This window comes from Atractosteus spatula, chromosome 10 (assembly GCF_055471065.1).
Source record: "Atractosteus spatula isolate fAtrSpa1 chromosome 10, fAtrSpa1.hap1, whole genome shotgun sequence".
NCBI lineage: Eukaryota > Metazoa > Chordata > Actinopteri > Semionotiformes > Lepisosteidae > Atractosteus > Atractosteus spatula.
In genome coordinates this window covers 25,718,603-25,862,781 of record NC_142715.1, presented here as the reverse complement: position 1 = coordinate 25,862,781, position 144,179 = coordinate 25,718,603, and the positions used below count along the sequence as shown (strand labels likewise).

Sequence of the window (144,179 nt, the reverse complement as noted above, 5' to 3'; positions counted from 1 at the left end):
GCGGAGTTTTTGTTCAATCGACTTCTCGGAATCATCTGTCCGGTTTCGGAAAACTTCCGAAACTTCATGCACGATCGATTTAAACACAATCTCCACGAAAGAGTACGCCTCAGTTTTCAGATTAAGCAACAGATTCTCCATTTTTTTCAGAGTCGATCTGAAAAACACAAACAATTCTTGCAGCTGCAGTGGCTGTAAACACGTGGGTTTGAACACAGAAAGCGAAACGTGGTCAAACAGAGGACTTATCAGATGAACTTCCTTAGTGACCGTTGCTATGAACCACAAAAATATTAGTCGAATAATAATAATCTGAAAAAAATAGTCCAGAATAGATGTTTGCGTTATATTATAGTGTAATGTATACGACCGACATTTTTATTTTATTTTTATTAAATGTTTAAATAATTTACAAATACAACGACAGGAGCAGAAATGGATACAAGAAAAAAAAACACGAACAGAAAAAAAAATTAAGTGCCAGAGGTAACGAAGTTAATTTTTTACAGATATCAAATGTTTTCCTTGCTTTATTTGATTGATTTTTATAAATTTAAATAATATTTCAACTCCATCTGAAAAGTACTAAAAAGGCGAGTATTATTGGACCATTTTGATTTTATGAATGTGAAATTTACTAAGAATGACTAATAAATTTGCTATAAATAAATGCTTTTTTAAAAAAGTTATCTTACACAGTACAATATAAAAGTCATTAAACCTAAAAAAAACACCTTTAAATGCCTACAAACAAAATTGTGCAAGTCCGTCCAAACCAACTTCACAAACACACACCTTACAACTAAATGTACCAAAGGTTCCCTTTCAGCCCGACAAAAAATGCACAAATCATCCTGCTCATGCTTAAATAAGTACTTTAGAGAGTACTTATTTAACTGGATAAAACCTATGAACAATTTTAAATGATATCTTTTTAACTTTATTTGTAATACAATATCCAACAGGAGTTGTCCAAACTAACTTCCAATTTATATTTTCAAATGGTGCAATCCAAAAAGATCAACTTGACGCACATGCCTTTCCTGTATAAAGTAAAAATCATCTCTCATTTTTTTACAAAACAAATTGCTTTTCTTTTTGCAATATTTCGAATACCGTTAATTTCATAGAAACATCTACCTTAATTTCTTATTTATTCCGCACGTCTGCAGTCACTGTTTACATGTTTGCATTGTTTACTTGTACGTTGTCTACTGTTTGTACAGTATATTGTCTTGATGCACTTTCTGTACTTTGTGTAAAGTATCTATATCTATGTTCTCGCAGTCTCCTTCCTCACCGCTCCTGCTCGCTCGACACTCAGTCTCTATGCCTGGGCTCGTTGAATCTCTGTCCAAGTCTTTTGGATCTTAATGACTATATGAACAAAAAATAATTTCAGGTTTACAAATTTGACACCTACTCAATTCAGAGTGCACATGTTTCTTGTTACAGAGGGGAAAAAATGCACATGAAATTTCTCATGCTCACCTATAAGGCTCTGCATGGCTTGGCACCTCAGTACCTGTCTGAACTATTATCGCCCACCTCCCCACCTCGCAACCTTCTCTCTTCTAATTCTGCTCTCCTAACTGTTCCCCAAGCCCATCTACATTCTGTGGGTGACAGGGCCTTCTCCTGTTATGCCCCCAAGCCCTGGAACTCTCTCCCCAAGGATATCACAGAGTCACCTTCTCTAAACTACTTCAAATCCAGACTCAAAACCCTCTTCTTTAGAAAAGCCTTTACTGAACTGGTTCCATTCTTCACCCCTCTGCTTTTCTTAGTACCACCATCCACGGTCTCCTCTATAAATTGTAATTGTGTTTTATCTTGTGTATTTTTATTTATTGTTGTTGTCATTCTGTAAAGAGCTTTGAGAAGCCTCCTTTTAAGGCGCTATCCCCATGTACCCCATGTATTAAGAAGACCCCCCTATTCCAGTTTATTACCTGTAGTGTTATATTCAAAAAATCATAAAAAAATAAAGAACACTTTCACAACCCAAAGCAAGGTTGTATGAGGTGAGGGGGGCTGTCTGCTGTGTAAAACACTTGGTTGTAGCATTGTGAATGTTGTGCTTCAAATGCTATTGAGTCATGAAGAGGACCTCCCTATCCCAGTGTATTGCGTGTCTAATAGGTGCCGTATTGAAAAAATCATAACAAAAACTGAAAGAGGTTTCACAACCCAAAGCAAGGCTGGGAAAGGTCAGAGGACCTGCTTAGTGTGTAAAACACTTACTTGCAGCATTGTGGGTGCTGTGGTTTAAATGCTATTGGCTTGGAAACAGCATCCCCCTATCATAGTGCACAGTGCCACATTCAATAAAACCATGAGAAAAAGAGATTCACAACCCAAAGCTCTGCCAGTCTTCTGTGTAAACAATCATGGACATCATGATTTGAACATCATGGGTGCTGTTTTTAAAAAGCTGTTGAGTAAAGAATAGGAATTTTCCTGCAGAATGAAAACAGGAAATAAAGAAAGGGTTTCAGAAATAAAACAAAGGTTTATTCCCATGCTGACAGTCTGGGTAATTGGAAACTGCTGTTCTGCTTCCTATGGTCATATATGGGTTTTTTGCATGAAACTCTATTGAGCAGTATTTCTGCGTTGTGAACGTATGTATGTACTGTATACAGCGGTCCCCCAGTGTTCCAGATGGTGCGTAATTGTGCATCAATCAAAACCCCGACTATCAGAAAAGGATAATTAGCTCACTGATATGTTTATGGAGGGGTTGTGAAAATTTTCAAAGTCGTGGTCTTTAAAATGCATTTGGTTTGAAGGCATTCTGTGTTATATGATATGTGATATGGACACAAGAATATTCGTGCGTGGAATAAAAAGACAAACTGAAGGCTGTGAGAACATTCACAATGTACTTTATACACAGAGCAATTGTATATACAAAGCAATTGTTTCATAAAAACGCTATAGGTGTGCCAAAATCGTTTTTGAACTTCAAGCTTACTTTACCCCGGTCAAAGTGATGAAGACACAGACATTCAATGAAAATGAATTTGATTCACTCAAGGCTCCGCTGTTTTGTTGTGATGTCATTTTAATTAATGTTAGCTGTGATTAGGTGTCGTTTTTGTCTCTTTTAACTTAAGAGTTAAAGAGTTTAAGAGTCTGCTCCTTTCTTCCTGGTATAGAAATAACATGTTCCATGTTTACAACCACCACTATAAATTATTTGTTCAGCTCTAACTCCTGTCTGCGTTGACAAGGCATCTCAAAATGACATATTAAATAAGAACACGATCCTTCCGGTTACCATTCCTGTGGTTGGAGCGTTGTTTCGCCCTTTTTCGTTCTTCTACAATATTTACAGACAGGGCTTTATCACTGGAGTTGTACAGAAGAAGTGTGCATCGGTCCATGAAAATCATCAGTACTGCTGTTGTTCTATGCGTAGTTTAACCGAGAGCACTTAAAAGATGCAAAAAGCTTTCAAAGAAAACAGAATTGAAAGACAGTAGAGTAAGGAGGTAAAAAAGCACTCCCCCGTCGAGGAATTAACCACCGTCGCCCGTGTGACTGGATATAAAAATAACTGATTCGTTTTTGCCCAGTCTCTGGAAGCTTCAATGCGATTATTTTTCCTTCCTTATTTCTTCATTCCCATGAATTTACTCTGTAGTAGAGGAAACACGAAAGTGGGAAATTGCAGGCATTCTCCATTAGCACACACCACTGGGGATGTAGCTCAGTGGTAGAGCGCATGCTTCGCATGTATGAGGTCCTGGGTTCAATCCCTGGCATCTCCACGTGCTTTATATTATTGTGCTCACATTGCAATCTTCTGTTGAGTGAGAACTCTTTGTTGGTGTTCATAGAGAGCCAGGTTTACACAATTAAGTTCAGTCACACACGAAGTGCTACAGTGTTGCTCTGCTGTTTTAGATGTACCTCCAAAGCATTTAGTTCTGTTAACTACAACAAATGATTTGAACTAATTTAACGTCATATTCAGGAAATCCAGAGAACGTCTCCACACTTGTCATGGCTGTTGAAGAAATCACCTGTTAAATCTCACCCGGGATTTCTTGAGAAATCATTCAGCGAGCGAGTCCTCCCCTGGACTCCGCACTAAACTGAAAGCTGCGCGAATTCCTCACTGCGTGTCCTGTACTGTTACAGGTGCTCTCGTGTAGATGTGGAGCACAGCCATAAGGACACTTTGAACTTTTTCCATATGTGAAGGAAAAGGCAAAAGAGCATGAATAGTATTAATCGTATAAAATATCCATGGTACAACTCGAGAAAGTACTGAAGGACTAAACAACGACTTTTGATGATTACAAGAGATTCAAGAAACACAACCGTCCGCACACGGGCTTGGATCCTGAACGCTTTAATTAAGACAAAGCGAAGGATACGAACTGTAAACTCTCTTCACGTCTTACAGTTTGTGAAATAAAACAATTTCTAACTTTCTTAATAATTTCTTACTGCTGATAGATGATTTATTGCATTTTAACAAAATCACAATTACAAACATTTTGGGTTAAACTGTTATTCACACACTCTAACGAAGATAAACGTTAGTGTCTTCCGGTGTGTGAGCCCATTTCTAATAAGAATAAAAAATATATAAATTGTTATATAAATTGAATTGTTCTACTTTTTATACTTACATAGTCTTATTAATATTTCAGCTAAATATTTTCTTCTGTAGTAATACTAGTCTCGATTTACAATTTTTGGACATGGTGCATCTTAAATAATTTTGTTATTAGTTTCGGTTTCGGAAAATCACGCCCAGAAGCTACCTAAACTGCTAATGTTCACAAGATGTGTAATGCAATAGCAGCCTTCTGGGTGGAAAACAAAAAGTATTTCTTGGTATGAATCCTAGCTCATTTATAGGCGGCATTCTAGGACTTCTCGCTTCAGAAATCCTGTCAATGCATCATACGTTTCTACTCCATCAATATCAGCAGTGTTATCACTACCAAACGCTAAGAATAGATCCTGGCAATACTTCATGAGATCTTCGTTGGAAAATTGTTAATTTTATTTTTAAAAAATATTTTCAATACCATCCAAAAAGTCAAGTTTCAATTGCATGCAACTGATGAGATCTCTCTTCGATGGAAGTTATAAGTACATCCAAAACACGTTTCTTGTGGATCCAGAAGAGGATCATTATGAGGCTCAAAACATGCCTGTCTCTTCTTTTTTTGAGGACGAATTGATTATTGAGGTGTAATCATTGGTTCAAAACCCAAATCATCTGGTATCGCTGTTGTTTCTTTGATAGTTTCTTCAAATCCTTCAATTGATCTTCGATATCGAGGGATAATATCATACAAGTTGTGGTTTTCTTTTAATCACCAATTTTATTAAAATTTCACCTTCTTTTACAGATGTCTTGCATGTATCACAAGATATAACAGTCCCCTTGCATCCTCAGGTAAAATGTTTTAAGAAGTACAACAAAAGTACAATATACTGAACAGCATTTATGCTTACATGTATATTAAAATGAAGGTACATATACCAAGATATTAAAATACAATTGTACAGATTTGTGAAGTTTTCCACCAAATCTGCAGTGTAATTTTGAAGTATTATAGCTGAGAATGCAAGGTGAGTATGAAGATCAAATTCAATGAGTGAAAATGATTGGCCGATGTTGGTCATTATTGATCATTCCAGGTGATATTGACTTAGGTACTCAAATGTTTACTTGTTGTAGCTTGAAATGTGCAAAACACTCACATTTCTTTCAAATATGAAGATGTTTTACTGTATCTAGTGCTCTGTACTGGTCAATCTGGGTGCTATAAAATACCTATGGTTTGAGGTGCAGTATAAAGTGAATATTGGGGTGTCTCTAGTGCTGTGGGATGCTGCGTTTTAAATTGAGCAGCTCCTGAAGGCAGGACAAGGAGTCTTAGATAGATAGATGCAATTTCTTCTCATGGGATCAATAAAGTATCTATCTTAACCTTTTGATTTGAAGGGAATGTAAATAACAGCCAGGTTGTCTCTTTGGTTGTGTTGTATCTGGCTCTGTCGACAGTGCCTTTTGTTCCTTGTGTGGATTAAATCATACTTATGAATTGATCACAAACATTTAGGCATTCTCTCCTTCTGGGGTTGATTTTATCATTGTATGTAGCCAAAGGTTCCTTATATATTTAATTAAAAGTCTTTAATTGTACAAAATTAAGAAATTACAAATGAATGACAAAATGGTTTTAAAAAGTTTATTTTTAAAAAGGAAACGTTAAGAAAATGTCTATACATTTCTGCACATCAGAAATGTTACATTCAGAATTCTATATCAATTAATAGTTTTATTTCAGAAACATATCATATTGTACAAGAAAAAAGACTGAATGGAATAGGGAACTTTAAGGTCTCCCTGTTTTAAAACACAAACTGCAGGTCCTGTAGACAAAGTCAATGAGGACAGTGACTCACTGGTCAGAGCTCTCAGGTGACAGACGGTGTCAGTGTGGAAGCAGTGGAGTGAAGTGGACTCAGGTCACAGACAGTCTCAGTGCTCAGAACTGTTGTAAGACTGTGTGACTCTGTTGGTGAAGCTCTTCTGTGTCTAGACCTGCTGGAGGAGGTTCTCCCAGACAGCTCTGTCAGTCTCACAGCGCCCATCCTCTCCCTGAGAGTCATCCCCAACATCATCGTAGTCAGTCCTGTCAGGGGCAGGGGCTCCTTCTTCAGAGGGCAGTGTGGGCAGGACCCTGTCCACTCCAGGGCCAGGCTGGAGGACACCTGACAGAGAGACAGACTCATGATTTGTCAAATGAGCCAGTTATTGAAATAATATTGTTACATATTAGGATTATGAAAATTGTGAATATCAAAAATGACTGAGTAGATAAATTAAAAAATAAATTAATCATAACCCCCAACTTTTAAAGATTTTGCCAAGAATATACCCAAGCATTTGGTATAGTTAAAGGCACATAAGAGATTTGTTCTTTGGAACAGCTTTATTGAAAAAAAGTAATAGTTGAGACAATTAGTTAAATATTTGTTAACAACACTACACACAACATAAACATACAACACGCAATTACAAATTTGCTAACAAGGTGTTTTAGACACCTACATCCTAAACACCCAGAAAATCCTCAAACTGCTACCAAGTATTCAGCTTTTACAGAACACCTACATAAAAGAAAGAGATAAACCAAACCTTCTAAACCAAAGACATTACAACCTACAGTTAAATCTCTTTCTTTGTGAACCCAATTGCTACAAAATGAATGGGAACCTATCTCGCTGTTCTAAAGATGCTCCCACTAGCCAGGAGAGGCACTTTTTAACTAAGGGATTATATAAAAAAAAATAAAAGTTTCTAAAAACAACAGAAAGGCAAGCTCTCTTTATGAGGTTCAAAGACTAAACTCCAGTCTGGTCTTTCCAGTTGATCTGGACAAGTAGTAGAAGCAAGAAGTAGCTCTCGCCTTCTATCATACCTGGACAGTTGATTGACAATCATTTACCCAGAACTTTATGGTTGCTTTGATCTCTGAATCTCACACCTCAGCATCTCAGCAAACATCTCCTTGCTTTGCAGCCACTAGCCATGTACTGTAATTGGAATTGGAATTGATGACATTACCCGGGTGTACCTAGATTTTTTAAAACACTTACATAGTCACAATAGTGTAGTGAATGGGGATTTTAATTTTCTGTAACAATAAGAAATTATAGCAGTATATTTTGAGAGTACTTGTAGACTTTTAGAAACTAATCAAACATAATAATCTATAGTCTCACACATGTATTCTAACCAGACAATATACAATTTATTGATATAATCATAATTTGCATAACAAACAATAAGCATAATAGAACATACTGTATCTGAGAAGTACTCTGCTTTGATATCAATGGCTATTAGTGGACTAACAGTTATAGTATACAGAATAGATGTAACAATATTGTACTCAATAGCGTTTAATAGGTTTTTTTAATTACATTGTATCTTTTTGGAAGAATTGATGATTCAGTGTAGAATTCACTTATACTTATGAAGTATCAATGCTCTAAAACCACAGTGAGGAAGACCTAGTAATTTCTGAGCCTAGTAATTCTCTCTGCAGTCAGAGAACAGAATTCCTGGTCTTGGGGAATCTAAAGCTTTGTTCTGCCCAGACCTCATTCACTCATCATTAATCAGCTGCTGATCAATTTAAATCAATTTAAATCTGATTGGCTAGGTGTGTCAGTAGGTGGGTTTCAGTGACACTGTGATCTTTGTGATCTAACTTTGTACAATTCAGGTCACTCAGTCTTTATTGGCTGTTATTGATCCTTGTAGGACATGATAGAGTGAAGCTACCGCTACTGCAAAATACCTGATTCCCCCCTGTCTTGGATGACAGTGCAACAGAGATGGATTACTGGAGGTTATCTTTCCCATCCCTGAACTACCTAACGCACACTGAGCCCCCTGGCTGTAGCCCCTTTTACCTGAAGTGGGGTCTTCCTCACTGCTGAACACATCACTGTACCCAGAGGGTGTCTCATCAGAGAGGAGTCTCCCTGTGAACAGAAGAGCAGGTCAGTAATGGCTCTGTCTTTCTGACACAGACTGGCCTGTCAGAGACCTTTTCTCTTCTAGGTAGTGTTTATTTGCAGATATGAAATTAGGTTGAGACTAATTTCTAATGACAAAGGCTACTGTGGGCTGGTACAGGGGGTACTCCTTAGTCTTATTTATAATAACTCACCTGACACAGTGTCTGGACTCTGGGGCACAGTGATGGCATCATCATAGTACTCAGGGGCCTCTTCTTTCACAGAGGACATCAGCTTTCCTAAAGCACACAGAGCACAGCTTCACTGTCACACATCAGCACACTGAGTTATCTAGAGCACAGGACTGCTGGAGCTCCTCAGAACACACTGATTAACTGAACATCACACAGGATCTAAAACTCCAGGCTCTAAGTACAGGAAATCAGGTGGAACCTGATTTCCAGTCCTATTCACAACTGTAATAAATGTAAAACAATTCCTAGATTTTCAAATAAGATGTTGAAGGAAAACAGGGCAGAGAAAGTTTGGCTGTATTTGGACAGAGAGGGTGATGATGTGAACCCTATGAGATACTGAAGAGGAGCCGGACACTGGCAGCAGTGACCCAGACTGAGTGTGCAGGGCTGAGATCACAGAGAGAGAGTCAGATTCATGTAACTGGTACAGAATAGTACAGACTCTGTATTCAGAGGCTGAGATCCAAGAAAGAGTAGAGAGATTCAGACTCTGTGGGATTGGTGCAGAGTTTCCCCATGTGATTGGACTGAAATAACCCACCTGACAAGGCATCTGGACTCTGAGGTACAGTTACAGCATCATCATAGTACTCTGGGATCTCTTCTTTCAGAGAGGTTATCGAGTCTCCTGAACCACACAGAGAGACAGAGAATTTACACTTCAGGACTCAGACTTACTTTGACCATAGAGCTGCAAAGTAATTGGAAAGTGTGATTTTAAATGTTTTGTGGTGTATAGTTAAGCCAAAACTCTAGGGTCGCTGATTAATCTGATCTGAAAGGCCGTTTTTACAGCATGCTGTTCCGCAGTCTCCTTTTCTATCAAAACCAATGAGAGCACCCCAGTATTGACCAGGTCTAGTTTTGCTCGGCATCTATGATTTGCTGAGATAAGGCTAGTGTGAGGCAACACTGAAGAAACACGTGTGGTTATATTTATATAATTCAGGATTTTCTACATAAGTTCTCTAAATGTCAGCCTGGTTTGAGGTGAGAGTGAGTACTGGACTGAAGACCTCCTCACTCCCACACTGAGCCCCCTGACTCCATCTCCCCTCACCTGGTACTGGGTCTCCCTCACTGTCCTCCACATCATCGTATCCAGAGGGCAGCTCGTCAGAGAGGAATCTCCCTGTGAACAGGAGGACAGATCAATATTACCTGCAGTCAGACAGCAGACTCATTGTCTTCAACTGGCTGTGGAAGAAGCCAGGGTGTGAACAGTATCTCAGAGTTTGTGTGTATAAGGCAGATCAGGAACTGTGAACTGTGGTGTCAGTTACTTTGACACCAGTTGAGAAAAAAAATTCCTACAGTCAGTCAGCACTGTCTCTTACTGGGAGAGAAGCCAGGTTGTCAACAGAAACACAGAGTTTATGATGCTTTTCTTCACTTACTTTGACAGCAGTTGAGAAATAAAACTCTACAGATTTTAAAACCAGTATGGTGAGATTTTCTACAAGTGTTAAGTCCTCAGATCTTCCTCAGAAGATGGAGACTAATCACTCCTGAAGACTCTCTCCACTCACCTCTCCTGGGGGCGCTGTAGGTTCCCTCTCTGGCCAGTTTGTACTCTATTTCCTCGTAAACGGCATCATGATAGGGGGCAAGTGCTCCTTTAGATAGGGCTGTGTGAGGAAAAGGTAATTATATAAATATCAACTCCATGTAAGTGACAGAAATGACCACTAGAGGTCACTATGTGGATGGAGAGTTCCCTCCCTACCTTTCCTCAGATTCCTGTTCTGGATCAGCTGCCCCACTAACAGGGCCAGCACCACGAAGAGCAGAGCCCCCAGAAGCAGGAGGACCAGGGGCGAGGCAGACAGGCCTCCCAGTGGCTGTGTCTGGGTTGTTGTCCTGGTTCTGCCTGAGAGAGGGGGTGACAATGGATGAACAGGGATCAGGAGAGGTGCTCTTGGGCTCATATACACTTCGACACATGTCCTGTTCTCCTCCTGTTCCGATATGTGGCTATCATGGCTTCAGGGTGAACCCAAGATCAATGAAGAATAGTTAAGGATTCCCAATCTAACCCATCAGGACTGTCACTAAATCAGTGAGGAAAGAGAGGACACTAGCACAAGATCTACACTGGAAATCTGAAAACACTGATCTTCACTCTGAGAGAGGAGAGGAGACACTACAACAACACTGGGAATCTGAAGAGACACTGATCTTCACACTTAAGGAGGAGAGGAGACACTACAGCTACACTGGGAATCTGAAGAGACAGAAAGACAGGAGTTATCAATGACAAGGAAGATTTCTGTTCACCTGTAGCTGTTGCTGGACTGGCTGTTGTCTCTGACAAACCTGTAAAAGAGATAGGAGAACTGTCATTATTTTGCCTTTGGTTTTACAGCAGGTTGAATCCACAGTGGTCTTAAAAAGAAAATCTTTATATTTGTTCCTTGAGGTCAAATCTAGGATTGCTGGATGAATGGTGTCTTGTTCGGAATTAAAGCCTAGTGTTGTTCACATAACTTTTGTCTGTTCTAAATATGGCAAAACACTAATTTACAGAGCATTACTCTTCCCTCTGTACCTGAGCAGGTGATGTTAGCCACTTCTCGGTCTGTGCAGTCATTCTGACCCCAGGGGGGGAGGGACACTGCCACAGGGTGGAGTCGTGTTTGCGACAGGAGACAAAGTCCAGCCATCTGGGATCAGGGCTCAGCCTGGAGTTTGTCTCTCTGACGGTGCCCTTGTCTCCACAGCCCAGCTGTTTACAGACCACTGCAGCTGTGATGTCTGTCATGCTGTTGGCACAGATGCTGCCCCAGGTGCCATTGTAGTAAACCTCTGCCTGTCCTGAACAGCCTGCAGACAGTCTCAGGAGAGTGTGATCTGTCAAGACAGCAGGGAAAGTCAAAGGAAACAAACCCTGACAAGACAGCCCAACGTTTCAATCTGAACTGGTAAGAAACAACCAGCAAACAATGTGAACAGCAACCAGTCTCATTTCCTGTACTAATCCAGTTATAACTGACTCACGTAATGAAACAAGGACAGCTGTACAATAACACAGCTGACATGAAGGTGACAGGAGTGTGTGGTTCTGTTCATTCAGAACCTGGACAGTGCATCACACAGAGCTTTAAAATCCCATTACATGATCAGGTTCTGACCCAAAATGTAATTCTGATCAGCATGGCTATTCAGCAGCAGCACAACTAAGAGACTGAGGCATGAAAGTAGAATGCGTGGCTCATGGTGAGCAGTGCAGCACTGTGAGTGGAGAAAACGAGGCTCAGGGTGACATTTAACACCAAGTGGTTCATCAGGATCCGACCAGAAGCCATTCTTGGAACAAATCAAAATGAAACATTTGAGGCAGAAAATCATGAAAGATCATGGCCAAGACAAATACACCCAAACAGACAACAGGTCTTATTGATGTGAGAAGTTTAAAGTTTGGACCCTAGATTTTACTGGAGGACTGAGATTAATATATACCCATTAAAGTGGAGGGGAATTTATCTTGAGTTTCTTTCTCTCTTTATTTATTTTTGCTGGGATGTGAATATGTGCATTCACAACTGTATCATAAATATAAATATTTATTTTAAAATTAATTCTGCATCCAGCTCAGTCTTTTCCTCAAAAAGATGTATTTAAGCACTCCAGATGCAAACCATATCCACAACGTGGAATTTAAGAATATGGATTATTTTACTTAACTAACTTACTGAACACAAGATTCTCACATCCTCACAAGTCAAACATATCTAGGCACTCTAGATGCAAGCCACATCCACAATGTGGGATTAAATTATCTGAATCATTGTAATTTTAATTATCTCCCCTACCTGAACACAGGATTCTCACATCCTCCTTGTGTCCACAGTCGTGCTGTCCCCACCATGCTGAGGGACACTCCCCCAGGGACGACTCATTCCCCAGACAGCCCACCTCGTCCAGCCAGATGGGTCCAGTTCCCTGGCTGAAGGAGGCTGGCACTGGGGCACTGAGGGCTCCGGGTGCCGATAGGAACACCAACACAGCCAACCGACATCCTCAAAAACAACAAGCTCCTATGTCTACTGTGCCAGGTCCAGGTCATATACTGTAAGTTCCAGCTAACAAATCATGTTTTAAATTAAGTCTGGTGTGTGGGGTGTGTGCTTGGGACCCTGCCTAGAACCTGCCGATTGCATGCTGCCCCACTCGACACTCCTCAGGAGATCACCCACTCTCCACAGGAGATCACAGTCTATAACAGAGATCACCCAATCACAATATGTATAATTTACGACTCTATAACGATTCTTTCCATGAGTGAAAACAGTGTGACAATCTTACCTGTACAAGTCAGACCCACAGCTCTGTTCTGGGAGCAACTCTGCTCTGGCCTGGCTGCAGTGGGGCAGTGCTGTAGCTTGGACTCTTGTCCTCTACACTGGAACTGCTCTGACCCGATTGGACCCTGGCCCTGTCCGAAATGAGCCCCTCTGTGTATCACTGAAGGAGCCCCACAGTCCAGGTCACGACAGACAACCTCTGCATCCTGCCAGTCAAAGTCAGAGTCGCACACTGAGGTCCAGGTGTTCTTGAGATTCACCTCCACTCTCCCGGAGCAGAGACTGTGTCTGTTCGCCAGCCTCAGGAAACCTGCAATACAGGATTACAGGCTGTCAGTCTGAGCAGGTAATCTCTCATAGTGCAGCTCATTGCTCACTGTCACTGAACCTGGTGTCTGTGAAAATTAAACTTACTACCCTATGAAAATAAATTAACTTCATGTGGAAAAACAGATATCATAGATTATCAATTTAAATCTTGACTTCCTATTGTTTCATTCATAAATATATTTACACCTATAATTAGGCATAGAAAATTACATTTTAGAAATACATACACTATTACAATCAATTGTACAATAATACAGAGTGCTTTCAATAAGAATATAGATAATAGGATAGATATAGATAAGAAAGTAGATAATAGGACATAAATAAAAATTAAATGAAAGAGAGGAGAGTCGGAAGAAAATCTGAAAGGTCAACGTCAAAAAGTTTAACCATAAAATATATTTGGGGCTGAACTTTTTTACAGATTGTAAAATTGATTCCTTTCCTCTGGAAATAATGTAGATACATGTACATCTAATAATTGTAGATGAATGTTAAAACTCTAAATCATCAATCTCCACCTCTGTGCTCTAGCATTTGCCTCTAAAGAAGGTGTTCAGTGCATTATTATCTGTACACTGGGGCAAATACAAGATACAAAAATCAGAGACACTAAATTTATCAGTTTGTGGAATATTACAAATCAAACTATCAGCATCATTCCAGCTGTTCCACATGTTCATAGCAATAACCACAGTGCTGAAGATGCCACCTGTGGAACACAATCGGCTGTGGAATAAGTAAAAATAGAAACTGATCACAAATCCATCCATCCATTTTCTAACTGCTTCTTCCAATTCATGGTTCCCAGTGTATCTAGGGCTGTAGAATTAATAAATACAGAAGGAAAAACTGATCCTTATCACCAAATTCACAGAAGCAGAACGACATGTCGTAGACTCAAAGAAAAGATTCCCTATAGCCTGGCGCTGCTGAAACAGGACTGTCTGACCTGAACACTGACACACACTCTGGACAGGACCAGCACTGTCACAGCCTGGCATTACTAGAGCAGGACTGTCTGACCTGGGCACTGACAGACACTCTGGACAAGACCAGGACCGTCACAGCCTGACACTGCTGGAACAGGACAGTCAGACCTGGGCATTGACAGACACTCTGGACAAGACCAGGACTGTCACAGCCTTGCACTGCTGGAGCAGGACTGTCTGACCTGGACACTGACACACACTCTGGACAAGACCAGGACTGTCACAGCCTTGCACTGCTGGAGCAGGACTGTCTGACCTGGGCACTGACAGACACTCTGGACACATTCAGGGTTGTGCTTCTCCACATGAAAGCAGATCTCAGAGAATGACACACTCTCATGGAGTTCAGCACTAATTACACACACTCTACCACCAAGGATCAGCCCCTTGGACAGCTGGTAGTGCAGCTGAACTCCACGACAGCACTGAGCTCCAACATACCCTTAAAACACACCTGAGACTGACCAGATCCACTGACACTGACACCAACATACCATTTAAACACACCTGAGACTGACCAGATCCACTGACACTAACACCAACATACCATTAAAACACACCTGAGACTGACCAGATCCACTGACGCTGACACCAACATACCATTTAAACACACCTGAGACTGACCAGATCCACTGACACTGGCACCAACATACCATTAAAACACACCTGAGACTGACCAGATCCACTGACACTGACACCAACATACCATTAAAACACACCTGAGAGTGACCAGATCCACTGACACTGGCACCAACATACCATTAAAACACACCTGAGACTGACCAGATCCACTGACACTGACACCAAAATACCATTAAAACACACCTGAGACTGATCAGATCCACTGACACTGACACCAACATACCATTAAAACACACCTGAAACTGACCAGATCCACTGACACTGGCACCAACATACCATTAAAACACACCTGAGACTGACCAGATCCACTGACACTGACACTAACATACCATTAAAACACACCTGAGACTGACCAGATCCACTGACACTGACACCAACATACCATTAAAACACACCTGAGACTGACCAGATCCACTGACACTGGCACCAACATACCATTAAAACACACCTGAGACTGACCAGATCCACTGACACTGACACCAACATACCATTAAAACACACCTGAGAGTGACCAGATCCACTGACACTGGCACCAACATACCATTAAAACACACCTGAGACTGACCAGATCCACTGACAATGACACCAACATACCATTAAAATGAAAATGAAAAGGCATTTCACCCAACAGCACAGTGGAACCACAGTAGATTGTCACTTCACCAGTGCTAAAACAGTAAAGACGCAGTGAAGTACAGATGCAGCCATTCAAAATGCGCGGGCGATACCGCATTATTTTCCGGTATGCTGTACGCAGTCTACCGCAAGTTACCGGTAAATACCGCAAGTTACCGGTAAATACCGCTAGCAAAATAATAGTATCCGGAATTTCCGCAAGGTGGAGCTAATAAAGCTCAACCTCTCATGTTTGAGCTGTAGCCATCAAAGTCTTTAACGAAGATATTAATAATAGTATTAATAATAAATTACCTTGGACAAGCTGTAAACTCAAAGTATTGCCCTGGTCCACATTCTTTTTTTCATTGACCGTCTTTGTAAAAGTAACACCACAGCATTTCGCAATCACGCATTTTTTTCCAATCATGCAAAGTACAGTAATTTTTGAGAATCGATTCACCATGCCTTACACATGCTCATAAAAGAGATTGATTTAGGAACATAAACATATTGCCGTATGCAAACTGTACTGTATACAGTATGTATATGTATATTTAATGTCTTAACTGTGCCCGTTTAAGTATTGACTATTCATATCTAATTTTACCACTGAAGGGAAATCTTAGTAGCTGAGCATAAAAAGAATAGGAGCATACTGCAACGCGTGTGAAGGCCATAAACGATATTAATTTTGGAACATAAACATACAGTATATGGCTGGTCTCGGTACTTTAAAGAAAACATACACGAAACATGGTTTCATTATGACCAGAATCTGTCTTGAGATATTTTTAACTTGATTTACAGTATTTGAGAGGTATGTCTTAACACCGATACTACAGTGCTTAAGAACTGCTCACGTATATGTTTCTAGGTTTATATTATGCATTTCATACGGTCAAATTACTTTTGAGCAACTAATAAGAAGCGCGAAACGGTATGCGTTTTAGTTTCGTTTCGTGCTGGGACTGTGCTGTTAGTTTCCTGACTCCCATGTCACATGGTCTGTGATTGAAACCTGTAATACCGGTTTAATTCGTCACAGCCAGCACTCCGGTTGTAAAGTAGAAGCAGGCGAGATTTCCAGCGAAAAACACCTCCCCCTTCTTCAGGTGTGAGGGTCTTCTGCTCAGAATGAAACGCTAAAATGTAATGTAGGCTCTGAATGGGTTCAATTGTGATTTGGGCTTGATTAAGGTCGCTGCCTTTCATCTAAAACCCTACTTGAATCCTTCTAAACTAAAAATCAGTGTTTGTGAGTTCTAAATAAAGAGGTATCCAGGTAACAGTGAAACGGGCGGACAGTCTGGGGAGATCGCCCGTTTTACATGTAAATAGTTCTCTGGTTCCACACCCCTTGGTGTTTCTCTCGCTCTCTCTCGGGTCACCTGATCATTAGCTCGAAAGATTTGAGTGCTTTGTGTATATTCTAATGGTAGTGGGGGCAGGGTGTGTGGGAACAGGTTTGGTTGAAATTGCATTGGAGATCTATGTTCTTCACACCTGAAACATTTTCTCTGAAAGCATTTTCTTCGCAGTTTAACCGATCTTGTTACAGCATGTTACAGTTTACTATTATTAACCATATTAATTTTAAGTGCTTAATGTAAAATCTTGTAAAAATATATTTTCATTGTTCAAATATACATTAAGTCTGACTATCATATAATAAGTTAAATACAAAACTAAAGAAAAAATAGGGTTAAATATAATTCAAAATATTTTGCTAACAATGTTAACTGTTTATGAATAATAAAATGTATTAGCTAAGGAGTAGGATGGCACAGTTGTTAGTATGTTTTTTGTTTTGTTTCTTTTTCATAAATACAACAGTAGTACCTGATGTCTCAGTGGCTTTCAAAATTAAATTATGCATGCAAACCTGTGAACTAGAAAGATAACTAAGATATCCATCCATTTATAATGGTGGCAAAGTGGTTAGCATTGCTATCTTGCAGCACTGGGGTCCTAGGTTCAATTCCTGCCATCCTGTGTGTGTGGGGTTTACATGTTCTCTCTGGGTTACATGGTTTTTCTCCATATGTGTGATATGACTCCCTCTCGCACTCCAAAACATACTGGTAAGTTAATTGGTTTATGGGAAAACTGGCCCTGGTGTGTGTGTGTTTGTGTCTGTCTGTCCTGTGATGGACTGGCGCTATGTCCAGGGTGTATTCTGCCTTGTGTCCGTTGCTTACTGGGATAGGCTCCAAATCCTCTGTACTGGATAAAGAGATTAGAAATGGAAGTAAAGGCACTGTGTGGATGGAACTATACACAGTGTTAGAAACCCACTATGAAATGGCAGCATCTCACTGAGAATAAAATATTTTATACTGCTGGCTTAAGGAAACAGCCTTTCCACCTCTCTTGCACATCAGTATCCATACCTAGTTATTTAAACAACTTGCCTCTAATTATAAACATCTTAATATGCTGGCTCTGTGGATCCGCATCAGCTATGTTTGCCCATTCCTTCAATTCATGTGCATCCAACACACAGTTCAATGCCAGCAACTACACATAATCTAAAATACAATCCTTATTTCAGTATCTATGTAAACATATAGTCTGTTAACTTCATCATCTTCATCAAAAGTATGCCTAACCCCATTAGGAAGTGTTCTTGTTATAAGTGTATTCCTCAGCTTTCCCCAAACTATCTTCTTCTTGCCAACATCTCTAGTCTTTTATCCTGCAATAACTCAGCCAACACTTAAATCTCCAAAAGCTGCTTGTGTTAATTTCTTTAAATCACAAATATCATGTGTAAATACTGGCCATGTAATACTCTGCATTGTGGAATAATAGTTTATTTTAAAGGGAACTAGAGAAACTAAGAACTAGAGAAATCTAGTTTTTTTCTAGAATTAATAAATGCACATCCTGTTCACTGGGGAAATTAAATCCACACTGAGCAATCTTCAATATGTTCAGAATATGACAGCAAGAATCCTATCAGGGATGCATTACACCTGTTTTCAAGTCCTTGCACTGGTTGCCTATCAGATTTCGAGTCAACTTCAAAATCCTTATCCTCCTTATATACTGTCCTACAACTGTTATTATTGATCTCCGAATTATTGTACTTGACATGACTTCATTCAGCCTTTCCTGAACGTCTATGACAGGCAGAGAGAGTGCTGTTTCTGGTGCGATCTTTTACAGCTGACATTTCACTGTTTTAAACGAACAAGAAATTAGATTGCTCATAAATCACTTATTCTACATAAACACAGCGTAATTGCCCTCCGAAAATCTTCTTTTTCTTGTTCGTTTTAGAGACCTTGATCGAAACTGATTTTAGATGTCAGAAAGGATTTATTTTCTCTGTATTTCCTACATTGCTTTGTCGAGATTTTAACTTTATATCTAACTTTATATCTAGGCTCAGATTTCAACTATAAATCGTACAGTAATTAATAGCAGTAAATACTGATGTTTATACATAAAAAAGTCATGCCTTGGAGTATAGACCCCCAAAGGAATGCCATAGACTCAAACTGCAAAATAAACACATACAGAAAGAAAGTATTTGTATTGTAATTGCAAATCCTGGTACTGTATGAGTGATTGGTATGACTTTCCTCATTACAAATCTCTTATTAGAATTTAAATTTCTCTGTAACTCCAGGTCAGAACAGAGAAAATGTAACTGCCTTAAGGAGTTTACGATTATGAAAAATAGAAGGATAAGCATGATACGTATGTCTTCTGTCATTTTCTAAGTCATGTTACTGAGCACCAAATCTTATTGAGAATATGAATCCATTTAAGGTTTAAATGTAACGGTTTATTCCATGCTGAAAATGTTTGTACCAGACTTTTTTGAGGCCTGTTTAATTGTGTCTGAAGTCTGATGTTGTAAATTTTATTGTTAAAAAGATCCATGAAAATGTCACTACTAAAGTTAGCTGGTACTGTTGGTACTGTAAGTGGCAAGTAGAGCTCATATTTTAGATTTTGTGTAGTTGCTAGCGTTGAACTGTGTGTTGGATGCACATGAATTGAAGGAATGGGCAAACATAGCTGATGCGGATCCACAGAGCCAGCATATTAAGATGTTTATAATTAGAGGCAATTTGTTTAAATAACTAGGTATGGATACTGATGTGCAAGAGAGGTGGAAAGGCTGTTTCCTTAAGCCAGCCCTATAAAATGTTTTATTCTCAGTGAGATGCTGCCATTTCATTGTGGGTTTCTAACACTGTGTATAGTTCCATCCACACAGTGCCTTTACTTCCATCCATTTCTAATCTCTTTATCCAGTACAGAGGATTTGGAGCCTATCCCAGTAAGCGACGGACACAAGGCAGAATACACCCTGGACATAGCGCCAGTCCATCACAGGACAGACAGGCACAAACACACACACACCAAGGCCAGTTTAAATTTAACCTCAGAACCTTTCTTTTCAGAAGACTTAGTGTCTGTATCTGCTTCATTTTCTAATTTTGGTAGCACCTCTAACTGCTTGTCTTTCTTATATGCATTTACTTTGTAATCTGTGGTCCTTTTATCTGTTTTTACATCTACTGTATTGCTTTGAGATGCCACCTTTAATGGTGATATATCAAATAAAGTTTTTTATTATTGTTATAGGGAAACATGATCAGATTGTCCCTGGTTCAGAAAAAAAGATCTAAAGTATACTAGTTTGTCACTCTTCTAATTCCCTTTGCTAAATGACTTTTCATACTAATCTGATCAATCTAACTGCCAGTTTTCTGTGCTTTCTCTATCCTGCTAGATTTGCAATTATTCTGAAAATTTTCATCTTGAAATAACTCATTTCTAAATACCTTTTTCACTGTTAACATCTTGCAGCAACTCTGCGACAAAATATACACTCTGACAGTTCATCCTGCTACCAACATTAAATAGAACAAATCTTAAGATTTCTATATTTATGTCTTTATTTAGTGGTTTCATTAGCGACAAAGGCTAAACTTTCTTGGAAAAATGTCTTTTATGTGTTGTGGAAAAAACTGACTTGCTTTAACAAAATATGTTTACAAATCCTTTCACCTGGCATTTTCGTAGTTAGAAATTATGGAACGCTCTGTTAAAAGCAAGGGAGTTTTTATGTCCGTTGCAGTTCTTTTGCAACATGAATATAATTATATCGTTATTAATTTCTTGAGATACGCGATTCCATATTATATTCCCTTTTAATCAAATTCTAAAAGTATGCTTGTTGACTCCGGTATCGTGTTAGTTAAAGACTTCGATGCTTAAAATGTTTAGGGAGAAATGGAATACTGGTGTGTATTTTTTTCTTTAAAGTACCAAGACCAGCCATATACTGTATGTTTATGTTCCAAAATTAATATCGTTTATGGCCTTCACAAGCGTTGCAGTATGCTCCTATTCTTTTTATGCTCAGGCACTAAGTAAAAGGAGATGCTTCATATTGCTTGACTAATTTTAAAAACTAAGTTAGAAATGCAGACGCTCCCTCGGTGCGCTGCTCTGGTGCGCCGGCTCTTACACAGTGCCTATCTGCCGTAAGCGTTACAATATACATACCCAACACTGCTTGTACCCATCTGTCATGCAAATAAAACACCTTGAATTGAATTGAATTGAGGGGAGAAGGGGGGATACTAAAGCCAATACTGGCTCAATGGGCTTTGACGTGCTAATGCGTTGGTTTAACAGTCCGGGTGTGGCAGGCTTCCAATGTCAACTCGACTTGATTGGAAGACAATGAACGTATTTTAGCCCTAAATGAATTAATAGCAAACATGGTTTACATAAAATACATTTTTCCAAGAAAGTTTATAATAATACGATCTATAGTTGAAATCTGAGCCTACTTTAAAAATAAAGGAAAAGCATTTTCAGAGAGCAATCACGCTGTGTTTATGTAGAAAAAGCGATTAGGTTTATGAGCAATCTAATTACCTAATCGCTTAAAACGCTATATAAAATAAAGTTTATTTAGAGATGAATGATCAATGTGGTAGTTTAAATAATGTGAGTCAGGAAACTAACACAGCGCCACCGGATTTAATAACGCAATAAAAACACTATAAAATAATGTGACACAGTACAGCACAGTACAATAATACTGACCATGACTTTAGAAGCATAAATTACCTTACACTCAATTTAAACACAAGCTGTCTTTCTGTATGAACCTCTAAGCTGGTTCATACAGAAAATGTAGAAATGCATTAGCCTGATTATGATTAAAAACACATAATTAAACACGCGTTTGCGATTTAAATCAGAACACGATTTAAATCAATATAAATGTTTATATTGTAACGCATACTGTCCAGCCGCCATTTCTCTATAAAAATTTACTGTTGCACACACACACACAATAGAAGCAGGAACCGCTGTCAGAAGGGAAGATATGTTCAAAATATCGCAAATATCGATCATGTTGCGATATTTTGAAATATAAAAGTCAACTGATTGTCCATAATATCGCTTACCTATTTTTTCGAAGAAATGTTTGTTAAAATAAAAGTTCAGCACCAGCTGGATTCGAACACACAACCTGCCTGTTGGTAGTCACGCACCTAGACCAGTAGGCTACAAGAGAGCTCGCATGATCAGGCAGGTGAAACAGCCCTACACAGCCCTGCCGCAGTACACGGATATAATCATACCGTTATTAAATTCTTTAGATACGCGATTCCATATTAGATTCCCTTTTAATCAAATTCTAAAAGTATGCTTGTTGACTCCGGTATCACGTTAGTTAAAGACCGGTGTGTATTTTTTTCTTTAAAGTACCAAGACCAGCTATATACTGTATGTTTACGTTCCAAAATTAATATCGTTTATGGCCTTCACACGCGTTACAGTATGCTCCTATTCTTTTTATGCTCAGCTACTAAGATTTCCCTTCAGTGGTAAAATTCAATATCTACAACGGGCACAGTAAAGACGTTTACAGTAAGTCTTTCTACGACAGACCAATGGACCACGAGTGCCCCTGTCGGTCAACCAATCACGCACCGCGGTATCCCGTGTCATCATACCTGCGGTATCTGTACCGCGGTGTCTGTACCGCGCAGTTTGAATGGCTGCATCTGTATATGGTTAGAGGTCTATTATACGGATAACTTTAGAGGTCTATTATACGTATATGGGTAGAGGTCTATTATACATCAAAGATAGGTTTTACAGGTGTAGAAACTAGTAAATCAAGCCAATGATTTGGTTTAGAAATTTATTCTGAAAATACACATTCACACCTGAAAAATATGTATTTCAAATTATACATTGTATACAATCAATCAACAATCAACATACGGGCAATAATCATAAAAAACACAACTAGCTACAAATTCTGGTAACATGGCAATATACAGTATAGTAATGACAAACACAAACTAATTACATTAACACACTAACTCAAAACCACATTGATTCAAATATAAATTTTAAAATGTACAACTTCTATATTTCCAAGAAAAAAAATATTACAATGGAAGTTAAGACGATTTTTGTCCACTATTTGCAAACCCTGTCTAATTGTCCTAACAGTTAGAACCAGAAACCTATTATTTTCAGTGTCCAGATCTCCTGGCCCCCTGCCTTGCATATGCATTCTTCAAGTAACACATTGCGTGCTCCTTTATTTCTTTTTCTGTTGATGTAGGGTGGGACTTCAGCACTGCAGCTAGGAGAAAATTATATATTACTTCCCAAATAAATGATGATTAATATCTTCTTTAGTATAATCTAAAAAGTGAACGGTTTACTAAGCTCAAAGCTGAAATAAATGTATAAAATTTGGCTTGCATCATAGCAGTTGAGCAATAAAGTCTGTCCTAATTAAAGAGTACCCAAAGTTTGAAAGTACAACATAGAATAGGAATAATTAGAGAAACGGCAAAACGATGTTGTGTCATCTTCCCCATTCACACTATTTTTATGTGCCATTTTTTGCTTATTCACGTACTATTTTAATCAAAATAATATTAAGAAAGATCTATATGTATTCAGATAGTATTATTATTATTCATACTTACTCTTCAAAAGAGGATTGCTCAGATATTTGCGGATAAATACTAGCAATGGATTGTGGTATATAACCGGAAAATATGCTGGGTTAGATATTTTCTCAACATATGCGTTTATTAATGTTGTCGATATTATGGTTGAAGTTTAACATTGATGATACATCGCGGCTATGTTCCCCCTGCTATGTGCTGATGTGCAATTTTAACGCATGCAGTTAGTAAGGATCGGTCACTGTTGTATGGTATAATATATAATGACATTATGGAATAGGATGGGGACAGGCCTGGCATCACGGGGGAGGGAGGAGTGTCGCCCCTTCAGTTTTGGGCAAAAAGATTTACCTAACTTAATTTGCGCCCTAAAAAAATAGTTGTACTTTGTCAATGGTCAGACAACACTAAATGACACTAACTGTCACTCGGACTGTTTGATGTGCAGGAGGGCTCTCCATCCAGGAATGGCACATATCAGTGTCGTTAGTGAGTGTTAACATTACGATCCTGTTTGCTCAGGTGGACCGATTCCTTGCAGTAGTTTATCATCATACTTAAAATCGTTATATAACTAGGACTAGTTATAGCAGTCTGTGCTTTCTGTTGGTTTTACAACAATTTTTTCTTAACGATTCAGAACCTCCATCGATGTAGCTGCAAAAATGAACGCTTGTGGTACTTTTCGCTCCAGGCAATACAAACCACGAGAGTGCCGAAAAATGTGAAACTGAACTTCATCGCAAATACCAGATTGCTAGTCGTTATCTTCTATCATGAAGCACTAATCAATGACATAGCTGCGAGATTTCATTTGGGTAGCTGCACCGTACAGCTCCGTTTCAACCGAAATATCACCCCCCCTCAGAATTTCAGACGCCCCCCTACAGATTTTTCCCCGGGCACTGCGCACTGATGGGGGACGGGGTGTCCAGGAAATGGTATCAACTTTTCTCAAGAAAATAAAAATAGAAACTCTATAGGCACTCAAACATTTTACTGTTTTTTTTTAGGCATGTGCACAGTGTACGAAGTAAATTCTTTTCGCAGTAATTAATTTATTTATTATATTTGTTACCATATTTATTATACACGTATAAATAAAATAATTACTGCGAAAAGAATTTACTTCGTACACTGTGCAGAGTGCCGTATACTCCGAGTTGCGGCACACACGATACATACAGTAAAAAGCCTCAGGCACTGTATTAGATGTATTTTCGACGTTATATATGCATTTATTCATGTCGTCGATTTTACGGTTGCAATTTGACTTTGATTATACGTCGCGGCGACGTATATATACGTATAGCTGTGTGAATATACGTATATTCGACGAATCACTGCCCACTGGGCAGTATCTGGCCGAGGGCGAGAAGAGCACGAGGTTCTTCTTCGGCCTGGAGCAGGAGAGGCAGCGCAGCTCCTTCATCAAGGAGCTGGTGGGATAGGACGGTGTGCAGCTCTCTGCCCCTGAGGCTGTTAGGAATGAGGTGTTTTATTTGATAGCGCCTTGTTCTGGTCCGAAGCGGTGGATGAGCAGCAGACCCGGGCTATGCTGGCCGGGGTGAGTACGCGCCTGTCACAGAGCGATCGTGAGCTCTGTGACAGTGCGCTGAGCTTGGAGGAAGTGCTTGAGGCACTTCGGGGCTCGTCTCCTAACAAGAGCCCCGGGTGGGACGGGCTCTCCGCCGAGCTCTACAGACACTTTCAGCAGTCCCTGGGGCCCCTCCTTCTGGAGGTGTTCCAGGAGATTGCCAGGACCGGCGCTCTGACCCCATCTATGAGAAGGGGGGTGATCTCTCTTGTCTACAAAAAGCAGGGGGATCCCTCCCTTTTGAAAAACTTTCGCCCGATCAGCCTGTTGAACTCGGACTATAAGATCCTAACTCGTGTTCTCTCCCTCAGGCTCGGGAAGGTTCTGCCCTGTCAAGGGGAGAGACATCGCGGACACGGTGTGCTCCATCAGAGATGTTGTGGACCTTATGCGGGAGCAGCCGAGGGGTGGATACGTCCTGAAACTGGACCAGGAGAAGGCCTTCGACAGGGTGGAGCATTCCTTCCTGTTTGAGGTCTTGAAGAGCTTCGGCTTCGGTGAGGCCTTCATCTCCTGGGTGAGGCTCGTGTACAAGGGGAGCTGTGTCAAGGTGAACGGTTCCCTCACGAGCTTCTTTCCAGTGACCTTGCCTGGAGGCACCGCCACCTCATTGATCTACCAATATGCTGACGACACCAGACTGACGTTGGCAGAGGTGGCGGAGATCTAGGCCATTTTAGAGGTGGTGCAGGCCTACTGCGCTGCCTCAGGCACCAAGGTAAACTTGGAGAAGTCTGAGGTCATGCCGGTGGGGAGGGCAGACCTTGCCCCGCTCCTCGGCTACCCTTTCAGGGTGGAGACGGGTCACCTGAAGGTCCTTGGCGTCTACATTAGCGCTGATGAGCAGGCCACTGGGCTTCTCCTGTGGAAGGAGAAGCTCATTAAGATGAGGGCCAATTAAATCGGTGGAGACACAGGTCCCTGACCCTAAAGGGAAGGGTCCTGCTCGTTAACACACTGTGCCTGTCCCTCTTGTGGTACCCACTGTCTGTGATGCCTCTTCCTGAACGGGTAGAGAACGAGATTAGGCAACTGGTGGTGGGATTCGTGTGGGAGGGGAAGCCTCCGCGGGTCACTCATGACACCCTCATTGGGGAAATCTCCAGGGGTGGGCTGAAGCTGTGTGATGTAGGCCTGAAGCTGAAAAGCTTTAGGCTGAAAGTAGTGAAGAAGTTCCTCGACCTGGATAATGTCAGCCTTTGGAAGATTGGTATGGCAAGCTACCTCGAGACTTGCGGGGGCTTGGGGCAGGAGACCCTCCTGGTGAGGCTGACTCCAGGGTTGATAAAACATCTGCCCTCCTTTTACAGGGAGGTCCTGCTGGCGAGGGGGTAGTTCATGTCCCAGCATGTCTCCTACACGCCGGAGACCCGGGCCCAGCTTCTGGAACAGCCTCTGTTCCTCAACCCCCTGCTGGTGTCTCGATGGAACAGGCAGCTCTACAAGGCTGGCATATCCAAGGTCAAGGATCTTCTTTATGAAGTAAAGGACGGATTTCTGCCCACTGTCATGGAAATATAACTATCAAGGAAGCCACAAGAGAGAGTTCTCACCTGAGTAAGGTCTTTATTTCAGTATTGCAATATTGGGAGCCCTGCTGCCACTTCGCAAAGTGCAATCAGAGACTCAATTTGTTACAAGCAGTACAGGGTTTTTATAAGACGTTGCGCTGTAAAAAAGCTCAGCGCTTTGTCCCTTCTAAAACTTCCCCTTTCCCTAAGACAAAACAGATTACATCATAGAGCGAGAGAAGAAGCACTAGATTTGTTATTCAAAGCTAATCAGTTACTTTCGGTTAATTCTAACGACCCAGACAGCATATATTGTTTTGGTACATTGTCTTCTAAAGTAACCTAAACAGTGTACTTTGTTGACGCACTGTTTTCTAAAATTCTGCATGTACTGTAGCACAGCAATTACATCCTTGAAATATATTATCTAAAAGCACCAATATATTTTTTGCAAAGCTCTCTACATTTTATGAATCAATTTACTTATTAGATTTCCACTTCAATTCCCTCCTTTTTATTCTTGAAAATGATTAAAAGTTAGATTCTTCATATGGACTCCCAGGAGGCTCCCATACTTCGGATTCTTGCGTTCTTACCAGAACATACTGATGCGCAAACATATTCATTACCATATTTCAAAGCATTGGAATAATATATTTTGTACAGCAACACAAAAACAGAAAGACAAGTATCACAGCTACTATAATCGGTGTTAGTAACTTAAAGAAAAACATTCCCCCTAGCCCAAACAGTGATTCTAACCAGGAGAGAAATGGGTGAGGCTGTAGAATGAGGCATTAAAGCACATACATAACAAGATGCATTAAATTTCTTTAACTTTACAGTATGATTTATAAATTTGTACCACAAATTACTCATATCCCCCTCATTATCAGTTTCATTCAGCCAGTTTGTATACAAAGAGGCTTCGCGTTTAGATTCTTCCTCTTTCTGGGTGGTGACAGGCTTCCACATAAAAAGGAAAAAGGCTGTGCACATCAGTCCCAAGCAGGTGATCCCCATCTGTCCTTGTGGAGACATCACTCCTGCTCTTTGCTCAGTTCGTTTGTGACCTTTTTACAGTGGGAAGCATGAATTCAGGGCACCTGGCACGGCCCCCTCCACCTGAGCGAACACCACCTCTTTTTCCTGTCTTTCACCAGAATCCAGTCTCCTTATTCACGCATTAGTTCTTACAGCACAGGTAAATCCCTGTGGGCTGGAGCCCAGCATTGTTCTTAGGGTTTTTTTTACAAGATTGGTCAACAGCTGGGTAATAACTCTGGGAAAAATCTACACATTGTTCCACTGCCTCAGCTGTGCCGATTTGCAGAACAATTCTAGCTGAAGTTGTAAAATTTCTCTTTGGTCCGTTCCTGCAAAACATCTTATTATGAACAAACAAACCATAATAATAATTAGCATCTAGGGGAATCACTCCCAAGGGTAACCCCCCTTAAAACTATATTGTTCTACCCATCAGGTTCTGCCACTAGATAAGAGAACCTTTCCCATGAAATCATTTTTTGACCTTCATGATCCCTTCAGGGCGTACAATTAGCACAGAAGCAGCAGCTTTAGTCCACATGTTTTTCAAGCAGGATATTAACAGTATGATCATAACGAATAATACCAGACACACAAATATGTATTGAACCAGAGACCCTCTCCAGGTTCCTAGCACAGACTGTAGCCATGCACCAATGCCCCAATTATCTGTATTATAATTATGATATATATTTTTCTTCATCATAGATGTGCTTTGCTAAGTCATTCATTTGCTAATAATTGTCTAGAATACAAGTACTGTTTAGTCTTTGCTCACCTAAACAGCTGTCTATCACCCTAATAGAGAATGGCCTAAAACTGTGATTATAGCGAGGAGCATACAGTTATTTCCATTCTAATACATCTGAGTTACACTCAGACTAAAAGCAGGGCTATTTACCCATGCCAATAAACCTAAATAATCACCTCTATCAAAGGGGATTATTCCCATGAGCATCTTTTATAGCAATACAATCCCAACATGAGCTCTGATTATTATTTGTGGCTGACTGATAAAGTATTGATTCCATATCCACATTTATCAAAGTAAAACTCCTTACACTTAACAGGTACACTGTCGCCCCCCCTCAGGAAGCTCAACAAACACAGAAACAGTGACAATATAATAATTAATGTTCACTCAGTCTCTGGTGCAGTGGTTCGGTGTCAGCGCAATGCGTAGATCCAGCGATCTCATCCTGTCACTCAGATGGCAGAGTCGGTAGTCAATTGCACTTGATATGGTCCTTCCCAGCAGGGTTGCAACATCTGGCAGGGTATATCTTCCTCACCCACACTCACTCGCCATGTGTCAGGTCGTGTCTTCCCTCTACTGGAGGTCTCCAAGCGTCCAGCACCTGTTCACCAGCCCCGTGCACCACTTCAATTAACAACCTACAATACTACAATAGAGAATTATCAAATTCAACAATCCATTAGCCAAATTTATCCCTCCAGGAAGTTTAGTTGATTGGCTTGTGATGATATCAAACAGGCTCTATTACACAGTTCTGTTTGATCCAGCCCGCATCCCATGGCGTTCCTTCAGTCTGATGTCTAGTCGATCTTTTAGACTTCTGTTCCTTCATTCCACTGTTCCAGCAGACTGAGGGTGATCTCAGTCCATCTCACCCCGAATAATGCAGCCACAGCCTGTCCCTTGATCATGATACAAGCGGTAGGGCAGTGCCCACCGAGGGCTTATCTCCATCATCAAGTGTTTGGTAGACACAGAGGCAGTGACAGCAACCCACTGGGAAAACAGATTATAAGAGCCAAGGTTTCCCTTTACAATTGTAAATTGTAAACATTTGCTACTGCATGAAAGGTTTCTCAGGAGCAGGCCTTTTGAGCTGTAGCACCTGCACCTGAACTGTAGTTGAGTTCCTTTGATAAGCATCACATTGAGATACCACATAAGTGGCTACTGCTTCAAACACGGTCTCCACCCAGGTTTGGGTAACCGGCACACCATTTGACTCACACACAGGTGTCCGACAGAGTGCATTTGTCGAGCTACAAAGGGCATTAGGCTGTGAGGGCATGCAGAGCGTCCAGTGTGCTGGCAGCACCACACTCTTTTCTAACCATGTCCTTTTCTCTGCTTTAGAGGCCTCAGCCTGAATATCCTGTAGCTGTCCCCTTTTCACCAACAGAGGTTTCACAGGGGTCTCAGACTCCTGTTCTACAAGTACTGCTCACCTGACAGCTACATCTGCAAAGTTGTTCCCTCGAGTTACTGGAAACATTTCTTTATTATGTGATTTACACTTTACCACAGCTACTTCAGTCAGCAGCTGCAAAGCTTCTAACAGTTCAGAGACAAACCCAGCATTCTTAACTGGAGTCCCTGCAATGTTGGGGAAATCCCTATTCCTTCACTGCCATCCAAAATTGTGGCATACACCAAATGTATATATACAGTCTATATAAATTGCTACAATTTTCCATTTAGCATATTTACAAGTTTCAATTAAATCTTTTCATTCGGTCTGCTAGTTCTACACCAGATTATTCACAGTTTATACAGCCAGGCAGGTAGCCTGCACAACATATAAACACGGCCCCTTGGCCACCGCATCAAGGGGTCCTGAATAATAATAACCCACCAGACGATGCCTATCTCCATGCTCCTGCACCAGCACAACGGCTCACAACCCATTTCTTTCACTTACATACAGATTACATACAGATGATCCGTCTGAGGGAATCCAGTCCAGGGCCAGTGTCTGCAAGAAAGCTTGTTTCAAAACATCAAAAACGGTTTCTGCTGCAGGGGTCAAGGCAATTTTGTCTTTAGACTGCACTACCCCCCTTAAACCAATATGTCACTAGACAAGCTCGTTCTGACAAGGCATTCATCCTGGCTTTATCATGTAGTTGGTTTTATACTCCTTTTTTTCCTCTCAAGATCCAATACTTGGAGTAGCCTGGCCTTATGGATTCCCTCATTAGGTAAAACAATCACAATATCACATAACTCTATTGAGTTAGTTTACATAAATGCTATTTCATGCAGTAATTCCTTATAAAATGCTGCAGTCTGGGCCTAAAATAGGTCTGGGGTGTCCCCCACCCACATCAGTAGTTGAAACTGTACATCTTTTCCCAAGCAGACTGTGACAGCTTATATTTGCTTTAAACACAACCCTTGCACCCCTTCTCCTGTAGCCTCCTGTTACCCGTTAGAAAACATTATATCACATCTTTATGCTGTTTTAGTCTAAAAACAGGACAGCTGTGCTCCTGTGTCCCCCAGTTACTGCACACTGTAAGATTATTTCACTTTTATTTAAATCCTGAGATAAATTTAGGAAGGCTACAGAGGGGTTTACTAGATTAAAACTGTTAGTTCACACACGGCTCTCGTTTCAGCTTCTGACATGTTCTTTAATTGTGAAATCAAGCCTCTTTCTTACAATTTCTCCAAAAAAACACCTTTTTTTTAGTAACTGCACACCAGCTTATTAGTAGTTTTGTCTTTGGGGTTTTATATCTCGGTATAACATTAAAGTCGCACAATAATTTCGACAAACTGGCGGCTCCCTTTTCTCCTCCTTGGGAATCTTTTTACCTCCCATTTGCAGCGCTCGCACTTCTGCATGCATGCTTCGCGAGTTATTAAATCAAATCTGTCTCCGCTGTCCGTAATATCAGGAAAGCATAGTTGTACATTCTTGGCAACATCAGGTTTTAACCCACTCAAGTAAATTTGTTTTATTACTGTGGAAGTATCTTCATTCACTTCCTTTTCATTGGCTAACCCCGAGTATACTATCCATAAAGCTATAAACCTTTCTGTAAAATCTGAAACATCCTCACTTCCTTCTGCTGACATGCTGTTACTTTTCTCTAATCAGTTTTCGGTGGGTAATGCTCTTTCAAAAATCTCCACACTAATTCCCACCCTTCTCCCAGATTCTCTCTCAAGGCGTTCTATTTCTTCTTTTGCTTTTTCTTTTTCTACATATACAACTTCGTTTCGTTCAGCCATTGCTTTTAGCTTTTCCATCAGGGATTTTTGCGTCTCATCTATGATATTCTGTTGAATTCTCAAATATTCCTCTAACTATTGTTTATTTTTATCCAAATGTTCATACACTTTTCTACATTCCTGTTCAGCCTAAATTCCGTCTGACAGTCAATATTTCTTTTAAGTTTCACTTTGGATTAATCAAACTTTTTTTTTTCTTCACACCAAACCATTTTCACGTCTCCCATGCACCCCACGGAATCCCCCAGTCGAGACAAACTGACGAACTATCACAATTCGGGAACACGGACCAGGTTCCAAATCCTGGCTTTAAACACACAGTTGAATCGAGTTACCATTTTCGGCTCTTCTGCGAGTACAGTTCTAGTTACTACCTTCAGCCGTACTGCAGTCGTGTACCAGAATGCAACACCTGGATTTTTTCGCACGGGCAGGGCGAGACGCTATTCCTTCAGCAATCCCTCTTTTTCTACCCCACCTTCACAAAACAGGCATCTAAAAACACATACACCATTAACTCATTTTTCTGTTGTACTCGCTTCAGCTTCAGGAAAACCCTGAACCCACCACAGCAACATGGAGAGGACAAGGAACTTTTTAGAAAAGAGGAGTCCTTACCTCTTTTTAGAAGCGGCCGCCTAACTTTTCCTCTCCATGTCCGTGTGGTTTAATTTAGATGGATACTTCTTCATCATTTGGGTCACGTATCCGCCAATCTGCCTCCTCCTTTTTAGAGGACGTTGTAAACCTTTAGGAACAATATGATCTAGCAACAAGGTTATGTCACTGTAATTAGGCTTAAGACAATCAAGAACAAGGCTTGCCTTTCTTCTAAATTCTTTACGATCATCAGGCAATTTAGGAAAATACTTAACTAATGCAAATAATTCACTAGGAGACCAATGTCAATGTACATATGCTGGAGTTCCTTCTGGACCTGGAAAAGTGCACATTGGCATTTCACGAACAAGTGAAAAGGCTTTGGCTCCGGACCGCTTTCTAATTTCAGTGGAGACTTTTTCTTTTTAGTACGCATGGCCATGACTTTAGCTGCAGCTTGCTGTTCTTTAGTTTCAAGACTAGTCTTTTTTGAAGCTTCCCATTATTTCTGTGATTCCTCTTTCCATTACATAAGTTTTCCAATTCAATTTCTTTCCTTTCTTCTCTTTCTCTTCTAAGTTTCCCCTTCTTCAGGAAACTTCTTTTTTCTAATTCAACTTTCCTCTGTTCATTCTGATTCACTTACAAAGATCCTTCATAGTTATGGGCCCCTAATTATCATATATAAATTATGTGCAAGTTCCCTTACACCTATTACCCTAGCTTTACAGTTCATGAACATAAAAAATGTTTCTACTCTAACCCAGGCTATAATTTTTTCTCTGAATTTGTCGTACATGTACTTTTGCTGGACTGCTCGGTCCCATTTTCGTCTTTGAATTTTAATTTCCCAATTTTACCGATTGGTGCCTTACTTAGAACCTTATCACATTAACTACTCCACAGAGCAAAAACCACACGTCTGTGTTAAGATAAGTTCTTTATATGAGTCCCAGACTCATCAAACCCGCGTGAGAACACCCCTGTGGCTCGCTTCTCAAACTATTCATTTTAAAGGATCACTTACTGACGTCAGACAGCTGCCAATTCTCCAGACGCGTCTCTGGAAGGATAAACAGTTTATCCTCCGAGGTTCGTCCAATTTTGCTAAAATTGTCTGGGTCCGGATGGAGTTTCAGCAGCCGTTCGCGTTCAGGTTTGTGATCCCGGACGAGCCCCCAAATTGTCATGGAAATATAACTATCAAGGAAGCCACAAGAGAGAGTTCTCACCTGAGTAAGGTCTTCATTTCAGTATTGCAATATTGGGAGCCCTGCTGCCACTTCGCAAAGTGCAATCAGAGACTCAATTTGTTACAAGCAGTACAGGGTTTTTATAAGACGTTGCGCTGTAAAAAAGCTCAGCGCTTTGTCCCTTCTAAAACTTCCCCTTTCCCTAAGACAAAACAGATTACATCATAGAGCGAGAGAAGAAGCACTAGATTTGTTATTCAAAGCTAATCAGTTACTTTCGGTTAATTCTAACGACCCAGACAGCATATATTGTTTTGGTACATTGTCTTCTAAAGTAACCTAAACAGTGTACTTTGTTGACGCACTGTTTTCTAAAATTCTGCACGTACTGTAGCACAGCAATTACATCCTTGAAATATATTATCTAAAAGCACCAATATATTTTTTGCAAAGCTCTCTACATTTTAAGAATCAATTTACTTATTAGATTTCCACTTCACCACCCAGGCTATTGTCGACGCTGTGCGAGAGGTCGACGATGAGCTGCCTGTCAGTAAGATCCATCAGGATTACGAGCAGCTCAAACTCGGTCTCCCGGACAGTTGGCTGGAGAAGCTCCATCTACAAGACGGGGCAGCAGACCCGGCCTGGCCTGAGCTGAGGGTGAAGTGGGGGGACCGTGGGGTGGACCTCCTGGGGCGCACCACCAGCATGTTCTACAGGCTGATGGTGGCGAAATGCTTCAGAGTGCCGGTCTCAGAGGTGTTCTGGGGTAAGATCTTCCCCCAGCTCGAGCCAGGGCGTACTTGACGGATCTGCTGGATGGCCTGTTTCGCTCTGTTCGAGGAGCTGTTCTTGACGGGGTGCCCTGGAAAGAGCTGTTCCTCTTTGGGTACCGCAGGTCTGAGGGGGAGGGTTAACGCCATTTTAGTGAACCTCCTCCTCAGCCTAACGAGGACAGCTGTCTGGGAGAGGAGGAACCTCATGATGTACAATGGCCTGAAGCCAGACCTTGTCAGGCTGTACATTGCCAGGGTGAAGGATTGCTTCTCTCTCAGCCTGGCCTACTGCAGGGCTGAAAGGCGGATGGCCGACTTTCGCAGGATCTTCTTAAAAAATAACATCTTTGTGGACCTGCGGGAGGAAGGCCTGTACTTCCGGCTTTGAGATGGGGGTGTCTTTGAACAAAAGACACACACAGCTCCACCCTTTTCCACCCCTGAATAGCATTGGCGAGTTGAATAGCATTCAATTCACATCGAATATCATTGGGCCCTGAATAGCATTGGCGAAGCTCAGCACTGGGCCACTGGGCACAATTTCCCACCGTTTCCATAGTGTAGTGGTTATCACGTTAGCCTCACACGTGGAATGTCCCCAGTTCGAAACAGAGCAGCTTTTTTTGTTGCCACGCACACTGTTTGGGGATTCGCCTAGCGCTGTGATCGAACAGACCCACTCACCTCTTAGTGTGGCGGGATCTGCACAGTGCATGTTGCAGTGCTTTCTGCTTTCACTTCAATGTGCTTCCTGATGTCGAGTTGTGTGCTGTGCAGAGGCTCTGAAAGCGAGAGCAATGAAAAGGTGCACAGCGCTGTGAAAGAAAACACAGAGAAGTGAAAGGCAGTCCTTTCTCTAAGACCGGGGTAAAGTTAGCTTGAAGTTCGAAAACGATTTTGGCACGCCTGCAGTGCTTTCGCGAAATCTCTTAGAGTTACAAAAACACTTGCTTTGTGTATAAAATGCATTGTGAATGCTTTCTCAGCCTTTTTTTTTTTACCACGCTCGAATATTGTTTTGTCCATATCTTCACAATGGAAGCACAGAACGTCTTCAAACCAAATGCATTTTAAAGACCACAACTTGTGGAAATTTCCACAGTCTCTACATCAAACTTTCAGTGAGCTAATTTCGTTTTTTAAACCTCCGGTTTTTCATCGATACGTAATTACGCACTAACTGGATCCCGGAGGACCGCTGTGTGCACATGTTCACAATGCGAGAAATACTGTTCAATACGGCTTCATGCGAAAAACCCGTATATGACCTTAGGAAGCAGAACAGTGCAGTCTCCAATTACCCAGACTGTAAGATGACAAGATGAGTTGATGGAAAGAGCACAAAAGTTCAGCTCGTACAATAGGCAACGAAGGTCCCAGCGTCATCATCGCACTTGAAAGGACTGCCTTGCAGACCAAGGGCAGTGGGCGGTGCCCGGTAAGAGGGGCAGAGGCGGTAAGACATGATGCCGAGAAGCATGAAGCGAGGGGGATTAGCTCAAATGGTAGAGCGCTCGCTTAGCATGCGAGAGGTAGTGGGATCGATGCCCGTATCCTCTAGGTCTGAGTTTGGAGCTCCAGGAGCCTGGTGCTCTCCTTTAGCCTCTGCGACTTCTGACAGGTGCTCCTCCGTTGCGGAGAGAACGTCCTTCAGTTGTCAAGCGTTGAAGGGCCACACCTCCTTCCCAACCTCAGTCTGCACTGAGTGCGTCTCCGGCATTTTCTCGTCCAATTTGTCAGCTTAGCAAGTGAAAAGTATATCCGAGTGAAAACAGTGCTGATAATACTCTCACGAATTGTTAGAAGACGTGCTTTTGATCATCGATTGCTTATCAATCACATTCGTTCGACTTGAGCCATCAAGCTCGTAGTTTTCCTTCAAATCTTGAAAGCTCTCAGTGAGAACATCATAGGCTGCAGGACACCCCGTAACTTGAGTACTTCAACAGAAAGAAGAGCAGACAGCTCCACAAATATGCGAGGCGCAGAGAGCGCAAGGCGAGCCGCACACGTTTCGGTGGCTGAGAGAGGGCAGTTTTTGCTTCTGCATTTCCCAAGTAAGGACGCATGACAACAAGCAATCGCGGTGCTCATCTACAACATAGTGGTGATGAGTTTTCAATACGTGTTCTTTTGAACGAGCAATGAGGTTGCCGCCATGGACAGCTGACTGCACGCTCTCATTGTGCCACGTGATGAGTATTCACCAGGCTCTTTCAGTCAGTAGTCACATTCCATCGTTTGCCATAAGCAGACGCTGGGAAGTGATGTGGATATCAGTTCCCAGTCTTGTGGACGAGGAGGAAGAGAGCACACAAGGGCTCATCCGGGAGTTGAACCCAGGACCTCTCACACCCTAAGCGAGAATCATACCACTAGACCAACGAGCCGCAGCAGCACTTTCCATTTCATTCTGTCAGCGAGCTTGAGGACGGGAGGAGAGGCGACATTCGCTCGTCCAGTTAGACCTTCATCAATAAGTCAAGAAAGCCGCAATTACAAGACTGCCTTGCAGACGATGGGCAGTGAACTGCGCCCGGTAAGAGGGGAACAAGCGGCACTAGGTGACGCCGAGGCATAAGCCCCAGCGAGGGGGCTTAGCTTGTATGGTACAGCGCTTGCTTTGCACGCGAGAGGTAGCGGGATTGATTCCCGCATCCTCCAGGTGTGTGCTTAGAGCAGTGGTTCTCAAACTGTGGTACACGTACCAGCAGTGGTACGTGGCGTGCTGCCAGGTGGTACGCCAAATGACCCTGGAACTGTATTGTGTGCACTGAAAAAATCGGGACTGGTTTTCATATTTTGGATTTTTATACGTGTCGAATACGCAGCCTACGCACTACGATACAGTGCGCGCTAATACTTCAGTGGACATTGTAGTTTCATTTCATGTCAGAAGTCCGAGTGACGTTTTTAATGGCTGAGTGAGGGCACGATGCTGAAGCAGAGTGGCCACTTCAGCCAGAGAGACTTGTGCTAGGTGAGATCTGAAAGACGGACTCGCAACAGAAACAGACCAAAAATGTATCGGTGAGATCAAAAGGCAAATGCAACATTCAGCAGAGGGCGTCTAAAGATTAGGGAACGGGCGACTGAAATCCATGTGAGGCAAACTTTCCGGTGTGTGTACTGCAGCTGAGCTTGTTGGCATAATTGGTAGTGCGTCAGTCTTGCCACCTGAAGGGCCTTAGTTTGATCCTCACACGGGGCAGGGCTGCTTCCTCTCTTGCTCTTTTCAAACACTTGCAGCAACTGTTCGCTCATAACCACGTCTGGAATGCGTGACCTTTACACGGGCGAGAAGCAACACCGCATCCCTTTTCTAAAGAACATTCACATTCAGAAATAAGTCAAGAAATTTGCCATTACTTTCGCTCGCACTGCTGTCAGCCTGCCCATGTTGCCAAAGAAAGATTCACTCTGCGTCAACATGACAGAACAGCGATCACTTGAAAACAATGTTCCACACTCCGTGAGCAAGAACTTCAGTGTTTGCAGTCACCCGATATGCTGATAGTCAAAGGAGCGCAAAACACGAAGCGTCAAAAGACAAGATGAGTTGATGGAAAGAGCGTTGAATTGATGAGCACAAAAGTTCAGCTCGTATCCTCCAGGTCTGAGTTTGGAGCTCCGGGAGCCAGGTGCTCTCCTTTAGCCTCTGCGACTTCTGACAGGTGCTCCTCTGTTGCGGAGAGAATGTCCTTCAGTTGTCAAGCGTTGAAGGGCCACGCCTCCTTCCCAACCTCAGTCTGCACTGAGTGCGTCTCCGGCATTTTCTCGTCCAATTTGTCAGCTTAGCAAGTGAAAAGTATATCCGAGTGAAAACAGTGCTGATAATACTCTCACGAATTGTTAGGAGACGTGCTTTTGATCATCGATTGCTTAACATTCACATTCGTTCGACTTGAGCCATCAAGCTCGTAGTTTTCCTTCAAATCTTGAAAGCTGTCAGTGAGCACATCATAGTCTGCAGGACGCACCATAACTTGAGTACTTCAACAGAAAGAAGAGCAGACAGCTCCACAAATATGCGAGGCGCAGAGAGCGCAAGGCGAGCCGCACACGTTTCGGTGGCTGAGAGAGGGCAGTTTTTGCTTCTGCATTTCCCAAGTAAGGACGCATGACAACAAGCAATCGCGGTGCTCATCTACAACATAGTGGTGATGAGTTTTCAATACGTGTTCTTTTGAACGAGCAATGAGGTTGCCGCCATGGACAGCTGACTGCACGCTCTCATTGTGCCACGTGATGAGTATTCACCAGGCTCTTTCAGTCAGTAGTCACATTCCATCGTTTGCCATAAGCAGACGCTGGGAAGTGATGTGGATATCAGTTCCCAGTCTTGTGGACGAGGAGGAAGAGAGCACACAAGGGCTCATCCGGGAGTTGAACCCAGGACCTCTCACACCCTAAGCGAGAATCATACCACTAGACCAACGAGCCGCAGCAGCACTTTCCATTTCATTTTGTCAGCGAGCTTGAGGACGGGAGGAGAGGCGACATTCGCTCGTCCAGTTAGACCTTCATCAATAAGTCAAGAAAGCCGCAATTACAAGACTGCCTTGCAGACGATGGGCAGTGAACTGCGCCCGGTAAGAGGGGAACAAGCGGCACTAGGTGACGCCGAGGCATAAGCCCCAGCGAGGGGGCTTAGCTTGTATGGTACAGCGCTTGCTTTGCACGCGAGAGGTAGCGGGATTGATTCCCGCATCCTCCAGGTGTGTGCTTAGAGCAGTGGTTCTCAAACTGTGGTACACGTACCAGCAGTGGTACGTGGCGTGCTGCCAGGTGGTACGCCAAATGACCCTGGAACTGTATTGTGTGCACTGAAAAAATCGGGACTGGTTTTCATATTTTGGATTTTTATACGTGTCGAATACGCAGCCTACGCACTACGATACAGTGCGCGCTAATACTTCAGTGGACATTGTAGTTTCATTTCATGTCAGAAGTCCGAGTGACGTTTTTAATGGCTGAGTGAGGGCACGATGCTGAAGCAGAGTGGCCACTTCAGCCAGAGAGACTTGTGCTAGGTGAGATCTGAAAGACGGACTCGCAACAGAAACAGACCAAAAATGTATCGGTGAGATCAAAAGGCAAATGCAACATTCAGCAGAGGGCGTCTAAAGATTAGGGAACGGGCGACTGAAATCCATGTGAGGCAAACTTTCCGGTGTGTGTACTGCAGCTGAGCTTGTTGGCATAATTGGTAGTGCGTCAGTCTTGCCACCTGAAGGGCCTTAGTTTGATCCTCACACGGGGCAGGGCTGCTTCCTCTCTTGCTCTTTTCAAACACTTGCAGCAACTGTTCGCTCATAACCACGTCTGGAATGCGTGACCTTTACACGGGCGAGAAGCAACACCGCATCCCTTTTCTAAAGAACATTCACATTCAGAAATAAGTCAAGAAATTTGCCATTACTTTCGCTCGCACTGCTGTCAGCCTGCCCATGTTGCCAAAGAAAGATTCACTCTGCGTCAACATGACAGAACAGCGATCACTTGAAAACAATGTTCCACACTCCGTGAGCAAGAACTTCAGTGTTTGCAGTCACCCGATATGCTGATAGTCAAAGGAGCGCAAAACACGAAGCGTCAAAAGACAAGATGAGTTGATGGAAAGAGCGTTGAATTGATGAGCACAAAAGTTCAGCTCGTATCCTCCAGGTCTGAGTTTGGAGCTCCGGGAGCCAGGTGCTCTCCTTTAGCCTCTGCGACTTCTGACAGGTGCTCCTCTGTTGCGGAGAGAATGTCCTTCAGTTGTCAAGCGTTGAAGGGCCACGCCTCCTTCCCAACCTCAGTCTGCACTGAGTGCGTCTCCGGCATTTTCTCGTCCAATTTGTCAGCTTAGCAAGTGAAAAGTATATCCGAGTGAAAACAGTGCTGATAATACTCTCACGAATTGTTAGGAGACGTGCTTTTGATCATCGATTGCTTAACATTCACATTCGTTCGACTTGAGCCATCAAGCTCGTAGTTTTCCTTCAAATCTTGAAAGCTGTCAGTGAGCACATCATAGTCTGCAGGACGCACCATAACTTGAGTACTTCAACAGAAAGAAGAGCAGACAGCTCCACAAATATGTGAGGCACAGAGAGCGCAAGGCGTGGAAAGAGCGTTGAATTGATGAGCACAAAAGTTCAACTCGTACAATAGGTAACGAAGACTAAGACTTGCAGACTAAAGGCAGTGGGAGGTTGCTGTTTTGAGACGGAGGCATTGGGACGGTTGGCCGAGATCTATTCTTCTTAAGGAATTCTTCAGCGTGAAAGATCGGTCCACAGGTCATCTAAAGAACTTACAAATTTTTTGGACTCAGGGAATCACGAGCTACCGGAAGGGAGTGAAGTGCTGAAACACATGACATGCCCTCTTGATCTCACATGCACAATTCTGCTGCAACATGCACAGCTACCATCCACACCAGGCAGTGGGGATTCAGCAGAATTTTCTACGCCACCTGCAAATACATATCCAGCTGCACACATATACATGGCCCCTCTGTCCTTTTCAGGATCTCAAAAAAAAGCATAGCGTGGTTTTCCTGCAACCTGATTGACCGCATCTCCCTCAGAATGTGCCCCGCTGCATTCATTGCTGAAGCAGGATGGAGGCTAACAGACATGCCAGAACAGTTAGGCTCAGCGATCTTTCCAAAATATTGTGGTTGTAGTGGAAGAAATATGGTTTAAATTGTACCTTGGTATTTCAAACTCTCTCTAGAATGTTATCTATTTCTATTTTATTTTGACAGGAACTGTTAAAAGGCTAATGACACTAGATGAAAAGAGAAGAAAGAAAACACAACGTTTCAGCCGTGAAGCCCTCACACCTGAAGAAGGCTCCACGGCTGAAATGTTGTGTTTTCTTTCTTCTCTTTTAAGCATGGAATAGACCTATTACTTGTTCCTTTGCTGCCTACACATGCTGACGCAGCTCCCCACTTGAACTGCTAATGATACTAGATGCCTGGTAGTTTGTGGTACTTGGTTATTGTCTTATGTTTGCTCAAACTGCATATGTGTGATTGCATATTTTTGTGTATTTTCATATGTCAATATTTAATTCACTGACATTCCTGTATGCTTGTAAAGAAGGCAGATTGGATTTGACACCTGCTCATATATGTTAATCTTTGTTGTGCTGGAAAAACTGATAAAAAGTGAATGAAAAAAGATCTCTCCAACATTTCCCTTCTCTTGGCCATGGTTACACTACCCTTTCTTTCTGTCTTTTGTCCTTCTACAAAGATTCCAGGGCTCTTTATTCACCATAATATCAGAAGCCAAAAATAACCATCTAATGTGTAAACAGCATTTGTAATGTTGGTAGCTGGAAGAGGTTAAGTATGTTTGCAAGACCTAGTTGATTACACCAGACTTACTTTGTTGTTGTCAGTTTTTTTTTCTCTTTTAAAGGCTGTGCTGGACTGTACCACTATCATAGAAGATTTTTTTCAGGACACATCGCAGTTCCATAGTTGAAGTTATCAATAGTAGAATTCCATAGGACATTATTTATCAACATCTAACACTACCCAGTAAACCTCAGAGCATTGAGTTCTCCACTGGTGAAGATGGCTTTCTGAAGTCATGAAATCCACTGCTGGGATGCCTGAGAGACAGTGATTGAATCCTGGCTGGAATTAGGCTCTCTCTTAGTGTTGATCTGTGGGAATTATGTGGTAAAAAGGGAAAACTCCTTTACTTTAGTCACTTTGAAAGTTCAAATGTACAGATCTTCAGAAACCCCAGTCTGAAGGATGAAGCAGGTTCTGCTCAAGGAATTGCCTACGTTTTGCTCCATTCACTCCAAGCAGATAGTCCAACATTTGCCTTCTCTTGGCCATGATTACACTGCCCTTTCTTTCATCTTTGTCCTTCTACAAAGATTCCAGGACTCTTAATCCACCATAATATCAGAAGCCAAAATTAACCTTCTAACATGTACAAATCATTTGCAATGAAAGGAGGTGGAAGGGTTTAAGAATGTTTGTAAGACCTGGTTGATTACCACACATAAACATACTTTGTTGTCAGTTTTTTTTCTCTTTGAAAGGCTATAGGAGGGGCGTGATGGACTGTACCACTATCATAGAAGATGTTTTTCTTCTAAGGACACTTCTGTAGCGGCAAGGTTTATTTAAAATACAGGAATTAAGTTTGCTGCTCCCTTGCCAGTCCCTCTCTCCCTCAGCTCAGTGCAGCTGGATACAGAGAGGCCATTCCATCTGGTTCACATTTAAGGTGTTTTTCTAGCTGACAAAGTTTCCTGATAAGGAACAGATCCCAAGGCTGAGATTCACCAGCCACCCTAATAAATGGTCATCTCTGGCGCCTTACTGTCTGGGAGATTCCATGGGAGAGTCTCATCCCAAGGTTTACAACCCTAAGGTCAGAGGTCATTGTTACTCATCCTCCACCTCAATCAGCCAATCAGGAACTGGTAGGGCAGGGTAACCCCATGTGGGTCTCGAATGCCCACGGAACTTTAAGCCACTGAACTACCGTAGTTCCTCCAGATAAAACAGGCAGCACAATGCCTAGTTAGTGTTGGCTTTAACTAGCAAAGTTTGTGCACAGGAGAAAAGATGACTGTGGGTCCCAGCAAGTCAGGAAGAGGACCAGTTCGTTCCTGAAGAAGCGCTAGTTCTGAATAGTGATTCAGCTGTCCACAGTTCCGACCTGTTCACGAGGCTTGCTGCTGGTGCTAACCTCGGGTGGATCCTCTGGTTACTCTATGGCAACCTCCGCTCTAGACTCTTAGAACAAAGGAAAGTTCTGGCACTCGGACACACTGGCTGTTCCGTGGTTGTCCGGGCTGAGTCTCAGGATGGTCAGGAGGCGCGCTGCGAGAATGTCCTGCCTTTGGGAGCCTTCTGCTCCTGGGCCGTCCTGCCCTGGAATTCTCCTTTGAATTCCCTTTAGAAAAGTCCACAGAATTCAGAATTCTCCTGAATCTCTCAGGCTCTCTGTGTTGCCTGTTTTTACCTGGAGGAACTTCAGCTCGTTCATTGGCTGAAAGTTCCATGGGCATCAGAGTCCCACGTGGGTTACTCGGCCCTACCAGTCCCTGATTGGTTGATCAAGGTGAGATATGAGACACTTACTCCTGACACTTAGGAATGCAGTCCAGATGTCCATCTGGCACTCCCTTGACAGATAGGCGACAATGGATGACCATTGATCATGATAGCCAGGCTTAGCTAAGTGCATCCCCCTTTGGGAGCTGTCCCTTATCAAAAGAAAACATCTTTAAATCAGCCTGCATGAATAGTTTCTCTGTGGCTGCACCACAGAGATGAACAGAGAGATGGGGCCTCATTTGGGAAAGCCCACAACACTTAATTCTGTCTTATTAACAAGCATTGCTGCTACACCCCCTTGAGCACGCCTGCTCTTGTCTGATCTCAGAAGCTAAGCAGAGACAGGCCTAGTTAGTACTTGGAAGGAAGACCGCCTGGGAATACTAGGTGCTGTAAGCTTCAAGTGCAGGAGGCGCCCTATCCCCACTCGCTCGCTCATTCCCCTGTTCACACGTGCAGTGCGGCTTTTCCGTCTGTTTATTTGTCAGCTTTGGCGAGACACGGGTGCTTGTGTATTAGCGTGAGCGTTTTTTATTCTGATCATGAACAGTTTTACAAGTCCGCAAAGGATCGAGGAAAGGTTTATCGCTAGCTGAAAAGAGACACAGCGCTTCGGCTGTGGAGACTTGTTTGGCTGGCGTTCAAGGAGTCGCGTTTTTCAGAATTGTATTGAGATCGTTTTCCACAGAGCTCAGATGTCAAAGCACAGCAGCAGCTCTCCACAGCGATCCTCTATAGCGCCCTTTCTCCCACAGCTCCGTCCTCATTGGAAGGAAGCAAGAGTGAAAGGCTGAAGTGAAATAGAGCGGGGACGATGGCAGTGAAGAGAGAGAACGTGGGAAGAAGAGAAAAACGCAAGGGAAAAAAAGCAGCGTCGTAAAAGAGGTGACGGAGCTGTCGTCTCTATAACAAGGGTGCCAGTGAGCCCTGCTCTCACTTACGGCCACACCCCCTTGAGCACGCCTGATCTCGTCTGATCTTAGAAGCTAAGCAGGGATGGGCCTGGTTAGTACTTGGATGGGAGACCGCCTGGGAATACCAGGTGCTGTAAGCCTTTAATTGCAGGAGGCACCCTATCTCCACTCACTCGCTCATTCTCCTGTTCACACGTGCAGTGCGGCTTTTTGGCTTTTTATTTGTCAGCTTTGGTGAGACACAGGTGCTTGTGTATTAGCATGAGCGTTTTTTATTCTTATCATGAACCTTATATACTGTATCTCTACATCCCATAACCTTTAACGGCAGGTGCCTGGGTGTTGACATGTTGTGATGTAATATTTATTTTAAAAGTAAACATTTTAGTAAAGTCTGTTATATTGTTAAAATCTATAAGCGTTATAAATATCAATTTTTGCTCGTGCTTATAAGTTATCGCTGCTAAATGTGTCTTATTCAATTATTTTAACACTTTTATGACCTATCCACTAAAATATAAAGACCCGCCCTACAATGCTCTTCTCAAAAGATAAAATAAGTTTTACATTTTTTGATTCAATGTAATTTCTTTTCTAGAGAAACACACATCATTTGAGGCTTGGGTTGCATGTTAATATTTTTAAGGTTTAAAGACTTTACGTTCACAGTACATGGAAAATCATTTCAAACTTTTGAAAAGTTGTTGAGAATTTGTCATTGAAATAAGCTTACATATTTTAATTCAACGTGATTACTTTTCACTCTCAATAAAACACGTGTGATTTTGGGGCGGGGGGATATGGTGGGGCATTCTAAAACATCACAACCATTTGAAAAATGTCTTGAGCTATGTAGGTATGGCTACAAATTTGGAGTTTATGCTTAAATTAGCCGACTTGCTGGTTTTGAAGTGTGACACCTGAGCTGTCAGGCCCCGATATTGACTGCTGCGAAGATGGCTTCTTTGAGTAGTGAATCATCGGATTCCTCTGCTATGCAAACTGAAGAAGTAGGTTGCTAAAATATTTTTTCTGATAGTGGAATTGTCGTTTCAATCTGGGTTTAGCGTATTTCGTTTTCAACACTTTGTCTTCTTTTTAGCAAAAGCTGACTCAGCACTCAGTGGTGTGTGACAGTGGCTGTCATGTGAACTCTGACGGTATTCAGGTGTTGGGGGTCCGTCAACGACTGATGAAGAGTTGCTACAAATGGTAAATATTAAACCACAGCAAGTTCGAAGCAAATGAAAAACTCTAACACAAAAGAGGCATTACAATTGTAAATATTTTAGGTAAAAAGCATGCCTATTTATTTTGTTAAGCCTTCCTTTTCTTTTTTCCTTTAATAGAATAACGAAGAGGTCGACGCATCAATCTTCAAACTACCATCAAGCTTGAATGTTTCGTGTCTGTTCATGTGTGCTCGCCAAAATGTGATTAATGATGATGTTCAACCTAGTTTAGCTAACGATGGCTCTAATGAGCCCGATGCTATGGATCAGATTGTAAAGTCGGTGGTATGTTGCACCTTCAACCATTGTTTAAAGGGGGTTGTGGTTGATGAATGCGCGGCCTGTTTGATTAATCATCCAGGTCAACGGGGTTACACATGCCTAGTTGTCGGGTGCGCGGATGGGTACTGTGGTGTCTCTGGGGGAAAGTTTATGTAAATGAAAGTAGTACTCACACCACACTTTTCTTTCCTGAGTTTCGTGGCGTTTCTTCCTCCAACTATCTTCCAAATACAGTCCGTAATCCGTTCCGTTAATCCTGATCCGATCCGAGTTCCAAAAGTCCGTAATAAAGCCAATCCGCGATGTATCCTTATCCAGTGTCCGTAATCCAAAAACCATAAACCTTTTCTCCTTTCAGTAGTCCGTTATTCCTTAGCCCGATCTTTAACATACACCTCTTTCCTCTCTTTTCCTCCAAACCGCATTCACCTTATCGGCTTCCACCCTGTTCACTGCCTCCGGGGCACTTATATTTTGGTTCCTGATGCGGCTCAGCTGTGTCTCATTGTTTCTCAGGGTAGACCCTTTCCATTTACCGGTCATCTGATTCTTTTTGGCAGCCATTTTGCTAAGGTCCATATCTAGTATTTTAAGTAGGTCATTCCGAAAATACCTGTTATGAATGACCCTTCCCCTGGTCATGTTGCAGTACAAAGATGTGTTGTTTGCTGCATTAGAAATGTATAAGTGTCTCAGTTTAGCCCGAATTTTATTGGCTGTTCTGTCCATCGCCAGTGGCCTGGGTGCCTATACTTTTACAGATGATACTGAGCGTTGTATAAAGCACTTGCTGAGAAAAATAATTGACGACCGCTCGCCATATGAGTATGTACGCTCCTTACTTGTAAAGGTAGATGGAAAAATACTACATGTGACTTTTGGTGCGTTGCAAAACTTATTTTATACTTATTTATACAGAAAAGAAAAAAGATCTATGTAAAACCAGGGCTGTGAAATACTCGCAATGTGAATAGAGCTTTCACTCTGTTTTACAGACACAGGTGTGCCATCGTGAGAAGAATGAAAAATTTCGAATGTATACGTACATACTTACGAACTTTCATACGAGCTCTTGCTCTTGAATATTTTTTTGAATTCGCTAAATCACACGAAACACCAGCATCACTCATCGTAAGCATCTGACCAATTACATTCCTGAATTTTAAACGCATTTAGTATTTATTTTTAACTTGTTTTATTTATTTTTGTAAAAAAAATACACACCTGTTTTAAGTATTCTTGCCATTTTTAGCATATTGTAAGTGGATATTTTTCAAACATTTTGTTTTTAAATCATATGAAACACAATCAACGCATTGTAACTTCCCATTGATAATTCCTGAGCTTTGTAGCTGTGTATTATTTCTTTTTACCTTGTTTTAATATTTTTTTTATTATTTTTGCATTTTACAGAGCTTTTTAATATATTGTGAGCATTTTAGTGTTATTTTAAAATAGGACTATCAATGCTCCTGACTTTTAAACCTGTATTTCTTCTGACATTAATCTCTCCACCTACAGATGAGGAGGGAGGTATTTGATTTTAAACTGGTTGATTTGGGGGGGGGGGGCGGGAAATGTACATTCATTTCCTTGTGTGTATCACCAGTGGGAAACTTGGCATTTTTGGATGAATACAAGTAGCCTCGCCATTCCATGCGTGACGTGAGTAAAGTGTAATTCCTGTCTTTATAGTGTGCTTGTTAGAGACTTAGCTGGCACCCAGAGCACTTTAAATCCCGGAGTCAGCAGCCCAAGACAAGAGAGCTTCCTTCGTCTATGTTTTTTTGCGTGAAGGGGGGAAACCATGCGTGTGCTGCAAACGATCTTAGTATCGAAGTGCCGTCCCACATAACCGATCCGAACAATCTGCTTTACAGAGGAGCACTGCCGGAGCTTATCGTTGGCAAACTGAAGACCAGGCCGACCTCTTCTGTGACTCTTAAACTCTAAATCTTAAGGTTGTGATTTCAAGCTCCACACTTGCGGGAAATTCCATAGGTTATGATCAAATTTTCTTGTATGCTAATCAAAAGAAATATTAAGAAACTTTTCCCAAAACAAGTTTCACAGTGACTTTGTAGGTGACATTTTCCTGATGAGAATAAGGTTTCGTATGCGATCAATAACAGCACCAGAATAAAATACCGGAAAGAAATGACCTGTCACTAAGAGAATTCATTAAATGACGCCGAGACATAATCAGAAAATCGACATCAAGAAAATGTTAATCACTTTACATATTCTTTAGCATTTTTATATATACACATTCTTATAGACGTTCAAGGTGTTCTAGTTGCTGTACTCTTCGTAGATAATCTAAACGAAATTACAGTACAGTACAGGACACGCAGTGTGGAGCTCACACAACGAATACTCTTGAACACAAAAAAAGTAAAGGCACACGGCACATCACGTCTGAGTTTAGTGACAACTACCTCAGAGATTGTAAGCTGGGTAGTTTCAAATCACTTTTTTATTAAAGGTTCAAGCAAACCTGAATAACTTTGCAAGAGACATTTCAGAATCCTAGTCAAATCCAGTACGATTGCTGTATTGATTGTACTGATTGCGGATGCTGTAAAAATAAAATGACATCAAGGGTGCTGTACGCAGAGGTCTGAAGCGTGCTCCACAGAAGAACCTTATCCAGAGGTGTTAAAGAAGTCGAGATCTTGCCATGAGAGGGGAAGTGTTGCGCCCTGGAAGAGGGAAATGATAAAATAATCAGTCACTCAACTCGTTTCCTCATCAGTGGCTTTTAGTGTGATTCTATATAGGATAAACAATTTACAGTAATACAATATAACAAAGAATATAAGCTGAAAGTTACACAAATGCTTCTTAATATTTTTCTAATTATACATTAAGAAAATATTCTGCATTATGTCTTATTCAGTCTTCTCCTTAGTATATTCTACATTTCAGTAAAACACAATCTAAATCGGCGATATCACAAGACCACGTTAGTATTTCTTTAAAAACATAATGTTCACTAGCAATATAAATGTGGAGCACTTTGGTTATTATAAAAAACACCAATAAATAAAGAAAACCAGGAACAGTGAAATAATCTAAGGCTATTACCGAACATTAACTAAATTGCTAATCACTAAAACATTCACATTTCATTTAATATACCAAATACATGGCATTTATGCTAACCATGAGGATTGGCGCTACCAACTTTGTTCTAATAACTCGATATAATTTAACAAATACACTCAAATCTGACCGGAAAATACTTTTGTCATAATAAATCATTGACAAGTTTTCTGCAAATCACAATCGTGTTTTATACACTTTTTACCTGAAGAGGGAAATGATTTATAGTTACTCAACTCTTTCTTTCCTCATCAGTGGCTTTGATTAGTGTGAATGAGGAAAGGCAATGGGAGCTCCCTCTCACTGTGTTTCACAGACATAAGTAGTAAATTATCGATTAAAACTGTAGACTCTACGGGTAGATAACAGATAAAAAGATTGAACAAAATAACATTCCAGTGAAAACTATACGAAATGACAGCCTCCATTTTACTTTTACATGTATCTATTTTAACAGCTGTGTAACTTTTAATAAACACAGTATCACGTATTCCATTCAGTTTTTTTCCAACAAGCAATGTTTGTTACTTCCAATCAGATTGCAATCAATTTTTTTTTTGCTTATCGTACTTTTGAGCACACGTTATCTGCTATTGTGTGCTGTATTATTCTTTCTTGCCTCACCAGGGTTATAAGGTGGAAGGCAGAAGGTTATTCTTTACATTTATTCTCCAGTTCTTTCTTCTATCACCCATCCAGGCTTATACTTCTGTCCTCTCCACACCTCACATTCTTCTCCGTCATCACCACCTCTCGCAGCCCATCACTACCTGTTTTTTTTACCCTTTTTGCTTGTCGCACAACCCTTCTTTTAACTTTTTTTAAAAGTTTGTCTTCTTTTCTTGACTTAGCATTGCTAAACAACATTCGTATTAATTCCCTTCCCATATTCTCATAACTTAATAACAATACTATTGCCATTCATTTAGCAGCAGCTGCAACTCACAACTGCCAACCCACTGAAGCTCAGCAGGTGTTAGCCTGGTCAGTACCTGGATGGGAGACCTCCTGGGAAAAACTAAGGATGCTGCTGGAAGAGGTGTTTGTGGGGCCTGCAGGGGGTGCTCACCCTGAGGTCCATGTGGGTCCTAATGCCCCAGTATAGTGACGGGGACACTATACTGTAAACAGGCGCCGTCCTTCAGAGGAGATGTAAAACCGAGGTCCTGAATCTCTGTGGTCATTCAAAATCCCAGGGCGTTTCTCGAAAAAGAGTAGGGGTGTAACCCTGGCGTCCTGGCCAAATTTCCCATTAGCCCTTACCAATCATGGCCTCCTAATAATCCCCATCTCTGCACTGGCTTCATTACTCTGCTCTCCTCCACACTGAGGGCTGATGTGTGGTGAGCGTTCTGGTGCACTATGGCTGCCGTTGCATCATCCAGGTGGGGCTGCACATTGGTAGCGGTGGAGGAGAGTCCCCATTACCTGTAAAGCGCTTTGAGTGGAGTGTCCAGAAAAGCACTATCAAAGTGTAAGCAATTATTATTATTATGATGTTTTATTTCAATCTTAATACACAACTTTTGTTTCCATGTTCCCTTTACCTTTAGCCCTTATAATACTCCTCCTTAAGTGGTCTAGAACCGACCCTGTTTTATCTGGACTAGATACCATATCCAGATCTATCAGTGCTCCCAGTGGAGCTGCCAGCACACTTACAAGTACCCTTGTGAGGCAGTCAGTGAATATGAGTCTGGTGTTAGCATACAGGGCCAACTCCTCGCTTAACACTCAGCTCAGTAGTCACTGGTGATTAAACTGCTAGCACAACTGGTCTATACTCATATTATTAATAATATTATTAACCTTAGCTTCCTTAGGGGTGCCTGTCTGGACTCAGAGGGAATCTTGCTGGCACAAAACCATCGCTCAGCTCACCTTGTTCTGTTTAGGGACTTTCCCTCGCCCCAGGGGGAAAGCGCCCTGGTTTAGAGACCTGCCCCGAGCTCAGTGGAACCACCTCTTGTCTTGGTTTCGAAACCAAGCTCAGAGGAATCGTGTCTTGTCTCGGTTTAGGGATTTTGCCCTGAATCTCACAGAGACGTGTCCTTACTCTTTTCCCTATAAATGATTCTTTATATTCTCTGTATGTTTCCTGTCCTTCCTTTTCGGCAACCTAATTGGGTGGTAACATCAAAAATATACTCACCCTGTGTGCCGTCTGGGAATTACCGGAGACCTGGAGAATCCTGTCGACTATGCCAACTGTTGTGGGAAATTCTTCATCAGAGGAGCAGGACACAGTCTTGTGCAGATTCAGTTTTATTGAGCTCAAACTGCCCCACAGAACAGACAAACTGCAATGGTTTCCCAGATCTTATATAAACAGTCAGAAGAAAGTTTGTTCCACAATCTGAGTGCTTGTCCTGCTCTTTGACATGTAATTACTCCTTGTCCTACTCTGCCTTGCTCTAGGTTCTGTCCTTTGATATGCAGCAGACATTAGTCTGGTTTATCCTGTTTGTGGGTGTTGTTCCCTTCTTTTATTATGTAGCATTAAGCCACTGGGGCTGCTAAAGCAAGTCAGCTTTATGGCATCTTAGTTTAACTTTTGTTTGATGCTAAATTAACAGACCCCATCAATACCTCTCACAATGTGCTTAAGTGGTGATACTGTGATGCTGGATAAGTGAGATATATACAGTGGTGTGAAAAGGTGTTTGCCCCCTTCCTGATTTCTTATTTTTTTGCATGTTTGTCACACTGAAATGTTTCAGATCATCAAACAAATTGAAATATTAGACAATGATAATACAAGTAAACACAAAATGTAGTTTTTAAATGAAGGTTTTTATTATTAAGGGGAAAAAAAAATCCAAACCTACATGGCCCTGTGTGAAAAAGTGATTGCCCCCTAAACCTAATAACTGGTTGGGCCACCCTTAGCAGCAACAACTGCAATCAAGTGTTTGTGATAACTGGCAATGAGTCTTTTACAGCGCTGTGGAGGAATTTTGGCCCACTCATCTTTGCAGAATTGTTGTAATTCAGCCACATTGGAGGGTTTTCGAGCCTTAACCACTTTTTTAAGGTCATGCCACAACATCTCAATCAGATTCAGGTCAGGACTTTGACTAGGCCACTCCAAAGTCTTCATTTTTTTTTCTTAAGCCATTCAGAGGTGGACTTGCTGGTGTGTTTTGGATCATTGTCCTGCTGCAGAACCCAAGTGCGCTTCAGCTTGAAGTCACGAACAGATGGCCGGACATTCTCCTTCAGGATTTTTTGGTAGACAGCAGAATTCATGGTTCCATTTACCACAGCAAGTCTTCCAGGTCCTGAAGCAGCAAAACAGCCCCAGACCATCACACTACCACCACCATATTTTACTGATGGTATGATGTTCCTTTTCTGAAATGCTGTGTTACTTTTACGCCAGATGTTTAGGGACACACACCTTCCAAAAAGTTCAACTTTTGTCTCGTCAGTCCACAGAGTATTTTCCCAAAAGTCTTGGGGATCATCAAGATGTTTTCTGGCAAAACTGAGACGAGCCTTTATATTCTTTTTGCTCAGCAGTGGTTTTCATCTTGGAACTCTGCCATGCAGGCCGTTTTTGCCCAGTCTCTTTCTTATGGTGGAGTCATGAACACTGACCTTAACTGAGGCAAGTGAAGCCTGCAGTTCTTTGGATATTGTTGTGGGTTTTTTTGTGACCTCTTGGATGAGTCGTCGCTGTGCTCTTGGGGTAATTTTAGTCGGCCGGCCACTCCTGGGAAGGTTCACCACTGTTCCATGTTTTCACCATTTGTGGATAATGGCTCTCACTGTGGTTTGCTGGAGTCCCAAAGCTTTAGAAATGGCTTTATAACCTTTTCCAGACTGATAAATCTCAATTACTCTGTTTCTCATTTGTTCCTGAATTTCAGAATTATAAATACTTAATTTCATTTTAACATTATAGAGTATTGCTTCTATAGGAGTGGAAAAAAACCCATTTAAATATTATTTAATTTTACTTTGCAAAACAGCAGAATGAGAAATAAACAATGGGGCATGAATACTTTCTGAAGGCACTGTATATATTTCTTGTCCTGTCTTGTTTAAAAAAAATAGCTGCACTGAAATTAAAATTAAAATATGGAATTATTACTAATGGTGCCAAAATAGATTATCATATTAAAAGAGATTCATACAATATCTTATTCTTTATTATTTACCCTTTATTGCATAAATATTTATTGTATTTGATATATATCCTCTCTGGGGATAAATACACTTTAGATTGTGCAACAAAGACTTTGAGCTCTTTTTGTAGACTTTAATCAGATGTGACTTTTATTTCCTTAAGAGTGACAGTTAAGGACCCTAATCTGTTTTATACACATTCTTTGCTTAACATGGTAAGCTAAAAGCTGTTACACAATTACAAGTCTATCCAATGAGAACAGTATTAATTGTAAGCCAGCAGCCATATCAACCTGCAACTCACAACTGGCAACCCAATGAAGCTCAGCAGGTGTGAGCCTGGTCAGTACCTGAATGGAAGACCTCCTGGGAAAAACTAAGGTTGCTGCTGGAAGAGGTGTTAGTGGGGCCAGCAGGGGGTGCTCACCCTGCAGTCTATGTGGGTCCTAATGCCCCAGTATAGTGACGGGGACACTATACTGTAAACAGGTGCCATCCTTCGGATGAGACGTAAAACTGAGGTCCTGACTCTCTGTGGTCATTAAAAATCCCAGGGTGTTTCTCGAAAAGAGTAGGGGTGTAACCCCGGCGTCCTGGCCAAATTTCCCATTGGCCCTTACCAATCATGGCCTCCTAATAATCCCCCTCTATGAATTGGCTACATTACTCTGCTCTCCTCCCCACTGATATCTGATGTGTGGGGAGCGTTCTGGTACACTATGGCTGTCGTTGCATCATCCAGGTGGATGCTGGATAGTGGTGGTGGAGGGGAGTCCCCATTACCTGTAAAGCGCTTTGAGTGGATTGTCCAGAAAAGCGCTATATAAGTGTAAGCAATTATTATTATTATTATTATTATTAAATTAAACAGGACTATACTTAACATTCCAAGACTATAAGGAATTCAATGCAATTAAGAAATTAATTCAATGTAGACCTAATTCATTTTAAAATTGAATAAAACTAAAAACTTTATACGTTATACACATAAATTAAACTCCATGACAAAACTATTTCAGTTTTAGTTAACTGTAAATAAGAGTATAGTCATAATTTAATTGACCAGACGAACTCAAAAGTGTCTGACTACAAAGTGACTAATAGACATCACTAATAGACATTTTGGGAACAAGTAAAGGTTTGTTTCATGCTGAAAAGAGAAGAAAATAAATGTTTCGGCTGTGGAGCCTTCTTCGGATGTCACATGCTGACGCATCTACCTACTTGCACTAAAAGACATTTTAGTTGACTTGACTGGTGACTGACCTGGTGACTAGATTGGGGTTTTTAAGTCACCTGACTGGAAAAATCTCTTCCCACACTAACTGCAGCTGAATGGTCTCTCTCCTGTGTTAATGCACTGGTGCCTTTTTAAGACAAGCGATTGACTAAAACTCTTCCTACACTGACTGCAGCTGAACGGTCTCCCTCCTGTGTGAATGTGCTGGTGGGTTATTAAGTTACTTGACCGACTAAAACTCTTCCCACACTGACTACAGCTGTATGGTCTCTCTCCTGTGTGGATGCGCTGGTGCATTTTTAGGTGATGTGATTTAATAAAACTCTTCCCACACTGACTGCAGCTGAATGGTCTCTCTCCTGTGTGAATAAGCAGGTGTGATTTTAAGTGTCTTATCCGGATAAAACTCTTCCTACACTGACTGCAGCTGAACGGTCTCTCTCCTGTGTGGATGCGCTGGTGCATTTTTAAGTCATGTGATTTAATAAAACTCTTCCCACACTGACTGCAGCTGAACGGTCTCTCTCCAGTGTGAATGCGCTGGTGGATTTTTAAGTCATATGACTGAATAAAACTCTTCCCACACTGTCTGCAGCTGAATGGTCTCTCTCCTGTGTGGATACGCTGGTGCATTTTTAAGTTATGTGATTTAACAAAACTCTTCCCACACTGACTGCAGCTGAACGGTCTCTCTCCTGTGTGAATGCGCTGGTGGATTTTTAAGTCATATGACTGAATAAAACTCTTCCCACACTGACTGCAGCTGAAAGGTCTCTCTCCTGTGTGAATGCGCTGGTGGATTTTTAAGTCATATGACTTACTAAAACTCTTCTCACACTGACTGCAGCTGAAAGGTCTCTCTCCTGTGTGAAGGCGCTGGTGGATTTTTAAGTCATATGACTTAATAAAACTCTTCCCACACTGACTGCAGCTGAAAGGTCTCTCTCCTGTGTGAAGGCACTGGTAGGGTTTTGAAATTCTAGACTCACAGAAACGCTGCTCCTCCCTGTGCCATAATTGCAGTTTGTCCACTCCATCTGAGCAAGGCCTTGAGTGACTCTTCCTCATTCTCTGATCATGCTGGGGTCTCTTATTCTGCAAATGCTCCATGGAATGGTCTTGCTCTGTGTGCTGAAACTGAGATTTGTTTTCTCCACCGTGTCCTTCAGTGTGCTGTTCAGCAGTGTGAAACATCTGGGGCTCCTTCTCCAGCTCTTTGAGACTAAAACTGTCAAGTTCATTCAGTTCTTCCTCTCTTTGCCCAAGAACATACTCTCCAGCTCATTAAAACTTTCAACAATGTTCTCAGTAATCAGATTATTAAACCTGGGTGTAAAGTGATCAGATACCAAGGGATCATATGATTGTTTTAGACTCTGCAATGACAGTCTCTCCACTTGAACAGAACAAGGCCTAATTATCATCATGCGCTGTAAGAGCTGCTGTTGCTCCTCCCTGTACTGACTCTTCTCTGTGTGCTGTGAATCAGTACTGTTCTCTTCACCAGGGACATCAGTCTGCTGCTCTGCAGCGTCAATCAACTTGGGCTCCATGTCCTGCTCTGTAAGATTTAAAACATCCAGTTCTTCACTGTGCTCTTGTACAGAGACACAGCCCAGTTCATTACAACCTTGTGTAATATTGTTTGTGTCCAGATTATTTCTCTTTTCTGTAAAATCATCACATACTAAGAGCCCAGGTGTCTCACTCTCAGGTTCTGTGTTCATCATGGGCACAGAGTACAGATCCTCGACAATCCGTCTGCTCACTGTGTGCTGCTCCCTGAGTGTCTCTTTCCCTTCTGCGGCAGTGAGCTCTGTCTCCTGCATTAGACTGGACCCCCACTCCTCCTCACTGTGTTGCTGTTCAAGAGGAGCCCTTTCCCCAGCATCAGAGAGAGCACTGGCTTCTGAGCCTGTAAACACAGGACAAAAAGACAAGACCTTTATAATAATAATAATAATAACAATAATAATAATAATAAACTTTATTTTATATAGCACCTTTAAAGGTAGTTTCTCAAAGCTCTTTACAGAAGGCCAACAACAAAAAATATATATATTAATATAAGCACGATGAGAAAACACAGTTAGACGAGACAGTAGATGGTGGTACTAAGTCCAGTAGGAGCAGAGGGGTAAAGAACAGTTAAATAAAGGCTCTTCTGAAGAAGAAGGTTTTGAGTCTGGATTTGAAGGAGTTTAGAGAAGGTGACTCTCTGATATCCTTGGGGAGAGAGTTCCAGAGCTTGTGCAAAACAGGAGAAGGCCATGTCACCCAAAGAGTGTAGACAGACTGGGGGACAAATATTTGAACACAATTAGAAGAGCGAAGGTTGTGAGGTGGGGAGTAGAGCGATAACTCAGACAGGTACTGAGGTGTCAAGCCATGGAGAGCCTTATAAGTGAGCAGGAGGATTGTTAAGTCGACATGAAACTTGACAGGAAGCCAGTGCAAGGACTCCAGGATAGGAGTAATCTGAACACTTGCACTAGACCTGGTCAGGATTCCGGCTGCCGAATTTTGGACATACTGGTGTTCGTTCAATGTGGATTTAGAAACCCCAGAGAGTAGAGCATTACAGTAGTCGATTCAAGATTAGACAACACTTTTCAGCCACAGTTAGTGATAACATAGAGCGTAGTCAGGCAATATTTCTGAAGTGAATGAAAGATGTTTTGACAACATGCCGCACATGTGGGTTGAACGTCGTATATCATCTCCAAGTTTTTCCAATATAGACTGAAGCTCAAGTATAAGACAATCTACAGATAGAGTTACAGCATTGGTTTTACAAAGTTGATGGGTGGTGCCAATAAGCATGACTTCAGTCTTGTCACAGTTAAGATGAAGGACATTTTGAGTCATCCAATATTTTATATTGGAGATGCAACTAAATAGAATAGAGACAGCCCCATCAGCGTCAGGTTTGGTATGGATGTATATTTGAGTATCATCAGCATAGTAGTGTAGTGTCAAACAAATGACAAAGTTCAGGTGTCTGTGAAGCAGAAGTCCTTTTATTCATATGTCCGGCTTGCGACCACCAGACTTAAAAATTAAGTAGCTGAAGATGGTCCTTTATACCTTAAAACACAAAAAGTTACTATGACATATTCTAAACAAATGATGAAAAACCAACACCTGCCAATTAATTATATCTAAGTTGCAGACTAGACAACAGTTAGTTCTTTACATATTCTGGGCGTACAGCCTGCTTACCAAATGCATGCCCTAATCTTACTGACCAAGGACAGGCAGCATCTTTATATACATTTGAGCACAAAGCCTACGTCAAGCCACTAGACTGCATAGTTTGCAAAAAACATACAAAAACATGAAAATGATATTATTATCCCACTTCCTGGGCATCTCTCTTATCTCTTCATTCTTCAGTAGTGATAGCTGAGGCCATGTGATCTAAAAAGCTTTACACTACACACACGCGTACTAGTACACTGACGATCAATTTGGGTTGTTTAAACATAGCGGAATAAGTGGGTATAAGGGGATGTTCTGATTTAGCTTTGGGAGAAACCTAACTACCATGTAAAAAGTAAGTCTACTGTAATAATATCACAATCACATTACATTTACATTAACACTGTACTGAGAGAGAGAGGGGTAAATACAGACACTGATTGGACATAACAGCACATTAACACTGCACTGAGAGAGAGGTTAATAGATACATACTGACTGGACACTGCAGCATATTAGCACTGCACTGAAAGGGGTTAATACAGACATGCTGACTGGACACTACAGTACATTAACACTGCACTGAGAGAGAGGGGTGAATACAGACAGACTGCCTGGACACTACAGTACATTAACACTACACTGAGACAGAGGCATTTATACAGACACGGACAAACTTGAAATGACAGTACATTAACAATGCTCAGAGAGAGGGGGGTAAATACAGACAGACTGACTGGACACTACTGGACATTAACACTGCACTGAGAGAGAGAGGGGTTCATACAGGCACACTGAGTGGACACTACAGTACATTAACACTGCACTCAGAAAGGGGTTAATACAGACTGACTGGACACTACAGGACATTAACACTGCAATCAGAGAAAGGGGTTAATACAGACACGCTAACTGACTGGACACTACAGTACATCAACACTGCACTAAGAGAGAGGGGCGAATAAAGACAGACTGACTGGACACTACAGTGCATTAACACTGCACTGAGAGAGACAGGTGGGTTAACAGACAAACTGACTGAACACTACAGTACATTAACACTACACTAAGACAGAGGGGTAAATACAGACACTGATTGGGCATAACAGTACATTAAAACTGCACTAAGAGAGAGGTGTTAATAGCGACATGCTGACTGAACACTACAGGACATAAAGACTGCAATGAGAGAGAGGGGTGACAGACTGCCTGTACACTCCAGTACATTAACTGCACTGAGAGAGAGAGGGGTTGATTCACACACACTGACTGCACACTACAGTACATTAACACTACACTGAGACAGAGAGGGGTTAATACAGACACACTGACTGCACAGTACAGTACATAAACAATGCACTTAGAGAGAGAGGGGTTAATACAGACACACTGACTGACTGGACACTACAATGCATTAACATTGTACTGAGAGAGAGGGGTTAATACAGACACACTGACTGGACACTCCAGTAAATGAACACTGCACAGAGAGAGGGGTTAATACAGACACACTGGATTAATATTCCAGAGGAGTTAATACAGACACAGACCCTGGACAGTAATACTTAAACCAATTAAAATATTTTTTATATACACAATCATTAGTATACATATAAAATCTAGACCAATACAACGTAAATACAATACTTATAAATGTTGTTTCCTAATGACGTTTGATTACAAATTGATTCAGTGGAACAATGTTTGAATGTGAACGAGGTTTTTTCAGCACCGTAACCGGACAAAACAGTTCAGTTTCCAGTAAAGAATCCCGTTGGTACATCACACAAGTCTTTTCCACTTCACTCTGCATCGCTCCACTATATTCTCACCAGGGAGGAAAGTTTTTTTTTTTATTTGATGACAGTTTGATTGTTAGAACGCGTACTGATAATGAGAATGTTTACTGCTGTAAGATGTTTTCTTTAAAATAAAGTTTGTTATTTAAAAAAATCTCACCAGTGAGAAAGTTATAGACACTGGTTTTAAACACACACACACTGACTTCATACAAGTCACCACACTGACCTGACAACTGTTTCATGTCAACAATATCTATACGTTTTCTTTCCTAAGACGTTGTATTATTCGCTGATTCAGTGAAACAATTGTTTAACCTGAACGAGGTGTTTATAACCGTAACCGGACAAAACAGTTCAGTTTCCAGTAAAGAATCTCGTTGCTACATCACACAAGTCTTTCCCACTTAACTCTGCATCTCTCCACTATATTCGCACCAGTGAGGAAGTTAAAGACACTGTTTTTGAACTAACACACACCTTGACTATATACAAGTCACCACACTGACCTGGCAGCTCCAGTTTCGTGTCCATTTCTTTTTTTATTCCTGCAGTGACTTCACAGGGAAGCGTGTGTCCAACACGATCTGTCTGTCCCTGATCTCCTCCTGCTCCCGACTCCTTCTCCCACAGCTGCAATCTCCACTTCAGGCTCTCGTTTTCCTTCTTCAGCTCCGCCATTTCACTCTCGACACTGTCCTCCACACACTGTGTGATTTTAAACACGGCCCGTCTCACCAGGATCTGGGAGACGCTGCGGAGTTTGTCTTGAAACTCCTTTTCAGAGTCAGACATCCTGTTTCGAAAAACTTCAGACACTTCATACACGATCGATTTGAGCAAAACTTGCATGAAAGAGTCAAGCTGGGTTTGCAGATTTAACAAGCACTCCGCCATCCTTCTTCAGAGCCGATCAGAAACAAAGGCTGATTTCCGAAGTTTAAACAGAACAACTATTTTATTCTTCACAGATCCTGTTGTCGGGGCTGTGATCTGTTCAAGCATAAACGCAGTTGACGAGACGTTGAGTATTCATAACCTGAAGTTATTTAAAAAACAACAACAACAACTTTATTCTTTATCTGAAGAAAATGACTGAATCACCAACACGTGGGTGAAATACATGCAGGGTCGCGCAGTATGATGACGTCTTTCGTTAGCGCGGCCGCGGCTTCAAAACAATTGAGAAGCGGAGCTGAGAAAGAGGAGTTTCTGCAGCCGGATATAATCTTCACTGCACCTCCTAACGCCACCTAGTCAAGAGGAGTGAATCATCTGTGACATTCGCCGTTCATAACGGAACAGATTCATTTTTTTGCCCTTCCACAACCCTCCTCCCCAACGAAAACGTCTCAAATGGATTTTTGTTCTACATCTCCATATGCAGGTTTTTGGATAAAAAAAAATGCTGTCATTTTCTTGCCAGCTGGCAGAATTTCTTCTGCACCGATAAACAAGATTTCTATTTCATATTTCACAAGTGTTTGAATTTCTCGAAAAACAAGTGGTTCCAAGAAAGGAAATAAATACTTGCATTTAACAAAATCAAGCCCAATGTGATTGTCCTTAATGATACTGTAACGCCCTCGCCTGGTGGTGAGGAGGAAGCGCCCCTAGGCGCTCGTAGTACCGCTGGGCATGCTGGGAGTGGTAGCCGGGGAGAGTCTGAGGGTCAGCACGATGACCAGCGGCTGACCCTACCTGTGTAAATAATGTCCTAGTAGTTCGAGTGCCCTGTGTAGTCTTGTAAAAGTATAGTGTGTTGTTAGGTAATTACCACCCTAAAGATGTGTACGTGTTCTGTCAGTCTCCTCATGTGCGTGTATATCGTGTGGTTGTAAACGAATAAAGCTAACGCTTGTTTGTTAATCGCGTCTCCACTCGTTCTTGCTCTGAAAAGAACCTGCAAACGCTACATTGGTGTTAGAAGCGGGCAGAATAGACAACTCGTGACAGACAATACCCGATTCTATTAAGCGCCGGCTGACGCTGGAAGAAACAGAACCCATCGGCAACGCACATAGGGAGCCTGAGCAACTCCTGGGTGCGACAGGTGGCCACAGCCCGTACCAGGGCTATTCAATAGTGGTTCCGCCAGTAGAATTGGGGCGACTGGCTGCTACTCCTGGTCAGCGGGCACCCCAGATAGAGGATACTCTCCCTGCTGGAGCCGATCAGCGATTCCCACACCCATCGGCGCGGGTGCGACCAGGTCGCTACAATGGGGAAGCGCCGTGGGAAATCTACGAGGCGCAGTTCCAGCTCACGGCCCGGACGAATGGCTGGAGCTGGGCGGAGATGGTCGGCCACCTGGCGGCGGCGCGGGAAGGAGCGGCCTGCCAGGCGCTCCTGGGCGTCCCGGAGGAGGACAGAGGCGAATACACGGCGCTGGTGGCGGCTCTCCAGCTGCGCTTCGGTGTGGAGGAACCTCGCACTCCTCGATCGGCGTCGGGAAACGGGAACGGGGCGACTCAGCGTGGGGAAGGCCGCCCCTCGAACACCTCAACCCCCGCCCCGGAGAGCACTGTTAAGACCGGCGCCCCTCACGCCACCGTGGGGCGAGTCGGCTGTAGCCGGGGCCTGTACCTCCACTGCAAAATTGAGGACCAACCCTGCCTGGCCCTACTCGACACCGGTTCATCGGTAATCTACTCCGGCCGGGCGTCCTCCCCGACACCGAGGGCACCAACCCCCCAGGATGGGAGGCCTCCAGCCTGCGGCTAAGGACCGTGACGGGACAGCTCGCTGCAGTCCGGGGGAAACAGGTGCTTGCCTTCCGTCTAGGTGCAGCGACGGTGCGCCACCCCTGCTACCTCGCACCCATCCAGGAGGACTGCATTCTGGGGCTGGACCTACTGCAGCGAGTGGGGGCCAGTTTGGACTTGAGCCGGCAGGAGTTGGTGTGGCAGGGGGAGCGACTTCACCTGGTGGAGGCCGAGGGATGCGGGCTTGCCGGAGCCTGGGGAAAAAGAGGCAGTGGCAGTGGCGGCGGCGGCGGCAGTCACCAGGGCAGACCAGGCCTGCGAGCCGGGGAGCGAGCATGCCGGTTCCTGCCCCCGAGTCAGCCGGGGGGCCAGACAAGGCGGCGGTGGCGGGGGCCGAGCGTTGCATGGAAGCGAGGCGCGCCATTGAGGATCTCTACCAGCGGAGCTGCGAGGGCCTCGATCAGGACCAGCAGCAGCGGCTCCAGGAGCTACTCGCCCAGAACGAGGATCTCTTTGCGGCGAGAGATGAGGACTGCACCCGCACTGCCCTGGTCCAACACGAGATCAACACCGGCGACGCTCGGCCCATCCGCATCCCACCGGGACGCATGATTCACGCCAAGCGGACCGCCGCCGAGGAAAAGATCCGGGAGATGGCCGCAGCGGGGGTGATTGAGCCCTCCGCGAGCCCGTGGTCGGCGCCAGCTGTACTGGTAAAAAAAAAAGACGGCTCGTGGAGGTTCTGCGTCAACTACCGCAAGCTGAACGAGGTCACCCGGAAAGATTCCTACCCCCTGCCGAGGATAGATGACGCCCTAGACTACATCACCGGGTCGACCTGGTTCAGCTCCCTGGACCTCCGCTGCGGCTATTGGCAGGTACTGCTTGCTCCCGATGCTCGCCCGAAGAAGGCCTTTTCTATCGGCCAGGGCCTCTGGCACTTTACTGTCATGCCTTTTGGCCTGTGCAATGCCCCGGCGACGTTCGAGAGGCTGATGGAGAGGGTGCTGGCATCGGTCCCGCGGAACCAGTGTGTGCTGTATCTGGACGATCTGCTGGTTCATGCCCGGGGTTTCGACCAGGCCTTGACGAACCTCCAGGCGGTGCTGGCCTGCATCCGCCGTGCTGGCCTGAGGGTCAACCCCCTCAAGTGCGAGCTCCTGTGGCGGGAGGTGACCTTCCTGGGACATGTTGTTGGACCGCGAGGGGTGGCTACGGACCCAGGTAAGGTCGCCGCAGTGAGGGACTGGCCGACTCCACGCACCGTCGCGGAGCTCCGCAGCTTTCTGGAGTTGGCCTCGTACTACCGGAGGTTCGTCCGGGACTTTGCCAGCATCGCTGCCCCGCTGCACCGCCTCACCGACAAGGGCCGCCGTTTCGACTGGGACTCGGGCTGTGAGACTGCCTTCAGCCGGTTGCGGTTAAACTCGCTGTCAGACAGAGTACGGAACATGCGACAAGTCCGTCCACACTTTCCTTTATCGAGGGGGGTGTTCTATCGACATGTACCGCAATGAAAATAATTTTACTATTTTTCACATGTAATTGCATGTCACATTAAAATGTGTAATACAAGCATTTCTTTGCTTCCCAGTAAAGAAATACTGATCAGCTTTTGACATGATCTGATAATAATTGTCTGATTTTTCGGAGATTGGTTTTGCTTCGCAGCACTGAGAACCTATGGAAGCCCGTTTCCGCCAGGGAGTAAAAAAAACGCGCTATGGTATCTCAGAATTGCGACTTAAAAACTCAGAATTCTGACTTTATATCTCACATTTGCGACTTCGAAATAGCCCATATTTCATTGTCTGTCCTTTTGTTATTGTAACGGATTCGGGTTCTAGGGCTTGTGCCTTCGCCGCTCCCACCCTAGTTCACTGCATTGGCTCGAACCCAGGCATTGCCAGCTGTCGGAATTCTGAGATACCATAGCGCGGAAACGGGCTTCCATACATTTCAATTAGTCTGATCAGTGTAGGACTAATTGAAAGTAAATGTAGAATTATTACTTTGTCTGTCTCTTGTTTGTATATAAATGAATGTCTCTGACAACTTAATGTTAGTTTTTAATTTAGTTTTAGTTTTACGATGTAGGTCATGCGTTGACATATGCACGAGCATACGAAATGTCTCACTCCTGATTCAGCTCATGCTCCATAGGAGAGAAGCGATTCCTCCTGCTTCTCATACAATCATTTTTATTCTTAATCATAATTTTCTTTAGTTATGATCAATATTGAACTTTTTCTAAATAAAACGACAATAATCAAACATGCAGGCAGACTTTTAGTCTTAGGAGTTGACAGGGTGCACCTTAGGAATAGTCGTTAGAAAATGTGAGAAAAGGAAAGTTACGTAAGCTCTCACACACAGCATTAGAGATTGGCATCTGATTGTAAAAAAAAACTACCCGTCTCCCCAGCATTTAACGGTGCTGTTGTTTTTATTTTATATATTTATATATTGTTAGCATTTTAATGAATTGTTAAAAGATTGATATACAAATCGCTAAATACGAAATGTAAAAAACCCAACTGTAAGCAATTGACCATTCATATTCCTGAATTTTAAATCCCTATGTTTATCTGTGTCCAAGTGCCTGGTGCAGCTATTTTGAAAGCAGAGTCTATGATTTATTGCGGAAGTGCATTGTTGCCACCAAGGAAAAAAATCCAGAATTCTCCTAATTAAGAAATACAAAATTATCTCCTAATTGCGAGATAGCAACGATATCATGTGTGTGTATGAACAACCTGTTACATTTGCAATGGCAGTACCTACAGACTATCGAAAGGTTTGCTGGCACTGTGGGTTTAGTGTTCCTGACAATGTGCACGCTGAGAAATGCATACAGACTGACTTTCTTCTCGGAATGAAAAGGTTACCGTTTGTACCTCATGTAAACACAGTTTTAACCATTATCACACTCATATATATGAATTAAGAATGAATGTGACCTGGAATCCATTGTACCACTTCAAACTGAAAGTCGGATATTTAGTCTCAAAACTGCATAACTCAAGATTTTTTTTTTCCTTGATGGCAGCATTGGCATCTGTAATTTAGATTCAACCACTGAAGAGGTTGGTTTTGTGTTTTTAGCTATTAAACATAACTGGTAAGTTTAAGTCAGTTCTTGTTACTCTTCTAACTCAAAAGAGCTGTATTAATACCGGCGCACCTGTCTCCACAGGAAAGTTATTGCTGTCCCTAAACCAATGTACTGCAGCTTGTGGCCACGTGTTCCTGCTGTCAGCCTGTGATACCATGTTCATCCACCGCTAGAAATATTACTGCTCCAGTACAAGAGTAGAAGAGGAAACAAATGCAAACACCGTTTAGAAAAAACACACAGGTCTCAGGCCTTAACCATGACAAGGATGGGATTTGAACCTAGACGAGCAGAGCACAATGGATTAGCAATCCAGAAAGTGACTCCTGTTTACTTTTCTTTTCGCTTGCTCGATTTGTAGTACGCTCCTCAATCCTTACAACCAATAAACAAAACGGCTTAATGTGCCACAGCATTCTGCTGCAGGTACGGGTTGCACCGTGTATTAGGCGAACCCGAATGAAATATTTCAAATATGTGAAGAATTTCATGAAACCTGAAAAAAGAAGATCACAGCCAATGTCAACAGTTCAGAGCCTGTAGGTAGCTTCAACAGAACAAAACGATCTGAAGCCGCAATTCTTTCATAGAGTGTATTGTGTCACTCTAACCATGCTGTTGTTATAACTGCTACATCTGCTGCCGTTGCTTTAAACTCTACTCAGCGGGCAAGTAAAGTTGTACAAGGAATAGACTACTTTGAGCCGTCCAAATTCCATTATGTGAATTTAAGCTTTTTTGTATTAATAACAGCATTAGTAATACAATGCGTGCTCAGAAACGTTACTTATTAGCTTATGAAGCAACAGTGTTTCGACAATTTGCGGTCTTCAAAAAGTAAACGCTGAAGTTTTTATACTTCCTTGTGAGCAGATCACCTTTGATTTAGAAAAGGAAAACTTACTCCCCTGTTGCTTTCATTGCAATATCTGAATCGAGACCCAAGCGCTAAGAAAGCTGAATAACGCAAAAGTCATAAACCCGATTTTAATTTAGATACACATTTTCTAATGCAGCCTTCATTACAAGATAGTCTATTTCTCGAAAGCGTGTAATGTGAAAAAGAGAAAAACGAAAATATATGGATGACAATATTTAAAAGATGAAGATTTTACTTTTGAGAAAACTGCTGGTTTTAGAACTTTGCTGTGCTTCCTGCATCATTATCAGTGTTATAAACTGGGTGTGGAGGTAGCGATCACTTTGTAGAGCAGTTCATAGGCCGGAGCTGTTCAGACTACTCTTCTTATTTCTCAAATGCTTCCATCATTTTTTTCACGCTAGGACGCGAGTGTGTACATGTGCTTGGTTTTCGTTTCACTGATTCTCATTGAAGATTTGGGAATTAACGACGAAAGAATCAGTTGCCTCGGAAAGCAGAAGGTTTGGTTCACAACGATCTTGAAGACACGCCCATGTAGAGCACAGTGTGATATTTGTACTATAAAAGACCAAGTGCTCAAAGTGACGTCTGCGTTTACCGTTGAAACTTGCTTCAAAGTAAATCAAGACGTATGTCTCTCTCGCTGTGTGTGCTCTTATCTGTCCATCTCTCTCTCCTCTTCTCTCACTCTGGCAGTCTGTGCAGAGTATCTGAAGGGGATGTAACACCACTTGGCAAAGAAGAAAAATTCTCAGAGGCAGAATAAAAAATCATTATTCTCTTCTCAGTCAGATTCACAGCTCAGACTCACACTCAGACAGAAGCTCAATGCTGTACTGCTTTCTATCCTCACAATCCAGAACCAGAAGATATTCAGACAATCAGTACTGCTACATGAACAATATCAGACAGAACAGCCTGGACTCAAGTCACATTTCCCCCTTTTCCCCTTTCTCCCAGCCCTCTTAGAGACATAAAAGAGCTCCTGATTCTCCTCTCTGTGAACTGGGCTCAGGGGTCACTGATCTGGCAGCTGTGGGCTCTGTTCCAGGGCAGAAGCAAGAAACTTCAATAAACCCTTTCCAGGACTTCCAGCCCTTCAGTATTACTTTCTTTAATGTATATCAGCCTCCAAACATGTTTTTTAAGTGTTTTATAACACAAGTGAGTGTAGAATTATTTTTGTATTTATGTAATAAACACCAGTATTGACACTCTGATCAGTATATTGATTATTAGTAGCCAAAGACCGATGGTTATGACTACAATAGTGACCAGTTGACCAGTCTGTAGCTCTGAGCAGTGGGACTCAGATCACACAGAAGAAGATCTGTCTGTGTGTGATTCCACACCAGCCCTGGGATTCAGCTGCTCTCACAAGTGTCTCACAGTCTTATAAATGTACAATTAGATGAAGTCTTGTTACAGTTATAAAGTGAAATCATCAGACTACCTATAGAAGTGAGAGCTTGGTGGAAATAAAACCAGTATACACCTCCAGGATCAGGAGTCTGATCCTCCTGGCTCTTTTACTGTGAAGATTTGTGTAAAACCCTTAAAAGCGCTTATTTCAGGGACTTGTGCTCGTTCTCTACTGCTCCACACGGGTACGCTTTGTAACGCATTAATCTGTGAAGTAAACTATTTTTTTTCTGTTTAATGATTTTCATTCCTCGGTTTGTCGCTCTCCTTCTCCAACTGTTATAAATCGCCTCTCTTCACAGCCCGGTTTAGTTTTTTGGAGATGTTATATTTGTATGAAAACCAGGAGTCTCCTCCAGCAGAGATGCACTATTTTTTAAAACTTTTTTTTATTAAACGTATAGAATTTACAAATTTAACTACAACCAGAAGATTAAGAAACATGTACAAGAGAAAAAAACACAACAGAAAAAAAACATATAACCACCAGAGGTAATGAAGTAAATTATGTGATCAAATTGTATTTTTACATATATCATGTTTTCCTTGCTTTATTATTTCTCAGTTATTTATAGAATTTAAATAGTGTTTCAACATGCATGCGTTTCCTGTATAAAATAAAAATCAGCACTCACTTTTTTACAAAACAAAAAAAAAACGCTTTTCTTTTTGCAACATTTCGAGTACCTCTGGCATTCATGAAAAAGACACACAAAAGCAGCAGAGACGCGCTCTGTCTGTCAGAATAAGCGCTGTGACGTCACAGACACCAGCCAGAGCACCGGGATCAGAGAGAGAAAGAGCGCGGGAGGCGCACGGAGCTCACGGAGAAGAGTTATTGATCACTTATCTGTCGACAACCAATTATTTCAACTGAAGAACCGTAGAAAAATCGATTAACTTCACCGATTGGTGAGTACTGATTCTTTTCTTGACCCTGTTTAAGTATCTAGAAAACAGTTAATAAAGACTGTATCGACCAATTACCATAGTGCGTTTAGGGTTAATAATATTCAATCCGAAATTAAACAATGATTATTCATATTATTATTTAGGTAACTGTATCCTAGAGCTAGAAAATGATATTTCAAGTTCATAAATGTATGTAAGTAACAGTTTAAATGCATTTTTCCAGTGTTTATAAATCATAAGAATGGTAACCACGGCGACAGGCGCCTCGTCACTGCACGCGTCTAAGTGTCTCGCATTAGTCACAGAGAGCGGTGTGACGTCACGAGCAGCAACTAATACTAATATCAGTGTCTTCATGTTAATATTAGTGAGATTACAACTGGTAGTTTTAATGCTAGTGTTCATGTGAGTATTAATGACAGTGGCACTACTGATTGTTTTAGTTTTAATGTTCATATTCATGTTAATATTATAATTATAGTGTTACTGTTGTAGTATTAGTAGTATTTATATTTGTGTTATAGTGTATCTGTAGGTAAGTGAGTTTGTGGTATCTGTGCGTGTGTGGGTGCGTTTCTGGAAGTGTGTGGTGTCTGTGTGTGTGGGCTGTGTGTCTGTGAGTGTGTAGGTATGTGTCTGTGAGCTTGTTGTGTCTGTTAGTGTGTGAGCGTGTGGGGTCTCTGAGTGTTTGGTGTCTATAAGTGTGTGTCTATGTGTATGCATAGTGTCTATTTGTTTCTGTGAATGCATGCCTGAGAATGTGTGTGTATGGTTTGTGTCCGTGAGTGTGTGGTGTCTGTCAGTGTGTAGTTTTATATTTGTAAGTGTATGTGTGGGCATGTCTGTCAGTGTGTGTAGTGTCTATGTGAGTATTAATGATGATAGCATTACTGATAGTTTTAGTTTTAATGCTAGTATTTATGTAATATTAGTGATACTTATAGTGTTAGTGTCAGAGTATTAACACTCATCATCATCATGTTAGTTTTCATGAGAGTATTACTATTATTATAAGTATTATTAGTCTAGTAGTAGTTTTTGTCAGTTGGTCAGTGTGTGGTATGCATGTAGCTGTGCACAGTGGAGTTATAATGAGGTTGTGTGTTCAGACCTTCCCTGGAGCATTAAGTCTTTTGAACGTTTTCGTGGTTTTGGCTGTGGATACATCTCCACATGGGTGAAAGGGACAGTAAAATAGTAAGGTAAATAAAAGATACTGAAATATACAGTATGTGCTCACTGTAATGTAGGAAGTGGTGGTCAACAAGCAAAACAGCTTTGTGGATAATGTGAAGTGACATTGTTTTGTGTCAATTAGCCCACGAATTGTGCTTCATGTGCCTTAAGCTGTGCAATTTGTATGGTTGTTGAATGAGATTGGTTTCTTCACAAGCCCGGTCAATTGCCAGAGGAGAGCTTGCACACACACCTTCATGAAGACTCTCTTTAAGATGATTACACCTTTCATTGTCAAGTCGCCTCCTTTGCATACAATAGTAGCACCAACACTAAGAGAAAGGATGAGAAATGGCATTTATCAAATGATTGCAGTGTTTGTTTGACTGAGGATCCTTGTGTGCTGAACTGGCCTCTGGAGAAGTGTAGTGCAGTAAAGGAGAAGATTTGTGTCACTCAAGGCTGTAACGGAACAGAACAATACAATTACAATACTTTTATGAGAGTAAATAATACTGGTGCATCACAGTTCTTATAATGGTGAAAACAGGAGCAACTTCTCTACAGTTTTGACTGAAGTATTTAAATGGCAAGAAATAATATCACTATGCAATTAATTAATGCAATTGAGCTCCTCTAAATGTTCTAGTCTGATGAAACAATGTATAGAATTAGGTGACAATATCAGAATTCATTCAAATACACAAGATTAATTTTCAGCAGCAAAAATACGCTCGAAAATATTTTACAAGAAAGAAACCTTACATTCACCTAAATCAACATTCACCCTCTACGTTAGCAGAGAACAGTAGGACAGTTAGTTAGTGTCACTGGACACTCTGTCACAGAGGCTGATCTCTTCAGACTTCAATGAGTCTTCCAACTTGTCATAGCTGTTGAAGAAGCACCTGTTGAATCTCAACCAAGATTTCCTGAGAAATCGTTCAGCGAGCGATTCCTCCCTCTGGACTCTGCACTGAGCTGAAAGCTGCGCAAATTCCTTAGTGTATGTCCTGTACTGTTACATGCGCTCTTGTGTAGATTATCTACTTGGAGAAATGTGACAAGAACACATCGAACTTTTTCCATATGTGAAGGAAAATGCTAAAGAGCCTGAAAACTTTGAACATTTAAGTTTGCGTGCTTTATATACTGTATATTCTTTACTTGGGGTGGAGCAGTGGCTCTGTGGCTAAGGATCTGCGCCTGTGGTTGGAAGGTTGCTCATTCAAATCCCTTTGCCAGCAGAGGAATCCTACTCCACTGGGCTCCTGAGCAAGGCCCTTAACCCCAACTGCTCCAGGGCACCATACAATGGCAGATCCTGTGCTCTGACCCCAGGCTCTCTCCTTATCTGTGTGTCTCATGGAGAGCAAGCTGGGGTATGCAAAAAGATCATTCCTAATGCAATAAATTGTAAAGGGTTAATAAAGTGATGTTATTATTATTATTCCTTACAGCAGAGCAAACAAATTGTTACAAAAAACACCAGCTAATGTCCACCAGCGGAATTAACATTAATATACTATAAAGTGCTGTTACTTGGGAGTGTTAATCTACAGATAAATTAAACAAATGGCATTTATAGCTCTAAAGAGGTTGACATAGACGTCTGTAACAGATCTTTTCAGTTCATTGCTGTTCCTCTGACTTGGTGAGCCTTTGGAATTTTAAAAGCGTTTTGCTTGCCTCTCATGTGGTCTGTGTACCAGTCCATTAAGAGCTGCACTATCACTGTGTCGTGTGTGGTCCTACAGAACTACACAGCTATCTACTGGAGTCGTCTTCTGTCCATTGCAGTTGAGAACAGATTTAATACGGAGCTGCGCAGAAATTTCTGCGGCAAATATCGCTGCAGAACTAGCCCGTGCACAACAACGAAGAGAAAAAGAAATACCACAGGGTCGCCCATAAGAGGGAAAAATAGAAATCAATTGTTCAAACAATTACAACACTCGTCCTCTTACAGTGGTCTCCTGTTATTTTTCTTGCCATAAGAACAGTGGGATTGTTCAACTGTATTGTTCCCCAAATGGTTGAATAATAATAATAATGATAATAATAGTGGTGGTAGCTGATCGTTCTTGTCCGTGGCCGAGTGACCTGTGTGAATACAGTATGTTGATTTATTCTCCTCAAGGCATCGCTTTAGCAATTCAAAGAGCGTGGGTTTTAACCCATTCAGTGCTTATTTCAACTAACGCCATGTTCCTTTTTCTAGGTCTTCAAATAGTTTACAATGTAGAGGTATCTTTAGTAATAAGAAAAAACCTGCACCTCGGAGATCCATCTCACAAAAGCAGACTTCTTAAAGTGAACTTATGAGCTGTAGAACCTGAAGGAGTTCTCTCTCCTGGATATTAAACATGCAGATAATGAAATCAGTGATTTATGATTTCTGCAACCTTCCAATAAATACATCTAAGACATGTAACAAGCCCATTGTGCAGCTCCAGTGGCACAGTTGGTCAGTGCATTGTACTTATATAGCAGTACATGGTGAAGTCATGCTGAGGTTGTGAGTTCAAGCCTGTGGCAGTTTTGCCTGTGATTTCAGCTGCAGAAACTTTCTGTTGGATTTAGGTTGGTTCTTCTGTTACTTTTTCCGCTCGATGGAGCTTTATTAATGCAGGCACACCTGCTTCCTCGGCATTTTATTTTATCGCTGCTCACAAACCAACATACTGCAGACACCTCTGATACTGTCACTGCTTGTGGGCCACGTGTTCCTGCTGTCAGCCTGCTATACCATGCTCATGCGTGTCTAGAAACATTACTGCTCTAGTACAAGAGCGAAAGACTAAACGAAATCGCACCCACTTTGAAAAAATCACGTTTGACAAACCATAGGATGACAAGAATGGGATTCTTTGGTTGTTTGAGTACATAAATCAAAGACACTGCGTTCAGCATATTCACATCAGGCACTCGGACAGAGATAAACCCAGAGAAAATCTTCTCACATTTTAATCTGTAACTGCAGGATTCAACAAATTGTTAATTATCTCAACTTCACTTACAATTTTTAAACAATTTACAAAGCCCACAGTGGATGACATTTGGTTCCGGCACACATCAGTTGCTTGGAATATCATTGTAATATTTAATTTGCTTTCCCGTCACACCACTTTTATTAATAATGAAGTTTATCAATACACGTTTGTTTAAAACATGTCATTTATTATTGATACAGTTTCATTCTGTCTTTATTAGGAGCTGTATCACAGCTAATGCATGTAAAGCCTTAAGTATGTGATAGTGAGAGTTCAGTTATCCCAGGGAGTGAAGAGAACTGAAATTTAGTAAATACATATTTTAATAGAGTGTAAATCTTCAAAGTGTTCTGTCACTTCAAAAGCAAATTACAGGAGCAGAGATTGAACCCACATAGACATTTGCTTAGTGGGCTTAAGTCCAACACCTTAACCACTCAGCCATCCCAAAAAACAGTTTCAGCTTTGTGTTACACAGTTCATTGAATATATTTGTTCATTGAATATCTTAATTTAATATATTTGTTATATTTTTGAATGGAATGGGACTGTACACTGGTGGTTCCCAGGGGAAAACAGGGTTATTGAGCCATTGGGTATTCTGAGAATAAATTGGGTGGGTGAATGTAACCGTGTGGTAAAGTAAAACAGTCTTCTTAGATGAAGCGCTACAGATGCAGCCCCTGAAAGTGTATAAGACTTACATTTATAGTACTGCTGACACAAATGGAGCCTCTACATCAGACCGAAATAGCGATGTGTTCGCTTAGTTGTGCGTAGGATCTCCTCATGAATCTGTCTCATTCATCAGTGGAAATAGAAGCCGTCACTGTAAACTCGGACGTGATGTTCCGCAGATGTACAGTGTGCCTTTCCTCTTGTTGTATTCAAGAGTACTCACTGTGTGAGCTCCTCACTGCGTTTCCTTTTCTTTTCCTGTGATTATCTACGTGGAGTGTGGTGACAAAATAGTCTTGAACATTTTCGGTTTGTGAAAGGAAACACTAAAGAAAATACAAGTGATTAACTTTTAAAATATCGACAGTACAGCTACAGATGCAGCCATTCAAAGTGCGCGGCACAGACACCGCGGTACAGATACCGCAGGTATGATGACACGGCATACCGCGGTGCGTGATTGGTTGACCGACAGGGGCACTCGTGGTCCGTTGGTCTGTCGTAGAAAGACTTACTGTAAACGTCTTTACTGTGCCCGTTGTAGATATTGAATTTTACCACTGAAGGGAAATCTTAGTAGCTGAGCATAAAAAGAATAGGAGCATACTGTAACGCGTGTGAAGGCCATAAACGATATTAATTTTGGAACGTAAACATACAGTATATAGCTGGTCTTGGTACTTTAAAGAAAAAAATACACACCGTTATTCCATTTCTCCCTAAACATTGTAAGCTTCGAAGTCTTTAACTAACGTGATACCGGAGTCAACAAGCATACTTTTAGAATTTGATTAAAAGGGAATATAATATGGAATCGCGTATCTAAAGAATTTAATAACGGTATGATTATATCCGTGTACTGCGGCAGGGCTGTGTAGGGCTGTTTCGCCTGCCTGATCATGCGAGCATGTAGCCTACTGGTCTAGGTGCGTGACTACCAACTGGTAGGTTGTGCGTTTGAATCCAGCTGGTGCCGAACTTTTATTTTAACAAACATTTCTTCGAAAAAATAGGTAAGCGATATTATGGACAATCAGTTGACTTTTATATTTCAAAATATCGCAACATGATCGATATTTGCGATATTTTGAACATATCTTCCCTTCTGATAGCGGTTCCCGCTTCTATTGTGTGTGTGTGTGCAACAGTAAATTTTTATAGAGAAATGGAGGCTGGACAGTATGCGTTACAATATAAACATTTATATTGATTTAAATCGTGTTCTGATTTAAATCGCAAACGCGTGTTTAATTATGTGTTTTTAATCATAATCAGGCTAATGCATTTCTACAGTTTCTGTATGAACCAGCTTAGAGGTTCATACAGAAAGACAGCTTGTGTTTAAATCGAGTGTAAGGTAATTTATGCTTCTAAAGTCATGGTCAGTATTATTGTACTGTGCTGTACTGTGTCACATTATTTTATAGCGTTTTTATTGCGTTATTAAATCCGGTGGCGCTGTGTTAGTTTCCTGACTCACATTATTTAAACTACCACATTGATCATTCATCTCTAAATAAACTTTATTTTATATAGCGTTTTAAGCGATTAGGTAATTAGATTGCTCATAAACCTAATCGCTTTTTCTACATAAACACATTTCAACTATAGATCGTATTATTATAAACTTTCTTGGAAAAATGTATTTTATGTAAACCATGTTTGCTATTAATTCATTTAGGGCTAAAATACGTTCATTGTCTTCCAATCGAGTCGAGTTGACATTGGAAGCCTGCCACACCCGGACTGTTAAACCAACGCATTAGCACGTCAAAGCCCATTGAGCCAGTATTGGCTTTAGTATCCCCCCCTTCTCCCCTCAATTCAATTCAATTCAAGGTGTTTTATTTGCATGACAGATGGGTACAAGCAGTGTTGGGTATGTATATTGTAACGCTTACGGCAGACAGGCACTGTGTAAGAGCCGGCGCACCAGAGCAGCGCACCGAGGGAGCGTCTGCATTTATAACTTAGTTTTTAAAATTAGTCAAGCAATATGAAGCATCTCCTTTTACTTAGTGCCTGAGCATAAAAAGAATAGGAGCATACTGCAACGCGTGTGAAGGCCATAAACGATATTAATTTTGGAACATAAACATACAGTATATGGCTGGTCTTGGTACTTTAAAGAAAAAAATACATACCAGTATTCCATTTCTCCCTAAACATTTTAAGCATCGAAGTCTTTAACTAACACGATACTGGAGTCAACAAGCATACTTTTAGAATTTGATTAAAAGGGAATATAATATGGAATCGCGTATCTCAAGAAATTAATAACGATATAATTATATTCATGTTGCAAAAGAACTGCAACGGACATAAAAACTCCCTTGCTTTTAACAGAGCGTTCCATAATTTCTAACTACGAAAATGCCAGGTGAAAGGATTTGTAAACATATTTTGTTAAAGCAAGTCAGTTTTTTCCACAACACATAAAAGACATTTTTCCAAGAAAGTTTAGCCTTTGTCACTAATGAAACCACTAAATAAAGACATAAATATAGAAATCTTAAGATTTGTTCTATTTAATGTTGGTAGCAGGATGAACTGTCAGAGTGTATATTTTGTCGCAGAGTTGCTGCAAGATGTTAACAGTGAAAAAGGTATTTAGAAATGAGTTATTTCAAGATGAAAATTTTCAGAATAATTGCAAATCTAGCAGGATAGAGAAAGCACAGAAAACTGGCAGTTAGATTGATCAGATTAGTATGAAAAGTCATTTAGCAAAGGGAATTAGAAGAGTGACAAACTAGTATACTTTAGATCTTTTTTTCTGAACCAGGGACAATCTGATCATGTTTCCCTATAACAATAATAAAAAACTTTATTTGATATATCACCATTAAAGGTGGCATCTCAAAGCAATACAGTAGATGTAAAAACAGATAAAAGGACCACAGATTACAAAGTAAATGCATATAAGAAAGACAAGCAGTTAGAGGTGCTACCAAAATTAGAAAATGAAGCAGATACAGACACTAAGTCTTCTGAAAAGAAAGGTTCTGAGGTTAGATTTAAACTGGCCCTGGTGTGTGTGTGTTTGTGTCTGTCTGTCCTGTGATGGACTGGCGCTATGTCCAGGGTGTATTCTGCCTTGTGTCCGTCGCTTACTGGGATAGGCTCCAAATCCTCTGTACTGGATAAAGAGATTAGAAATGGAAGTAAAGGCACTGTGTGGATGGAACTATACACAGTGTTAGAAACCCACTATGAAATGGCAGCATCTCACTGAGAATAAAATATTTTATTATTTTATTAAAATATTTTATATCTTAAGGAAACAGCCTTTCCACCTCTCTTGCACATCAGTATCCATACCTAGTTATTTAAACAAATTGCCTCTAATTATAAACATCTTAATATGCTGGCTCTGTGGATCCGCATCAGCTATGTTTGCCCATTCCTTCAATTCATGTGCATCCAACACAGTTCAATGCCAGCAACTACACATAATCTAAAATACAATCCTTATTTCAGTATCTGTGTAAACATATAGTCTGTTAACTTCATCATCTTCATCAAAAGTATGCCTAACCCCATTAGGAAGTGTTCTTGTTATAAGTGTATTCCTCAGCTTTCCCCAAACTATCTTCTTCTTGCCAACATCTCTAGTCTTTTATCCTGCAATAACTCAGCCAACACTTAAATCTCCAAAAGCTGCTTGTGTTAATTTCTTTAAATCACAAATATCATGTGTAAATACTGGCCATGTAATACTCTGCATTGTGGAATAATAGTTTATTTTAAAGGGAACTAGAGAAACTAAGAACTAGAGAAATCAAGAAAGGCTTTTTTTCTAGAATTAATAAATGCACATCCTGTTCACTGAGGAAATTAAATCCACACTGAGCAATCTTCAATATGTTCAGAATATGACAGCAAGAATCCTATCAGGGATGCATTACACCTGTTTTCAAGTCCTTGCACTGGTTACCTATCAGATTTCGAGTCAACTTCAAAATCCTTATCCTCCTTATATACTGTCCTACAACTGTTATTATTGATCTCCGAATTATTGTACTTGACATGACTTCATTCAGCCTTTCCTGAACGTCTATGACAGGCAGAGAGAGTGCTGTTTCTGGTGCGATCTTTTACAGCTGACATTTCACTGTTTTAAACGAACAAGAAATTAGATTGCTCATAAATCACTTATTCTATATAAACACAGCGTAATTGCCCTCCGAAAATCTTCTTTTTCTTGTTCGTTTTAGAGACCTTGATCGAAACTGATTTTAGATGTCAGAAAGGATTTATTTTCTCTGTATTTCCTACATTGCTTTGTCGAGATTTTAACTTTATATCTAACTTTATATCTAGGCTCAGATTTCAACTATAAATCGTACAGTAATTAATAGCAGTAAATACTGATGTTTATACATAAAAAAGTCATGCCTTGGAGTATAGACCCCCAAAGGAATGCCATAGACTCAAACTGCAAAATAAACACATACAGAAAGAAAGTATTTGTATTGTAATTGCAAATCCTGGTACTGTATGAGTGATTGGTATGACTTTCCTCATTACAAATCTCTTATTAGAATTTAAATTTCTCTGTAACTCCAGGTCAGAACAGAGAAAATGTAACTGCCTTAAGGAGTTTACGATTATGAAAAATAGAAGGATAAGCATGATACGTATGTCTTCTGTCATTTTCTAAGTCATGTTACTGAGCACCAAATCGTATTGAGAATATGAATCCATTTAAGGTTTATTCCATGCTGAAAATGTTTGTACCAGACTTTTTTGAGGCCTGTTTAATTGTGTCTGAAGTCTGATGTTGTAAATTTTATTGTTAAAAAGATCCATGAAAATGTCACTACTAAAGTTAGCTGGTACTGTTGGTACTGTAAGTGGCAAGTAGAGCTCATATTTTAGATTTTAAGGAAGCAACGGACACAAGGCAGAATACACCCTGGACATAGCGCCAGTCCATCACAGGACAGACAGACACAAACACACACACACCAGGGCCAGTTTTCCCATAAACCAATTAACTTACCAGTATGTTTTGGAGTGCGAGAGGGAGTCATATCACACATATGGAGAAAAACCATGTAACCCAGAGAGAACATGTAAACCCCACACACAGGATGGCAGGAATTGAACCTAGGACCCCAGTGCTGCAAGATAGCAATGCTAACCACTTTGCCACCATTATAAATGGATGGATATCTTAGTTATCTTTCTAGTTCACAGGTTTGCATGCATAATTTAATTTTGAAAGCCACTGAGACATCAGGTACTACTGTTGTATTTATGAAAAAGAAACAAAACAAAAAACATACTAACAACTGTGCCATCCTACTCCTTAGCTAATACATTTTATTATTCATAAACAGTTAACATTGTTAGCAAAATATTTTGAATTATATTTAACCCTATTTTTTCTTTAGTTTTGTATTTAACTTATTATATGATAGTCAGACTTAATGTATATTTGAACAATGAAAATATATTTTTACAAGATTTTACATTAAGCACTTAAAATTAATATGGTTAATAATAGTAAACTGTAACATGCTGTAACAAGATCGGTTAAACTGCGAAGAAAATGCTTTCAGAGAAAATGTTTCAGGTGTGAAGAACATAGATCTCCAATGCAATTTCAACCAAACCTGTTCCCACACACCCTGCCCCCACTACCATTAGAATATACACAAAGCACTCAAATCTTTCGAGCTAATGATCAGGTGACCCGAGAGAGAGTGAGAGAAACACCAAGGGGTGCGGAACCAGGGAACTATTTACATGGAAAACGGGCGATCTCCCCAGACTGTCCGCCCGTTTCACTGTTGCCTGGATACCTCTTTATTTAGAACTCACAAACACTGATTTTTAGTTTAGAAGGATTCAAGTAGGGTTTTAGATGAAAGGCAGCGACCTTAATCAAGCCCAAATCACAATTGAACCCATTCAGAGCCTACATTACATTTTAGCGTTTCATTCTGAGCAGAAGACCCTCACACCTGAAGAAGGGGGAGGTGTTTTTCGCTGGAAATCTCGCCTGCTTCTACTTTACAACCGGAGTGCTGGCTGTGACGAATTAAACCGGTTTTACAAGTTTCAATCACAGACCATGTGACATGGGAGTCAGGAAACTCCACCGGATTTGATAACGCTATAAAAACGCTATAAAATAATGTGACTTGGCACAGAACAAGTTTACAGCACAGTTCAATAATAAATGCTGACCATGACTTTAGAAGCATAAATTGCCTTACACTCAATTTAAACACAAGCTGTCTTTAGCCCTCTAAGCTGGTTCATACAGAAATGTAGAGATCCAGGCTCAGAACACACAGCTTCATTAGTGAATACATATGCAGGACAACTAGAGAAGACGTTTTACAGAGGATGGATTTTTAGAAACATCCCATCAGTGACATCACTGAAGTCAACTCCTAGGTACTGTAACTGTCGTGTGGATAGTTTCACAAGAATCAGACAAAGGTTTAAGCATCGCTTGTTCTAGATAAAACTGCATAAAAAAAACAACAACCCATAATGTACTTCTTTGCGGCTCTGTTTGCCCAAATCATATATTCACAACGTGAAATCTAGAAAATAATATTACGTAACCAAAATCCGCAATATGGAAACAGAACCTGTGTAATTGTTGATAGATGATGTACTCGTAACATTTTTTCAAAACGAACTACAACATTTAAAAAATGACTTGTATGTACTTGATATCTCTAATCAATCCACGGGTCCCAGCACGAAACGAAACTAAAATGCATACCGTTTCGCGCTTCTTATTAGTTGCTCAAAAGTAATTTGACCGTATGAAATGCATAATATAAACCTAGAAACATATACGTGAGTAGTACTTAAGCACTGTAGTATCGGTGTTAAGACATACCTCTCAAATACTGTAAATCAAGTTAAAAATATCTCAAGACAGATTCTGGTCATAATGAAACCATGTTTCGTGTATGTTTTCTTTAAAGTACCGAGACCAGCCATATACTGTATGTTTATGTTCCAAAATTAATATCGTTTATGGCCTTCACACGCGTTGCAGTATGCTCCTATTCTTTTTATGCTCAGCTACTAAGATTTCCCTTCAGTGGTAAAATTAGATATGAATAGTCAATACTTAAACGGGCACAGTTAAGACATTAAATATACATATACATACTGTATACAGTACAGTTTGCATACGGTAATATGTTTATGTTCCTAAATCAATCTCTTTTATGAGCATGTGAAAGGCATGGTGAATCACTGTACTTTGCATGATTGGAAACAAATGCGTGATTGCGAAATGCTGTGGTGTTACTTTTACAAAGATGGTCAATGAAAAAAAGAATGTTGACCAGGGCAATACTTTGAGTTTACACTTACAGCTTGTCCAAGGTCATTCATTATTAATACTATTAGTAATATCTTCGTTGAAGACTTTGATGGCCACAGCTCAAACATGAGAGGTTGAGCTTTATTAGCTCCACCTTGCGGAAATTCCGGATACTATTATTTTGCTTGTCGTATTATAGGAGAATTTACGGTAACTCGCGGTATTTACCGGTAGCTTGCGGTAGACTGCGTACAGCGTACCGCAAAATAATGCGGTATCGCCCGCGCATTTTGAATGGCTGCATCTGTAGAAGAGTGGAAGATAAAATACGATTTAAAATTAAATTCACAATACACTTAAGGAAAACACAAACGCCCAAACAGGGACTTGAACCCTGGACCCTCAGATTAAAAGTCTGATGCTCTACTGACTGAGCTATCCGGGCTCTGGATGGTGAATGACACTGTCGTGATCCTCGCAAGTCACATGTCTCTTCTTGTGCCAAAGCGCAGTCATACAGTACCTGAACCGTCTGGAATGTCTACTGACAGACTTTATCCAGAAGCGACGGCACCAGTCCCAGTAGAATGAGTGAGAAATACAGCATGACATGGGGAGGTAAGGGGCTCCCACAATTCATCTTTCCTCACATTACTGATTTTTTCAATAGCATTTTGACCTTTTTTCACATTTAGATTTTTTCGCATTTAATAAGATCTTTTAATCAACAACATTAAGAACGAAAACAAATGGAACATTTTTTGGAACAACAATTAAAAAAACTTTCAATGCCTTGGTTCTATAAGTGTGCACACTTTTTTGTTAAAAATTAAAAAACATTTTGTTAAAATTCAATAAATAGTCTATCAGCAGCAAGAAATTATTCTGAAAGTAAGATTTTTTTATATCATAAACTGTAAGACACAAAGAGAGTTTACAGGTCGTATCCTTCGCTTTGTCTTTTAAATTAAGCGTTCGGGATTCAAACCTGTGTTTGGACTGTTGTGTTTCTTGAATTTCTTGTAATCATCAAATGTCGTTGTTTGGTCCATCAGTTTTTTTCTCGGTTGTACAATGGAATTCGCGCAGTTTTCAGCTCAGTGTGGAGTCCAGAGGGAGGACTCGCTCACTGAATGATCTCTCAAGAAATCCCGGGTGAGATTCAAAAGGTGTCTTCTTCAACAGCCACGACACGTCTGAAGACCTCTGGATTTCCTGAATATGACATAAAATTAGTTCAAATCATTTGGTAGTTAACAGAACTAAATGCTTTTAGAGGTACATTTAAAACAGCAGAGCAACACTGTAGCACTTCGAGTGTGCCTGAGTTTAATTGTGTGAACTTGGCTCTCTATGAACATGAGCAAAGAGTTCACATTCAACAGAAGATTGCAATGTAAGCACAGAAATATAAAGCACCTGGAGATGCTGGGACCTCATACATGCGAAGCATGCGCTCTACCACTGAGGTATATCCCCAACAGACTTATTAACGGAACTGAGATGTGCTGATGCTCTCTGAACACAATCCACCACTAACGAAGGATGCTTGCAGTTTCCCACTTTTGTGTTTCCTCTACTACAGAGTAAATTCATAGGAATGAAGAAATAAGGAAGGAAAAATAACCGCATCGAAGCTTCCAGAGATTGGTTAAAATGAATCCGTTATTTTTATATCCAGTCACACGGGCGACGATGATTGATTTATCGACGGGGAGTGCTTTTTTACCTCCTCACTCGACTACCTTGATTAAACTACGCATAGAACAACAGCAGTACAGATGATTTTCATGGACCGACTTGTTTTGTACAACTCGAGTGATAAAGTCCTGTCTGCAAATATTGTAGAAGAACGAAAAAGGGCGAAACAACGCTCCAACCACAGGAATGGTAACAGGAAGGATCATGTTATTTAATATGTCCTTTGGAGATGCCTTGTCAACGCACACAGACGTTAGAGCTGGACAAATAATTGATAGTGGTGTTTGTAAACAATCATGAAACGTTATTTCTAAACCAGGAAGAAAGGAGCAGACTTAAACTTTAAGAGACAGAAACAACACCTTATCACAGCTAACATTAAATAAAATGACATCACAACAAAAGAGCGGAGCCTTGAGTGAATCAAATTAGTTTTCATTGGACATCTGTCTCTTCATAACTTTGTAGGTGAGAGGGAGGATTGCGGAAATGTGCCGGTGTTTCTCAGAAGTGCGTTGGTGGTATAGGTGCCTTCTAAATAATTGAGTCGGGTTTGAATCCCGGTAAGTGCATCCCAAATCTTTTCAAGAAAATCTGTGATCCGGTAACATATCTTTTGAAACCAGCATTCAAGATAGGATACGTGTTCTTAAATACCAAAAAACTCTATAAGGAAAAAGCAGATCTCTGTACACAAGACGGCAGTGCGATCTTAGAATTCCTGTGTTGTTGACGGATTCAGACTCCTTCTCAGAGGTCTTTGCTCGCCAAATAACTTTGCAGCTGAGGAAGAGCACCCTGGAAAATACCAAACACAACCAGCGAGCGTGTTGGTTGCTCTTGCTCTTAATGCAAGAGCTGTTTTTTTTAATCATTATTAACCAAAAACAGCAGCACAGGTAGGTCGCATTTGTGATTATGTCACTTCTCTGCTTCAGCAAGGTCAATAAAAGACTCTGAAAGTAGTAAAGCAAAACTGAACTCAAAATCATATTAGGAATTCTGAGCGATATATCCATACAGGTAATCCAATAAGAATGTTGAAATATTTGAATATCATCTCTCTATATATTTCGCTGCTTTTTACCAGGAGTAAAACTATTGGATTGAAGGAATGCTAACCGCTGGGTTAAAATGTATAGTTGTTATTTGGAGAAATCTGTAAACTCGTGATCTTATATGTTTTAAAAGACAGCACAGGAAAAAACGACAGTGCTGATTATTTTCCGGAGACGGAGCACTGATGACCTATCCGAGCTGATTGATAAAGCCCACCCAGTGGACACTCTAGCAGAACGTCAAAGAACATTCACCTCTGTATCCAAAGAAACCACAGGAACAACATCAAGAAGCACAATCAATTTCCCTTTTAATTTTTTCCTGTAAGGTATGCTATGTGAATTCATGAAGTTAATCCTCTGATCTCTTTTGAGCACGAACAAAGTATTTCTGATGGAGCGCTATGTTCAAAGATAAGCTATTACCCCTGCCAACGATTCGGCGTGAAGAATTAAAAGTTTCACAGACAAAAGCAGCTCACCACCACAGCCAATATTAAATGTACTTGCCGGTACACTATCGTGTGCACTGCCTCAAAAGTGATCTCGGCAGATGTTGTTCCCTACATAAAGCTGAACGTGCCAAAGAGAATTTCTGTTGAGAAAACAAAATATTTTTTCTGCCTTGATGTTAAGCCTGTCTTTTAGAAAGTTTATCTCTAAACACCTCCTGCAGCCTAACAAAAAGCACTTTTACTGATCATATTGCAGGTCTTGAAACATTAACATTTAGCAGCGGTGGGATTCGAACCCACACCCCCAGAGAGACTGGAGCCTAAAATCCAGCGCCTTAGACCGCTCGGCCACGCTACCTTCCTCCATAGCCATCTTCCTCACATTGCTGGCTTGGAAAATGCCGGGGGCTTCAGCTCTTGTCGTCGGATCTAATGATATCATGACATGTGGAAGTGACTGCACCTTCATCTTCCGAGATGCTTTCAATAGCACAAATGCTACTTTCACCGGCACAAACAGCAATAACGAAAGAGGTGGGTTTCATCCTTTGTGCTGTTTGTAGGGGCGCAACTCTACGTTGATCTACTGACTTGAAGAGCAAAAATCAAAATCCTCTGCTATTACTGTTGCTTTTTTCATAGTTTCTTTAAATCCTTCATTTGAACATAGATTTTGAAGGATATTGATGATAATACCACATAAATTGTGGTTTTCTTGTGATCGCCAATTTTTTCAAATACCAGCCTTTTTTACAGTTCCTTGCGTGTTTCACAAGGTATAATAGCCCCCCTCGCATCCTCAGCTAACATATTTTAAAATTACAATAGATTATACAGCATGCATGTTTACATTTATATTAAAATTAAAGTAAATATACCAGAATACATACAGTGCTAACCCAATAATTCTTGTCAGGTTCTCCAACAAATCTGAGTTGTTATTTTAACATGTTTCAGCTGAGGGTGCAACAGGAGTATAAATGAATTTTCCCGCCAGCCGTTCAAAGACCAAATTCCATGAGTGAACATTATTTTCTCAGAAGTTGCCGGCATTGGACTTTGCCGGTGGTATTGAATTATGTCCACAACTGTTGTAGTAGTTCCTTCTTGAAGTTCGACACGTGCAAAGCACTCGTAATATCATAGGTGTTAAAGTTCGCTGAGTCTATTCGAGTCATGGTGTGTATCCCTGCCTATCATTGGGAGACGGGTAGCTTTTTTACACTCAGATTCCAATCTTCAATGCTTTGTGTGAGAGCTTACATAACTTTCATTTTCTCACATTTTCTGACGACTGTTCCAAAGGGGCACCCTGTCAATTCCGAATACTTTTCAAAAATCTGCCTGCATGTTTGATTATTGTCATTTCATTTCGAAAAAGTTCAATATTGATCATAACTAAAGAAAATAATGATCACGAACAAAAAAGGGATAAAGATGCGAGTCGATCTTGAATCACAGCTGGGTGACACGGGCTTCTGTTCTGATATGGTTGTACGAGAAACAGGAGGAATCGCCAATCTCCTATAGAACATGAGTTGAATCAGGAGTGAGACATTTCGTAAACTCTTGCATATGTCAACGCCTGACCTACATCGTAAAACTAAATTAAAAACTAACATTAAGTTGTCAGAGACATTCATTTATATACAAACAAGAGACAGACCAAGTAATAATTCTACATTAGTTCAGGTGGGTAAACCTGAACTAACTAACTAATAAACCTATTAATAATTCTACATTAACGTGTCCTACACTGATCAGACTAATTGACATGGTCTGATTCAGAGCCTGTGCAGTTCGTGCTAATTACAACAAGGACAGTTCTGATCCCTCATCACCGAACTAAGCACAAGTTCAGCTGTTCTCCGGTTTTGTTACGCATGGTTTTTCATTGCAATTGAGTTCAGAGCTGGAGCTGATCTCCAGACAGTACAGTGTTTTGGGTAAGTTGTCGAAATTCGCATGAGGCTGCAGACAACTTACCCAAAGTGTTTTCTATAGCTTTCAGGTGCAGTTCATTTATATAAAAGAATGTAAGTGGTATAAACTCAACAAGCCAGACGGCAGTCGAACCTATAATTTTCTGACGCGAGGCCTGACGCGTTATTCATTACGTCACTGACCCTGCTATTGTAGGGCTAAAAAAACACGTTTTCTACATTTTTGTCTGTTTAAAAATCACTCTAAAAAAGACAAAGGGTTTGTGTGTCGCGCTAAAATTCCGCTTAATTTCGAACGCAAATAAAAACCGTTTTGTTCCAAGAAATCATACATTTGTCACATCCTTCATACTATACTTCTCTCTTGTATTAGTAAAGCATTTTGATTTAAACTGAACAATATATGAAAGGTTTCATCTATACACTTACACATAATAAGTATACGAATAAATACTCGGAAGAAGCCGCAGCTCAGGTATTAGAGAGATTTAAAATCAGATCGGAGGATTTAGAGTCCAGAGTGCAAACCAACAGCTGACACAGGTCTTTTATAGAACCGTTTTGATTTCCTCTACTTTGTCCCCGTGACGTCATTGTCCTGCTCGCAGCCGAGCCCGACACACGTCTGGTTTTTGTCGCTGGGCGCACACCCTGCGGTCCATGCGGGTCCTAATACCCCAGTACAATGACGGGGACACTAAACTGTAAACAGGTGCCGTCCTTCGGCTGAGACGTAAAACCGAGGTCCTGACTCTCTGTGATCATTCAGGAGAATGGTGGTGGTGGAGGGGAGTCCCCATTACCTGTAAAGCGCATTGAGTGGAGTATCCAGAACAGCGCTATATAAGTGTAAGCAATAATGATTATTATAATTATAATGTAAAATGCAATAAAAAAAATCAAACTTTGATTCAAAATAGATTAATGTAAAAACTGATAAAGCTAATGCTTTTTTCAGGGCTATATCTACTTTTTTTTTAAAAAAGCGAAGTCTGTCGCGATTGTGAGAGTTAGAGAATGTGTTCCAGCGGGTGCCTTCATATCATGAGCGTCAGTCTCGCCCGTAGCTGCGAGAAGGTTAAAAGCGCACAAGTGATCTGTAGACGATGTTCGGGGAAGAAATAATTCTGTTTTCAGCACAGGGAGTGAGAATGAGCTCAGCCCGGCTCCCAGCAGAATCCATTCTGGTTTGGTTACTGTTCGACTGTGCGTCTGAGGCTCTTTGGATCGCAATGTAAAAAAAACAATTGCTCACATCGTGTGACTTCCACGACAGGAAGGAAAGATATCACTTTAAAAAATCAGAACTGAAGATTTGGATCCTGGGCCTCAACTTAAAAATAAACAGAGTTTAACGACAGGAAATTGATTCCAGTTGTCAGATCACGTATACGCATACCTTAGCTTTGCGCAACAACCTGAAACTTTCAGGTTCCATAAATAATATTATTGCTAAACATATGCCATTCTAATCTGCAAGCGACCAGAATATAGAATACAAATTTTTGTATAAAAATGCATTAAGTCCTGTTCTACACCTGCATGCTTTGGAAGCACTGGGCTACCTGTATCAAAATATCAGATTGTGTTTCTGCAACATTTCGTGCATAGTACGCCATTTTATCTAAAACAGTCACAACGAGGGCTTTACATGCAGTCTGGGGTATTTTCCCCTTTTATATTTTTGCCACTTTATATCGAACCTGTTATACTCCCAGAAGTGCACAGTAGCTTGTACTTAATAAAAATGTACAATTCACCGCTGGTATAAACAGATGTGTGCCGTGTTTGCCTTTGTAAGCATTTGTTTAAAAAATAAGTTCACAATACGATAAAAACACAGAAAGCACAAACTTTATAATACAACGATACAAAATCAATACCAAATCATTATGCCAATTAAGTAACTATCCTTTGAAAACAGAGAACACCTTTATATCTACAAAAAACTTGACATTTGTATGTATTTTTGAATTACAAAGCAGACAGTGTAGTCCCTTAATTCAAAGATCAGATCTTGGCCAAAACAAGACAATCAGACGTGGGCTGAATTCAGAACAGGAGCCTTTGCTTCGTCGATTATTGAGCTTTTGATCAATGTCTGAATAAAACAGATTCGCTTTTTTAACTCTTTGATTAAAGTACACGAAAAGCACCTTCCTTCGAGCTGAAATCAAACCAGCGACCTAAGGATTCCCTGCTGACTCCACTACAGTCCCCCGCTCTACCAACTGAGCTATCGAAGGGATGCTGCGATATTGCTCTCTGGCACATACTGCCCAATGAAGTAAAATGTGAAATGGGTGATTTAAATCCCACTTCGACATCAAGTTTCCAACTCGTTTCCTTAGTCTCATTTACCTTGAATTTAAGCCACGAACCAGGATTCTACTGTATAAACTTCCAGGGATATTACAAAATGTTTGATGGGGCATCAATCATTCCAGGCGGAAATTGATTCCTTTTTTTTCTTGAGGGATCATATTAAACATTTCATTAGTATCGAGAGGAGGATCACCAGTAGACACAAAACAAACAGTTTCTTTCTGTCTTTATTAGAAAGTAGCGTTTGTGCTACATTAATAATATTTTCGTGGAAATAAAGAAGTTGTAAATTTTAAAAATTTATATTTGAATCGAAATGTGGTTTTCATTACTATATATATTGCCATGTTACTAGAATTTGTAACTGAAGTTTACTAGTTGTGTTTTTTATGATGATTAGACATTTGAATACAATATTGTATATAATGTATATAATTTGAACTACATATTGTTCAGGTGTGAATAGTTGTATATTTTAAGAATACATTTCTAAAACAAATCATTGGCTTTATTTACTAGTTTCTACACTTATAAAAATCTTTCTTTGATGTATAATAGACATCAAAGAAAGATGTCTATTATACATCAAAGATGAGCAGTGTGTGTCGTGTTCACAGCTGATAACTAGAAGATGTCTGGAAGAGGCAAAGGCGGAAAGGGACTCGGGAAAGGAGGCGCTAAGCATCACCATAAGGTTCTCCGCGACAACATCCAGGGAATCACCAAGCCCGCCATCCGCCGCCTGGCTCGCCGTGGGGGAGTGAAGCGGATCTCCGGGCTGAACTAAGAGGAGACCCGCGGGGTGCTGAAGGTGTTCCTGGAGAACGTCACCTGCACCGAGCACGCCAAGCACGCCAAGAGGAAGACCGTCACCGCCATGGCCATGGTGTATGCGCTGAAGCGCCAGGGCCGCACCCTGTATGGCTTCGGAGGCTAAACAGGAGCGGAGCTTCACTACCGGACCCCAACGTATAAACCCAAGTGACCCAGTAACTGCTCGAGTGTATGGAAGCACACAGCTTTATCAAGATTTCCAAGTGCAAGATCTTTTTATTCATAAAAGACCCTATTTATGTTGTATGAGAAATATTAACATTAATACAGAATCTTTTTTCACCAAATAAATGGGCTTCCTGACTTCAGAAAGCCTTCTATACAAATACTAAAAGAGCAAAAATTCAATTTGGTAAATGAAATGAAAACACATACCCAACCAAACCTTGACTACAGGCCAATCAGGATGATAATGCAAAACCATTTATAATTCAACAAATAAAACCTGTCAACTGGTAATCACCACTTATCATAAAAAAAATAAGTAGCAATACACAGTAGGTGACTCTTGGGTGCAAGTTAAATCCATGCAAGAAGGGGTTTAGTGTTATATTTCCAAATCAGATATGCAACTGAGAGATCTGGCCCAGCCAATCTCAAAGCTCTCTTGGTCTGGAATGGAGCAGCTCCCCTCTTCTAGTTATTCACACTGGAGTTAGGTTACATATTAGCACATTTCATCTAACAGTTGCTCCAGAAACAAAAAACGTAAACAAATGACCTGGAATGTGACCACACCTATGAGAATGTAGTTCAACAGATAACTTGTAAACCTTGTCATAAGATTTTTTTTGTTCTACAAAATAGACTTTATTCTGCAAAAAAAACATCTCAAAAGGAACATCTCACACATATTAACACTCCATGTAATAAAAAAACAACGGCGGAACGGAGATTGATTGTCCGTTATCAATCTTTGCAAGTGGGGGCGGATTTCTGCAATTAAGAGAGTCCCTCCAAACCTACCACTTGCTATTGTCCTTTAATCCCTGTATAGGGCCCAAAGTCCTTTCCAGTGCTCCCTCGCCGTGGGGAAACCCCATTTGGCGACGTGGCGCTTCGTCCTCCTCCTGAGGTCCACCAGGATCCTCTCCTGCATCTCCCTCGCCCCCCACTTTATGTTGTGCCGGATGAGAGTGTTCCTCGCCTTCCACAGTCCTTGTTTTGTGAGGGACAGCAGCAGCCCCCGCAGGTCCTGTGTCCCCTTGTCCAGTCTGGTGGGTGCCAGCCCCCAGCAGAATGTACTGGTAACTGAGCACCGCACCCGTTCCCAGGAGTTGCATAATGTTGTCCATTCTGCCCCACACCGCCTTGGCGAAGGAGCAGCTCCAGAACACGTGTTCCTGAGTCTCCTCGACAAAACACGTGTCCCGGGGGCAATGCGGATTCCTGGAGATCGAGTGTCTGTAGAGGACCTTTCTGGTAGCCAGTCTCTTGTGTACAGCCATCCAGTTGAGGTCCTTCAGTTGGTTGTCAAGTTCTTTGGTCTGTGTCCTTTCCCAGACTTGTCTGGGAACCTGCAGCCTTTCGTCAGCGACCAAATGCCCCCTCACCTCTTTGTACAGGGCTCTGTGGTTGGTGCAGAGCTCTGGCTGTCTCGTGGCCTCGTACCTCCTGCTCCACTTGACAGCGTGGATGTAGAACTCCAGTCGCATCTCTGCCTTGGGCCCAGTGTTTGACCACTGGACCAAGTGCCTCATTGGGATGGAGAGCCACAGCCTGACAAAGTACTAGTACTTGTGGCCGATGGGCTCCCGCAGCGCCCAACAGAGCTTGCAGTAGACGATGCAGTCGAGTTTCAGGGGGAAATGTGGGACATCTCGACCCCCTTCCTCGACCGGCTGACACATCCGGTTTCTCGTGATGTACTCGTACTTGCCGCCCCAGACGAAGCCAAAGATCATCCCTTGCAGCGCTCATCAGAGTCTGGCCGGCAGCGGGTACACCACCGCCAGGTAAACCAAAGCCAGCAGGATGTCTGCTTTCAACACCATCACTTTCCCTGTGTAGGACAGCGACCGCGTTTTCCACAGACCCAGCTTCGCGTTCACCTTGGCGATCCTCTTGGTCCAGTTGTTGGTCTCGTTGTCCTGGCTCTGGAAGGAAACCCCCAGTATTTTGAGGGGCTCCGTGCAGAGCTTGAAACCCTCCGGCGCCATCGTCCTGTGCTTCCAGGGCCCGAAGAACTTCAGTTTGCTCTTTCGGCGGTTGAGTTTCGACCCCGAGGCTCTGGAGTATTGCTCCATGACCTGCAGGGACCTCCTCAACCCCCTGTCCGACCTCAGGAACAGCGTCGTGTCGTCGGCGTACTGGGAGATCTTCAGGGTCTCCCCCGCGCCTCCCGGTATCTCCAGGGTCCCGTCTCACCGTCTCTGCTAAGGGCTCTTGAAGAGCAGGGAGATGATGCCCTCCCTCATGGTGTCTCCGAGTTTCCCCCGGCGGTACTCGTGCCTTCAGCTCCTCCAGAAAAGCATCGCCTGCCTCCACCTCCGTCTGCTTTTCTGAAAAGAGCTCCGTGTAGAAAGCGGTGGCCGCTTCTACCATGTCGCTCTCGTCCAGCACTTCCTCTCCATCTCCCTGTCTCAGGCCGTGGATCACCCTCTTTTTCTGGGCTCCTCGGACCTGATTGAGTTTGCGGAGCCTCTCCTTCAGGTCCCGTGCCCGGGCTGAATTGAAGGCTCCTCCCCCGTTAGCCGAGCTGTACTCCTCCTCTAGTTGTCTCTGGAGTCGTGCAGCTTCCTTCCTCTCCCTGGCCGCCTTCCGTCTGCAATACGTCTGCACCAGGGTTCAGGTCCTGTCTTTCACCGACTCCCACCATTCCACCATGGAGCTGTAGCCGTCTCTCAGATCGACCCAGCTTGCGTAGTCTTTACGGAACAGTGCCTTGAAGTCGTCTTCCTCCAGTATCTCCTGGTTCAGCTTCCAGTACCCACGACCGAATGCCGGCAGGTTGGTGTTAGCCACCACCGTCAAGCGCTCGTGGTTGGAATACCACTCCGGGGACACCGTGGCCGACTCCAGGGAGCAGGTTGTGTGCAGAAAGATGTAGTCCAGGTGGCTGCACACTCCCCGGGAGTTTTTCCATGTCGTTCCGGCGTCGTTAGGGCGGCACCGTCTGAAACCGTCTACCAGGGAGAACTGCTTGAGTAGCGACTCCAGCTCTGCCGAGCTAGCGTCGCTCCCCTTCTCCCGGTCGACGTTGAAGTCCCCGCCAAGCACCACCTGTCTGTTGGTGGTGCAGCAGCTGGCCAGGTCAGCAAACACTTCCTTCAGGATAGAGGGTTCTGTTGGAGTATAGACGTTAATCGCTCTCAACTTCTGCCCCCTCCAGTCGATGTCTGCGACCAGGATCCGGCCCTGCACCACCGAGAAGGAGGAAACCAGCGTCATCTCTGGGTTTCCGAGGAGGATTCCCACTCCGGAAGAGTGGACCCCTCCTACGCTCCAGCATGATTCTCCCTTCGTCCATTCCCTGGTGAATGTCAGCTTGTCGCTTTCATCCTTCAGGTGGACCTCCTGTAAGAAACAAACTGAGAAAGACTTTGAGGCCAGATCATGAAAGACTCCCCGTCTTTTCAACGGGTCTATTAGCCCTCTCACGTTAGTTGTTAGAAAGGTAAGTTTCACAATCATGATTAAACAAGTGAAAGTTGAACCTCCTCTCTTTGTGCTTACAGTGCAAAACTTGGGAGTCTACATCTGGGCACTGTTTAGCCTAGATGTAACTCCTCTCGTTCGGGTCCTGGGGGGAATATGCTGGGCTCCCTCCAGGTCTCGCTGGGGACTGAAAGGTAAACATGCTGGACAGGTCCAGCCCTACCATCAGTCCCGGCTCCAGGGCGGCTTCAAAGTAATCCTCGTCTTCCTTGAGGATACTCTCCACCACCGCTTCAGGAAGGCATTTTTCTTCCCTTTCTCCAGGAGTTTCGGGGACCTCCAGTTGCTCCTGGTCCTTGGGGGAGGGGGTTCCGACTTCCTGGGCTGCCTCTTCCTGTTGTCCCTGGGCCTCGGGGGAGGGGGTTACCTCTTCCTGGGCTGCCTCCTCCTGTTGTCCTTGGGACTCGGGGGAGGGGGCTTCTGTTTCCTGGGCTGTCACTTCCTGTCGTCTTTGGGCCTCGGGTGCTGTTATAAAAACAGGAGCAAGGAAATTCGAGGTTCGCTTGCTACCGGACAATGTAAATGGCCAGTCCTGCTGTGGCTCCGGGGCCGGTGGAAGAAAGATCCAGTACGCCCCCACAACCGCAGACTGCACCAGACAAGCACGAGGGTTTGAAAACCCCCGAGAACAGCGAGGACCCCTCCCCCACTCCTGCTCCTCAGAACGAGGGCCAGTGTGGGGCCCCCCGGTGGAGCGGGTCCAGCGAGGATAACCAGGATTCAGCGGAGCTGCTTTTCCCAGACTCTGCAAGTGCTACAGATGCCCTCCTCTCCTCCATCCAGTCCATCACGGAGGATCTGCAGCAGCTGGTGGGTGAGGGGGAAGAGGAGACTGGTGCATCGGCTGCACCCCTTTCCCCTCAGTGCTCCCAGGAGCTGGACGTGAGGAAAAGGAAAAATGACTCTGTTTTCTCCCCGAGCGAGGAGGAAGGAGAGCATGGCGATGGGGACAGCTGGAACCCCTCCACCCCTCCCTCTACCCCCTTCCTTGAAATGGACTCTGTGAACGCTTTTACTGCTGCCACCCTGATGAAGGCTCATTCAGAGGATGGCTGGCAGGAAATTGGTAAGAAGAAAAAGAAAAAGAAGAAGGTAACAGGTGAGACAGAAGAGAAATGTGTTTTGTAAAGACCGGTTCCACTTTCTTATGTAATATGGCTCTAAACATAATTTCTCTTAACACCAGAGGTATCAATGACAGAGTTAAATGTCAGTCTGTCTTTGATTACCTCCAACAGAGAGAGGGAGATGTGTTGATGTTGCAGGAGTGTGCTTTAGCCTATCAAGAGAGGTATAAAAGCTTTGAAGATAGGTGGGATAAAGGGCCTTCTGTTTGGTCAGGGGACAATAACAACAGAGCCTCTGGCGTGGCCATTCTTTTCAAAGGATGGGCTTTCAAATTGAAAAGTATTCAGAGGGTCATAGATGGCAGGTTGCTGTGTGTGGATGTGGAATGGGGGACCGTTAACCTGCGGCTAATCAATGTGTATTGTCCTACTGACGTGGGAGGAAGGGTGGAGCTACTCAAGGCACTCTCTCCCCTATTGTTATGTAGCACAGACGTGATAGTGGGAGGGGATTTTAATTGTATCTTAGAGCACACAGACAGGCAGTCTAGCTCTCCGATAAAATTGGATTCCAGCTCACTGGCCCTGCAAAACTTAGTTCAAGACTTTAAACTCTCAGACACATATAGATGTATATATCCCACAACAGCAGGATATACATGGTCAGGGAGGAATAGCAGCTCCAGAATTGACTATTTCTTTGTCTCAGCGAGAGTGAAAGTTGTTGGGGTCACTCTTCAGCCTGTCTTCTTCTCAGATCATCAGGCTTTAGGGTGTAGAGTGGAACTCCAGGGCGGGACTGTCTTTGGCCCAGGCCTCTGGAAACTCAACACAAAGCTGCTAGAGAACGAGGGGGTAGTATCCCGCTACAAGGAGAAACTATCACAGTGGCTGTCCTTGCAGTGTCTGTACGGGTCAGTAGGAGAGTGGTGGGAGGAGGTGAAGGTGAGGACAAAGGCCTTTTTCATGGCTGAGGGAAGGAAGGCTGCTGCCAGACGGAGAGGAGTGCTAGCCAGGAAACAGAGGCAGCTGCAGCGTCTCTACACGATGCTGCACAGTGGCTTCGATGTGCTCAAGGATATCACCCTTTTAAAAAAGGACATCCGGAGCATAGCCGAAGAAAGTAGTCGAGGAGTGCTGTTAAGAAGCAGAGTGCAGTTCTTAGAAGAAAATGAGAAGTGTACTCGCTTCTTTTTCAGGAAAGTGGTAGGCTCCAAGTCTGTCATGGAAAGTGTAGTTGATGAGGAGGGACGAGAGAGAACAGAGCCGAGTGCTATCCTTTCCTGCACCGAGGCCTTCTACTCAAGACTGTACAGCTCTACAGAGGTAAAGGATGAAGAAATTCTTTTTTTCACCTCAAAGCTAGAAAACGTTTTGAGTGAAGAAGATAGGGAAGTACTTGAGAGTAGAAGAGCTGAGACAGGCTATGGAGAGCTTACAGAAGGGGAAAACTCCGGGTGCTGACGGGCTCCCTAAAGAATTTTATTGCACCTTTTGGGATCTGCTTCAGGATCCGCTACTGCTCCTATTCGAGGAAAGCTATAAGACAGAATTGCTGCCTGACTCCTTAAGAGAAGGCACTATCTCTCTCTTGTTTAAGAAAGGAGCAAAGAATGACATAAAGAACTGGAGACCCCTCAGCCTGTTAGGCGTGGACACTAAGATCCTGTCCAAAGCCCTTTTCCTGCGCCTACAAAATGTAGTGGCCTCACTGGTAGGGAAAGAACAGACTTGTGGGATAGCAGGACGCCTGATGAGCGACAACCTGGCCTTGTTGAGGGATGTCTGTCTGTACTCGGAGGATCGCTCCCTCCCTCTGTGCATTTTAGGTGTAGACCTAGAAAAGGCTTTTGACCGCCTAAACCGGCAGTACTTAACATCGGTACTTGAGCACATGAAGTTTGGCCCCATCATGAGAAAGTGGATTAACCTGCTGTACACAGGTAGCAACAGCAGAGTAATGGTTAATGGCAATAGATCACGCCCCTTTGAAGTCTGTTCAGGGGTGAGGCAGGGCTGCCCATTATCCCCCTTGTTATTCGTTTTGGCTATGGAGCCCTTAGCCTGTGCCTTGCGCCAGGATCAGGCCATTAATGGGATACAAGTGCCTGGAAGTGGGGGGGGAGAGGTAAATACATCTCTATAAATGGATGACGTCACCCTGCTCCTCTCTGACAATGTCTCAATTAGCAGAGCTCTGAAGTGCTGTGATCGTTTCTCTTTGGATTCCTCCGCAAAAATTAACAAATCTAAGAGAGAGATTTTTTTATCAGAACTGGAGGGAGCCAAAAGAAGGGCATGATCTCAGGCTGCAAGAGAAGAGAATTAAGGTCCTGGGGTTGTATTTTGGAGAAGAGATGGGAACAGTAAATTGGCAGATCAAATTGCCAATCTTAAACAAAAAACTGATGCAATGGAAGGACCGAGACCTCACCATGACAGGGAAGGTGCTGGTCATAAAAGCCCAGCTCTTGCCTGTCTTGAATTTTCTGGCTTTTATCTTCCCAATCCCACACCGTGTTGCGGCGGTGCTGAGGAGATGGATGTTTCATTTTCTATGGGGTGGGAAGCAGGAAAGACTCAGAAGGGAAATAATGTACAGGCTGCTACTCTCAGGGAGGAAGTCTGTCCCAGATATTGCCATGAAGCTGCTGTGCATTTTCCTGGCCTTTGTGCTGAGAGGCTTTGCACCAGCACCTGAAGCGCGTACCTGGACTTTTTTTGCCAGGCTCTGGGTAGGTAGGGAGGTGTTCAGAGTGTGGGGTGTCAGACCCAAGCTGGATGTCCCACTCTCTGACACATGCCCTGCAATTTATGGGACAGTTAAAAGTTTTCTATGATCTCACCCAATTGGCCATATTTCCCTCCGTGATGTCAGCGTCCAAAAACTGGAAGATTTCGTTGCACTGCAGAAGAATAGGCAGACCCCTGTGGGCATTTTAACATCAGCCCAAACAAGGAAGGTGTGGAAACACACATCCTTTAAGTTTCTGTGCAATATTCACAGAGATTTAGCCTGGAGTGTCGTCCACCAGTGCTTACCAGTCCGAACTTTCTTGTACCGTAGGGGCCTCACCCCCAGCCCTCGCTGTGTTAGGGTGGGCTGCGGCGAGGAGGAGACTGTGACCCATCTCCTGTGGTCCTGCTTTTTTGCTAAGGCCTTCTGGGCACAGTTTGAAGATTGGTTGCAAGCTCTCTCACTCCAATTTACCCTGACCACTGCTTTCGTCATATACGGCATCTCTCCTGTCAAACTTCCTCCTGACGTGTTTGACAGGATCTGGGCCGTGGTGAACAGTGGGAAAGACTGGGAAAGACTCCACCCATGTGGAGAGTGAGGAACATGGGGCTGTTTAAAGGCATCGAGGTCCCAGTCAAGGCAGCAGGGAGCCTGGCCCTGTTCATCACCCGAGAGAACTATTACTTCAGAGATCTGTGGAGAGAAGGGAGGGAGGAAGCAGAAAATCTGTGGGAAATAGAGAGCATAGGTCAATATCTCAAGAAACTGTGAAAAACATTATCATGTTTAAGTAAAGTATGTGATTTGCACCAGAAAAAAAGAAAACTGTTGCTATGTAACTGGTACCGTGTCAATATGTAATGAGATGTGATCATATATACTGTTTTAAGTATGTATATTAATGTAAACCTTTCTAATTTGTGATGTCCTGAATTTTTTTATGAAAAGAAAATAAAGTTCTTAAAAAATCGGTTCACCCAGGGGGAGGCTCGGCCATTGCACTCCGGATGTGCTGACCCCTGCGAATTCCCCAAATGTGGGAATCTCGACTGCATAATTTCTGGTAGTGGGGGACTGCGTTCGCGCTCTCCCCTGATGTGCTTGGTCCAATATCGGATAAGGAAAAGTTACGACACCACGAGCTGCGATAGGATCCCAGTTCGAAAGGAGTCGATGCCACTGCTGGTTCCCGGTTTCTTTTAGTTAGAGGTCCGGAGAAGCATTACAAGCTGGTTCCACTACTCCTTCCGGACATTCATTCCCTTTTCAAAGTCAGTCGTTTTGCTGTAGTCTGCATTATTTAGGCTGATTATCGAGGTTAGCCTTTATTTGGTCATGGGGGCCTCGGTACTGTATGCTAATTCTCAAGACAGTTTCACCCGTTTTCTGATTGCTAGGTTCTGTACCAGTGCAGACATGTCAAACAGTGAATGGCTGTACCTCTATTGTATCCGTGCTCAATTTGGGTGGGCAAAACGAGAAAACGAGCGTGCCGTTTCCTACACATCTGCAGTCGCCAATGCGCATTCGCAGCATGTCCCGGGACGCAATTCGGCCTCATTTGCATAACACCAGACCGGCAGATCGCTACGCAAGCTCGCGTCGTGCGCCTGCCACACACCGAACAAACACCGGAGCCTTTTCAGCAATTTCCAAAAAACGGGCCTGCTCGCCTGCCCACAAGGTTTGTCTCTTACCCGCTCTCCAGAGCCTGCTGCCTTCTGTGCTGTTCTCTCGGCACCGCTGCAGCGCACACAGCTCCTGCAGCGCGGGGAGAAAGTTTCCACGGTCCACCGCAGGGAAGGCTCGCTCCGTGCGCACACGTCCTTTCAATGCCAGTTCAACAAGTGCTCCGCATTAGCAGCGTCGGGGCTCCGGCGTGTCGCACCTCACCTCACCTCGCACAGCCCCCTCCTTGAATGTCTGGCGCTGGGCATGCCCCGCTCTCCTCCACCTTATCTTATCGCGTGTGACCACCGACAATGGCCACAATGCCGGGGAATGGCACCTGTAAAGTGTTAATTGGGGCACAGGAACAGCCCGTCTCGTCTCGGGGGCCGGCTTCAAAGACAATACAGCAAACACAGCGGGGCGGGGGAAGTAGACGACACGACACATGCAGGTACATTCAGCTCCGGCGGGAACGAGTCATTTGTCGGCCTTTTCAAGTGCTGGGAGCCGAGTAATCCTTCGCTTGTATCGTTTCTCCCCGGTGACTAGATCTCACCCTGCGACTCTCGACTGGGCTCACCCACGGCAGCCCAGCAGGTGTGAGCCTAGCCGGCACCCGGATGGGAGATTCCCCCGGAAAAGCTCAGGTTGCTGCTGCTCCTGCAAGACGTGTGACTGGGACCAGTAGGGAGCGCTCACCCTGCGGTCTGTGTGGCTTTCTTATGCCCCAGCATCCTAATGGCGACACTCTGCTGCACAAACAGGCGCCGTCCTTCGGGGGAGGCGTAAAACCGAGGTCCCGACACTCCTTGGCCATTAAGAAATCCCAGGGCGTCTCTCAAAATGAGACGCCGCGGGTGTCACTCTGGTGTTAGTGTTCCCCTTTACCAATCAGTCGGGGTCTCCTCCTAATCCCCGTCTCATATGTAACAATCAATGACGAGGCCCCCCTGTCCCGCGATATTGTACTTGTCTCCTGGCCGCTGGCTGGCGCCGTGAGATTTAGCACACAGCGGAAAGGCAGCGAGAAGGAGCCTCTTGCTCTGACGCCGCAAGGCCACAAGAGGGCGGAGGCTCCGCGCGCCCGGCCGACGTGTTGGACTGGTGCGCTTTATGTGCTGAAATAAACACGCGACAGCCCAGAAATGTTTTGAGTGCTGTGCATTGGAGGTTTTTGTTTTGTGAAGACTTGCCTTGTGCTCCTCCGAGCAGTTTGTTTGTTCTCCTCCAGTGCGGGACAATTCAACACAAGGGAGCACATTCGCCAACATCCAGGTACACAATGCGATTTGGAAAGAAGCTCCTTTCCAAAGAGCTGCACATGAACGATCCTTCAGTCCCGCTCGGGGGGCGCGGAGCCCCAGCCACACACAGCTTCAAGTAGCGAGTCAGGCACCATGGCTTTCACTTGCGGCCACACCACCCTGAATGTTCCCGATCTTGTCTCATCTTGGAAGCTAAGCAGGGTTGGGCCTGGTTAGTACTTGGATGGGAGACTGCCTAGGAATACCAGGTTCTGCAAGCTTTTGCTCTCTCGGCCAGCAGGGGTCGCCGTTGGTACTGTAGGTTTTGGGAGGAAAACCTGGAGGATGGAAAGGTGATCTATCGCCTCACAAACGAGCCGGTGTGGCCCGTTCAGCTCCGGGCTCATCGCCTGCGGCTCTCGGCTTGCGGGCGTGCCCAATCTGTGTTGCGGCGACGCGATGACTCGGAAAACAACCGGCCACACTGTACCGGAAACGACGCACTCTGGGAAGCCGCTATGCAAATCGAGTTCCCAAGATCCCCGGCGGCCGGACACATCCCGCCCGCCAGTGAAAAGAGCGGGAATCAGAAGGCCGGAGATCCAGGACTCACGGGACAGATGGCCACAACCGCAGTAACAAGAGCGATTGCGAGCGATTGCTTTCTCTCTTTGACCAGCCCAGCTGCGCCCCACCCGAAGGCAGGGAAGCACAAAAATTGCATGGAACTCATTCATGCTCCTCTCCACGGAAATCTTTAGTAAAAGGCGAAAGATTTGTACGAGATGAAGAGAAACCAGAGTGCGTGGCCGGCCGGCTGCAGGAGCCCAGGCCGCCTCCAAAGCCTCTGCCCTACCGGTCGTGGTTGGCAATGCACCTGGCCTCACAAATGAGCCGGTGTGGCCCGTTCAGCTCCGGGCTCATCGCCTGCGGCTCTCGGCTTGCGGGCGTGCCCAATCCGTGCTGCGGCGACGCGATGACTCGGAAAACAACCGGCCACACTGTACCGGAAACGACGCACTCTGGGAAGCTGCTATGCAAATCGAGTTCCCAAGATCCCCGGCGGCCGGACACATCCCGCCCGCCACTGAAAAGAGCGGGAATCAGAAAGCCGGAGATCCAGGACTCACGGGACAGATGGCCACAACCGCAGTAACAAGAGCGATTGCGAGCGATTGTTTTCTCTCTTTGACCAGCCCAGCTGCGCCCCACCCGAAGGCAGGGAAGCACAAAAATTGCATGGAACTCATTCATGCTCCTCTCCACGGAAATCTTTAGTAAAAGGCGAAAGATTTGTACGAGATGAAGAGAAACCAGAGTGCATGGCCGGCCGGCTGCAGGAGCCCAGGCCGCCTCCAAAGCCTCTGCCCTACCGGTCGTGGTTGGCAATGCACCTGGCCTCACAAACGAGCCGGTGTGGCCCATTCAGCTCCGGGCTCATCGCCTGCGGCTCTCGGCTTGCGGGCGTGCCCAATCCGTGCTGCGGCTACGCGATGACTCGGAAAACAACCGGCCACACTGTACCGGAAACGACGCACTCTGGGAAGCCGCTATGCAAATCGAGTTCCCAAGATCCCCGGCGGCCGGACACATCCCCCCCCCTTTGAAAAGAGCGGGAATCAGAAGGCCGGAGATCCAGGACTCACGGGACAGATGGACACAACCGCAGTAACAAGAGCGATTGCGAGCGATTGTTTTCTCTCTTTGACCAGCCCAGCTGCGCCCCACCCGAAGGCAGGGAAGCACAAAAATTGCATGGAACTCATTCATGCTCCTCTCCACGGAAATCTTTAGTAAAAGGCGAAAGATTTGTACGAGATGAAGAGAAACCAGAGTGCGTGGCCGCCCAACTGCAGGAGCCCAGGCCGCCTCCAAAGCCTCTGCCCTACCGGTCGTGGTTGGCAATGCACCTGGCCTCACAAACGAGCCGGTGTGGCCCGTTCAGCTCCGGGCTCATCGCCCGCGGCTCTCGGCTTGCGGGCGTGCCCAATCCGTGCTGCGGCGACGCGATGACTCGGAAAACAACCGGCCACACTGTACCGGAAACGACGCACTCTGGGAAGCCGCTATGCAAATCGAGTTCCCAAGATCCCCGGCGGCCGGACACATCCCGCCCGCCAGTGAAAAGAACGGGAATCAGAAGGCCGGAGATCCAGGACTCACGGGACAGATGGCCACAACCGCAGTAACAAGAGCGATTGCGAGCGATTGTTTTCTCTCTTTGACCAGCCCAGCTGCGCCCCACCCGAAGGCAGGGAAGCACAAAAATTGCATGGAACTCATTCATGCTCCTCTCCACGGAAATGGCCACAAAATGTCCGGAAATGGACAGATGGCCACAACCGCAGTAACAAGAGCGATTGCGAGCGATTGTTTTCTCTCTTTGACCAGCCCAGCTGCGCCACACCCGAAGGCAGGGAAGCACAAAAATTGCATGGAACTCATTCATGCTCCTCTCCACGGAAATCTTTAGTAAAAGGCGAAAGATTTGTACGAGATGAAGAGAAACCAGAGTGCGTTGCCGCCCGGCTGCAGGAGCCCAGGCCGCCTCCAAAGCCTCTGCTCTACCGGTCGTGGTTGGCAGTGCACCTGGCCTCACAAACGAGCCGGTGTGGCCCGTTCAGCTCCGGGCTCATCGCCTGCGGCTCTCGGCTTGCGGGCGTGCCAAATCTGTGCTGCGGCGACGCGATGACTCGGAAAACAACCGGCCACACTGTACCGGAAACGACGCACTCTGGGAAGCCGCTATGCAAATCGAGTTCCCAAGATCCCCGGCGGCCGGACACATCCCGCCCGCCAGTGAAAAGAGCGGGAATCAGAAGGCCGGAGATCCAGGACTCACGGGACAGATGGCCACAACCGCAGTAACAAGAGCGATTGCGAGCGATTGTTTTCTCTCTTTGACCAGCCCAGCTGCGCCCCACCCGAAGGCAGGGAAGCACAAAAATTGCATGGAACTCATTCATGCTCCTCTCCACGGAAATGGCCACAAAATGTCCGGAAATGGACAGATCGCCACAACCGCAGTAACAAGAGCGATTGCGAGCGATTGTTTTCTCTCTTTGACCAGCCCAGCTGCGCCCCACCCGAAGGCAGGGAAGCACAAAAATTGCATGGAACTCATTCATGCTCCTCTCCACGGAAATCTTTAGTAAAAGGCGAAAGATTTGTACGAGATGAAGAGAAACCAGAGTGCGTTGCCGCCCGGCTGCAGGAGCCCAGGCCGCCTCCAAAGCCTCTGCCCTACCGGTCGTGGTTGGCAATGCACCTGGCCTCACAAACGAGCCGGTGTGGCCCGTTCAGCTCCGGGCTCATCGCCTGCGGCTCTCGGCTTGCGGGCGTGCCCAATCCGTGCTGCGGTGACGCGATGACTCAGAAAACAACCGGCCACACTGTACCGGAAACGACGCACTCTGGGAAGCCGCTATGCAAATCGAGTTCCCAAGATCCCCGGCGGCCGGACACATCCCGCCCGCCTGTGAAAAGAGCAGGAATCAGAAGGCCGGAGATCCAAGGCTCACGGGACAGAAGGCCACAACCGCTGTAACAAGAGCGATTGCGAGCGATTGTTTTCTCTCTTTGACCAGCCCAGCTGCGCCCCACCCGAAGGCAGGGAAGCACAAAAATTGCATGGAACTCATTCATACTCCTCTCCACGGAAATCTTTAGTAAAAGGCGAAAGATTTGTACGAGATGAAGAGAAACCAGAGTGCGTGGCCGGCCGGCTGCAGGAGCCCAGGCCGCCTCCAAAGCCTCTGCCCTACAGTCGTGGTTGGCAATGCACCTGGCCTCACAAACGAGCCGGTGTGGCCCGTTCAGCTCCGGGCTCATCGCCTGTGGCTCTCGGCTTGCGGGCGTGCCCAATCCGTGCTGCGGCGACGCGATGACTCGGAAAACAACCGGCCACACTGTACCGGAAACGACGCACTCTGGGAAGCCGCTATGCAAATCGAGTTCCCAAGATCCCCGGCGGCCGGACACATCCCGCCCGCCTGTGAAAAGAGCAGGAATCAGAAGGCCGGAGATCCAAGGCTCACGGGACAGAAGGCCACAACCGCTGTAACAAGAGCGATTGCGAGCGATTGTTTTCTCTCTTTGACCAGCCCAGCTGCGCCCCACCCGAAGGCAGGGAAGCACAAAAATTGCATGGAACTCATTCATGCTCCTCTCCACGGAAATCTTTAGTAAAAGGCGAAAGATTTGTACGAGATGAAGAGAAACCAGAGTGCGTGGCCGGCCGGCTGCAGGAGCCCAGGCCGCCTCCAAAGCCTCTGCCCTACCGGTCGTGGTTGGCAATGCACCTGGCCTCACAAACGAGCCGGTGTGGCCCATTCAGCTCCGGGCTCATCGCCTGCGGCTCTCGGCTTGCGGGCGTGCCCAATCCGTGCTGCGGCTACGCGATGACTCGGAAAACAACCGGCCACACTGTACCGGAAACGACGCACTCTGGGAAGCCGCTATGCAAATCGAGTTCCCAAGATCCCCGGCGGCCGGACACATCCCCCCCCCTTTGAAAAGAGCGGGAATCAGAAGGCCGGAGATCCAGGACTCACGGGACAGATGGACACAACCGCAGTAACAAGAGCGATTGCGAGCGATTGTTTTCTCTCTTTGACCAGCCCAGCTGCGCCCCACCCGAAGGCAGGGAAGCACAAAAATTGCATGGAACTCATTCATGCTCCTCTCCACGGAAATCTTTAGTAAAAGGCGAAAGATTTGTACGAGATGAAGAGAAACCAGAGTGCGTGGCCGCCCAACTGCAGGAGCCCAGGCCGCCTCCAAAGCCTCTGCCCTACCGGTCGTGGTTGGCAATGCACCTGGCCTCACAAACGAGCCGGTGTGGCCCGTTCAGCTCCGGGCTCATCGCCCGCGGCTCTCGGCTTGCGGGCGTGCCCAATCCGTGCTGCGGCGACGCGATGACTCGGAAAACAACCGGCCACACTGTACCGGAAACGACGCACTCTGGGAAGCCGCTATGCAAATCGAGTTCCCAAGATCCCCGGCGGCCGGACACATCCCGCCCGCCAGTGAAAAGAACGGGAATCAGAAGGCCGGAGATCCAGGACTCACGGGACAGATGGCCACAACCGCAGTAACAAGAGCGATTGCGAGCGATTGTTTTCTCTCTTTGACCAGCCCAGCTGCGCCCCACCCGAAGGCAGGGAAGCACAAAAATTGCATGGAACTCATTCATGCTCCTCTCCACGGAAATGGCCACAAAATGTCCGGAAATGGACAGATGGCCACAACCGCAGTAACAAGAGCGATTGCGAGCGATTGTTTTCTCTCTTTGACCAGCCCAGCTGCGCCACACCCGAAGGCAGGGAAGCACAAAAATTGCATGGAACTCATTCATGCTCCTCTCCACGGAAATCTTTAGTAAAAGGCGAAAGATTTGTACGAGATGAAGAGAAACCAGAGTGCGTTGCCGCCCGGCTGCAGGAGCCCAGGCCGCCTCCAAAGCCTCTGCTCTACCGGTCGTGGTTGGCAGTGCACCTGGCCTCACAAACGAGCCGGTGTGGCCCGTTCAGCTCCGGGCTCATCGCCTGCGGCTCTCGGCTTGCGGGCGTGCCAAATCTGTGCTGCGGCGACGCGATGACTCGGAAAACAACCGGCCACACTGTACCGGAAACGACGCACTCTGGGAAGCCGCTATGCAAATCGAGTTCCCAAGATCCCCGGCGGCCGGACACATCCCGCCCGCCAGTGAAAAGAGCGGGAATCAGAAGGCCGGAGATCCAGGACTCACGGGACAGATGGCCACAACCGCAGTAACAAGAGCGATTGCGAGCGATTGTTTTCTCTCTTTGACCAGCCCAGCTGCGCCCCACCCGAAGGCAGGGAAGCACAAAAATTGCATGGAACTCATTCATGCTCCTCTCCACGGAAATGGCCACAAAATGTCCGGAAATGGACAGATCGCCACAACCGCAGTAACAAGAGCGATTGCGAGCGATTGTTTTCTCTCTTTGACCAGCCCAGCTGCGCCCCACCCGAAGGCAGGGAAGCACAAAAATTGCATGGAACTCATTCATGCTCCTCTCCACGGAAATCTTTAGTAAAAGGCGAAAGATTTGTACGAGATGAAGAGAAACCAGAGTGCGTTGCCGCCCGGCTGCAGGAGCCCAGGCCGCCTCCAAAGCCTCTGCCCTACCGGTCGTGGTTGGCAATGCACCTGGCCTCACAAACGAGCCGGTGTGGCCCGTTCAGCTCCGGGCTCATCGCCTGCGGCTCTCGGCTTGCGGGCGTGCCCAATCCGTGCTGCGGTGACGCGATGACTCAGAAAACAACCGGCCACACTGTACCGGAAACGACGCACTCTGGGAAGCCGCTATGCAAATCGAGTTCCCAAGATCCCCGGCGGCCGGACACATCCCGCCCGCCTGTGAAAAGAGCAGGAATCAGAAGGCCGGAGATCCAAGGCTCACGGGACAGAAGGCCACAACCGCTGTAACAAGAGCGATTGCGAGCGATTGTTTTCTCTCTTTGACCAGCCCAGCTGCGCCCCACCCGAAGGCAGGGAAGCACAAAAATTGCATGGAACTCATTCATACTCCTCTCCACGGAAATCTTTAGTAAAAGGCGAAAGATTTGTACGAGATGAAGAGAAACCAGAGTGCGTGGCCGGCCGGCTGCAGGAGCCCAGGCCGCCTCCAAAGCCTCTGCCCTACAGTCGTGGTTGGCAATGCACCTGGCCTCACAAACGAGCCGGTGTGGCCCGTTCAGCTCCGGGCTCATCGCCTGTGGCTCTCGGCTTGCGGGCGTGCCCAATCCGTGCTGCGGCGACGCGATGACTCGGAAAACAACCGGCCACACTGTACCGGAAACGACGCACTCTGGGAAGCCGCTATGCAAATCGAGTTCCCAAGATCCCCGGCGGCCGGACACATCCCGCCCGCCTGTGAAAAGAGCAGGAATCAGAAGGCCGGAGATCCAAGGCTCACGGGACAGAAGGCCACAACCGCTGTAACAAGAGCGATTGCGAGCGATTGTTTTCTCTCTTTGACCAGCCCAGCTGCGCCCCACCCGAAGGCAGGGAAGCACAAAAATTGCATGGAACTCATTCATGCTCCTCTCCACGGAAATCTTTAGTAAAAGGCGAAAGATTTGTACGAGATGAAGAGAAACCAGAGTGCGTGGCCGGCCGGCTGCAGGAGCCCAGGCCGCCTCCAAAGCCTCTGCCCTACCGGTCGTGGTTGGCAATGCACCTGGCCTCACAAACGAGCCGGTGTGGCCCGTTCAGCTCCGGGCTCATCGCCTGCGGCTCTCGGCTTGCGGGCGTGCCCAATCCGTGCTGCGGCGACGCGATGACTCGGAAAACAACCGGCCACACTGTACCGGAAACGACGCACTCTGGGAAGCCGCTATGCAAATCGAGTTCCCAAGATCCCCGGCGGCCGGACACATCCCGCCCGCCAGTGAAAAGAGCGGGAATCAGAAAGCCGGAGATCCAGGACTCACGGGACAGATGGCCACAACCGCAGTAACAAGAGCGATTGCGAGCGATTGTTTTTTCTCTTTGACCAGCCCAGCTGCGCCCCACCCGAAGGCAGGGAAGCACAAAAATTGCATGGAACTCATTCATGCTCCTCTCCACGGAAATCTTTAGTAAAAGGCGAAAGATTTGTACGAGATGAAGAGAAACCAGAGTGCGTGGCCGCCCAGCGGCAGGAGCCCAGGCCGCCTCCAAAGCCTCTGCCCTACTGGTCGTGGTTGGCAATGCACCTGGCCTCACAAACGAGCCGGTGTGGCCCGTTCAGCTCCGGGCTCATCGCCTGCGGCTCTCGGCTTGCGGGCGTGCCCAATCCGTGCTGCGGCGACGCGATGACTCGGAAAACAACCGGCCACACTGTACCGGAAACGACGCACTCTGGGAAGCCGCTATGCAAATCGAGTTCCCAAGATCCCCGGCGGCCGGACACATCCCGCCCGCCTGTGAAAAGAGCAGGAATCAGAAAGCCGGAGATCCAGGACTCACGGGACAGATGGCCACAACCGCAGTAACAAGAGCGATTGTTTTTTCTCTTTGACCAGCCCAGCTGCGCCCCACCCGAAGGCAGGGAAGCACAAAAATTGCATGGAACTCATTCATGTTCCTCTCCACAGAAATCTTTAGTAAAAGGCGAAAGATTTGTACGAGATGAAGAGAAACCAGAGTGCGTGGCCGCCCAGCGGCAGGAGCCCAGGCCGCCTCCAAAGCCTCTGCCCTACCGGTCGTGGTTGGCAATGCACCTGGCCTCACAAACGAGCCGGTGTGGCCCGTTCAGCTCCGGGCTCATCGCCTGCGGCTCTCGGCTTGCGGGCGTGCCCAATCCGTGCTGCGGCGACGCGATGACTCGGAAAACAACCGGCCACACTGTACCGGAAACGACGCACTCTGGGAAGCCGCTATGCAAATCGAGTTCCCAAGATCCCCGGCGGCCGGACACATCCCGCCCGCCAGTGAAAAGAGCGGGAATCAGAAGGCCGGAGATCCAGGACTCACGGGACAGATGGCCACAACCGCAGTAACAAGAGCGATTGCGAGCGATTGTTTTCTCTCTTTGACCAGCCCAGCTGCGCCCCACCCGAAGGCAGGGAAGCACAAAAATTGCATGGAACTCATTCATGCTCCTCTCCACGGAAATCTTTAGTAAAAGGCGAAAGATTTGTACGAGATGAAGAGAAACCAGAGTGCGTGGCCGCCCAGCTGCAGGAGCCCAGGCCGCCTCCAAAGCCTCTGCCCTACCGGTCGTGGTTGGCAATGCACCTGGCCTCACAAACGAGCCGGTGTGGCCCGTTCAGCTCTGGGCTCATCGCCTGCGGCTCTCGGCTTGCGGGCGTGCCCAATCCGTGCTGCGGCGACGCGATGACTCGGAAAACAACCGGCCACACTGTACCGGAAACGACGCACTCTGGGAAGCCGCTATGCAAATCGAGTTCCCAAGATCCCCGGCGGCCGGACATATCCCGCCCGCCAGTGAAAAGAGCGGGATTCAGAAAGCCGGAGATCCAGGACTCACGGGACAGATGGCCACAACCGCAGTAACAAGAGCGATTGCGAGCGATTGTTTTCTCTCTTTGACCAGCCCAGCTGCGCCCCACCCGAAGGCAGGGAAGCACAAAAATTGCATGGAACTCATTCATGCTCCTCTCCACGGAAATCTTTAGTAAAAGGCGATTTTTAAGAACTTTATTTTCTTTTCACAAAAAAGTACAGGACATCACAATTTAGAAAGCTTTACATTAATATACATACTTAAAACAGTATATATGATCACATCTCATTACATTTTGACACGGTACCAGTTACATAGCAACAATTTCTTTTTTTCTGGTGCAAATCACATTCTTTACTTAAACATGATAATGTTTTTCACAGTTTCTTGAGATATTGACCTATGCTCTCTATTTCCCACAGATTTTCTGCTTCCTCCCTCCCTTCTCTCCACAGATCTCTGAGGTAATAGTTCTCTCGGGTGATGAACAGGGCCAGGCTACCTGCTGCCTTGACTGGGACCTCGATGCCTTTGAACAGCCCCATGTTCCTCACTCTCCACAGGGCGTCTTTCCCACTGTTCACCACGGCCCAGATCCTGTCAAACACGTCAGGAGGAAGTTTGACAGGAGAGATGCCGTATATGACGAAAGCAGCGGTCAGGGTAAATTGGGGCGAGAGAGCTTGCAACCAATCTTCAAACTGTGCCCAAAAGGCCTTAGCAAAAAAGCAGGACCACAGGAGATGGGTCACCGTCTCCTCCTCGCCGCAGCCCACCCTAACGCAGCGAGGGCTGGGGGTGAGGCCCCTACGGTACAAGAAAGTTCGTACCGGTAAGCACTGGTGGACGACACTCCAGGCTAAATCTCTGTGAATGTTGCACAGAAACTTAGAGGATGTGTGTTTCCACACCTTCCTTGTTTGGGCTGATGTTAAAATGCCCACAGGGGTCTACCTATTGTTCTGGGGTGCAACGAAATCTTCCAGTTTTTGGACGCTGACATCTCGGAGGGGAATATGACCAATTGGGTGAGATCTTAGAAAACTTTTAACTGTCCCATAAATTGCAGGGCATGTGTCAGAGAGTGGGACATCCAGCTTGGGTCTGACACCCCACACTCTGAACACCTCCCTACCTATCCAGAGCCTGGAAAAATAAGTCCAGGTACGCGCTGCAGGTGCTGTTGCAAAGCCTCTCAGCACAGAGGCCAGGAAAATGCACAGCAGCTTCGTAGCAATATCTGGGACAGACTTCCCCCCTGAGGGTAGCGGCCTGTACATTATTTCCCTTCTGAGTCTTTCCTGCTTCCCACCCCATAGAAATTGAAACATCAATCTCCTCAGCACCGCCGCAACACGGTGTGGGATTGGGAAGGTAGAAGCCAGAAAATTCAAGACAGGCAAGAGCTCAGCTTTGATGACCAGCACCTTCCCTGTCATGGTGAGGTCTCGGTCCTTCCATTGCATCAGTTTTTTGTTTAAGATTGGCAATTTGTTCTGCCAATTTACTGTTCCCATCTCTTCTCCAAAATACACCCCCAGGACCTTAATTCTCTTCTCTTGCAGCCTGAGATCATGTCCTTCTTTTGGCTCCCTCCAGTTCTGATAAAAAATCTCACTCTTAGATTTGTTAATTTTTGCAGAGGAAGCCAAAGAGAAACGATCACAGCACTGCAGAGCTCTGCTAATTGAGGCATTGTCAGAGAGGAGCAGGGTGACGTCATCCATGTATAGAGATGTCTTTACCTCTCCTCCCCCACTTCCAGGCACTGGTATCCCATTAATGGCCTGATCCTGGCGCAAGGCACAGGCTAAGGGCTCCATAGCCAAAACGAATAACAAGGGGGATAATGGGCAGCCCTGCCTCACCCCTGAACAGACTTCAAAGAGGCGTGATCTATTGCCATTAACCATTACTCTGCTGTTGCTACCTGTGTACAGCAGGTTAATCCACTTTCTCATGATGGGGCCAAACTTCATGTGCTCAAGTACCGATGTTAAGTACTGCCGGTTTAGGCGGTCAAAGGCCTTTTCTAGGTCTACACCTAAAATGCACAGAGGGAGGGAGCGATCCTCCGAGTACAGACAGACATCCCTCAACAAGGCCAGGTTGTCGCTCATCAGGCGTCCTGCTATCCCACAAGTCTGTTCTTTCCCTACCAGTGAGGCCACTACATTTTGTAGGCGCAGGAAAAGGGCTTTGGACAGGATCTTAGTGTCCACGCCTAACAGGCTGAGGGGTCTCCAGTTCTTTATGTCATTCTTTGCTCCTTTCTTAAACAAGAGAGAGATAGTGCCTTCTCTTAAGGAGTCAGGCAGCAATTCTGTCTTATAGCTTTCCTCGAATAGGAGCAGTAGCGGATCCTGAAGCAGATCCCAAAAGGTGCAATAAAATTCTTTAGGGAGCCCGTCAGCACCCGGAGTTTTCCCCTTCTGTAAGCTCTCCATAGCCTGTCTCAGCTCTTCTACTGTCAAATCCCTCTCAAGTACTTCCCTATCTTCTTCACTCAAAAAGTTTTCTAGCTTTGAGGTGAAAAAAAGAATTTCTTCATCCTTTACCTCTGTAGAGCTGTAAAGTCTTGAGTAGAAGGCCTCGGTGCAGGAGAGGATAGCACTCGGCTCTGTTCTCTCTCGTCCCTCCTCATCAACTACACTTTCCATGACAGACTTGGAGCCTACCACTTTCCTGAAAAAGAAGCGAGTACACTTCTCATTTTCTTCTAAGAACTGCACTCTGCTTCTTAACAGCACTCCTCGACTACTTTCTTCAGCTATGCTCCGGATGTCCTTTTTTAAAAGGGTGATATCCTCGAGCACATCGAAGCCACTGTGCAGCATCGTGTAGAGACGCTGCAGCTGCCTCTGTTTCCTGGCTAGCACTCCTCTCCGTCTGGCAGCAGCCTTCCTTCCCTCAGCCATGAAAAAGGCCTTTGTCCTCACCTTCACCTCCTCCCACCACTCTCCTACTGACCCGTACAGACACTGCAAGGACAGCCACTGTGATAGTTTCTCCTTGTAGCGGGATACTACCCCCTCGTTCTCTAGCAGCTTTGTGTTGAGTTTCCAGAGGCCTGGGCCAAAGACAGTCCCGCCCTGGAGTTCCACTCTACACCCTAAAGCCTGATGATCTGAGAAGAAGACAGGCTGAAGAGTGACCCCAACAACTTTCACTCTCGCTGAGACAAAGCAATAGTCAATTCTGGAGCTGCTATTCCTCCCTGACCATGTATATCCTGCTGTTGTGGGATATATACATCTATATGTGTCTGAGAGTTTAAAGTCTTGAACTAAGTTTTGCAGGGCCAGTGAGCTGGAATCCAATTTTATCGGAGAGCTAGACTGCCTGTCTGTGTGCTCTAAGATACAATTAAAATCCCCTCCCACTATCACGTCTGTGCTACATAACAATAGGGGAGAGAGTGCCTTGAGTAGCTCCACCCTTCCTCCCACGTCAGTAGGACAATACACATTGATTAGCCGCAGGTCAACGGTCCCCCATTCCACATCCACACACAGCAACCTGCCATCTATGACCCTCTGAATACTTTTCAATTTGAAAGCCCATCCTTTGAAAAGAATGGCCACGCCAGAGGCTCTGTTGTTATTGTCCCCTGACCAAACAGAAGGCCCTTTATCCCACCTATCTTCAAAGCTTTTATACCTCTCTTGATAGGCTAAAGCACACTCCTGCAACATCAACACATCTCCCTCTCTCTGCTGGAGGTAATCAAAGACAGAGTGACATTTAACTCTGTCATTGATACCTCTGGTGTTAAGAGAAATTATGTTTAGAGCCATATTACATAAGAAAGTGGAACCAGTCTTTACAAAACACATTTCTCTTCTGTCTCACCTGTTACCTTCTTTTTCTTTTTCTTCTTACCAATTTCCTGCCAGCCATCCTCTGAATGAGCCTTCATCAGGGTGGCAGCAGTAAAAGCGTTCACGGAGTCCATTTCAAGGAAGGGGGTAGAGGGAGGGGTGGAGGGGTTCCAGCTGTCCCCATCGCCATGCTCTCCTTCCTCCTCGCTCGGGGAGAAAACAGAGTCATTTTTCCTTTTCCTCACGTCCAGCTCCTGGGAGCACTGAGGGGAAAGGGGTGCAGCCGATGCACCAGTCTCCTCTTCCCCCTCACCCACCAGCTGCTGCAGATCCTCCGTGATGGACTGGATGGAGGAGAGGAGGGCATCTGTAGCACTTGCAGAGTCTGGGAAAAGCAGCTCCGCTGAATCCTGGGTATCCTCGCTGGACCCGCTCCACCGGGGGGCCCCACACTGGCCCTCGTTCTGAGGAGCAGGAGTGGGGGAGGGGTCCTCGCTGTTCTCGGGGGTTTTCAAACCCTCGTGCTTGTCTGGTGCAGTCTGCGGTTGTGGGGGTGTAGTGGATCTTTCTTCCACCGGCCCCGGAGCCACAGCAGGACTGATCCTGGCTGGAGGCTGAGAGTCTTTGTCCAACAAGGGTTCTTTGTTTGACTTGTTGTTTGCTTTGGCTTTTCGGGCCGGTTTGGCTGAAACAAGCACTGCCTCATCCTTTCTCATTTTGAGTTTATTGGCGTAGGCGTGAGGGCAGTTCTTAAAAACGTGTCCTTCCGAGCCACATAAATTGCACTTTGGCAGCATTGAACAGTCAGAGGCTAAATGTCCCTGTTTGCCACAGGTCTTGCAGCATTTCACAGTGCAGGACGATGCCAGGTGTCCCACAGCACCACAGCGCCGACACACCTTTGGTTGTCCCACATAAAAAACATAGCCATTGCAGGCGCCCAGCCGGATTGTAGAGGGCAGGTGCCTTAAGCCTCCATTTACATTGTCCGGTAGCAAGCGAACCTCAAATTTCCTTGCTCCTGTTTTTATACCGTCAACATCTCTAACCTCAGTTCCATGGTGGACGGTGCAGTACTGGTTAAGCCAGGTGTGAATGTCCTCCGTCTTTGCCAGTTCCGAGAACATAACAACATGCACGGTTTTCCCCTCTCTCTGTGTCAAAGGCTGCAAGTTGATCTTCTCAAGAGCAGGAACTTTCCCTCTTTTTGCCTCAAACACATCCACACATTGTTCAAACAGAGGATAGGTAGCAAATACAACCTCAAATGCTTTCTGACCTGGGAGAGCGAAGATGAAATCCAAGTGCCGAGGTTCAAAGCCAAGTTCCTTCTGCAACACTTTTCTGCTGAACTGCATACGATCCATGAAGAGGTCATCCAAAAGCTCAAAACGCACAGCATTCTTGCGGGATCCAAAAGTTGCCATTTCATAAACTGCAAAACAAACACTGCTTCCACAAAACAAGAAAACAATCCAACAACTCCACCTACAGGCTGATCAAGGTATCTCCCCTGCCAGGTAAGTATGAGCTGTACAAGCCCCTGCAAGCGGCCCGCACCCACAGCACAAAGCGCGCAGCCTAGGCCAGCTCCTCGCCCCGCACACCACCGCCTCCTGCTGGGCCCACTCTTTCGCACACTCACACGCCACACTAACACTCAAAAGGGTGGGCAAAACGAGAAAACGAGCGCGCCGTTTCCTACACATCTGCAGTCGCCAATGCGCATTCGCAGCATGTCCCGGGACGCAATTCGGCCACATTTGCATAACACCAGACCGGCAGATCGCTACGCAAGCTCGCGTCGTGCGCCTGCCACACACCGAAAAAAAACCGGAGCCTTTTCAGCAATTTCCAAAAAACGGGCCTGCTCGCCTGCCCACAAGGTTTGTCTCTTACCCGCTCTCCAGAGCCTGCTGCCTTCTGTGCTGTTCTCTCGGCACCGCTGCAGTGCACACAACTCCTGCAGCGCGGGGAGAAAGTTTCCACGCTCCGCCGCAGGGAAGGCTCGCTCCGTGCGCACACGTCCTTTCAATGCCAGTTCAACAAGTGCTCCGCATTAGCAGCGTCGGGGCTCCGGCGTGTCGCACCTCACCTCACCCCGCACAGCCCCCTCCTTGAATGTCTGGCGCTGGGCATGCCCCGCTCTCCTCCACCTTATCTTATCGCGTGTGACCACCGACAATGGCCACAATGCCGGGGAATGGCACCTGTAAAGTGTTAATTGGGGCACAGGAACAGCCCGTCTCGTCTCGGGGGCCGGCTTCAAAGACAATACAGCAAACACAGCGGGGCGGGGGAAGTAGACGACACGACACATGCAGGTACATTCAGCTCCGGCGGAACGAGTCATTTGTCGGCCTTTTCAAGTGCTGGGAGCCGAGTAATCCTTCGCTTGTATCGTTTCTCCCCGGTGACTAGATCTCACCCTGCGACTCTCGACTGGGCTCACCCACGGCAGCCCAGCAGGTGTGAGCCTAGCCGGCACCCGGATGGGAGATTCCCCCCAGAAAAGCTCAGGTTGCTGCTGCTCCTGCAAGACGTGTGACTGGGACCAGTAGGGAGCGCTCACCCTGCGGTCTGTGTGGCTTTCTTATGCCCCAGCATCCTGATGGCGACACTCTGCTGCACAAACAGGCGCCGTCCTTCGGGGGAGGCGTAAAACCGAGGTCCCGACCCTCCTTGGCCATTAAGAAATCCCAGGGCGTCTCTCAAAATGAGACGCCGCGGGTGTCACTCTGGTGTTAGTGTTCCCCTTTACCAATCAGTCGGGGTCTCCTCCTAATCCCCGTCTCATATGTAACAATCAATGACGAGGCCCCCCTGTCCCGCGATATTGTACTTGTCTCCTGGCTGCTGGCTGGCGCCGTGAGATTTAGCACTCGCGCAAGAGATCGGGGGCAGAGCGCGAACGCGGTCTCCCGCCCCCCACAAAGTGTGCGCTCCAGGTTCCCTCTCAGGGCTCTGCAACACAGCGGAAAGGCAGCGAGAAGGAGCCTCTTGCTCTGACGCCGCAAGGCCACAAGAGGGCGGAGGCGCCGCGCGCCCGGCCGACGTGTTGGACTGGTGCGCTTTATGTGCTGAAATAAACACGCGACAGCCCAGAAATGTTTTGAGTGCTGTGCATTGGAGGTTTTTGTCTTGTGAAGACTTGCCTTGTGCTCCTCCGAGCAGTTTGTTTGTTCTCCTCCAGTGCGGGACAAGTCAACACAAGGGAGCACATTCGCCAACATCCAGGTACACAATGCGATTTGGAAAGAAGCTCCTTTCCAAAGAGCTGCACACGAACGATCCTTCAGTCCCGCTCGGGGGGCGCGGAGCCCCAGCCACACACAGCTTCAAGTAGCGAGTCAGGCGCCATGGCTTTTGCTTGCGGCCACACCACCCTGAATGTTCCCGATCTTGTCTGATCTTGGAAGCTAAGCAGGGTTGGGCCTGGTTAGTACTTGGATGGGAGACTGCCTGGGAATACCAGGTGCTGCAAGCTTTTGCTCTCTCGGCCAGCAGGGGTCGCTGTTGGTACCGTAGGTTTTGGGAGGAAAACCTGGAGGATGGAAAGGTGATCTATAGCCTCATCTCTAGAGATGTTTTGTTGCTATGGCATGTGTGTGACCCTTATAAAAAAAAACCCATTTGTAAAACGAATATCGAAGCTGCCACTAAATCTGCAAATGAAGATGAGTCGATAAACCACTTGTTTTTCGTATAACTATACATATATTCATTTATTACTGATTTCATTCATTGAGCACGGATACAATAGAGGTACAGCCATTCACTGTTTGACATGTCTGCACTGGTACAGAACCTAGCAATCAGAAAACGGGTGAAACTGTCTTGAGAATTAGCATACAGTACCGAGGCTCCCATGACCAAATAAAGGCTAACCTCGATAATCAGCCTAAATAATGCAGACTACAGCAAAATGACTGACTTTGAAAAGGGAATGAATGTCCGGAAGGAGTAGCGTAACCAGCTTGAAATGCTTCTCCGGACCTCTAACTAAAAGAAACCGGGAACCAGCAGTGGCATCGACTCCTTTCGAACTGGGATCCTATCGCAGCTCGTGGTGTCATAACTCTTCCGTATCTGATATTGGACCAAGCACATCAGGGGAGAGCGCGAACGCAGTCCACCACTACCAGAAATTGTGCAGTCGAGATTCCCACATTTGGGGAATTCGCAGGGGTCAGCACAGCCGGAGTGCAATGGCCGAGCCTCGCTCTGGGTGAACCTCCTTCTTGATCAAGGTATCTCCCCTGCCAGGTAAGTATGAGCTGTACAAGCCCCTGCAAGCGGCCCGCACCCACAGCACAAAGCGCGCAGCCTAGGCCAGCTCCTCGCCCCGCACACCACCGCCTCCTGCTGGGCCCACTCTTTCGCACACTCACAGGCCACACTAACACTCAAAAGGGTGGGCAAAACGAGAAAACGAGCGCGCCGTTTCCTACACATCTGCAGTCGCCAATGCGCATTTGCAGCATGTCCCGGGACGCAATTCGGCCTCATTTGCATAACACCAGACCGGCAGATCGCTACGCAAGCTCGCGTCGTGCGCCTGCCACACACCGAACAAACACCGGAGCCTTTTCAGCAATTTCCAAAAAACGGGCCTGCTCGCCTGCCCACAAGGTTTGTCTCTTACCCGCTCTCCAGAGCCTGCTGCCTTCTGTGCTGTTCTCTCGGCACCGCTGCAGCGCACACAACTCCTGCAGCGCGGGGAGAAAGTTTCCACGCTCCGCCGCAGGGAAGGCTCGCTCCGTGCGCACACGTCCTTTCAATGCCAGTTCAACAAGTGCTCCGCATTAGCAGCGTCGGGGCTCCGGCGTGTCGCACCTCACCTCACCTCGCACAGCCCCCTCCTTGAATGTCTGGCGCTGGGCATGCCCCGCTCTCCTCCACCTTATCTTATCGCGTGTGACCACCGACAATGGCCACAATGCCGGAGAATGGCACCTGTAAAGTGTTAATTGGGGCACAGGAACAGCCCGTCTCGTCTCGGGGGCCGGCTTCAAAGACAATACAGCAAACACAGCGGGGCGGGGGAAGTAGACAACACGACACATGCAGGTACATTCAGCTCCGGCGGGAACGAGTCATTTGTCGGCCTTTTCAAGTGCAGGTGTGAGCCTAGCCGGCACCCGGATGGGAGATTCCCCCCGGAAAAGCTCAGGTTGCTGCTGCTCCTGCAAGAGGTGTTACTGGGACCAGTACGGAGCACTCACCCTGCGGTCCATGTGGCTTTCTTATGCCCCAGCATCCTGATGGTGACACTCTACTGCGCAAACAGGCGCCGTCCTCCAGGTCCCGACCCTCCTTGTGTCAGTGTCTCAGGGAGAGGATGTGCACTGTGAGACTGACAGGGCTGTCTGGGAGAAGCTCCTCCTACAGGTTTAGGCACAGAAGAGCTTCACCAACAGAGTCACACAGCGAATGTGATAACCGCTACACTACGGAAACATGCAGGGGCTGCTGCTGGTGTCTTGCTTGCGTTTTGGGCTGAGAAAGAGAACGATGGGAACTCGTGCCCAGTGGCCAAGCGCTGAGCTTCGCCAAAGCTATTCAGCTGCTTCCAGTATTTATGTTGGAGTGCGCTGATTGACCACGCTCTCACACCAGAGCCCAGCATGCCTGTCATGGACGGAGAAGGAAAGGCGGCCCCACATTCTACAGCCCTCTCCACACAATCGACAAAATCGGGCTACTGAACTGGAGAAAATCTCCACTCCAGAAAGTGCAAATATCATCTTAGAGAGTATAAATCCTATTGCCGAAGGTCAACACTGTCTACCAGAGTCACCCCTCCCACCTCCTGCAGGTTTCCGAGCTGCAGCGATGATCAGTTCGGCTCACACGCGAGAGGTCCTCGGTTGAAAACATGCGCCCCCTCTTCTCGTACGTTTTGCACATGATCGAATGGTTTAAATACGGCTCCTTCGTACACGGTGCTGATCTTTTGGAAAGCAGGAGGCAAAACTGACACGTTCTCATACAAGGAGCTGAAACCAGGCCACCTGGGTGAAGATCAGGTATCGTAACCGCTAGACCATATGGGAGCATACAGCCATGTTGTGCGTGCGTCATGTAAGCAAACTGTAATTGCTGCCTTCATGACCTGCTTGGTGGAGAAAACACACAAGAGAGTTGGCACTCAGAGTGTCGAAGGGTCGATGTATACTAGGGCTCAGTTGAAATGCAACGTCAGGACTTTTCCGACTTGTGTCACACGAAGAGAGTACATCCTTTCCCACCCCCCTGTTTCTGTCTCGGTAACTCGCTGTGATCGTATAGTGGTCAGTATTTTGTGTTGTGGCCGCAACAACCCCGGTTCGATTCCGGGTCCTGGCAGAATAGGAGGAGTACTGCCTGACTGGATGGTTGATGAATGACAGAGGCCACTCCGACCTCTTCTTGGTTTTCTTCAATGACTTACTAAGAATCTTCTTCACATTCGCCCATGCAGGGGAAGCCAGTTACACCAAAGCAAATGCAGGAAAGTGCATTTCAAGCAGAGACCAGGAGGGACTTGTTTACACCGAGAGTGGTCGGAGAATGGAACAATCCGCCCAGCCCTGTTGCTGGAGCCGATTCTTGATGAGACTTTCGGCTCACTAAGAGGCCCCCGCTGGATGCTAATCTTTCTTTTGTTCTCGCAGGTGCTGCGCTGCTTTTGAGCCGACAGAGCTCTTCCTGGTCTGTCGGCACAGCCCAATTGCAAATGATCGGCTCCGCGTACAGAAGTACGTGCGTTTGGTACAAGAGTGCATGAAGGCACCGGAAATACATTGGGAACAAATGACCGGTGGCTCAAGTCCTCTGTGAAGTACGGGAGCGTGCAAAAAGAGGCTGTTTTTTTCCACCTGGTCTCCCAACTGAGCTATTTCGGCGGTGCACACAGCCCACAGCCACCTGCTCCAGCCTTCCTGTGTTGCGGCATGAGCACACCAAGAGGAGCGGGAGAGTGTTGCAGGAACGTCACTCAGAAGGAAAGCCACCCAGCTGCGCCCTCTGAGCTCTGTCCAGCGCATCTTGCTCATGTGGACTCCTGCCTGCGACAGGCAGGAAACAATTAGCAAGAACAGAACAACACCCCACGGGTGTCTCATGACCACACCTTAGGTTGTGACACGTGCAGGTGTGAGGGGTTGCCAGGCCAGATTGGACCAGAACTTGGGCGGAGGGGGGGTGGGAAAGCAGACAAAGAGGTGACACTTCAAAGTCTGCACGATCACAGCTCTCCGACGCCCCAGGCTTCCGCTCAATAAGCTACTGGATACACCTGCCCCTCCTCACACAGACCGTGGAAAACCTCCGAGTGGCAGGGCACTCTCTTCCTCCCAGGAGCCCTTGGACACGACGCACAGACAGAGCGACGGGAGCCACCGCCTGCCACACGGCTCCAGGTAGGACTCCACTCCGCAGGAGCCGCAGAGCAGAGCAGAGCAGAGCGGAGCAGGGGAGATGGGGGCTGCTTAGACTCGAGCTGTTGTTGCTGCGGACGCTCTCTTTTCTTTTCTCGGGGTAAGAGTGAATGTTGAGTAGCCCTTAGAAATGAAGCAGAACACTTCAACGGTACTGGTGTGTGTGTGCGCGCGCCCTGGTGATTCTGGGAGACAGATCGAACCTGGGCTTAAAGAGAGGGGGCTTAGCCGTCTTACATTTGCTAGTTCTGCTTCTACCTCCTTAGAGGATCAGACTGCCTTTCACTGTGTCTTCTTTCACAGGATTGTGCACCTTTTCATTGCTCTCGCTTTCAGAGCCTCTGCACGGCACACGACTCGACATAAGGACACGTGTTGAAGTAAAAGCAGGAAGCACTCACAAGTACACTATAAATAACACTAATACAAATACCACTAATATTGCAACAGTAACACTATCACTAAGACTTACACTATCATCCTCTCTAACACTGACACAAAATACTACTACACTAATAATACTAATAATAACAGTAATGCTATCACTAAAACTAACATGACTACTAGTGTAAATAATCTAACCTTATCTCTGTAATTATCACTAATATTAACAGGAATACTAGCATTAAAACAATCAATAGCACTATCATCATTAATACTCACATGAAAACTATCATTAATATTAAAACTACCGATTGTACTCACACTAATTTTAACATGAAGACACTAATATTAATATTAGTTGCTGTCCATGACGTCACACCGCTCTTTGTGACGAAGGCGAGACACCTAGCCGTGGCCAGTGACGTGGCGCCTGTTACTGTGGTTACCATACTGATGATTTGTAAACAGTGGGAAAATGCATTTAAACTGTTACCTACACAAATTTATCAACTTGGAACATAATTTTTAAGTTCTAGCATACAATTCCTAAACAATCATTTGAATAATAGTTCTTTCATTTCGGATTGAACATTGTTAACACTAAAGGCACTATGGTAATTGATCGTCACAGGTTGTATTGACTGTTTTCTAGATATTAAAAACAGGGTCAAAACGGGAAAAGAATTAGTACTCACCAATCCGTGAAGTTAATCGATTATTCTATGGTTCTTCAGTTGAATTAATTAATTGTCGATAGATAAGTGATCAATAACTCTCCTCCGTGCGCTCCACTCGCCTCCCGCAGTCTCGCTCTCTGATCCTGGTGCTCTAGTTGGTGTCCATGACGTCACAGCGCTCTTTCTGATGGAGCAGACATGTCTCTGCTGGAGGAGACTCCTGTCTGGAGCCCAGGGGGCTTTTCTTACAGATATAACATCTCCAATAATAAAGGCGATTCGTAACAGCTGGCAATGGAGAGCGACAAACCAAGGAATAAAATTCATTAAACCAAAAAAAATAGTTTACTTCACAGACTAAAATAATTGTATAGCATACTCCCGGAGAGCAGAAGAGAAAGGGCACAAGTCCCTGTAATGAGCTCTTTTAAGCATTTTAAACGAATCTCCACAGAATAGAAGCCAGGAGGATCAGACACCTGATCCTGAAGGTTGAAGAGTATCTTCTGGTTTTATTTCCACCCGAGCTCTCAGCTCCTCAGCTGGTTTGATGATTTAATTAACTGTATAACTGTTATCAGACTCTGTTTAACTGTATATTTATAAGACTCCCCATGAGAGATGTGTGGGAGACGCTGAATCCCAGGGCTGGTGTGGAATCACACACAGACAGGTCTTCTGTGTGATCTGAGTCCCACTGCTCAGAGCTAAAGCCAGGTCAACTGGTCACTATTGTAGACACAACCATTGGTCTGCTGCTGCTGAGAATCATAATACACTGTTAAGAGTGGCAATACTCACAACCAATTAATTCAACTGAAGAACCGTAGAATCATCGATTAACTTCACTGACTGGTGAGAACGAATTATTTTCCCATTTTGACCCTGTTTTTAATACCTAGAATACAATTCAACTGAAGAACTCAGATTGTCAGGATAAAGAGAAGGATGGAGATGAGCTTCTGTCTGTTCAGGAGGTAGGAGTTTTGGTAAAGTACTGAGGGATCCAATGCTCTGTGTGTGAGTCTGAGCTGTGAATCTGACTGAGAGGAGATACATTTTTTTATTCTGCCTGTGAGAAGTCTTTTCCTTTGCCGATCAATGTTACATCCCATTCAGATACTCTGCACAGACTGTCAGAGTGAGAGAAAAGGAGAGAGAGATGGACAGATAAGAGCACACACAGCGAGAGAGACAGGAAGTGGGAGAGAGAGGAGAAGGAGCAGGAAGACAGTGCAGGTGTACAACCACACTGTGACCACAGGAGACAGGAGGCTTTTCTCAGCTGCTGAGGAGCTCAGGGCTCATGGCCACTCAGGCTCAGAGGCTCTGGCAGCAGTCAGGTCTGGGAGCTTCTCCTCATACTGACTCTGGAGCTCTAAGAGTCAGCCTCCATTCTGACAGGAATAGCCCCTCCTGTTCAGCCCTGAAAGACACACTGAGAGAGCTGTTAGAGCCCTGAGGCAGCTTTGTGGGTAGAAGACCTGTCACCCTGTAGAGCTCTGAACACTGGGCTCCCCTGTGTGCCTCACTGTACAGGAACAGAGCTCTGACTGGACTCCCCGTGTATCTCTGTACAGCACTAGAGCTCTGAGCACTGGGCTCCACTGTGTGTCTCACTGTACAGCAATAGAGCTCTGACTGGACTCCCTGTGTGTCTCTGTACAGCGCTAGAGATCTGAACACTGGGCTCCCCCATGTGTCTTTCTCTATACCTCATCACACTGCACTGCACAAACCACAAACTCACTGCACAATCTGACCTGCAGTTCCAGTAAAGCTCTGTCGAAACAGGCCCATTTTCTAAAGACAGGGGAGTGAAGAGATAGTGCAGTTTTACTGAAGATAATATGTCCCTCTCTAAAAATATGCTGTCATATCATTATATGACATTTTTTCATGCTAGCCCAGCAGGAATTGTGGCCTTAAATCACAGCTGTTCAGCTGTATTAACAGCCTATGCATGCTGACGCAGCTACCCACCTGAACTACTAGTGTAAATAGTCTAACAGTAAATCTATAATAAGCACTAATATTACATGAATACTAGCATTAAAACTATCAGTAGCGCTATCATCATTAATACTCACATGAACACTAGCATTAATATTAAAACTACCAGTGGTACTCTCACTAATATTAACAGGAATACACTAGCATTAGTATTAGTAGCTGTCCGTGACGTCACACCGCTCTTTGTGACGAAGGCGAGACGCCTAGCCGGGCACAGTGACGTGGTGCGTGTCGCCGTGGTTACCATACTGATGATTTGTAAACAAATGGAAAATGCATTTCAACTGTTACTTAAACAAATTTATCAACTTGGAATATAATTCTCTAGCTCTAGGATTAAATTCCTAAATAATAATTTGAATAACCATTCTTTAATTTCGGATTGAACATTATTAACACTAAACAGACTATGGTACTGTAATTGATCGATTCAGGCGGTATTGACCGTTTTCTAGATATTAAAAACAGGGTCAAGAACGGGAAAAGAATCAGTACTCACCAATCGGTGAAGTTAATCGTTAATTCTACGGTTCTTCAGTTGAATTAATTAATTGTCGATAGATAAGTGATCAATAACTCTCCTCCGTGCGCTCCACTCGCCTCCCGCGGTCTCGCTCTCTGATCCTGGTGCTCTGGCTGGTGTCCATGACATCACAGCGCTCTTTCTGACGGAGCAGACATGTCTCCGCTGGAGGAGACTCCTGTCCGGAGCCCGGGGGGCTTTTCTTACAGATATAACATCTCCAATAATAATGGCGATTCGTAACAGCTGAAAATGGAGAGCGACAAACCAAGGAATAAAATTCATTAAACCAAAAAAAAAGTTTACTTCACAGACTAAAATAATTCTATAGCATACTTCCGTAGAGCAGAAGAGAAAGGGCACAAGTCCCTGTAATGAGCTCTTTTAAGCATTTTAAACAAATCTCCACAGAATAGAAGCCAGGAGGATCAGACGCCTGATCCTGAAGGTTGAAGAGTATCTCCTGGTTTTATTTCCCACCGAGCTCTCAGCTCCTCAGCCGGTTTGATGATTTAATTAACTGTATAACTGTTTGTTTGTCTCACACGCAAGAAGTCTTCGGTTGGAAACAAGCTCCCCCTCTTCTCGCACGTTTTGCACGTTCGAGTGGTTTTAATGTGGCTCCTTCGTACACGGTGCTGATCTTTTGGAAAGCAGGAGGCAAAACTGACACGTGCCCATACCAGGAATCGAACCCGGGCCGCCTGGGGGAAAACCAGGAATCCTAACTGCGAGACCATAGGGGAGCACACAACCACACTGTTCCGGGCATCGTGCAAGCGAACTACATAAATATGAGAAAACATGCAAGAGAGTTGTCAAAGGGTCGATGTATACTGGGGCTCAGTTGAAATGCAACGTCAGGACTTTTCTGAATTATGTCACACGAAGAGAGCACAGCCTTTTCCGCCCACCCACGTGTGTCTCGGTAACTCGCCATGATCGTATAGGGATCAGTACTTTGCGTTGTGGCCACAACAACCCCAGTTCGAATCCAGGTCACGGCAGAATTCCCGAGCTTACAGTCTGAGTAATTGGAGACTGCGCTATTCTGTTGCCTATGGTTATATACGGGTTTTTCACATGAAGCCGTATTGAACAGTATTTCTCGCATTGTGAACTTGTGTATACAGCGGTCCCCCGGGTTCCAGTTAGTGCGTAATTACGCGTCGATGAAAAACCGGCGGTTTAAAAAAAGATAATTAGCTCACTGATACTTTGATGTAGAGGATGTGGAAATATCCACATGTTGTGGTCTTTAAAATGCATTTGGTTTGAAGGCGTTCTGTGCTTCCGTTGCGAAGATATGGACAAAAGAATATTCGTGCTTGGTCAAAAAAATGTCATATAAACGAAAAAGTAAAGGCTGAGAAAGCATTCACAATGTATTTTATACACAAAGCAAGTATTCTCGTGATTCTAAGAGGTTTCGTGTAAACGCTACAGGCGTGCCAAAATCGTTTTCGAATTTCAAGCTAACTTTACCCCGGTAGGACGGCACCTGTTTACAGTTTAGTGTCCCCGTCATTGTACTGGGGTATTAGGACCTGCATGGACCGTAGGGTGTGCACCCAGCGACAGAAACCAGACGTGTGTCGGGCTCGGCTGCGAGCAGGACAATGACATCACGGGGACAAAGTAGAGGAAATCAAAACGGTCCTATAGAAGACCTGTGTCAGCTGTCGGTTTGCAGTCTGGACTCTAAATCCTCCGATCCGATTTTAAATCTCTCTAATACCTGAGCTGCAGCTTCTTCCGAGTACTTATTCGTATACTTATTATGTGTAAGTGTATAGATGAAACCTATACACCTATACACTTAGGTGTGTTCAGTTTAAATCAAAATGCTTTACTAATACAAGAGAGAAGTATAGTATGAAGGATGTGACAAATTTACGATTTCTTGGAACAAAACGGTTTTTATTTGCATTCGAAATGAAGCGGAATTTTAGCGTGACACACAAACCCTTTGTCTTTTTTAGAGTGATTTTTAAACAGACAAAAATATAGAAAACGTGTTTTTTTGGCCCTCCAATAGCAGGGTCAGTGGCGTAATGAATAACGCGTCAGGCCTCGCGTCAGAAGATTATAGGTTCGACTGCCGTCTGGCTCATTGCGTTTATACCACTTACATTCTTTTATATAAATGAACTGCACCTGAAATCTATAGAAAACACTTTGGGAAAAGTTGTCGAAATTCGCATGAGGCTGCAGACAACTTAACACTGTACTGTCTGGAGATCAGCTCCTGCTCTGAACTTAATTGCAATGAAAAACTATGCGTAACAAAGCTGGAGAACAGCTGAACTTGTGCTCAGTTCGGTGATGAGGGTTCAGAACTGGCGTTGTTGTAATAAGCACGAACTGCACAGGCTCTGAATCAGACCATTTCAATTAGTCTGATCAGTGTAGGACACTGTTAATGTAGAATTATTAATAGGTTTATTAGCTAGTTAGTTCAGGTTTACCCACCTGAACTAATGTAGAATTACTACTCGGTCTGTCTCTTGTTTGTATATAAATGAATGTCTCTGACAACTTAATGTTAGTTTTTAATTTAGTTTTACGATGTAGGTCTGGCGTTGACATATGCACAAGTATACGAAATGTCTCACTCCTGATTCAACTCATGTTCTATAGGAGATTGGCGATTCCTCCTGTTTCTCGTACAACCATATCAGAACAGAAGACCGTGTCACCCAGCTCTGATTCAAGATTGACTCGCATCTTTATCCCTTTTTTGTTCGTGATCATTATTTGAACTTTTTCGAAATGAAATGACAATAATCAAACATGCAGGCAGATTTTTTAAAAGTATTCGGAATTGACAGGGTGCCCCTTTGGAATAGTCGTCAGAAAAAGTGAGAAAAGGAAAGTTATGTAAGCTCTCACACAAAGCATTGAAGATTGGAATCTGAGTTTAAAAAAGCTACCCGTCTCCCAATGATAGGCAGGGATACACACCATGACACTAACTAGGAGCACTTGTCAGCTGTTAGGAAGCATTTCCTCTTAACACTACTATTGTTTCGGGTTTCGGCTTTTACAACAGAATAACAAAACAGCTTCAATTACGTCGATTAGACTCAGCGAAACTTTAACACCTATGATATTACGAGTGCTTTGCACGAGTCGAACTTCAAGAAGAAACTACTACAACAGTTGTGGACATACAGTAATTCAATACCACCAGCAAAGTCCAATGCTGGCAATGTCTGAGAAAATAATGTTCACTCATGGAATTTGGTCTTTGAATGGCTGGCGGGAAAATTCATTTATACTCCCGTTGCGCCCTCAGCTGAAACATGTTAAAATAACAAGGCAGATTTGTTGGAGAACCTCACAAGAATTATTGGGTTAGCACTGTATGTATTCTGGTATATTTACTTTAATTTTAATATAAATGTAAACATGCATGCTGTATAATATATTGTAATTTTAAAATATGTTAGCTGAGGATGCGAGGGGGGCAATTACACCTTGTGAAACAAGCAAGGAACTGTAAAAAAGGCTGGTATTTGAAAAAAATTGGCGATCACAGGAAAACCACAATTTATGTGGTATTATCATCAATATCCTTCAAAATTGACGTTCAAATGAAGGATTTGAAGAAACTATGAAAAAAGCAACAGTAATAGCAGAGGATTTTGATTTTTGCTCTTCAATTCAGTAGATCCCAGTGGAGTTGCGCCCCTACAAACAGCACAAAGGATGAATCCCACCTCTTTCGTTATTGCTACGTTTGTGCTGGTGAAAGTACCGTTTGTGCTATTGAAAGCAGCTTGGAGGATGAAGGTGCAGTCACTTCCACATGTCATGATACCATTAGATCCGATGACAAGAGCTGAAGCCCCCCCAGGCCAAGCCAACAACGTGAGGAAGATGGGCATGGTGGAAGGTAGTGTGGCTGAGCAGTCTAAGGCCCTGGATTTAGGCTCCAGTCTCTCTGGGGGCGTGGGTTCGAGTCCCACCACTGCCAAATGTTAGTGTTTTAAGACATGCAATACGATCAGTAAAAGCTCTTTTTGTTAGTCTGTTGAGAGGCTGCGTGAGGTGTTTAGAGATAGACATTCTAAAAGATAGGCTGTCAGCTTAACATCAAGGAAGAAAAAATATTTTGTTTTCTCAAGAGAAATTCTCTTTGGCACTTTCAGCTTTATGTAGGGAACAACGTCTGCCGAGATCACTTTTGAGCCAGTGCACATGGTAGTGTGGCGGCAAGTACATTTAATATTGGTGGGTAGCTGCGTCAGCATGCGTAGGCTGCAAAGGAACAAGTAATAGGTTTATTCCATGCTGAAAAAAAGAAGAAAGAGAACACAACGTTTCAGCCATGGAGCCTTCTTCAGGTGTGAGAGAGACAGGGCAGTAGGCAAAGGTAAAGTAGCGGGAGAACAAAGGTGGGGAGGGAGGAGGAGTGAGAGGCGGGAGCAGGGGACAGAAAGAGAGGCCAATCAAGAGGTGTGAAGTCAGAATGGGTGCAGAGAGGTGTGAAATGAAACTTCCAATGAATGGAGAAAATTTAAAAGAACAGTAGTCTGTCGTTAAGGGAAGGGAGAATGTGAATGTGTGATCCTAGCTGCAGAATAATTTTGGTTTCGGTGGTCTTTCTGAGTTCGGAAAACCGTCTTTGAGAACACAGACGGAGAGATTAGAGTGGTCGTGGCCGTCAGAGGTGAAATGAGAAACAATGGGCTTGGAAAGATCTTTAATCTTCACAGCCCTGACGTGTTCTCTGAAGCGGTCTCCGAGTCTCCTTCCTGTTTCTCCAATGTAGATGGTGGGGCATTTACTGCAAGAGATACAGTAAATAAAGTTGTTGGAGGTACAATATGCCATCTGGGTGATCTGGAATTGTCCTGAGGGGCCTTGAATGCATGTGGTGGTGGCTGTGTACTTGCAGGTTTGATACAGCGAGCTCTGTTGCAAGGGAAAGTTCCTGGTGTGAATGGTTGTTGGGGACGGTCAAGGGAGCTGTGAACAAGGAGGTTACGCAGATTAGGTGGTCGGCAATATGAGATGATAGGGCGATCAGAAAAGAGGGCCCCAATGGAGGGATCATCCTGTAGGATGGAAAAGTTGTGGTTAATGGTCGTGGGGATAGGAAGTGTGTTAGGGTGGTAAGGAAGCACCAAAGGAATGCGGTTGTTACGGCGGGAGTTCCTGATTGGGTTGATGGTCCTGGGGGTGTTTTTGGCTCGGGCAAGGGCCCTGTCAATCACACTGCTGGGGTATCCTCTGTTGATGAAAAAGGAGTACATTTCGAGGGCTTGGTTCTCGAAGTCGATGTCGTCGCTGCATAATCGTCGTAGCCTAAGGAACTGTGAAAAAGGAAGAGAGTTTTTAGTGTGGTTGGGGTGAAATGAGCTGTACAGGAGGTAGCTGTGTGAATCCGTGGGTTTGTAATAAACTGAAGTGGACAGTCGGGGGTAGTTGATGGAGAAGTTGATGTCTAGAAACGGAAGAGTAGTGGAAGATATGTTAACCGTATATTTGAGGGACAGGTGGAAGTTGGTGAAATGGTGCAGGAAGAACTCAAGCTGATCGTTGGAGCATGTGGCGGCACCGACGCAGTCATCAATATATCGTTTGTAGAGGTCAGGGACATAGCCAGTGTGCAAATAAATATTTATAATAGAATGTATAATTTAACACAGCAAAAATATATTGTATTTTGCACTATAATCAGATATTTCAAATGAAGCCCTCTGGATTTGATTACCCTTCTCACTTTACAAGCCCGAGCAGCTGATGCACCATGTGTCTTCCCATAAAAAGTCTTTGACTCCATACTATGGCTGTTGCAGTGCAGGCTCATATATGAGTAGAACAGGTGAACCTTCCAATGAACGAGGGGTTCCTTTTCACACAAGACTGATAGGAAACAGTCAAAACTTGCCACACCCGGACTGTTAAATTGATCAACCATTTTTAATAGCTGTGGAAATGCACTCACACTGTAGGATACGCACTCGGTGCGCCACAGGCATCACATTCACATGTCAAACACTTGTTTTCAGTAGCAGGTGATTTGGGATCCCCCAGTCTTCGCTTTATCATCCACGCAGTATGCCTGTTCCAGAGACATTTTCATTGTTGATAACTATGGGGGAAGAGCATGTAGATTCCAAAACACTCTACGGCAGCAGATGTGAGCAATTACCTGCTAGAAAAACAAATGTGTTCCCAGAAGCATATACTGCACAATTACCACAATATTTGTAAACATTTCCGATACATAACCACGTTATGTGCTCTACATTGTTCTATTTTGTACCGTGTGAGGAGAATACACACTCTATTACTGTTGTTGCTGAGCTTCGAGTCTCCTACTTATTTCTTCTACTAGCTTGCATAGAAAGTCATCGCCCTGCTTGTTGTCTATCACTTAATAAAAAGGTCAACGTAGAAAACGTTATTTATTACTGTGTGTTTATTTTGGGGCTTAATATTTACGTTTATAATTACACCCCAGGGTCAAGAAAACATTTTCATACTATTTTTTTAAATTAAAATTGGAAAGGCATGTTTAATTAAATGATTTTATTGATTCACAATCTGACAAAGCAAGACAGAACAAAAGCCTTCATGAAATCACATTCTCGAATGTATCCCCTTGCACTCAACAATCTAAGGAAGAACACGAAACCGCCTGTTATTAAAATTGTCACAGTTTTTTTATCGCTCTGAGGAGTTCTTGCTTCCCCCCCCCCCAAATATAGTCTTTCAGGGAATGCCATACCATTTCTATTGGATTTAAATCTGGGGATTCTGCTGGAGTTTTCACCCAGTTTATTTCCTCTGCTTTAAGTCTTCCCTTTGCTGCTGTGCGTTTCAGATCGTTGTCCTGACAGAAATGATGCCTGGATCCAAAGTGCTCCCTGATGTATGGGGCAGTAGATTGTTTGATCATGACTTCCTCGAAGAATTCCCGATCCATTATTCCTTTGAAATTAAGAAGTTGTCCTGGGCCTCTTCTAGATATTCCACCCCCAGCCATGGACCTTGAAAACTGTTTCAAAGCCACTGTTGTTTCATCAGTGAAAAGGGCATCATGAAATGCATCTCTCAGTTCAATCCATTGAAGAGCTTGCTTGAGCATTTCTTCAGTTTTTACCTTTATCTCCATCCCCAGCACTGGCTGGAGATGCTGTGTGTGTCCGAGCTCAGCGGTTATATAGGACAGGACTCGGCGTGCAGCAGGTGCGACTCATTGCTCTGTGCTGCCCGTGCGGAATACGCGTCTCCTCCCTCCACACACCACCACCTCACTAAACCGCCTTCATACTCCCCAGCGGCTATAACATCTCCATTTATTACATTTATTCTTCCCTCTTAACCCAGAAAACTCCCGGGATGTTTTTGTGAACCGGGAAAGCGTCTCTCTATTGGTGGTCACAAGTAGAAACAATGCACAAGCTGAAAGCAGGAAGTCAAAACACTCCTCCTCACTGTACGAGCACATCTGGGTCCAGAGTTCCGAAGACTCCTAAAAGTGAATTTCCAGATTCCTGAAAGGCATGTTAAAGTCCCCCATCCGTTCGTTTCAAATGCATAAATTGGATGAGTTCGGGTACTTTTCTGATGTATTTTAATAGTTTGGCACTGTAACGTGTTAAATATTTTACAAGCAAAATTTATCAACTTCACTTTCATGCGAGGTTTTGCGTGGATACAAAAACACCCCAGTGGGCAAAAGACGTATAATATACGTCTATTAAATGCATACCTTAGACGTCTAAATGTGGTCCACAATTCGTCTAGAATGAAATTCTAATATACGTCTATTGTTATACGTCAATTATACGTCTATGATTAGATGTACATTATACGTAAATGTTTGGAGTTCTATTATACGGATAAATTTAGAAGACTATTATACATATATGGTTGGAGTTCCGGATAACTTTAGAGGACTATTATACGTATATGGTTAGAGGTCTATTATACGTATATGGTTAGAGGTCTATTATACGGATAACTTTAGAGGACTATTATACGTATATGGTTAGAGGTCTATTATACGGATAACTTTAGAGGTCTATTATACGGATAACTTTAGAGGTCTATTATACGTATATGGTTAGAGGTCTATTATACGGATAACTTTAGAGGACTATTATACGTATATGGGTAGAGGTCTATTATACATCAAAGATAGGTTTTACAGGTGTAGAAACTAGTAAATCAAGCCAATGATTTGTTTTAGAAATTTATTCTGAAAATACACATTCACACCTGAAAAATATGTATTTCAAATTATACATTGTATACAATCAACAATCAACATATGGGCAATAACCATAAAAAACACAACTAGTCTTAAACTTCAGCTACAAATTCTGGTAACATGGCAATATACAGTATAGTAATGACAAACACAAACTAATTACATTAACACACTAACTCAAAACCTCATTTTGATTCAAATATAAATTTTAAAATGTACAACTTCTATATTTCCAAGAAAAAAAATATTACAATGGAAGTTAAGACGATTTTTGTCCACTATTTGCAAACCCTGTCTAATTGTCCTAACAGAACCAGAAACCTATTATTTTCAGTGTCCAGATCTACTGGCCCCCTGCCTTGCATATGCATTCGTCAAGTAACGTATTGCATGCTCCTTTATTTCTTTTTCTGTTGATGTAGGGTGGGACTTCAGCACCGCAGCTAGGAGAAACTTATATAATATTACTTCCCAAATAAATGACGATTAATATCTTCTTTAGTATAATCTCAAAAATGAAACGGTTTACTAAGCTCAAAGCTGATATAAATGTATAAAATTTAGCTTGCATCATAGCATTTGAGCAATAAAGTCTGTCCTAATTAAAGAGTACCCAAAGTTTGAAAGTACAACATAGAATAAGAATAATTAGAGAAACGGCAAAACGATTTTGTGTCATCTTCCCCATTCACACTATTTTTATGTGCCATTTTTTGCTTATTCACGTACTATTTTAATCAAAATAATATTAAGAAAGATCTGTTTGTATTCAGATAGTATTATTATTATTCATACTTACTCGTCAAAAGAGGATTGCTGAGATATCTGCGAATACTTCAATCTTCTACATTTGAAAAACGTGTCCAAAATGGTGACCAACGAATACTAGCAATGCATTGTGGTATATAACCGGAAAATATGCTGGGTTAGATATTTTCTCAACGTATGCATTTATTAATGTTGTCGATATTATGGTTGAAATTTAACATTGATAATACATCGCGGCTATGTGCCCCCCTGATGTGCAATTTTAACGCATGCAGTTAGTAAGGATAGGTCACTGTTGTAAGGTATTATATATAATGACATTATGGAATAGGATGGGGACAGGCCTGGCATCACGGGGGGAGGGAGGAGTGTCGCCCCTTCAGTTTTGGGCAAAAGGATTTACTTAACTTGCGCCCTAATAAAATAGTTGTACTTTGTCAATGGTCAGACAACACTAATTGACACTAACAGTCATTCGGACTGTTTGATGTGCAGGAGGACTCTCCGTCCAGGAAGGGCACGTACTGTATCAGTGTCGTTAGTGTGTCAACATTACGATCCTGTTTGCTCAGGTGGACCGATTCCTTGCAGTAGTTTATCATTATACTTAAAATCGTTATATAACTAGGACTAGTTATAGCAGTCTGTGCTTTCTGTTGGTTTTTACAACTATTTTTTCTTAACGATTCAGAACCTCCATTGATGTAGCTGCAAAAATGAATGCTTGTGGTACTTTTCGGTCCAGGCAATCCAAACCGCGAGAGTGACGAAAAATGTGAAACTGAACTTCATCGCAAATACCAGATCGCTAGTCTTTATCTTCTATCATGAAGCACTAATCAATGGCATAGCTGCGAGATTTCATTTGGGTAGCTGCACCGTACAGCTCCATTTCAACCGAAATATCAGAATTTCAGACGCCCCCTACAGATTTTTCCTTGGGCACCGGCTCTGATGGGGGACGGGGTGTCCAGGATATGGTATCAACTTTTTTTAAGAAAATAAAAATAGAAAATCTATAGGCACTCAAACATTTTACTTTGTGTTTTTCAGGCAGGGGGAAGACCCCTCCGCAAAACCCTTGTATGCAAAGCTGTGTAAATAAATTAATTACTGTGAAAATAATTTACTTCGTACACTATGCAGATTGCCGTATACTCCTAGATGCGGCACAAACAATGTATAAAAGCCTTTGGCACTGTCTTAGATGTGTTTTCGACGTTATATATGTATTTATTAATGTAGTCAATTTTACGGTTGCAATTCAACATTGATTATACGTCGCGGCAATATATATATACATATAGCTATATTATTGCTGTGATATATACGTATATTTGACGAATCACTGCCCACTGGGAAGCCAGTGTATCGGCTTGTTCCACACCCCCACACCTCACTGTGTACAGTAGAGCCTCCTGTCCTGACTGGAGAAGCTGATCCAGCTGTGCATGGAGAGAGAGCCAGGTTATCAGCTTGTTCCACACCCCCACCCCTCTCTGTGTACAGTAGATCCTCCTGTCCTGACTGGAGGAGCTTGAAGGCATCCTCTCACGAGGCTCCAGTAAATGTAGGGGTTTGTGCATTTACAGGGACAATTATTAATTGTAGCATTAAGTCAGAAAATGGCTTTGATGGCTATTAGAAAACCGACCTTGCGGGATAACTCAGCAACACACACACTCGGATACTAATACATTTATTAATGCATAAAATGAGCATTTAAACATAACAGATCTTATAGTGAGGGTTAGCAGAATACAAAAGGTATACATTCCATCACGAAGAGTTACAAACCAAGAGGGACATACATTCCGTATATCATTCATTTAGACCGTTTTGTAAATGAACTTTGTTACAACTTGTACATTAGATACTCAAAAGCAAGTACATGACTCATATGAATTAAATTGATATCAACTCTGGTTGAGGTAACAATTGAATTCTCGAGCTGTAATGCAGAACGTTGAATACTCGCCCGCTCTGTGGGGATTCAGATCTCCTGCAGACGCAAAGGAGCAGTGGCAGGCTGTTGCCGTGTCCAATCGGCGCTCTCTGGCCCGGTGCCAGGCAGTGTTGGTTCGACGTGAGAGAAGGAGAAGGAGGGAGAGATTTCTGCTGCGGTGTACTGCTGATGCTCTCTGAAGACCAGCTAGTTAGTGTTGGCTGAAACTAGCAGAGTTTGCACACAGAAAAGTGACTGCAGATCCGAGCAAGTCACACTCTTTAGACAGGAAGAAGACCGGTTCGTTCCCGATGTAGCGCGAGTCCTGAGTACTGATATTCAGCTGTCCACAGCTCTGACCATAGTTCACTCGATCAGGTGAGCGTTTGCGGTGGGTTCACGAGGCTTGCTGCTGGGCTAACCTCGGGTGGATCCTTTGGTTACATGCTGGCAACCTCCGTTCTCAACTCTTCGAACAAGGAAAAGTCCTGGCACTGGGACACACTGGCCGTTACGTGACTGTCTGAGCTGAGTCTGAGGATGTCCAGGAGGAGCTGGAGTTGTACCTGGAGGAACTACGGTCGCTCATTGGTTGGAAGATCCATGGGCATTCAAGAATCATTTTGTGACTAACTGGAACGATTAACAATTGTCCCAGTAAATGCACAAACCCCTACATTTATTGGTGCCTCGTGAGAGGATGCCTACATTTATTGGTGCCCCATGTGAGGATGAGTAACCATGCACTCTGACCTTGGGGTTGTAAACCACTTGGGATGAGACTCTCCCTTGGAATCTCCCAGACAGTGAGGCATCAGAGATGACCATTTGTTAGGGTGGTTGATGTGTCTCAGCTTTGGGAGTTGTTCCTTATCAGGACACTCTATCAGCTAGAAAAAACACCTTAAATGTGAACCAAATGGAATGACCTCTCTGTATCAAGCACCACTTGAGATGAGGGAGAGAGAGACTGGCAAGGGAGCAGCAAACTTAATTCCTGTATTTTAATAAACCTTGCTGCTACAATGGTCTCTCTCCTGTGTGAATGCACTGGTGGGCTATTAAGCTTCTTGACCGACTAAAACTCTTGCCACACTGACTGCAGCTGAACGGTCTCTCTCCTGTGTGAATGCGCTGGTGGGTTTTTAAGCCACCTGACCAACTAAAACTCTTGCCACACTGACTGCAGCTGAACGGTCTCTCTCCTGTGTGACTGCGCTTGTGCCTTTTTAAGCCACCTGACCAACTAAAACTCTTGCCACACTGACTGCAGCTGAATGGTCTCTCTCCTGTGTGACTACGCTGGTGTGATTTTAAGTAGCTTTTTAGACTAAAACTCTTCCCACACTGACTGCAGCTGAAAGGTCTCTCTCCTGTGTGAATGCGCCGGTGGGTTTTTAAGTCACATGATTGACTAAAACTCTTTCCACACTGACTGCAGCTGAATGGTCTCTCTCCTGTATGAATGTGCTGGTGGGCTATTAAGCTACTTGACCGACTAAAACTCTTCCCACACTGACTGCAGCTGAACGGTCTCTCTCCTGTGTGAATGCGCTGGTGGGTTTTAAAGTTACTTGATTGACTAAAACTCTTCCCACACTGACTGCAGATGAATGGTCTCTCTCCTGTGTGAATGCGCTGGTGGGTTTTTAAGTCACCTGACCGACTAAAACTCTTCCCACAATGACTACAGCTGAAAGGTCTCTCTCCTGTGTGAAGGTGCTGGTAGGGTTGTGAAATGCTAGACTGACAGAAACGCTGCTTCTCCCCGTGCCATAATGGCAGTTTGTCCACTCCATCTGAGCAAGGCCTTGAGTTATTCTTCCACAATCTCTGATTGTGCTGGGGTCTCTTATTCTGCAAATGCTCCATGGAATGGTCTTGCTCCGTGTGCTGAAACGGAGCTGTGTTTTCTCCACCGTGACCTTCAGTGTGCTGCTCAGCAGTGTGAATCATCTGGGGCTCGTTCTCCAGCTCTCTGAGTCTTAAACCATCCAGTTCATTCAGCTGTTCCTCTCTTTGGCCAAGAACAGTCATACTCTCCAGTTCAACAATTTTCTCAGTAACCAGATTATTAAACCTGTGTGTAAAATCATCAGATACTAAGGGATCATATGATTGTTTGAGACTCTGCAGTGACAGTCTCTCCACTTGAACAGAACAAGGCCTAATTATTATCAAGCCCTGTAGGAGCTGCTGTTGCTCCTCCCTGTACTGACTCTCCTCTGTGTGCTGTACATCAGTAATGTTCTCTTCACCAGGTACATCAGTCTGCTGCTCTGCAGGGTCAATCAACTTGGGATCCATATCCTGCTCTGTAAGATTTAAAACATCCAGTTCTTCACTGTGCTCTTGTACAGAGACACAGCCCAGTTCATTACAACCTTGTGTAATATTGATTGTGTCCAGATTATTCATCTTCTCTGTAAAATCATCACATACTAAGAGCCCAGGTGTCTCACTCTCAGGCTCTGTCTTCATCATGGCCACAGAGTCCAGATCCCTGACACTCTGTCTGCTGTCTATGTGCTGCTCACTAAGTGCCTCTTTCCCTTCTGCGGAAGTGAGCTCTGTCTCCTGCATCAGACTGGAGCCCCACTCCTCCTCACTGTGCTGCTGTTCAAGAAGAGCCCTTTCCCCAGCGTCGGAGAGAACACTGGCCTCTGAGCCTGTAAACACAGGCCAAGAAGACACGACCTTTATAAGGATAAACTATGTTATAGTTTTATACCTTTAGAGGTGGCTTCTCAAATCATTTTACAGAATGCCAACAACAAAAAATACACAAAATTAACACGATGAGAATACGCAGTTAGAGGAGACAGTAGACAGTGGTACTAAGTACAGTAGGAGCAGAGGGGTACAGAACAGTTAAATAAAGGCTCTTCTGAAGAAAAAGTTTTTAAGTCTGGATTTAGAGTTTAGAGACGTTGACTCTCTGATATCCTTGGGGAGAGAGTTCCAGAGCTTGGGGCAAAACAGGAGAAGGCCATGTCACCCATAGAGTGTAGACAGACTGGGGGACAAATAGTTGAACACAATTAGAAGAGCGAAGATTGCAAGGTAGGGAGTAGGGTGATAATATCAGACCAGTATGGAGGTGCCAAGCCAAGACATGGAGAGTCTTATAGGTGAGCAGGAGGATTTTTAAGTCGATATGAAACTTGACAGGAAGCCAGTGCTAGGACTCCAGGATAGGAGTAATGTGATCACTTGTACTAGACGTGGTCAGGGTTCTGGCTGCTGAATTTTGGACATACTGGAGTTTGTTCAATGTGGATTTAGAAACCCCAGAGAGTAGAGCATTACAGTAGTTGATTCAAGATTAGACAACACTTTTCAGCCATAGTTAGTGATAACATAGGGTGTAGTCGAGCAATATTTATGAGGTGAATGAAAGATGTTCTGACAACATGCTGCACATGTGGGTCGAACGTCAAATATCATCCCCAAGTTTTTCAATTTAGACTGAAGCTCAAGTACAAGACCATCTACAGATGGAGTTACACATTGGTCCTACAAAGGTGATGGGTGGTGCCAATAAGCATGACTTCAGTCACAGTTAAATGAAGGAAATTTTGAGTCACCCAAGTTTTTATATCGGGGATGCAAATAGAATAGAGACAGCCACATCAGCGTCAGGTTTGGTATGGATGTATATTTGAGTATCATCAGCATAGTAGTGACAGCTGAGGCCATGTGATCTAAAAAGCTTTAAACTACACACACGCATACAAGTACACTCACAAGCAATTTGGATTGTTTAAACATAGCGGAATATGTGGGTATAAGGGCATGTTCTGATTTAGCTTCGTCAGAAACCTAACTACCATGTAAAAAGTAAGACTACTGTAATAATATCACTATTACATTACATTTACATTGACACTGCACTGAGAGAGAGGGGGGTTAATACAGACACACCGACTGGACACTACAGGACATTAACACTGCACCGAAACAGAGGTTTATACAGACATGCTGACTGGACCGTACAGTAGATTAACACTGCATTGAGAAAGAGAGGGGTTAATGCAGACACACTGACTGACTGGACATTCCAGTACATTAACACTGCAATCAGAGAAAGGGTTTAATACACACACACTGACTGGACACTCCAGTACATTAACACTGCACTGAGAGGGATTAATACAGACACACTGACTGGACATAACAGTAAATTAACAGGGCACTGAGAGAGGGGTTAATAGATACATACGGACTAGACACTACAGCACATTAACACTGTACTGAGAGAGAGAGGGGTTAATACAGACATGGACAAACTGGAACTAAGAGCATATTACCACTGCACTGAGAGAGGGGTTAATACAGACACATTGACTGCACAACACAGTACATTAACACTGCATTGAGAGAAAGGGGTTAATAGACACACTGACTGCACATTACATTACTTTAAAACTGCACAGGTTAATACAGACCTGAGAGAGGCAGGTTAATACAGACACTGACTGGACACTGCAGGACATTAACACTGCAATCAGAGAAAGGGGTTAATACAGACACGGTGACTGACTGGGCACTACAGTGCATTAACACTGTACTGAGAAAGAGGGGTTAATACAGACACACTGTCTGCACACAGCAGGATATTAGTACTGCACTGAGAGAGGGGTTAATACAGACACATTGAATGGACATAACAGCACATAAACACTGCACAGAGAGAGGGGTTAATACAGACACACTGACTGGACATAACAGTACATTAACACTGCACTGAGAGAGGGGTTAACACAGACTGACTGGACACTACAGTACACTAACACTGCATTGAGAAAGAGAGGGGTTAATATAGACACACTGGATTAATATTCAAGGACTCAATACAGACACAGACCCTGGAAGACAGTAATACTTAAACCAATTAAATAATGTTTATATACACAATCATTAGTATACTTAGTAAAAATTTAGACCAATACAACGTAAATACAATATTTATAAATGTTCATGTGGATAGCTGCGTCAGCATGCATAGGCTGCAAAGGAACAAGTAATAGGTTCATTCCATGCTGAAAAAAAGGAGAGGAAAAACACGGCTCCACGGCCGAAACGTTGTGTTTTTTCTCTCTTCTTTTTTTCAGCATGGAATAAACCTATTACTTGTTCATTTAAAAATGTTGTTTCCTAATGACGTCGGAGTACAAATTGATTCAGTGAAACAATTGTTGAATGTGAACGAGGTATTTTCAGCACCGTAACCGGACAAAACAGTTCAGTTTTCAGTAAAGAATCCCGTTGCTACATCACACAAGTCTTTCCCACGTCACTCTGCATCTCGCCACTATATTCTCACCACTGAGGAAAGTTTTTTTTTATGACACTTTGATAGTTTGTTAGATAACGAGAATGTTTACTCTTGCGAGATGTTTTCTTTAAAATAAAGTTTATTTTAAAAAAAAATCTCACCAGTGAGAAAGTTATAGACACTGGTTTTAAACACACTGACTTCATACAAGTCACCACACTGACCTGAGAGCTGCAGTTCCGTGTCCATTTCTTCTTTTATTTCTGCAGTGACTTCACAGGGAAGCGTGTGTCCAACACGATCTGTCTGTTCCTTATCTCCTCCTGCTCCCGACTCCTTCTCCCTCAGCTGCAATCTCCACTTCAGGCTCTCGTTTTCCTTCTTCAGCTGCGCCATTTCACTCCCGACACTGTCCTCCACACACTGCGTGATTTTAAACACAGCACGTCTCACCAGAGTTTGGGAGACGCTGCAGAGTTTGTCTTGAAACTCGTCCTCAGAGTCAGACATCCTGTTTCGGAAAACTTCTGACACTTCATACACGATCGATTTGAGCAACACCTGCATGAAAGAGTCAAGCTGGGTTTGCAGATTTAACAAGCACTCCGCCATCCTTCTTCAGAGTCGGTCAGAAACAAAGGCTGACTTGCGATGTTTAAACAGAACAGCTTCTTTATTTTTATTCTTCACAGATTCTGTTGTCAGGTCTGTGCTCTGTTCAAGCATAAACACAACCAACAAGACGCTACGTTTTCAGAAACTGAAGTTATTAAAAAAACAACTTCTTTCTTTACCTAAAGAAAATGATTCAATCACCTACACGTGGGTGAAATATATGCAGTGTTGCGCAGTATGATGACGTCATTCGTTAACGTGGCGGCGACTTCAAGACAATCGAGAAGCGGAGCTGAGAAAGAGGAGTCTCTGCAGCCGGATATAAACTTCACTGCACCTCCTATCGCCACCTAGTGAAGAGGGGTGAATCACCTGCGACTTGCGCCGTTCGTAACTGAATTTTGTGAAACGCAACAGATTTATTTTTTTGCCCTTCCACAACCCTCCTCCCCAACGAAAACGTCTCAAGCGGATTTCTGTTTTACATCTCCCTGTGCAGGTTTTTGGTTAAAGAAAAAAAAATCCGTCATTTTCTTGGCAGCTGGCAGTATTTCTTCTGCACCGATAAGCAAGATTTGTATTTCCCCAAAAAGTGTCTATTGTGGGACAAATATTCAGGAAGTTTATCACATTCTCTCTTGTGCGTTAGACTTTCAGCAAGGAAAAGTGAAATTTTTATGATCCATAGACTTGAAGTACAACGTAAAATTGTTTTATACTGTATATACTTTGTACCAAGATCTCTCAGAAACAAAAACAAAACAATAATAATAAGAAGAAGAAGGCAGTCTCTCCTATTTCTGTGAATGAACCATATATATATATACAACAAAGAATATGCATGTTAGCTGTTTATATAAAATGCAAAAAAGACTGGCAAAAATACAGAAGCAGAATTGTCAAGTGGCAGAAAAAAACTTGGGCCAATTGAAGATGGTATAGTAGGCTGACACCAGGAACACTTGGCCCACAAACAGCAACAGTATCAGATGTAGCTGCAGTGTATTGGCTTGTGGAAACATATTTACCTGTGTTAATACAGTTCTTCTAAATGGACAGAGAAACATGAACAGACCTAAACTTAACAATTAGTTTCAGTCGCTAAAACTAGAAGTAATGATACTCCAGGAGCTGCTGAAACTCACAATCTCAGCATGACTCTGCTGTATAAGTATGCTGACCTATTGCACCACCGGAGCAGCGTGAGTCCCTCTCCTCACACAGACTGATGCTGCACAAACAGGGTGAAACAAGCAGGGTTTCAGCTGTGGATCCATCTCCACATGAGGGAAGGGGACAGTAATACAGCAAGGAAAAGACAGGAGAAGACACTGAAAGTAATGTGCTCACTGCAAAAGAGGAAGGAGAGATGTGGTCAGACATAAAACAGATTGGTGAATAATTTGAAGCGACTTTTTTGTTGTCAATCAGCACATGGTTTTTCCTTCATCTGTCTTCCTGTGGAGGACATGACGGGAAAGGGAGAGGACATGAATCTCATGTACAGGGGGATACTGAGGTGTGTCAGGGTGAACGGTTCCCTCATGATCTTCTTTCCCGTGACCAGGTGAGTGTGGCAGGGTTGCCCTCTGTCTGCCCTGCTCTTCTCCTTGGTGACTGAGCCCTTGGGCCTGGCGATCCGCAGGAAGGAGGGGGTGCGCGGGGTCACCTTGCCTTGGAGAGCTGCCACCTCACTGATCTATTAGTATGCCAGTGACACCACAATGATGTTGACAGAGGTGGCGGAGATCCAGTCCACCTTGGAGGTGGTTCAGGCCTACTGTGCTGCCTCTGGCACCAGGGTTAACCTGGAGAAGCCCGAGGTCTTTCTGGTGAAGAAGGCAGACACTGCCCTGCTCCTTGGCTACCCTTCAAGGTGGAGACGGGTCACCTGAAGGTCCTCGGAGTCTATATTGCTACTGATGAGTAGGCCACTGGGCTTCTGCTGTGGAAGGAGAAGCTCGTTAAGATAAGAGTCAGACTTGGCAGGTGGAGACGCAGGTCCCTGATCTCGAAGGGAAGGGTCCTGTTGGTCAAAATGCTGTGCCTGTCCACCCTGTGGTACCCTCTATCTGGATGCCTCTTCCCGAGAGGATTGAGAGAGAGATTCAACAGCTGGTGGTGGGCTGCATATCGGGGGGGAGAAAAGAGAGAAAATAAACACAGCGTTTCGGCTAAGGAGCTTTCTTTGGGTTAATTAAAAGTAAATGGTTAGTTAAAGTTAACCCAAAGAAGGTGCCACAACTGAAACATTGTGTTTCCTTTCTTCTCTTTTTAGCACAGAATAAACCCTTTACTTGTTCCATTATTGGTAAATATTCATTTAACCCTATTTTCTTTATTTTAGCTCTTCCCCACAGCTCTGCCAGGGAACAAAGTGCATTTAATTATATCAGCTTAACCCCTTCTCTGTAATTGTTTTAGAAGTGGGATTCTCTTGTTTACACTGTCTTTGTGTGAAGAGTAATTATAGAGGTGGAATTTAGTTTAGTTCAGTGCAACAGTAGTTTTTTACCTTATACATGCAAAGGAGATGACCAAGAACTGCTAGAAGTGATAGATATGTTTTTTAATGAGTGACTTTAGGCAGTTGCATAGTAGCTTGAAAAGGCAAAAAATAAAATAAAATGGATAATAAAAGCTAAAAACTGAAATGAAGCACATTTGTCAGGAGCTAGAATGGACAGCTGGTCTTTTAATTCTGGGGAGACAGAAGTAAAGACTGGAAGGCCAGAGGAGAGTCTGGTAGCCTGAGTGCAGGTAGAGGAGTCACTGGCCTCTGAACCTGCAGTATAGGAAGTTAGTGAATGGATAGAGGTGTGTGAGCCGCGGCTCCAGTATTCCTCCACATTCAAGGACACTGGCTCCAGTATTTCCCTGAATCCTTGGACATTGGCTCCAGTATTCCTCAGAATTCCCAGACATCAGCTCCCTTATTCCTTCAAATTGCCAGACATCGGCTCTAATATTCCTCGGAATCCCGCCAGGAAGTTGTGAATTCAGCAGCTCCAGTCTGAGCTCTTCTGTGTTCGTACTGCAGTGCCAACAGGAAACGATTGACTCTGATTAAGGTCGTACTAGCATCACTCCCAGTAGCCCAGCATTGCTGGAGAAACCAAATTCTGCTCTGGTGCTGGACAGACCTGACCCTCCTGCCTGGTGTTGAAACTTGAATGCAGTTGAAACTTTCGACTTTTTGTATGATGACATTTATTACTCAGTACCAATAACACTGCTGCTATTGATGGAGTAGAAATTATTGATGTATTGGCAGTTTTATCTGAGGTGAGAAGTCCTAGAATACCTCCTATAATAATGTTAGGATTCAGAGCAAGAAATATTTTTCCACTTCACCTCACCTAATGATATTGCATTAAATAGGCTGAAGTTGGCTTCTTATTCGCCAGCTTCCTTTTATTCGCGTTTTCCGATCCACCTTAAATGCTGCTGCTGTGATGTTATGTCGCCTTTCGCCTGTAGATGTCTCTCTACAGTCATTTTTAAATGTGCTAATCCTGAATCCTTGGACATTGGTTCCAGTATTCCTCAGAATTCCCAGACATTAATTCCTTTCTTCCTGTCTTGTCTTATAGAATGTATCACTATGGATGATCACGTGTAGCTTGATTTTGTTTAATGCAAGTTTTCATTTCCTTTCTGGAACAACTTGCTTTTCATGAAATTCATACAGCCTGCAAAAGATGATATACAAATCTTGCTTATTAGTGCATTCTCTCGCTGTTAGAATATTAAAATTTACAACACAGATTTGTTGGAGAAATTGACAAGCAAAAAAGACAGATGGACAGCATAATTATGTCAGGACTGTACATTTGTATTTTAATACCTTTGTATATTTACCTTAATTGTAATTTACATGTAACCTTAAATGCTGTTCTATATCAATTAAGTTTGTTATATTTTTAAATAGTTTAACTGAGGGTGCAAGGGGTCTGTTATACCTTGCGAAACATCCAAGACAACTGTAATAGAGGCTCAGATTTTCAAATTTGCTTTAAAAAGAAAACCACAATTTGTGCAATATAATCCCTCAATATCAACGTTCAGTTAAAGGATTTGAAGAAGCAACAGCGATTGGAGAGTACATTAATTTTGGGCTGATGAAAATCAAGTAAATAAGACAAAGGCAAAACGTGAATTCACTGGCACTTTCTGCATATTTACCACGACCTTGCCTTCTGATCATTAAAAATCATTAAAAATCTTAAAATCTTGCATTTTGCAAGAACTTTTAACATAGCAGTTTTAATTTGGGACATTTAGAACATGGCATATGAGAATATATG

The 144,179-nt window shown here is 44.1% G+C and overlaps 24 non-coding genes and 4 pseudogenes across 24 annotated transcripts; 7 read left to right on the top strand and 21 right to left on the bottom strand.

The window, feature by feature from the left end:
* Positions 1 to 3,704: 3,704 nt before the first annotated feature.
* On the top strand, positions 3,705 to 3,776 carry trnaa-cgc (transfer RNA alanine (anticodon CGC)). The gene has a single exon. It is a non-coding gene; the product is annotated as a tRNA-Ala (tRNA).
* A 32,890-nt stretch (positions 3,777 to 36,666) lies between these two features.
* Positions 36,667 to 36,738, bottom strand: trnap-agg (transfer RNA proline (anticodon AGG)). The gene has a single exon. It is a non-coding gene; the product is annotated as a tRNA-Pro (tRNA).
* A 1,981-nt stretch (positions 36,739 to 38,719) lies between these two features.
* On the bottom strand, positions 38,720 to 38,791 carry trnap-agg (transfer RNA proline (anticodon AGG)). Its single transcript has one exon. It is a non-coding gene; the product is annotated as a tRNA-Pro (tRNA).
* A 5,577-nt stretch (positions 38,792 to 44,368) lies between these two features.
* On the top strand, positions 44,369 to 44,487 carry LOC148826687 (5S ribosomal RNA; annotated as a pseudogene).
* A 9,931-nt stretch (positions 44,488 to 54,418) lies between these two features.
* On the bottom strand, positions 54,419 to 139,869 carry LOC148826663 (uncharacterized; annotated as a pseudogene).
* On the bottom strand, positions 80,897 to 80,969 carry trnak-uuu (transfer RNA lysine (anticodon UUU)). The gene has a single exon. It is a non-coding gene; the product is annotated as a tRNA-Lys (tRNA).
* Positions 88,638 to 88,943, top strand: LOC148826685 (histone H4-like; annotated as a pseudogene).
* On the bottom strand, positions 89,131 to 89,186 carry LOC148826684 (U7 small nuclear RNA). The gene has a single exon (XR_016093304.1). It is a non-coding gene; the product is annotated as a U7 small nuclear RNA (small nuclear RNA).
* Positions 97,236 to 97,399, top strand: LOC148826683 (U1 spliceosomal RNA). Its single transcript, XR_016092431.1, has one exon. It is a non-coding gene; the product is annotated as a U1 spliceosomal RNA (small nuclear RNA).
* LOC148826682 (5S ribosomal RNA) lies at positions 99,382 to 99,500 on the top strand (annotated as a pseudogene).
* On the bottom strand, positions 99,908 to 100,024 carry LOC148826681 (U5 spliceosomal RNA). The gene has a single exon (XR_016093157.1). It is a non-coding gene; the product is annotated as a U5 spliceosomal RNA (small nuclear RNA).
* LOC148826680 (U5 spliceosomal RNA) lies at positions 100,425 to 100,541 on the bottom strand. The gene has a single exon (XR_016093156.1). It is a non-coding gene; the product is annotated as a U5 spliceosomal RNA (small nuclear RNA).
* LOC148826679 (U5 spliceosomal RNA) lies at positions 100,941 to 101,057 on the bottom strand. The gene has a single exon (XR_016093154.1). It is a non-coding gene; the product is annotated as a U5 spliceosomal RNA (small nuclear RNA).
* On the bottom strand, positions 101,623 to 101,736 carry LOC148826678 (U5 spliceosomal RNA). Its single transcript, XR_016093188.1, has one exon. It is a non-coding gene; the product is annotated as a U5 spliceosomal RNA (small nuclear RNA).
* LOC148826677 (U5 spliceosomal RNA) lies at positions 102,299 to 102,415 on the bottom strand. Its single transcript, XR_016093153.1, has one exon. It is a non-coding gene; the product is annotated as a U5 spliceosomal RNA (small nuclear RNA).
* LOC148826676 (U5 spliceosomal RNA) lies at positions 102,816 to 102,932 on the bottom strand. Its single transcript, XR_016093207.1, has one exon. It is a non-coding gene; the product is annotated as a U5 spliceosomal RNA (small nuclear RNA).
* LOC148826675 (U5 spliceosomal RNA) lies at positions 103,332 to 103,448 on the bottom strand. Its single transcript, XR_016093152.1, has one exon. It is a non-coding gene; the product is annotated as a U5 spliceosomal RNA (small nuclear RNA).
* On the bottom strand, positions 103,848 to 103,964 carry LOC148826674 (U5 spliceosomal RNA). The gene has a single exon (XR_016093151.1). It is a non-coding gene; the product is annotated as a U5 spliceosomal RNA (small nuclear RNA).
* Positions 104,530 to 104,643, bottom strand: LOC148826673 (U5 spliceosomal RNA). The gene has a single exon (XR_016093187.1). It is a non-coding gene; the product is annotated as a U5 spliceosomal RNA (small nuclear RNA).
* Positions 105,206 to 105,322, bottom strand: LOC148826672 (U5 spliceosomal RNA). Its single transcript, XR_016093150.1, has one exon. It is a non-coding gene; the product is annotated as a U5 spliceosomal RNA (small nuclear RNA).
* LOC148826671 (U5 spliceosomal RNA) lies at positions 105,723 to 105,839 on the bottom strand. Its single transcript, XR_016093206.1, has one exon. It is a non-coding gene; the product is annotated as a U5 spliceosomal RNA (small nuclear RNA).
* LOC148826670 (U5 spliceosomal RNA) lies at positions 106,239 to 106,355 on the bottom strand. Its single transcript, XR_016093149.1, has one exon. It is a non-coding gene; the product is annotated as a U5 spliceosomal RNA (small nuclear RNA).
* Positions 106,756 to 106,872, bottom strand: LOC148826669 (U5 spliceosomal RNA). Its single transcript, XR_016093147.1, has one exon. It is a non-coding gene; the product is annotated as a U5 spliceosomal RNA (small nuclear RNA).
* LOC148826668 (U5 spliceosomal RNA) lies at positions 107,263 to 107,379 on the bottom strand. Its single transcript, XR_016093197.1, has one exon. It is a non-coding gene; the product is annotated as a U5 spliceosomal RNA (small nuclear RNA).
* Positions 107,780 to 107,896, bottom strand: LOC148826667 (U5 spliceosomal RNA). Its single transcript, XR_016093146.1, has one exon. It is a non-coding gene; the product is annotated as a U5 spliceosomal RNA (small nuclear RNA).
* On the top strand, positions 115,387 to 115,505 carry LOC148826666 (5S ribosomal RNA). The gene has a single exon (XR_016093328.1). It is a non-coding gene; the product is annotated as a 5S ribosomal RNA (ribosomal RNA).
* LOC148826665 (U1 spliceosomal RNA) lies at positions 116,129 to 116,292 on the bottom strand. The gene has a single exon (XR_016093499.1). It is a non-coding gene; the product is annotated as a U1 spliceosomal RNA (small nuclear RNA).
* On the top strand, positions 126,934 to 127,015 carry trnal-uag (transfer RNA leucine (anticodon UAG)). Its single transcript has one exon. It is a non-coding gene; the product is annotated as a tRNA-Leu (tRNA).
* Positions 139,870 to 144,179: the final 4,310 nt, after the last annotated feature.